The sequence below is a fragment of the Cinclus cinclus genome, chromosome 11 (genome assembly GCF_963662255.1).
Source record: "Cinclus cinclus chromosome 11, bCinCin1.1, whole genome shotgun sequence".
NCBI lineage: Eukaryota > Metazoa > Chordata > Aves > Passeriformes > Cinclidae > Cinclus > Cinclus cinclus.
Window position 1 is genome coordinate 7,250,721 of NC_085056.1, and position 109,843 is coordinate 7,360,563.

General features: G+C 48.7%; 2 protein-coding genes across 3 annotated transcripts; both read right to left on the bottom strand.

Moving 5' to 3' along the window:
• Positions 1-237: 237 nt before the first annotated feature.
• PLEKHG4 (pleckstrin homology and RhoGEF domain containing G4) lies at positions 238-81,557 on the bottom strand. Its single transcript, XM_062499907.1, has 22 exons — positions 81,472-81,557; positions 67,572-67,769; positions 59,544-61,638; positions 54,150-54,365; positions 51,189-51,312; positions 49,999-50,092; positions 45,048-45,134; positions 43,196-43,312; positions 40,874-40,972; positions 39,718-39,866; positions 26,752-26,890; positions 24,254-24,376; positions 23,548-23,739; positions 7,362-8,305; positions 5,209-5,458; positions 4,548-4,637; positions 3,994-4,218; positions 2,912-3,082; positions 2,209-2,425; positions 1,512-1,628; positions 1,158-1,424; positions 238-566 (listed from the first exon to the last, which is right to left on the bottom strand). Exons 1-22 carry the CDS (start codon positions 81,472-81,474, stop codon positions 238-240), a joined length of 6,246 nt encoding a protein of 2,081 aa, XP_062355891.1. The 5' UTR covers positions 81,475-81,557.
• Positions 81,558-92,562: 11,005 nt separating this feature from the next.
• On the bottom strand, positions 92,563-109,471 carry SLC9A5 (solute carrier family 9 member A5). 2 transcript variants are annotated; one of them, XR_009933546.1, is made up of 19 exons: positions 109,339-109,471; positions 104,140-104,442; positions 103,316-103,479; positions 102,967-103,045; positions 102,100-102,277; positions 101,749-101,969; positions 101,362-101,564; positions 100,762-100,851; positions 100,563-100,633; positions 99,795-99,924; positions 99,546-99,634; positions 99,277-99,403; positions 98,978-99,148; positions 98,338-98,407; positions 98,050-98,181; positions 96,301-97,691; positions 94,382-94,455; positions 94,088-94,280; positions 92,563-92,650 (listed from the first exon to the last, which is right to left on the bottom strand). XR_009933546.1 is itself a non-coding variant. In XM_062500295.1 (16 exons), the coding sequence occupies exons 1-16, from the start codon at positions 109,469-109,471 to the stop codon at positions 97,225-97,227; spliced, it is 2,628 nt and encodes an 875-aa protein (XP_062356279.1). In that variant the 3' UTR covers positions 95,596-97,224. The 2 variants fall into 2 exon arrangements, 1 of the variants encoding a protein (XP_062356279.1); XM_062500295.1 differs by lacking the exons at positions 92,563-92,650; positions 94,088-94,280; positions 94,382-94,455 and having other exon boundaries at positions 95,596-97,691.
• Positions 109,472-109,843: the final 372 nt, after the last annotated feature.

Sequence of the window (109,843 nt, forward strand, 5' to 3'; positions counted from 1 at the left end):
ACCTTGGCAGCATCTGCAGCAGAGCTCCAGCTATTCCAGGAGGTTATATATATATACCCCAGCCCATGGCAGCATTATAACTCCTGTTTGTGCAGCATCTGCTCCTTGTGCAGCCTCCAGCACTGCAAGTCCTTTCCAGCTCATCTCCTCAGGGATCTCAGCCATCACAGGGGTGGCCCCTGCACCAGATGGGCTCTCGCCCACCCCAGAGGAGGCGAGTCTCTGCAAGAGAGCATGTCACTTCCCCACAGTCACCCCAAGCCCAAAAGCAGCATCTTCAGTGCCCCTGTGAGAGGCAGTGGCTTGAACTGGGGAGGCAGTTGCAGGAGCAGGCAAAGTGAACAGAGTGCTTTGGCTGCTTGCACTTACTGCAGAAATGTACTGGCTGTTTGTGAACCTGGGCCTGCCCTCCATGGCAGAGCTGTGCTGTGGGCCTACAGGTATGTAGGGAGGTGAGCCCATGTCTTCACAGAAGCTTTCTTGTGGGACGCTGGAGACACAGCCACTGTCAGAGCCGCTGGAGCCCGTGGCTGACATGCAGTGGGATGACTCTGAGCTCTCTGTTGCTGGGGAAAGAGAGGAAGGTCACTCCGATAACCATGACTTTGGGCTGCATATAACCCGTGCCACACACATTTGATAATGTACCTGTCTGCAAAGGCACTGGCCACACAAGCCCATAGAGCAGTCACACTCCTGTCTGGGCCTCTTTAAGGCCACAGACAACAAATCAAAATAAGGAAGCAGAGTTGTAATGATGATGGTGATCGGTATGGGCTGGCCAATGAAGTTCATACAAGGGAAGGCATAGGATCCCGGGGCCAGGCTGGTGAGGGCAAAGGACAGAGCACTTCATACCAGAGGGGCAGGGACACAAGTCCCCAAGACCACAACAGCACCAGTACACAGCACCAAGCCTGCCATGGGTATGGCTGCAGCTCAGCAGGTACCCTATAACCCCTGTATTTGAGCTAACTCCCCTCATGGTAGCTGAGACAGAAATGACATGGAAGGGCAGGGCCCTCATGCCCTGGTCTGGGTAGGAAACAGGGACTGCCGTGACCCCAGCAAGCCTGGTCTGACCACACAGCACAGAACAAGGTGCAGGGATGAGCCCACACATCCCAGGTGCTGCAGAGCAGCGGGGCTGTACGTACTCATAGAGGGCTGGCTGCTCGTCTCATGCTCCAGCTCATCTTCCTCAATGCAAGTGCCGATGTCAAAGGGGCGTCTGGGGGCCAGGACTCCTGGCAGCAGAGCCTGGTCCAGGTACATGTGGAGGTTGAGGGGCCCCAGCAGGGAGGAGGAGGAGGAAGGGGTGTAGGCAGTGGGGGTACTGCTGGTGGAGAGCTGAGTCTGTGTCCTCTTGAAAGGGTTGGAATGGTCAAACAGAGACACTGCAATTGAGGCTCTGGTTCTGGCACCTGCCAGAAAACATACAAAAAAACCCCCTGAGAACCAGTTCTGCCTTACTCACATGGATCAAAGGGGAAGGCACAGCCGGCACCCACCTCTGCCTTTCATGATGTAATCGATAGCACGGTCATTAATAGCTGCCTCACTGGGTTTGATATCCAGGAACGGCTTGTTACCCACACCCATGGAGACCATCTCCTGCATACGGATTTCTGGAGAGGAAGAGACCCACAGCCATATTATGAGGCCCAACCCTCCCTGCAGGCATTATTCAGCCATAGGTTAGAGCACTCCTGGGCTGGGCTGTTTCTGAACTGCTGAGACTAGATCTCTTCTCCACTTGCTCCCCTCCCCAGAGCTGTGTATTCTCCAGGAACAAGCAATCATGCCCTACTCCGGCCAAGCAGCTCAGTGCCATGCCACCTACTAGAGTCCTGCCAAGCAAAGGGAAGCCTGTGGGGAGGGACTTGGTCAGTATGATTGAGTAGTGAGCTCCAATAGTGGCCTAGATCACACGGAGACCAGCAAGTCTCTCAGGGGCACAGCCTCTGCTCACAGGACAGGGAACCCTGAGCGTGGATCTTCTGTTTCATGGAGAACAGGTGGGTGTCTACAGTCCTACAGAGTTTGGACTAGTATGGGGATGAGGGGCAGGGAAGGGAAATGCCCAGCCAAGCCCAGCACATGCTCCTGAGGCTGCATGCTGGCACACAGATGCTTGCTGCACAGAGCTGCCTGGTAACAGGATCCAAACCTACTCAGGACAGCATGAGCTGAACAGGGCTCCCGCACCTTTTGCGGCACAGAAGGAATTCCAGGAAGGAATCACACCTTTATTGCGGGCTGCCTGCTGCCACAGGATCTTGGCAATGTCACTGGTCCAGGCCTGCTTAGTCTCAGCTGAGCTGGCCTGGAGGATGTAGGTGTCACTGGACTTCCGCCTTCGGAACCAGATCTCAAAGCGCAGGCCGCTGTCTCCAGAGTTCTCCGTCAGACCAATGTCTGCAGTCTGTGAGGAAGAGGAAGAGCAAAGCATAAACCAGACTGCACCAGGAGTAAAAGGAGTAAACTGCTTGAACCTCGTGCTAGAGCTATCGCCAAGATAGCTCTATCCCTATCTAACAAGAAGGAGCCTGAGGCTCTGGAAAGCAGCAGGTATGTCCTGGACACAGCTGAGCACAGACAGCTCAGGCAATTCCCAGTGCTTCATCTAGAATTAGCACCACTTCCCTGCCACGTACACACTGTCTTTCCCCCATACTCCACGACCCTCAGAAAATGCTGGCCCCACATCTCACAGCACAGAGAGGGCCTAGGCATCAATGAGTGAAGTATTCACTTCTGGCTTCACTGCATGGTTTGGAGGAGGCTTAGAAGTGGTGGGAGCAGCTCTTCTGCTGAAAGTGCTCCTGCTTCCCATTTCAGAGCCATATGCCATGGGGAAGTCAACCATGGACATCTCCCACACAAGAGGGAGCTGCAGGGCTGCCCTTACCTTGAAGGAGCGCTTGTAGATATACACATCAAAGCCACCCTCGATCCTCTTGGGCTTGCTGAAGAGGATGAGGTCCTCAAAGAGGAAGACGTGTCGCTGGCACTTCCTACGGCCCAGCCAGATGGTGAACTCATCCTGCCGCACCAGCTGCCCCTGCTCCTTCAGGTTTACCTGGACACAGAGAATATCCTTGTAAGACTCCATCTGCATGACCCAGGCAGCCCTAGACCTGAACTTGGAGAACAGGGCCCCATACGGCTGTAGCCCAGGTGGTGATGAAGTGGCAGCTACCTGACATCTGAAGAGGGCTCTTAAAGTCATTGGGCTGCATGGCATTGCTGGGGACCACATCAGGCTGAAACAACTGGCTCTAACCTCAGGGAGAGCTTGACCTTTCTCCCAGGCATAACCCACAGATGACCCTCTTCTGTCACCCTGTGCAGATCTGTGACAAACCTCTGGGGTGCCAACTGCAGGCAGCAGCCAGAGCTTTCTCTTGGGGAGGAAATTAGTTCCATCCACTTCCAGGAGCCCATCTGGGTCAGAAGGCCAGCTCCTCAGATCTTCCTGACCCAGACTGATCCTACTTCACCTTGAGCCCGGGGGCTGCTTCTCCTCCAGTGCTGCACTTTGCATGCCTCTCCAAATCCCACCTAGAAGATTCTGCCCTATCCCTGGCATCTGCATCAGTTTGAATTCCTTCTTGAAATATGCCTGACCCTGTTTTCACCAGCTCAAGAGATGAAAGGTCCAAAGCAGCCTGTAAGATACTATCTGCTAGGGCTGCTAGGCTGCTTCCCATCACTGGTAAGCACCAGGGAGCAGGTTTATGACAAGCAGCTCACCCAGATAAGGGAGCAGCACCCCAGCTGCCTGTCCTAGGAAATCAAGGAGACCTTCAGGCCCCACTGCTCCCTTGCCCCATGCCTCAGCAGTCCTGCTATGCTGTACTGGCAGACAGCACTCTGATCACTGGAGGAACCTGAGGGGAGGCTCACCATGCAATCCAAACACCTCAAGTCTAGAGAAGGGGAATAAGCGTGGCTCTGTTCCCCCGTGCAGGGGAAGTCACTTGAACGTACGTCACAGTCACGGATGGCATCCATGGCCAGCAGGTCATTTCCATGCCGGAGCTGAAACTTCACCATCTCCTCAGCAGCACGGAGATAGCCCAGTTCCTGCTCCTGTGCCTCGCTGCACTCCTTGATCAGGTCCTTCAGGAGCAGGGCATATTTGCTCATCCTCTGGATGGGTTTCAGCAGGTAGGAGGCCAGGTCCATCTTATCCCCCAGCTGCATCTGCTTGAACTGAGAAATGCAGCAGAGTGAAGGCAGCAGTTTCCCCAAGGAGCACCCTGCAACCCCAGACAAGCACTGATACCTCTTGACTGGGGTACTCAGGGAAAAGGAGTACTCTTGGGGAAATGCAAGGCCACAGGACCAATGCTACCAGATGCTGGGTTCCTTTCTCAAGCCCTCACTGCACCTCTGCCCTGTCCCTTACATACAGCTGTGCAGTCATGCCAGGGAAGCAGAGGGAGCACTGAGCCTGCCTTAGGAAGGTAAGTTGGCTTAGCTTAAACAGATCAGTGTGACCAAACATACTGAGCAATCCTGATACAGGCAGTGGGACTTACCTTGAAGAAGGTATTCCCATGGCTGGCCAGCAGTGAGTCTGACTTCGGTTTGTTCTTGCTATACAGTGCATACATTCCAAACTGGTCTTTCTGCAGAAGAGATCCATCCTCATGTGAGACTCATGCACCCAAAACATAATGACAGCCATGACCCTGGTAGTTTACTCTAGTATACTATTCTGCCTCTCCCAGACTGCACCAGAGCCTCTTCTGGTATCAGGAATAGCTTTGTTTCAAGGTCATTAAGAGCCAGGGAATGTTCTTGTCTTCCTACTCCTAGAGTAGCTAGGACTTTTAGGTTCATTGTTCTACTACCCCTAGCCCCTTCCATAACCCAGTAGTTACTTGGTACCACTCACACCAGGCAGCAGCAAAATGCAAAGGGCAGATGACCTTAAGACCTGTGTCCCTGTGCTTCTGCCCAACAGCTCTTTTCACCTAGAGTTGGTCTGTACCTCTCTGCTCACTCTAGTCATTCCCACTGACACCACATACAGAAAACAGGTAAGGGATGTCCCTGAAGAAACAGATGGACTTCAAGGAGCAGACATTTTACTTCCCTGACAGCGTCTCTTGGTAGCAAAGCACAACAGGAAAGGCACAGAAACCAAGCTCATATCTGGAAGAGCCTGACCCTGGGGACAAGGTGCTGATGCCTTACGTGTCGGAGGAAGCAGTGGCTGACCCTCAGTGGGTGGTTGCAGCAGCTCTCAAGCTCTCGAAGGAAGTACTGGCTGTGGAAGTCATAGAGTTTCTCCAGGTTTCCAAAAATGACACTGCGCTTCCCACGCAGGTCCTGGGGGAGGTCGAGGCGCTCCATCTCAGGGAAGTAGCTGTCGATGATGTACCGGAGCGAGCGCACGTATTCCCGCTCCGTGGTTACCATCTCGTCAATGATGTGCCGCAGTTTGCTGCAACAGGAAACACTCAGCCTTGAAGGGACTCAAGCTGCAGCAGGGCTACAGCAGCCAGAGTGCCTGCAAAGCACTGGACTATCCCTACAGACACCCTACACAGACACACTATCCCTCTGACACCCAACATGGAAATGAGATGATCCTTAGCACAGTCCAAGCTCAGATACACAATTGTCCGTGGTAGCTCTGACCTGAGGACTGTCAGGACTCAAGGGAACAGCATGAAGCTTTATCAGGGGAGGTTTAGGCTGAGGCTATTAGGAAAAAGTCCTTCACCCAGAGAAAGGATGGTTATGCACTGGAACAGGCTCCCCATGGCACCAAGCCTGTCAGAGACCAAGAAGCATTTGGACAAGGCTCTCAAGCAGAGAGTGCAATTCCTGGGGTAGTCCAATGCAGTCAGAAGTTGGATCAACTATCCTTTTGGGCTTCCCTTTCAGCTTGGGATATTCTGTGGTTCTAAGTATTCAGGAAGGGGGTGCCCAGTGCTGGCTGTGATCCTGAACCAAACTCAGCAGGACACACACCCCTGAGCCCACCCAGCCCCTGCTCTGTGCACAGTGGGCTGCAACTGGCTGCTCTCCTGAAACAACAACCACTGCAGAAACCATAGTAACTTGTGTGAGGAGCTGGGCCTGATGACTGGAGGCTGTGGAAAGCAATGTTAACCCTGGGAGAACAATAGCTCTAGACCTAGGTGCTGTAAGGCTTGTCCTAGTAAAAGTGAGAGAGTAAAACTGAAGTGTCCCAACACTTGATCAGTGAACAGCAGTTCCTACCACAGGTTGCTCTCACGTATCTCAATGGATTCCTCCTAGCTACTCGAGGTTTCCACTGTGAGGCAGTGTAGCACCAAATATAACTACTCCTGTGTCTCCCCTGCCTTTCAGCTTTCCCTCAAGTCAACTCCTCTGGCTGTTCAGAGAACAGAGCAGTGGGACTGTCTCAGCACCCACAGACACAAGAGGCCTGCTGCATTGGTTCCTTGAGAAGCAGAGTGACCACCCTGCTATCTGCTGGTGCACATTCCTCTGCCATGAGCTTTTCTGGGTATCCCAGGGATACTGGAGCTCCCTTCAAGAAGATTTCACTGTCCCCAGCCATTTCACTCAAGAGTAGTAACCATGGTCCCCCAGCATCCAGCACACTTTTCTCATCTCTGCCAATAATTTTTTACTTTTATTTTAATCTTTTCTAGTGAGAGCAACTGAAAGACCTGCCTGGAGACCCCTTGTCAAGAACAGTGCATATCCCTGGGCTCTCCAAAGCACAGGCACATATTGTAATATGACAACAAAGTTAAGATTTTTAAGGATGGAGAAAGAAAATATAAAAAAGCCTAAATGCCAGCTGTTGCATAAATGCTACCCAGAGATTTCAGCCCCAAAGCACAGATATGAACACCCTCTTACCTGTGAAGCTGCTGTCACAAGGTGCTGGAAGTGCCTCCCTACCAGTCTGGGTACAGCACTCCCAAAAGCGTGGGGGACAGTGCCCTGTGCTTCTGCTCTCCCACTGCACCTGTACCCCTGGCTTTGTTAGGTCCCTGAATACTGTTTCTGTAATCCCTCATCTTCCAATGCTAGCAATGTTCAGAGACACCCTCTCCTGTCTGGGAACTGAACTTTTCCCTCCTAGAGGAATCATACTGCGAGGGAGAAGCCACAAATCCCATTTCTCTGTCCCTCCACCAAGGAAGGTGACAGATTATGTGGAGACATCCCTGTGGGCTTGCTCAGCACCACATACACACAATGAAGGGAAGCTGGAGCTACATCTCTATCTATCTGCCCTGTAACCAGTGCTGAAGTAGCCAGCACTGCAGAACTCCTCCAATCTTTGCTGGCTGCCTTTTCACCACCCTGAGAAATGGACACCAAACGTCACAGCCACTTACCTGCCCCAGCTCTTGGCTTCTGACCCGGAGAGGCAGCCCCTCTGTCCCTCCAGCAGGCAGTCTGCAGCCCAGCTGCTCACAGCTGGCTGCCGCAGGGCGAACGTCCTGTCCACCAGCTCAGTGCTGCTCACCTCCAGCCCCTTAATGAAGACACCAGTGTTGCCATATCTGGCCGGCTCGCTCCTCTGGCAGCTTGACCACAGGCTCTCACCACAAGGCAGGTCAAAGCTTTGGGCTTTCCGGAGGACCTTCCTGGGAGGGAGCTTCCCAGGGACTGGAGTGGATGTAGAAGACTGCTTCACCTCTGGGGTTTCTAATATGCTCTCCAAGTTTGGCTTTTCTTCAGGCAGTGTTGGAGACTTACAAGCCCTGCTGGTGAAAGAAATTCTGCTTGAGTGAGGACCAGGGCTGAGAGCAGCTTGGCAGACAAATACTTCCCCAGCACTGAAATCACCAGGGCAGCTCAGGGAGGGTGAGGGAGCTTTCTCCTTAGTCCACTCCAGAGAGCTGTTGGTTCTGCTGTAGCCATGAGATGTGCTCTGAGTCCTGTCCCAGTGGGACCTGGAGGTGGCCCCTTCAGAGTGCCTCCGGTGGGACAGAGTGCCAGTTTCAATGCCAGCTTGGGGCTGCTCCCCGACAGCTGGGTTGCGGTCTGACAGCAGAGACTTCCTTGTTCTCAAAGCTGTTTCGAGTTTCTTCTCAAAAACCAGCTTGGTCTCCTGGCATTTAGACCATGCAAATTTCCACTGCTTGAGCCCCTTGTCACTCTTCAGCTCACAGGCAAGCTCCTTCATCTCCTGGAAGCGAGCAGCACTGATGTCTGGGTGCTGCCCCCTGTAACTCTCCAGGCACTTGATCACATCTGCACAGTGCTCAGCAGAGCTGCAGTCCTCCATGCTGATACAGGCAAGGTGTCGCATCCCTTCCAAGGCCCACTCATATGCCTGCAGAGGGAGAACAAAAACCAACAGCCAGTCAGAGGGACTCAGTGAGGAATAACCCTAATTCAGTGCCTGAAGACAAGAGAAAGGATCAGTGTCTGGCCACCACAGTTCCTTGAGTGTGGAGAGTGGGGGGGGCTGCTATTGTCAATGGGGCTTAACAATTCAACAAAACAAACAGCCCCTTATGCAAAGGGCTTCAGCTGCGCTGGCTGCTCTGCCACAGCCCCACCTCCCTGCCAGGACCCTGTGAGCTGGCGCCCACACTGCTGGGCACATTTGTCCTCTCCAGGCAGGGGGGCCCAGGGAAAGCTGCTGCTAAGACTGCAGGAATTCACACCTCAGTGTGGCCCTGCTCCATATAAAACCTGGGACTCTCCCTCCTCCTTTGCCCAGTCACTTTCACGACTGTTAAGGAGGACAAAGTCAAGGAGCACCAGTAAGCTGCAGGCAATGGGACAGCTCCAACAGGTGCTCCCTACACTGTTTTCCTGGAGCTGATAGCACATAGAAGCCACAGCTGGGCTCTGTGGATCACCCCAAATGCTCAGACCCATCCTTGCAGCAAGGAGGAATCTGAGACCATGCAGCTTGTGCATCTTCTGTGTCTGCTTGCAGTTTGTGTGGTGTGTTGTGTTCTGCCTGCCTGCCCGGCTTTACTTGCCACTGCACTACACGCTTGTGCTGGTTAATCAAATACTGAGCTCAGCAGTTTATTTCTAATACTCCAGGAATGCTGCAAGCAGCTTCATGGGGCTTAACTCTAGCAGTGGTGCATATGCTGGCCTTGCTATAACAGTTCTGCTGTATCAGTCAACCAAGAGAAGGGGGACAAAATGTCGTCCAGTGGGACAAATACAAGGGAAGAGTGAGCGCCTCAACACCATGGAAGGAATGGGGCTCAGCATCAAGACCTGTCATCGATCAAAAGCAGAAGAAAGGCAAACATCTGACTTAGCCTCAAAGCCACCATTTTCTCTATAAAGCAGAGATAGTAAGATTTAATGATAAAGTAAGTAAGATGCGACCAGCTGCTGTAGGCCTGGCCAGGGAACTTTAATGCTCATCAGTGAATACACAGGGTTATTTGCTGAAATCAGATACACAAGGTGGGGGAAAACACCCTGGACAGGGCTGCCTGCATCTTCTGCCAACTGCCCAACATCAGTGGATGTACAGAAACACCACTGGCTGCTCTGAAGTGAGCCAGACCATCTCTAGCACTTCACGTGTCAGGCTCTGTATACCTGCAGAGAAACAACACTCATGCTTAGTGCCAGGAACAAAGTGATCGCCTTTTCCATTTTCCATTTCCTGAGCAGCCTCATGGTAGCAATCTTTACTCAGAGAGCTTAAATCACTTACTTTTATGCAGCTTTAGACATTAAGAAAATGCACCCAAGCTTTATACAAGCAGACATTGCATCCCCATCAGGGACATGGTGGTCAAACGGATCAGGTGCCAGGCTCACTCTGTTGGTGACAGAGACAGGCAGGGTGGAAGGTATTTCGTTCACATGATGCTCAGTCCCTGGATGGGGACGGCTGTGACAGCCAAACACTGCTGTTTGTAGGAGAGCTGAATGCCAGCACAGCCTGCAGCCTGAGCAGAGTCACTCTAGGGACAGATTCCACAGGAGCTCCCACAGCCATCCACATTCTCTTTTGAGCTGCAGCTGTATGCTGTGCGTGCAGCCAGCCCCATTACTATGCAGAGCAAGGAGCTGCTTCAGAAACACCAGAAACTGGTCAGGGAAAATGCTCTCTTCACACAGCTGCAGCACAGTACAATCCAAAGAGCAGCAGCCCCTTTTCCTCCCATTGCCCTGTCTAGAGCAACAACAGGCCCCCGACCTGCCACTCTCTTGATCCAGGTTTTATGCTTTAGGCTTGCCTACTGCTGGTAGCCAGGAGGGGTGTGCAGAGGCAGAGGACACATCAGATTCTGGTGGGAATCCACATTAATCCTCAATGCAGAGGTTCTTCTATTCCCTGGAGGTGGAAGCATTTCAAGGCGAGGTGAATCCCCAGCTGCAGCGGAGCCCAGCATATCTGCACAGCAGTGACAGATGGCCCATTCTGCTGCGGGGTTTTGAGCTGCACCCTCCAGCTGTACACAGAACAACATCAGACCCCTACAGCTCTGCCCAGAGCAAGGGCTGGCCATCCGTCTGGGCTAAGAAAGGGCACATCTCACCTCTCTGGCTGTGGAGGTCAATGGGTGATCCTCACTGAAGGCTGCATGTTGGCTGCCTTTTGCTCAGTGATGGGAAAAGTCAAGCTCAAAAGGCACATGGGGCTCTCAGAAAGGGTGCTGAGAGCAATGTGCAGGAGAGGGACATCCAGCAGGCCTGCCTAGACTTTACAGTAACCAATCTGGAAGGTAGATGCCCCATGAAAGCCTTATCTAAGGCTGGGATACTCACTTCCATGCACAGATGGGAAGAGAAAAGAGACTTTTTTATTTCTTGGAAACTCTGCAGATCTACATGTGATTACTGTGAGAAGGCATCAGGGCTGCAAAGCACACAGGATGGCAGCCTCACCACCTCTCATCTTCATATGTTCTCTGTTCTTGGCAAGGACTCCAGGGCTACCCAGAAATGACAGAAACGACTCTCAGTCTCGATGGCATTTCCTTCCATCACCAGTGCCTGTTGCAGGCCAGCAAATAGCTCAGCTTTGTTCCCTGCACAATGGAGCAGCCCTCCACATCCTGCAGCTTTGCTTGGTAACATGCTAAGTGACCACCAAGGCTTTCTCCAGTCACATCATCCGCTTCAACTGCTCCTTTTTGCACATAAATGGCAATTCTCTCCAGGACCAAGTGTGTCCTCATCTTCATGCAGGAAGGGGTACTGCTGTCATCTGTCCCCCCCCCAGTAAAGCTGCAAATAACACTTAGCCAAGCCAGAAGACAGCCCTCTGGACAAGGGGCTTTTGGGGAGCAGGCAGCCCTACAGCTTCCCTGCAGAGCTGAAAGAGCTGCTCAGGTAAAAGGAGGCACCTGTACGCAGGGAAGCTGAAATCTTCCCAACCATGTCTGGAACCAGGCAGGAAGAAGTCTGTACCTCAGCTTTTGATCTTTACAGGCAAGTTGTTACTGAAACTCTCAATTACAGGATTAAAGACAAACGTGCTTCCTGCATAAGCAGGACTGACCTATCCTGCAATAGGCATCATTAACAGGCTGACCCTGCCAGGCTGACCGGGAGAGGCTTGCGGTCTCAGGGACTTGCCATCCTGTAAGGAAAAGTCACTGGATTATGGTGCAACCCTCAAACCCGTCATCCTCTGCTGGTCTCTGATCATTTCACCATGGACAAGGCTTGCAGCACACCGAGGACAGGAGCTCCTGGAGTCTGTCAGGTTTGGCACCGTTCAGGTACCATCTGCAAACACAGGCCCAGAGAATTTGCTCAGCCCTGGCTCAGGGCACAGTGCCAGCACTGAAAGCCTTCCAGGGGTTCTGGATCCTCACCTGAGCCGCCACTCAGAAATCACACCTCCCCAACCCAAATCTATCATAAACCTATCAGATCCCTTGCATACTCAAGGTTAAGTGACCTGTAAGACACCTTCTGGATAGCCAAAACAGGAAGCAGACACTGTGCATCTTAGACATAGCCCAGAAGGGGCAATTTCAGGGGGCCTGCCTTTGTCCAAACCTCTTTCCCCCTTCCTGTGGAAAGATGAGAGTTGTAACTGTATTTTTCCTGACAAATAGGAAACTGAGTGTCAGAATTGGCAGAGGTAGGCAGATCAACTTTCTGCAGAAGAAAAATGCACCTGGGTGGGTGACTAACTCTGCTGTGAGAAGGCTTCCTTCAGAATCTCAAGTGACTGCACAGTGCAACTGAGATGGGGTGATGAAAAGTCAAGACTGGCCCTGGTGGGAGCAACAATAAAGGCAGGGATGGAATCATGCTTCTAGGTATGATGACCGAAGCACAGCAACAAGACAGACCAACTTTCTCACTCTTCTGTGGCAATGTCCCAGGACTGGAAGCCCCCATCTCCCTTGCTCTCTACAGCTCAGAGAGGCGGAAGCAGCACAACAGCTGAGAACACTGTCAAGGACAGCAAAAAAAGAAACCAACATAAACAAGCCCTGATCAGCTTGGTGCAGCTCCTGCATCCAGGCTGTACTCCACTCTGCTATTTCTCAGTGAGACACAACTGATTGTAGTTCTCTGTGGCAAGAAACAACTGCACAGCCCTCCATTTAATCAAACCTCCTCTTACCACTGCTGTGTTCATTTTAAGTGCCCTTAACTTCAGCTGTGAGCTTTAAGAGCAAAATGAGGTTAGCTTGCAGCAAAGGAGACAAAACTGGTGCAGCCAGAAAAATTAAAACCATCACTGTAAACTAAACCAAGCTGTGAACTAAGCACTTCCCAACAGCTATGCAGGGTGTCACACAGGCGCTGAGTCCTGCAGCTGCCCTGCTCTCCTGGCTATCCATGGCCTTGGTACTGAATCCTGCAGAGCTCAGACACTGATTGCAGCACTCCCAGCACAGAGTAAAGAGTGACAGGGACTCACCAGAACACAATTCCAAAGTAAATGCAGCTCTCTTGCAAGAAAATGCTACTGTCATTACAGACACTCATTTGGGCTTATTACCTCTAAAGTCCAACATGGCTTTAGGTTGATTTGAGAAGTGACTCCTGCTCACAACACTGGTATGTCCTTTGTCATAGCCTGCTGCATGTACAGTGTTAGCAGGAACCCATGGCTGGAGACTGCCTTATATGCTGACTGTTCAGAACATCCATGATTAAAAAGCTATTTTACACCAAAATACATTGAAAGCAAAATTACCCAGGCTTACCTTACTTACCACAAGAACTGTCAGCTGGCAGATGGTGACAAGCTTAACTCAGAGACCTAGCATCTTCAGCAGAAAGTGGCCAGCTCACCACTCACTTGGATCAGCTTTAGGCTCCCACCTACCAATACTAACAGCATCCATGAAGAAAGGAGCAGGGGAAGACCAAGACTTCAGGATCTGCAGATATTCCCTTGGCAAGTCTATTTGCTGGTTAAAAAAAGGTTTCATCCTACCTTCCCATCTGTCCAGAGGGAGTCCACACCCTGGCTGTGCCCTGTTTTGTGCTGCACATTACCCCCCTACAGCCAGACTGAGGCAGGGCCACTGCTTCAGTGCATCATCTCAGCTCTGGTCATTCACAAGCAAATGCTGCTAGCCTAAATACCAGATTGGGGGGCCCTGGTAACCAGAGACAAGGTAGAGGGGGAAGGGGCCGTGCTTCACATGAGAGTTACTGAAGTGTGCACATAACACCCTGACTGGGCACAAGCCAGATACCCCTTCACAGTGCAAAAAACAGGGAGAGAAAGCATCCCAACTGACCCCAAATTAAAGTAAAATGCCAAGTAAACCACTACCCAACATATAAGAGCTATGGAGGAAATGCTGAACCCTCCTAGATATTGTGACGCTTTTTCCACATCTCTAAAGGCCAAAGCTCCTGCTCACTTCTACCAAGATCTGTGTCTCCATGTGCAGGCAGCTACACTTGGACACAAGAAACCACATAATTTCAGAGCACAAGCATTTCAGCAAAGCCACCAAGTTAGGAGTAATCCCTTCTCTATGCAGAGGTTCACTGTAACTCCCCTACCCCTCTGTAGCAGTCAACTTTTCCAAATTGCATTTGCAGCCCCGCATGCAATTCATTAGCAGCACAAACCAAATTAATCAAAACTGTGTCCTACATGGGCTGTAGCTGGTAAAAGCTCAGCTTTAAAGACTGAGAAAAGGACTCATGCTCTTGAAATAAAGAGCTAAACCATTTCTGAGTTGCTGTGTAGCTCAGAGAGCCTCCCCTCCTCCAAGGGAGAACAGACCACTGAAGTCTTTAGTTTGCCTAAAACAAGCTGCTAAGGAAAATAAACTTTAAATCCTGTATTAGCATTTCTGCCCGTTACCAAGTGCCAGATGCTGTACAAACACTGTGGGAGGGACAAAGGATGAGAGACAACTAGAAACTCCTTGGATTTAAGTATAAAATAGGAGAACAAACAGAGACCCACAGCTGGGAAGGAAAAAAGAACAAGGGGTCAGGGAAGCAGCACCTGTCAGGGTTGGTCTGGGCATGCCACAGTCCATGTACCATCAAAGGTTGCTCATTAGAGCAACGTGCTCGGACATCCTTTTCCAGCAGCACTCGAACAGAGCTCAAAAATCCCTTCATTTGCCCTCTGGGCAGCTAGGCATGACAAGTCTAGAAGAGCCTAATTACAGGAGAATATAATTGGCTAAAATAAGATTGCACATGATTTCTGCTCTCTTGACGACAGCACGAGGACCCAAAGGGCAAATGTGGCTTGTTGTGCTGGAGCTGTCGTGCAGGACGCGTGCTTACCCTTCTTTTCTCTTAACCGCTGCCACTGCCAGGCACCACGTAGGGTTGTCCATTAGAAACAGGGTGACTCACCTGATGAATCACAAGCAGCTACAATAATCCCTGTTTCAGAGCAACTCTGAGGTTCCACAAGAGCAGCCTGTGCCAATTTCACCATATATCTATGTACAGACACATGTGTTCATATATATGACACACGTGCATATTTACATGTGTATGTATGTATAAAATTCCTCCCTAGGCAGCTGGGCAGCAAGTGGCAGAATTACTTTCCTCAAAGCTCCAGAGTCTCTCATGACCACAGCTTTGGGTAGATTCTGCACTGATCATTCTCCCCTTACTTTTCTGTCTCATCATACGGATTTTCTCAACATTTAAAAGCTCCCAAGTCCAGAGAACCAGGGGCCAAGTTTGCTCCCAGCAAAACCAGAAACTTCAATGTTTGCCTTTGCTGCAGCCTCTTCACTTGAGGCACTGCCCATTTTTCCTTTGTGCACCCATGAGCAAAGAGCCTCATGTTCCCAGCCAAGCTCAAGATAAGCAACAGCAAGGAGATGTGTGAATCACCAAAGCTGGAGCTGGCGACTTGCACAACAGCAACAAATTACCCCATTCAGAGACTAATGTCACCTCCATAGGTTTTTTGCATGCTTTGCTTTTACATCTGTCCTGACAGTCACATCATCACGCTGTTCAAATACCCCACTGTAATAGCATAATGCACCCCACAGGCAAGTGTGGACAGACTGGACTGTGGAGCGTGTCCCTCCTCTGCCCTGTACTGGCTTCCTTTTAATGAGGTTCTTCGTACTCTGTGCTCTATGCTGGGGATTGCAAAACCTTCAGTATGCCCTTGGGCCTGGGCCTGCATGGGGAAAACGGGTGCTTTCTCTGTAGTCTTCATTTCACATCTTTTCCCTTGTGACCAGCTGAGCCAAACTCTGCTTAACTATTGCATGACGCATTGAGATCTCTGCAGTGCATTTTGGGTGCATGTGTCCTGGGAGTTGTGAAGCTGAAACTGGATCTAGACACCCAGCATATTTACTGGGTCTCTCCTCCTCGGGGGAACTGACAATGCTGGAAACAGCTCCCTGTTTAAAGAGAACACCAAGATGTGCTTGGAGGGTGCAAGGCCCTGCAGAGCAGCCAGAGCAGCCACGGGTACTTAAAACCTGTGTCCATATGTCCAGGGCTTTGATATGCAGATTGAGCCATTGTGAGCTTAGGTTCCATCTGTACACTGAGGAGAGCTTCATGACCAGATTGGTTGAACAGATCTATTTAACTGCCATGACTAAAGGAAATTCCAGTCTCTAGGAGGATCTAAGCATCCAGATGGATGCCAGTACACAAAAATTCAGAAAATCTGTCACCCTGTGCAGCTTCTATCCCAAGATCAGAGGGAGAAAAGTTTGCAAAAGAACTTTGCACTGCACACATGCATAAGGCTGAGCCCAGCTGAAGATCTCACACCTCAGGCACAGCACATATGCCTTGCACCTCAGCTCCACTGTGAGCTGGGAAATCTCTAAACCTGCTGGGTGGAAATGCTGTTTTTCCCTGCCTCAATTGACTGGCTCCCAGTGTTATGATCCTTCAGGAGACCTGAACTCACCTGACAGAGGCCCAAATCTTTCAGATAACTGTCGATTTATACTCATGGCAGCCAAGCACACTGAGGAATTTTACACAGAGGTGCTCTGACAATCAAGGCTAAAGGTGGTTTCAGCATGACAGGCATTGCCCCCGGCATACATGCAGTGGCAGAACAGGCTGGCACTCCTTGGATCAGGGAAGGCACGTGAGGGGCAAATGCCCTGCAGCCCAACATATGCTACACACTGGCTGGCTCTCTCAGCCTCTTCTTCCTCCTCCTAGGGGGAGAATTTGGCCAGCCCAGTAGGAGGGAGAAGGACCTCAGATGGACCAAGGCTTTGCCTCTCTGCACATGTCACAAACACATCACAGACCTCACACTGCACTAAAGCACTGCCTCAGGTGCTGGGACAGGTGCTCAAAAGCGTCTTAACCCAAGAACCTCTCACCTTCAACTGCAAATTGTGCTTGGATTTAGCACATGAGGAAAACCTAATTAATTCACTGTTGCTGCCCTGTAACACTGAGGGACAAATGAGTCTCACACCTATGTTGTGCAACAACAAAGGAGCACCAAGTGCTGGTGCTAACTAATATTTAGCTTCTACCTCCTGCCACAGAGTGTGCCAGGGCTACAGGCACTGCTGTGCTGCCCATTTGACAATACAGTTATTGGTGAAACACAGGAGAAAATAACTCAAGCACCAGTAGAGCTAGTAGTTTTACTGAAGAATTCATAAGGTAGAGCAGTTTCCAAATCACTAATTTTGCAAAACAGAAAAATCTGATCTGTAGCAGATCAGATTTAAGTGTTCAGAACTTCTTGTTTGTGCAAGAGGGCTATCTCCAAGGCATAGCAGAAACTTTCTAATGCATGAATACACTTTGATAGGAAAGTAAACACTAGATGCTTTTTAACCTTGCAAGAAGCTTTCTCCAGCAAAAACCTGGCAGGAAAGAGAGGGGAGAGATTTCACGCATTAACCTTGCATGAACTCTACCAGAGGATCAATTTTCCTCGAGGCTCATTCCCCCAACTGCTTCAGGCTGTGCATGAAAAAGGACACCCCTGAAATAGGAGAACAAATCAGACTAGATGTCTGTCTAGGGGCACGACTTTGCAGGCATAAGTGAGGAAGGAGAGAGAGAGATGAGACAGCTGCTGTCAGACAACGCTGAAGCCAGACAACAGTGACTTCCCCTAAAACAGCACAGTAAATATTCCTCTCCTGTGCCTTTTGGACCTCCTTTCATCATCCTGAGAACTTGCATCAGTAACAAGATGAAAAATGTTATTTAGAAATGTTGTGCAGACCACCCCAGAAAAGCAAAGCACAGAGATGGAGAGAAAATAGTGCATGTTAAGTTCCAGGGACTTTATTAGAAACCACAGCAAAATCTCATTTGCTCCAAGTTGCTGGGGGGCAAAATCATGTTCTGACCTGTGCAGGACTGCTGGCAGCATCACAGCACAGGGACCGATGTCTCTGTTTATGGTAAGTACACTACAGTCAGGACACATCAAATGTCCTTTTTTTCCCCACTTTGGTGCTAAATTCTACTCTGCACTTCTCCAAACACATTCCCAGAGCAGGGCAGCAAGAATCCTTTCAGTAAAATTACTTCTCAAACTGTGCCAAACAGCCTGCTACAGAAAAATTATACTTCTAGGTTGCAGACACCAGGATCCTTTCCAGCTTCCCACAGATGAGCATTCACAACCCTCCTTTTTTTCATCAAAGGCTAAGAAAAAAGAAACATCAATAATTTATCACCAGGACTTTTTTTCTCCCTCAAAATGATCATCTGCAAAATTGTATGTGGTACATAATCAGAAATGAAACAGAGCAGAGAACAAGGTATCAGCAGGTCTCTGTTCTGAAACTTTGGTGGAGAAGTCAGAGATAACATTTGTGGAAGGCAACTTATTTAGCATACTTTGGATTTTGGCTGACAAATCTAAGATCAGACCCATCTCTGGAAGCTGGGAGTGCCTGGTGTGCCAGCAGGTCTCAGTCACCTGTGGGGCAGGAACCCAGCAAACCTTGGAACAGTCCAGGAGAGGAACCCCCTCCTATGTTGTTCATAACATCTGACTGAAGTCCTGGAGGCTGAAAAGTACCACCTGCCCTGCACATACATCCAGTCTGCAGCACCCAGCCCCCGGAGCAAGTTCTAGCTGCAGGTAAATTATTCCCATTGAAATGATCATGCAATAACTTCTAATAAAGAGGGACAGGCGCTGCTCTACCACAGACAGCGCAGCCCTGGGATTCAGAGGGACCATGCAAAGATGCCCACAGCCCACGGGGTTCTGTCTGAGCACACAAAAGCCGCACACAAAGCACTCTGATTCATGCTGGATGCACACAGACACACGCACAAGCAACCGAGTGAAAAGCCTTCTCTACATTGTTTCCAAACAATATCAATACAGCTCACACGTCAGCCGGGGCGCCGCACACTTGGTACTTACAAGAGGGTTTGCCGTGTCCTTCTGCTGCCGGAGCCGGGATGGAGCGATTGCGACTTGCAGGGAAAGGTGCATGGAGATGTGCAGAGAGGCGAGAGCGATGGAAAGAAGGGCCCCAGCCCCTCTTTGGGCCCCAGAGCAGCAACACTTGCTCACGGGATGGAGCGCAAAAAGGCTGGCATTCCTACAGCAGCAAGGACAATGGGGAGGGATGAGGAGGCACTGCCATAATCAAATGCAGGCCAGCTGGCCCTCCCCCAGGAAGGGCAGGCACCTCCTTCACTTGCCAAAGGCTTTGTTTTCTAAGCCACAAAGAACAAAGTGGCTGAGGAGCAGAGCACAGGAGAACCCACTGTGGGGGCAGATCCACCTATGAGCACAGGTAACCGATTCCTGGAGATGGAAGCACAGATGGAGAGGGGTTGGGCAATATTCTGCCCACTCCAAGCAGAGGTCAGAAGCAGCAGCTCCTTGTGTGCAGCAGAAAAAAGACAGACAACTGAGGAACAAGAATCAGCAGAGGCTGATGGTCAGGGGTCCTTTGAGAGAAAAGATCCAAGGGAGGCAGACAGAGAACATCACTGAAGGAACCTTTTGTGGAACACAGCATCAAGAAATCCCACTATGAAAAACCCTGCCATTTCACAACCTGTCTTGCCCCATCAATCCTGAGCAGTGGGAACTGAAGCTGAACAGCTTCCCTCAGGAAGCAAACATAAGGCAAGGGCTCAAGCTGCAAGAGACTCAGAAGCTATGGCAGGGCAACAACCACACTTTCCCCGAGCACCAATGAGGCACCATCTTGCACAACATCCTGAGAAGCAGGAAAAAGCCCCTGGAGCTGCCTCAGGCCCTCCTGTAATGATACAGGCAGTTCAGCTCTGGGTATCACCAAACAGCCACAGGGTACGCAGGTGCTGACCCTGCAATGGGACGCTGCCCATTCTGGTTGGGTCAGTGCTTTCTTCCACTTGTGCCAGCAAGAATCATGCACCTTCACTCCGGACCTTCAGCACGACTGGTTGTCATCCCACACATGGCAGAGATCATCCTGTGTGCTCTGGCTCACTGGACATGCTGCTGCAAGTAAGGTGCTCAGTCATGACAGGGTGCATGGCTCTCACATGGGCCACTTCAAAGCTGCAGTCCAGGTAACCTGCACTTCACCTATGGTACAGTCAAGAGCATGGGTATAAGAAGGTTCTGGGAAATAATTCACCCAGACACAGCTTGAGGAAGGAAAAAATATGAAGGCTAATGAGATAAACAAGGAGAGGAAGACTTGCTGGAGCTGCTCCTGGTCTTGATGGTGTACCTACGGCAGTGTTACTGTGAAGCCAGGATAGAGAGAGGAGAAAAGGACACTGGGGACTGTCCTTGCAGGAACCCCAGAATAAAACAGACATCAATGCTTTTGGTGCATCATACATACCTTTGCTTGTTCAGCTGCCCAGTTTTACCCCAAAACTGCACGGTGCCAGATCCCAACACAGTCTTGGAACTGAGTAAACAAGGGACAGTGGCCAAACCAGGCTTGAAGCCACAGGGAGATGGCAAGTCCCCGAATATGCCCACATTGAATTTGTGGTACTGAAAAACAATCCTCCAGCCCACACTGAGAGGTGGGGAAAGCAGCTTCCTTCACTGCTCCTCCTGCCTCAGCCCAGTCATCATCCACCCCCTGTCAGGCACCAAGGGCCCCTGCCACAAAGGAAGTGGGAACAAATGGAAACATCCAGCTTGGCACCAGTCACATCTTTGGGAAGGGAGCCCTGCCAGCCCATGTGCAAGCTCCCTGTGGTCTGGCCCAGCTCAGCTTGCCTCATTGCAAGGAGCTCCGACAGACCTTCAGGAACTGCCAAGCAGTGAAAAAACACAGTACAGTGTCTTGATAGGTTATGCTGTCCTGTCCCACAGCCTGTCTGGCAGCCACAGGCAGCACCCTACAAAACACTGGGCCACCACATGCAGGAGGGCCAGCATAGCAGAGCCACCCATTCCCAACAGGCAGCGATGTACGTGAGGGATGAACACCATGATCCCCATGGTGGGCATTCCACTCCCTTGGCACATGTTGAGATGTTTGGAGATCTGAGCTTGCCAGCTCATTACCATAGTGTACATTGATTATGCATCCTTGGGCATCTTCCCCTAATTCTGGGGTTTGGCACTCTGCAGGCTCTTTACGAGAAGGAAAATCAAGGACACTGCTTACTGTAGACTCCTGCTGCAAATATCCCCTCAGACATTAGGGAAGAGAGAAGGGAGTTAGGCACTGACAAGATCACTGCAGGAAGGTCAAAACCAGCTCAGTATCAGAAGACAGTGAAATGAGTTTAGATAAAATCTTCTGCTTATCCCCCACCTCCCAGACCACACCACTGACTTCACTTTGGGAAGGCAGAAAGCATTCTGGAGATCAAGATCAAACTTTTAGGCACTGAAAGAACTTTTATGCTATGCAGCGATTTATGCACTGATCCTACAGCTGCAGGATGTATCCCCCTACACTCCTGGTTTCGGTTGGCCACTGATTCACAATACACATAGGGTGTATTTACACTGCCATAATTGTTTATAGCTCTACTGAAACCAGTGAGATCAAAATCCTCCTCCCTCCCTGGGCCACCTTCCTCTCCTCCACACAAAGTAGTGTCAAATACACAGTGCCTTTATCATTTTGTTTGCACTGGGGCTGTGCAGCATGAAAGGCACAACCAAGAGGGCTGCTGCCAAGGACTGCATCCTGGAGTTTTCATCCACCAAAAAGAAGCTGCAACGCCCTCAGAAAATCAATGGGCTACTATTGGGGTCTATGTAGCATTTGTGTCCCCAGAAATGACCCAGGCTCTGAAAAGGCTTTGAAGCTGTGCAGGAACACACAGCTAGAGTCATGTCCAACTATCCTGGCAGCCCAAGAGCTACCAGCACAATGTAATTTCCATGCCTGAACAGAGCATTGAGCAACCTGGAAGATTTAGGAAGACCTTAGAACACCTTGCAGAACCTGAAAGGGCCTCCAGGAGAGCTGGAGAGGGACTTCGGACAAGGGCATGGAGTGAAACAACAAAAGGAAATAGCTTCAAACTGACAGAGGGCAGAATTAGATTGGATATTAGGAAGGAATTCTTCCCTGGGAGGGTAGTGAGGCCCTGGCACAGGTTATCCAGAGAAACTGTGGTTGCCCCATCCCTGTAAGTGTTCAAGGCCAGGCTGGGTGCTTGTAGCAACCTGGTCTAGTGGGTAGCATCCTTGCCTGTAGCATGGAAGTTGGAACAGGATGAGTCCTTTAAAATCCCTTCAAGATCAAACCGCTATATGGTTCTATGATCATGAGCTACAGTCCACATTTGAGTTCCAGAGACTTCCACCTCTGGCTGAAAGAGTTCACGTATGACCAATGTTTGGCTTGGCTGCAGAATTGTCAATATGCCAAGCAAGGCTTGGTACTTATGTGCCTCAATTTATCAGAAGAAACATGATAAAACCCTTTCCAGGATCCCTTCCATGATCCCCCTTCCATGATGGCAAGGGGTGTTCAAGTACCAGAGCAGCCCCTGAACATCTCTGTTCAGTGAGATAGAAAAGCACAGGTTTGATCCATTCTCCTATGGCATGGGAGGTACTTCTCTTTCCATTGGGTGAAAAAAAAATTACACATTTCCACAGCAAGAGGGTCCCCCACCTGCAAAGCAAACTGCAGAGATGAGCCAGAGCAGACCTGCAGACCATCACCAAACAAACTCAATCCTCAATGCCCAGACAGCAGTGTTCTGGGCTGCCTTCTTCACTTTTCTGCCTTACACAGGATGGTGTTCCATGTTTTCACATTTAGCTGAATTTCCTCCCTCCTCCTAAGCCCTTTGGCTGCTAAGGCAGCTCAGAGACAGCAACAAAGTGCTACATCTAGTACAGCTTAATTTGTAGAGTCTATTCTTTCTGGAATTTGAGAATTTCAAAACCCAGTGTTTGTACAAGTGTGGAATAAATGGAGCACAGGCTCCCTGGCCTTCTGTTCTTGCCAAAGTTGCATTTTAAAATGCACTTAGAAAATCCTACTTCTTATTCATCTGCAACTTTAGAAATTAAACACCAAATCCAACTGCAGATCTGCTTAATGGGTGCATTTGCACTAAACCAAACAGGTGAGAAGGTGAGGCACTCAGAACAGTCACCACACACATCCTCTCCTCTTGCTTCCCAGATCCTATGATAATCCAGGGATCCCTCATTCTCTCAGCCACATTTCCTAGCTCTCCATTCTGGTGCTCCCTTTCCTCACACAGGCCTCCACATGGGAGGAGCTGGACTGTATTTAGGACTGAAGAGCAGGGCGCTACTCCTGATGGGTCAACAGGCTGAATTTGCCAGTGTGTAAGGATATAGCAAGAAAATGCAGGCAGCATACCCTGGCATGGTGGCCAAGACTGGACACAATCAGCCCATTTCTTGGCCCTTGTCATAAAAGCCAGCACTGCCATAATCTTCTGTCCACTGTGGCCATGAAAGGGGTTACAAAGCTCCAGCTCAGAGAGCAAAAAACCTCTATGCTTAACAGATGTGGACATTTTCTGGAAGACACACCCACCCTTCGTCCCACATACTGACTTGAAAAAAATCACTGCAGATACATGAGCATGAGGGGACTGCTGAAGGTTATAGATCCAACTACCTGATGGAGCAAATACTATACTTCACACCGTTCATAAATAATCTAGCAATGGACTGAGTCCAAGTGGACTACTTATACTGTCCTCTGTGCAGCAGAAGGCTTGTCTTACCTTGTCAAAGAATTCATACAGCCTGACTGTTTCACAGACTCGGTGCCTCGTTTCATCCAGCTGGGTGCAGAACTCCTCCAGCTGATCTTCGTAGGTCTGCAGCTTTACCCTGTAAGAATGCACATCCACAAAGGAAAAGTCTTCCCATTGATTCATCTTCTTTAATGCTTCCTGTCCCCTTTTGCAATATTCCTGAAAACAAAAAGGAATTGCTTATGAGGATAGAGACCCGGAATCAACAATAAGTAGTCTTCTAGGCCATTAACAGCTAGGGCTAATTAAACTGGTTTTTAAGGTTCAAATCATATAAGCAGGGGGGGTCCTTGTTTACAGTAGAATTCTGGAGCCTGATCTCTTACAATTTACACTCATCACACAGCAGCTTGCAAAGGCCTATACAGCAAGACCATGACTCAATGAGGATTGAAAAAAAGGCAGTGTCACAAGCACATCAAAGAGGGAACAAAAAATCCATCTTTCATTCCAGTAGTTATTTTCCCCAAGACTGGCAAATTCCATGTACTAAGTGCTGAGCTAGTGGCTTTGTCTGCAAAAAGGAGAGCAGGGATACTATGTAGCAAAATGGAATGACACACTTTGGTGATGAACCCTCTTAACATCATGTGTTTGGCTGAGCACATACAAGACAGACATGCTACCAACTCAGACACTGGAGAACATAATTTTCCAATCCAACAGCACTTACACTGGCAACAAGATCAAACTCCTTGAACTGCTTTTGCGCTTGAAGCAGCATCTCCAAAGAATCATCCAGGTTGATAGTTTCCTTTAGCCGTATACTGCCAACATTCTCAATCCAACTGCTGACCTAGAAGAAAAGGGATAAGCCTTGCTTGTTAGTCACCTGCTACTCACCAATATAGGCCTTTATGTGGAAAGAGAAGGAACTGCTCTCATAATGCTGGTCATCTCATTACTGGAAAGAATGTGTGTAGACTTCTTGCCCCCATTCCAGCATTTCAGTCTGAGCCTCCTGCTAAGAGTTTTTCCACTTAGGGTTACAGAGTAATTGAAAAGCTCTGCCTGCTATTGCTCACTAGCCTTAGGCATAAACAGGGCAAGTGGCTGCTTGGGCTCTGTTTTGGGTGAGCCATTGGTCTAAAGCAAGCTCTGCAACCTGCAGATCAGCCTGACACTCACTCCTATTATTGTTACCCCCAGACAGGATCAAATCTCCTTGCTGCCCGATTTCCTACACCTCCCTTTTCTGACTAGCGGGACATGAACTATGTCAGTGTGAATGTATTGATGGATTCTCCCCATCTGCAATGTTTCATGGTTCTCTGGGACTCTCAGCTACTGGTTTTCTGAAGACAGCTCTCCACAAAGCTGAGCAGCAACTACATGTTCCTCACTCAAGTCCAGCTATTGCTGCAATTAAAAGACCATATCCTCAAAGAGGGGTAGAGAACTGACTAACAAGAGCATCCTTAGAGCAAAGCAGTCATAGGAGGCCAAGCAGGATAACACAGCATCTCCATCATCACCAGGTTTTAAAAACAGGCTGGTAAACTTGTCTGCAATGCTCCAGGCAAAGGTGCACCTGGGGGAAGGGACAGCCTAAGTGCTTCCTAACGCCCACACATCCTGTTTTCCTATGTTACCTGAATCCATATCCCAACTCAACCCCATAGTCAAGGACAAACTCCTAGTTTTGTGGATTGTGAGAAGGTTACAAGGAGCAAGCTCAGTGGCAAGAGGAAGAGATGATGATGGGTTCTCAGTACCACAGAGGGGCACACTGTTACTGCCTAGAGGTCCCAGGAAGGCTTAACAGCAGGAGTAGCTGCAGCCATCATTGGTGATCTACAAGCAAAGTAAGCCAGGAGAAGTTGAGCGTTATTCAATTCAACAAATAAAAAAAAAACTCAGCTTAAAGTAGAAACAGGTTGCAGTGCTTGCTTTTGTGCATTTTACATTTCAGTTTGGTATTAGGAATCTGTGTGTTTAACAAGAGTCTCTACCAGGTTCTTGCAACACACTTCTTGTCCTGAACACATCCTGCATGGCGTCCAAGTGTCTACCTCCAAATGGGAAATCATTAAAACTCCCAGATCCACCTTGGCCTGTGAAAACACTAGGCAGGCTACAGCCTCCTTTGCAAATCCAGTTCCTACTAGAGGAGAAGAAGCCCAGAATCCCAGAAGAACAATGGTGAAACTGATCCTAATAGTGATTTTTAAGGACACATCAACTTCTCACTCTTGATGAGTTACAACACAAGAGATCATGCCATTCCATAATCTCAATCTTGAGTTTAGGCTTAGGGATCTGCAATATGGAACATCTGGGATCTGCAACACTGAAAGGACTGATCAGCTCCTGTAGGATGCTCAGATCTGAGCTGCTTTATGACTTTTTGAGGTCCTCTATCAACATGGATACAGGTTTCAAAGGTCTTTCTGAAAGCCAATGCCTGTTTGCTTCAGTTATCCCATGTCTGTCAAGAGTTTCAACAAGCACTAAATGAAGGAAAGTTGAAGGTCCCACAGAAGCACAGGGGGTGGGAGGCTGAGCATAGCTCTTGGGCTAAGGACAAGATGCTGTTCCCTTGCTGGAGCCTATATAGAGGACTGCACCCAAAGGCAAACCTAGTGTGCCTGGGGCTGCACCCATAGGGGAAGGAGTGTGCCTGGACTTACCAGATATCAGGGACCTGAGAACATTACAAGAATCTAAACAACAGAGTACATGACAGGAATGGGCAGCCAGTGTAGGGCAGGAATATTCAGGAACAGGATGTCAGCAAACCCTGCAGGAGCTACAGCCCAAAGGAGACACACAGACTTATTATCAGCTTGTGGTCATCGCTCTCTGCTTCTCTAGGTGAAAGTATGAAGAATGCCTCATCAACAGTCTCTGAAGAGAGGGTCCAAAAAGACACCCAATCTCCAAGTGTACTGCTTAACTAACAGCCACTTCACAGATCTTTATGGGGTTTGACTGATCCACACCTAGAGAGACATGAGGGCACCTTCACCTGGCACCAAGAAATACCAGAGAAGTAAGTGGCTTGATTCTCAGCACTGCTGAAACTCTATCTCTAATTCTTATGTTCAGTTGTTCTTTTTAAACATCAAGCATCACTGTACACCTTCACACAACAAATCAACAGGTCCAGTACCTGCTGTGGAACACACAGTCAGAGGGCAGCAGTCACTGGAACTGACAGGTAGACCTTACCTCCTTAAAACACTCTTCCACTTTCTCAAACTCCATCACCAGCTCCAGTTCCTGGATGCGCTTGTTTGACAGCATCACCAGTCGGTGAACACCTTCATCAACTTGATTATAAAGCACGCTGGCAGCATCAAGTGCATCTCTGCAAAGGGACACCAGTCTGGTCAAGGGTTTTGCATTAGGTCCTTCCCTCAGCACTTCATGCAAACACAACCTGGCAAACAACAGCACTCCAGTCATCCTCCCCGTGGGACCCACACTGGCCATCTCCATATGGAGAACAGAAGAGAATACTGCGGCTCCTTGCACATTACCACGATTCACCACTCTGACCTCAAATAACCTGACAGGAAGGACAAGAGGCTCTTTGCAAGATTTACCATATTTCTCACACTTTCAGCTTTTCATAAGCATAGACTGTTGCATCAATGGAATTTCACAAAACACAGGGTTAAACAGTTTCAGCATCTAAAACAACCATTTGAATTTAATTAAGTAAATAAGCCACCACTAGTAAGCAAATCTCTCCTGAGTGACAACAACAGTATCAAGTGCCTGATGCCCCATTTACTCTCAGGATTTCCAGCAGCCAAACAAAAAAGCAAAGCGTACAACAAACTCAGTGCCAGGAGAAATCAGATTTTACAGTGTTGTTGAAGAGATTCATAGACTGAGCTCCCTACCTTCCACAGGTAGCTGTGCTGACCAAAGCCTAGCAGGCACTCTCCCTGCTAGCCTGCCCACAGCACACAGGCAAGCAGGGAAGGATTCAGGATGGAGCTCAGTGCCCTCAGATGTTGCTACCACGGTCTTGGTAAGATGATGAGTATTAACAAGCTCCTTTTAGATATGTGTAACACCTTTCCAGTATAGGCTTGGGTGAATTACATACTGGATTCAGGAGACAGAAGAACATTCAAGCTTATTCTTCTTGTATTTCTTTTACTTTTAGATTTCCTCTCCTACAATTATGGGCTCAAGAGACAGCTACAAGAAAACACTACAACCTCCTTCAGCAGTGCTCTACACTGGCATGTTCAGCTGCCTGGTCATCTCCTGTACTCACCCTAAACCAATGTTCATTTCACTGTCTTACAACCCCTCTGACTTAATACAGTGTGGCTTTTTTATCATATTATAAAAATTATCTAAAGCACTTGCAAAATAGATAGCTAATATTGCTAATGGAATATAATTCAAAACAGTTCAGCATACACGTTTATTTCTGTCTGGGTTTACAGACAATCTCAAACCTCTGAAATGCAACTGAATATGAGCATTTAGTAGCAGCCATCCTGCATTTTTAATTGACACGAGGTAGCGCCATAGTTCTGGACAACTAGCTCTGCATAGCAGAAATACAAGTTCTTTTTCCATTCAGAATTCCACCCAGTGTGCAACAGCCAACTTCTCAAACCTCAGGCTCTTAGATACTTTTGTTTTTCCTCTTTGAAATGCCATTAGACTGAATGAATTTCTCCACAGTGCAGCCAAAAATACCCAAATAGTTTCTGGACTAAGATCAGTGCTACTGCAGAGCAGAGCAGACAGGTTCTCTACAGAAAATCTTCAGGCTTCAATGGAAAGATCCAAGCTGTAGCGCTGCTCTGGAGTTTCCCAAAACCGCCATAAACAAATCGTGATGATATGAGCCTTCTGTTTTGTAATCCTTTCCTACAGACAGACCCAGATCCAATCCAGGAAACTCACAGCAGCACAGTCATAATCATTGTCCAAGCTGAGCTCTGGAAAGTGTTTACAGAGCAGGTTGTGGAGGCCAGTTCCCGTCAGCAGCAGTGACACAGCTGGGACAGCTAATGAGAAACAGTTCAGACGATGGCTGCAAGTTAAATTTGGCAACCCCATTAATGCTGTTTGGTTTTGTGCAGCAGAGTGTATCTGTCAAGTCCCATTTTCTGAGTAAGTCTCCAGCATACTGATGGCCAGACAGGCAGACACCCTTCAGCCTTTCTCCCACAGGGCTGAAATCCCTGCTGGCATGAATGCTCTCATCCACTCAGGAAAACACATGGATACAGCAAACACTATTCCTCCCGCTGGCACAGACAATCAAGCACCTATAACTTTAGGCATTCCATGCTGTTATATGCAAACATTTTCAATTAACCCCTCATGAGGCAAAATATTTTTCAAACCTTTCCCTGAGTTTCCATGGAAATCACTTTGGTGTTGATGCTGCTTCTTTGATGGCACTCATTAGCAAGCCAAATTAACCTGCTAGACCTTTCTGTAATGGGAGTCCTTACGTCCACCCAAGCCAGTGACAAAGCGAGCGTCAGTGGCTTCTGCACTTAACGTGGTATGGTCAGATGGCAACCTAATGGCACAAGGACATGAACATGGGTTCCAGCTTCAACACTGCCTGACCTAGCAGAGTATGATCTGAATGGGGACAGAAGCCAGGGAGTCCCACTCCGCCCCCTTCCATACCTGACAGAGGAAAAAACCTCCCTGTTGTCATATGTCTGAGTAGTTTTCCTTGACAGGAGTCAGTAGCAACCTGGGCTGCAAAGCCTAACAAATATTATAGGTTATAGCAGAGCAGACAGCATGTTTCTCAAAGTCACAAAACACAGGCTTTCCTGAAGACACTGCAAAAAAAAAAAACTATGCAACTATGGGGAGGGGAAAAATTATCCTCAAGGTAGAGGGATAGGAAGTGATTATTAAAAAAAGCTAACAAAACCCATATTCCAAGTTTTTTAACCAGAAATAGGTATACTACAAGGTGACTGTATAAAGAGGCTAATTCACTGCACCATTGTGGAAAAGACCAGTCTCTTGGAGCCCACTTGAGACCAGTGCTGGCCTTATGACCAGCAAACCCCTCCAGGAAAAGTCAGGTTCAAAACTACAGCAATAGAGTACTCCTGCTGGCCCACCAACCAAAGCCCAAGGAACCCATTTCAGAAGGGGCATGAATAAAATCGATGACCAACTAAAGGACTGAGAAAAATCCACCCCAAACAACACTTCTGGCCCCATGCATTCCTTCCACAGAAGGAGTTATCCTGCCTCTGAAGACCTCAATCCAACCAAGCCTTTATGTGCATTTGCAGAAGGTGGAAAGGAACTCCAGTTTAGAAGTGAGCCCTTTGCCCCACTGGATGTAATCACAAAATACATACCTCAGTAAATAATGTGGCAGCTACAGATGTTCAGAATCTACACATCTATACACGCCAGCCATCTTCCCTCTATCTTAGCTGATTCAATGGTACTAAAAGTGACATCCTGTCACTAAAGACACACAGAAAACCTTTGCTTTACTGATCCACAAGCATCTCAAACTTACTTGAAGTCAGTCTAAGATGCATAAGGGAGTTTATGCTATAAGTAGGGACTAGACAGAGAATTCAGTTTAGAAGAAGGCTGTATATTAACTCTTATTAGTAAGTTGGGCTGTTTGGGGTTATATAAGCCAAAAATCCCTTACTCTTGTCATTTAGTGATTTTTTTTTTTCCCTCTGTGAATGCTTGCAGCAGGCTATTGATGCCATTATCAGCCACAATTCAACACTCTAAGGCTGCCCCTTCTCATGGTCCTGCCAATGGTTTCCCGAGTGACTGCAAACAACAAGCACAGAAAAAATGTTTCTGAATAGTTCCCCTGAGCTCAGTTCCCAAACAACCTCAGGTGTGGCCTCACACCATTCCTGCTCCTCTGTGAGTTCCTCCAGCACCCCAGCTCTTTGTTTCAAGGACCAGCCAAGCTGTTTTCACACATTCTGCCTCGCTTAGCAGGCATTCATTAAAACCTCAACATCTAGTTGTTGGTCTTCTGTTGCATCTCCAAGGTAACTCCATTCATATGTTGTCAACCCGACAGTTCACTTTTACCAGCTGGACAGGCTCTCTGACTAACATCTATCTTTTACTCTCTCACACAGAGGAAAATATAAGCCTTTCCACGCTGTAGTATAAAGTAGGTAGGCAAACTGAGCCAAACAAAGAAAATGCTCACAGTCCATGGGAAAGTTTGTTTTTTCGATACACTTGGGCACTTCAGTGCTCACAAAGAGGATCCACTGGGCATTAAGCCTGTTCTTCCAAACCTCTGTACATCTGTTTATCTATTTACACACACACACACATTTGCTGATCTAGATCTTAAAAACTTCCTAAATTATTTCCACTACACTAGTAAACTTCACAATACCCTGAAACAGGGAGTTTTACGGGGAAAATGATATTTCATACAAGTAACTATTTCTTTTTCAGCTTCAGACTCAGAAGCTTTTAATTCCTGTCCTTCAATACCTTCATGGCAGCTTGGAGTAAACAAACCAAATACTGAAAATCTGGTTGAAGAAAAAAGAGACTTCCATCCTGGTACACAAAGGAAACACCTGGTATTTAAAGGTATTTTAATAGTGGCCTGTGCAACTCTGAGCACAAAAGGCAGAGTTGTTTGAAGTCAGTGGAAAGTCTCATCTTAGCTCAGATTTGTGTGGATGCATTGCAATTTCCCTGCACATGGGAGTGTGGTAATAAGAGTCTTGCACTACATTCTTCCATGGTCAAATCATCAAAAGCAATTTTGCAATAGTGCAGAGTCAATATAATTTATAGCAAAAAGGAGTAGCTTGATGTCAGTTTATGTTTCCCCAAATCCTGTTTTCATTGGGCAATTATTATTTCAGTGGAAAAGGTTCCAAACGTCTTCAGTTTTCTGGAGAAGTGCCAAGCTGTTGTATAATGGTAGGGTAATTTTAAACCTATAATTTAGAAAGACCATTTCTGTCTGAATCCATTCTTCAAAAAAAGCCAGCCTTGGAGAGTTACACTTTAGTTTCCAAAGCAAAATACCTGTTTTGTTTTCAAAAAATAGATGGCCACAGAAGAAGCATCCAGCAGAGTCACAAAAGCAGGTGCTGCCTGAGCCATGCCTGTTGATGTCCGTGAGATGCAGGCAGGAGAGCACAGGGAAGGGTGCAGCAGAACCACCACTGTTCTGCACCTTCCTGTCTGCCCCTTCAGGAACTGCTTTGATAAACAGCAAGAACAGCAGATCTAACAAAAGGGCTGAAATTAAGTGTTCATCCTCTGATTAGCCTCAGTCAATTTTAAAATGGCAAAAATGCATGGGTTGAAGGAAATACATTTTGGTAGTGTATTTGATGGGGTTGGACAACTATAGGGCAGCTAACTTGTCCTGGGAAAATGAGATACCCTTAATCTGATTTGTTCTGTAATTCAGAAGAAACACAGTCAGATGTTACAACATTAGCCTCATTTAGTCTTCCACTCTTGGTGCTGAACTTCCCTTGTGGATGCCCCTACAGGTTTTAACAGAAAATTAATAGGATCTGGAAACTAGGATGCTTAAAGGATGGATTAGTCCAAGGACATCACCCAGATCATATGTGCTGATACCTTGGCTACAAATCACTTAAAACATCCTGAGCAATGCTTCTGGAAAAAACACTTCCAGGTCTGCAGAGACAGTCTTGTGTGCCCGAGTGAAATTTTGCAGGATGAGAAATGTCATTCTTGGTCATTACTGCATTTTGGTAGCAACCTACATAAGTGCCATATTTATAATGATCCCACAAGAGGAGGTCAACCTCAAATACACAGTCCTGCTCTTTTGAGCTGAGAGCTTCACACACAGCTGAGGCTAAAATTCAAACTAGCCATGGTGAAGCTAAAGCAGATATGACTAAATAAACTAATTATTCTCTGCAGCACACAAACAGCCATGGTGGTTTCAATTCCCTGATAAAAGTAGCTGAGGAACCAGGTAGATTTTTTAGAACTCTGAAGAATCCTTACAAAGGTACAGAGGTCAAACACCAAATCAGTGGTTGCTTGTGGGATGCCTGTTCCCACTGAGGCTGAGACCAGTGGATGTAGTTGAGACCAAAGACCTGGCTGAATCCCTCCTCACTAGGTTACCTGACCTGGGAGCAAACCATCCAATTAATACAATGCACTGGAGACCACAACTGCCAAGAGAATTCTCTTCTGGAGCACAGGTCATTTAAATGTGTTTTTAGCAGAAATACACTCAGAAATCCCTTCAAAATCCAAGGGATCAATGCACACAGTTAAACAACTGTCCAAGCACAGTTCCAAGATGTGACCTTTGTTTCTTTCTCCTGTCTGGCATGCATTCAGTTACAATAAAACTGTGTTCAGACTCTGGTTGATTTTAAATCCCAGTAAAACCCATAAAACTAACTGGAGAAAAAAAAAAAAAAAACCTTATAAGAAATCCCAAACCAACAAGTAGCCTGCTTATGGGGAAAGTTCCCTGTGCAGTGGAGCCTTGGATAGCATTTGGAAACACCATTCTTGGAACACTGAGCCTCAAGATGTGGTCTTCTACCAGCTGTAAACAATTTCTACCTCCAAACCTTGCCTAATGTACATTATGTATTACCTGCTTATGTTTATATCCTGGTCAAATGCAGTAGCCTAAAAGCTGTGTTCCTGAAACTGGGACCACTGGGCTTTCAAGATGCCCTGCTCAAATATATACACGCTCATTTAAAGCCACATCTCTCTCTCACTGATACATCCTTTTGCCCACTTCCAGGCCTATGATGCACATAATAGCAGGAACTGTGCTGTTAACTAGCCCAGCAGCAGAAGTATCTATCCCAACACAGTTATATAAAAAATGGTGCTTGTGGGATAGCCTGGGCTGAGGCAGGAGTGTCAGGCAGTTCAGCTAACATCCTATACCGGAAACTTTTTGCAATTTTTTCCCATAATATTTTTAAACAGATAAAACACAGTGTGTCATTAATTACCTAATGCCCTGCTGGCATGACAAGCATTGCAAACAAAAATAAGCAAAACTGGAGTCTTCTGGGTAAATTCTCACTGAATCCAAGAAGATTTAGGACATAAGACTGCAGAAAATAAAAAAAAACAGAAAGGGAGCTGAGGGAAATCATCTCATAAAAAGCCCAAGAGGACAATGAAAACTTACCTAGGCAGAACTCTGCAATCTTTTACCTCTCTTCAAATGCCACAACTGACATCTCACAACACTTCACACACTTAGAATGACAACAGCCCCAGCTCCACTCTCCTTTATGCGTGGAGGAACGAGATTTGTTTAATGCGAGCGTAAGTGCTTTTCACCAGGCTAAAACCACCACGCAAACAGAGGGAACAGGTTAGACTGTAACCAAAATGAATACCAAGTAGCACAGTGTGTGTTTGGGTAGAAATGTGGCCCTGCGCTCCTCCCTCCACCTGACACAAACAAATAAGGCCGGGAAGAGCACTGCCACCCATGCTCGGCCAAAGGCTTAGCGCTCCTCAGCACCTTCTGTGTCACCAGCAACAGTGCAGAGGTGTCTCGTGGCAGCCTTTGAGGCCTGAATTTAAGCACACTTTTTCATCTGGCTTCAAAGGTATACTGAAGCATACATCTTGTCCCAAGGCAGAGGTTTTAGGATTAGGACCACAGAAGGAATACAGAAAGGACCCTACAATGAAAGATGCCTCTCACAGATCATGTTAGGAGGGTGCACTCTGGCAACTGGTTGCATGAGAGGCAAGAATATCAGCAGGCACCAATTCAACTGCTATCAGTGAGAGGGACATAAGCATTAGCATTTTCTAAAGCTTGTACAAACACAAGAGCCACAGCAGACACACATCTCTAAAGCAGGAAGGGGATGGCAGAAGAGAATAATGCCTCCAGGAAGGATCTCCCAGTGTAAGTTGGCCTGGCTATGACCACCAGCCTTTGGCAGCATCTGTCGGTTTGACAGTGCACACATAATACCTTACAAACCAAGAAGTCCAGCCATACTTACACACCAGACACCTATCTCCCCCCTAACCCTGCTCCCAACTTGTTCCACATTTTGGATGATCAGCTTAGTCTCTCTGACTCTACCCAAGCTTCAGACAGTGCTGTGCAGTCCCTTGGCAGGGGGCAGAGACCTTGTACATTATCCAGGTTTACTTCCACAGGGAGCTCATACACCACTTTGCAGAATGGCACACACAGGCCTTGTAACATCCCAGGAGCTGTCAATAGCAAGAGTCTTGCTGAAGATCCCCAAACATGAGGTCTGCAGCACCACACCACCACACAGCTACACCCCACTGCATTGCTAACTAACCACAGCTTCAAGCAGACCCAAGACTACCTCAGTAGTGTGTGTGTAAGACAGAATATGAACTATGGAGGCTTTTAGCTGTAAGATCACCCACTTTGTCACTGTAATTGAGTCAGGTCCAGCACCAGGAACCTGGCAGCTGCTGCTCAGTAAGTCTGCTCTGTACTGTCCATTACCTCTGCTCAACTCAGGTCCCCACCCAGGGCTTCCAACTAGATCACCAAGCCACACTAAAAATAGCCAGCTCACAAAACCAGCTCTTGGCTCTAGTCACTCCACCCTCAAAATACAGAGACTAACTATACTGCCTTTTGCAAACAAAGGAGAATTCACTCCTCCATCTATTTATAAGCTACTTATTCACAGCTTGCAAGCAGAGATTCTTTTCAGATGAGGAGCTTGGGGGAAAGAGATTAAGCATTTTCTGGTTCCATGTTGCACAGAGCCAAGCACTCAACATGATCATTCCTACACCATCCGAGGTTCTTCTCCTTTCAGCTACCACCTCTAGCCTTGAGACTATCTTGCCTATCACCATGCAGAGCATCACACACTCCCATGCCACAGTGAGAACATGGGTTTATGGTAGAGCCAGGCAGGTGCATTCTGGTTAAACTAGTATAAACCATCTATATATTCATCTAAAATGGTTATACCTTCTTTGCTCTACTTGTGACTCATAACACATCTGAAGGATGAAAGGCATTTACTGGGCACTTGTCTAGGCACACATTTGCAGCACTCTGTTATGTTGGAAGAGTAGCAATAATGAGAACAACAGTGAAAAACACCCGGCTGAAGACCAGGTTAAAAGGATCTTGACCTTGCTGCCCAGCCCCACATCACAGCTTCACTTCAGCAAGAACTCCCACTGCTGCTGCCTGGCTTCTGGCAGCTTCTCTGAAATTTCCATCATAAACTGTAAGTTTTTGACATCCACTACAGAAGCAGGAATACATTAGTCCACCTTCCACAGCTGGCTCAGTGAGTTTCCTGCATGCTACAGGTTAGTTGATCCAGACAGCCAGAAGCCAAAGCTACACCTGCTAACCAAATCTGTGTATCTTATTTAAAAGACTGTGGTTATTAAAAAAATCCTGTTTGAAAGTGCAAAAAGAAGTATTAACAGCACTGAAGAGATGGAGTTCTCTGTGCCATTTGGCCACACTTACGAAGAGGAACTTCAGCTAGGCTAACAGCTCTGTATTTCCATCCCCAGAAAGACTGCAACAGCAAAACCTCAGAGGGTTCAGTTAACAGACCTGGAGGACAGCACAGTGGAATGTGTGAAGGCAAATGTGCTGGCTTTAACTCCACCAACAATGAGCAAATGGCAATGCCACATCCAGCAGTCCCCCTGCACCTCTGGGTGGCCAGCCCTATCATTACAGCACTTAAAGAGGCACCACAAAGATACGGGCTCAACAGTGTCACACCCACACCAAATCCAGGCCAAATTCAGCCTGATCTTGCTGGAGGTGGGAGATCTTTGAGGGATTAGCTAAGCACACCACAGCCTCTAAGCCAAGGCAATGAGCTGCCTGCAGGATGTGTATTCTGGTTACTGAGCTCCTCCTTCCTAAGCAGGGAAAAGGCAGAGTTGCAGACAGACTGCTTAGAGAAGTCTGTCTTTCCTTTTGTGGGTAAGCAGCTGGATGGGCAAGGCTATATTTTACAGTGGTACCTGGTGGAAAAAGGAGTATGAAGATTCCTGGTCAACTCACAATGTCAGCAGTTACTGGTCGAAGCCACTGCTGTGGCGCTACAGCATCTCAGGATGAGACCACCCAGGAGAGACTCCTGGAAGCTCTTAAATCATCTGTTAGAGAAACAAGTAGATGGAGCACAACACATCCCTCCTGCATACCCACATCTGTGATGGAATGAGTTCAACTTCTGCAGGAAAGAATCTGTAGCACTGGCTCAGCAAAGCCTCACAAATCCCAGGTCAGACCTGAGCAGCAATGAGATTCCACTGCTCAGTGTTATAAAACACTCCAAAGGGCATCACTGCTCTCCAAGAGGGCAGAGAAGCAGAGGAGGTTCCACAACCAACCCCACAAGAAGAGTTTGATTACTAAAGAAAGACTAAAGCAATTCTTGTTTGCCGTGTGCTCTTAAAAGTTATTTGGCAGATAACATCTGACTGCACTGACTACATGCCTGCTTCCTTGTCTGTTTTAGCTTATTATCTCCAACATGTAGTTAGGCATTTTCAGAAGGATTCATCCATCTCAATTCTTACCAGCTCCTGGTGTTCTTTTTCCACATGAAACCACAGAATATCAAGAAAGACATCTGTGACAGCTAGAAAAATGTATTGCTAAAAAAAAAAAGCAAGTCAATCTCTAGCTTGGTTAATCCCAAGGTGAAGGTGAAGATAGGCTCGTCATCTTTATTCTTAAAAAAAAACAATCACAACTTTACCTTTAGTTCTCCATTTGTAGTTGGCATATTTTAATTTGTAGTTGGCATATTTTAATTAGGTGGAGCCAAAAGTCCAGAAAACTGCTCTTTAAACTGTCTTCTCCATTTATATATAATTCCTGAACATTCAGACTGCCTCCTGTTCACAACTGGCCTCAACTTATGACTGAAGTCCTGGCAGTCATGTGTTTTATCAGACTTTTGTACCACACGAGACAGTAGAAAACATGGGACAACATCCCAACAATGGGACATGTGATAGACAAAAGAGCCAAAAGGTGGCTTAGAAGAGTAAAGCATTTGACTTGCTTTTGTAAATAATTTATTTCAAGTACTGGGAGAATGGTTGTGGAATTAGGCTGTTAAGCCTTGATCAATATTTTACAATTCAAAGTTTTAGAGCAGCAGTATCACAAGCCCTACTGAGTACACACACAAAGGTAGCCCCTGTTCCCTTTTCACACACCACCATTTAGAAATCAAATATTGGACCTACATACATCAATAGCCACTCCATGCTTAGTTGGACAATTGCAAAATTTTGTCTCTACCTTCTTTGATCATATCTATTAAAGAAGCTTTTGAAAATCATAACCTTCACAGTATTAGCAGAGCTTAGAATCTTTAATATCTGCAGATCAGATAGGAAAGGAGTAAGTGCAAAGCCATGGAGGACCCAAAACTAACACTGCCTTATACAGAATTCTCTAGCCAGGTGATAGAGCTTTCCTCCTCATTTGAATGGATCCTGGAACAAAGAAGGGTGGATGGACTTCTAGAGTCCTCTGCTGCAAGTTAGATGAAAATTAAAATACTGAATAGATTTTCATTTCTGCAACTACTCCACAGCCTAGAAATGAGTAACTTTCTCCTCTTATATTCATTTGTGCTCCTTCAGCTGGAGAGAGCCACATATACTTGAGCTATGGCATACAGTCTCTTTTCACACTGGCAGGCAATGAATATAACCTGAATTATGCAGAGAACATGCTACACAGCTTCAGCATACACTCAAACACTGTACAATCAAAGAATTCTGTGTGTATCCCCCATCCCTGCCTTTGCTAAATTAATGGAAACAGTAAATTATCCTTGGGGGCTCTGTCAGATCAGGTTTCAAAGTTGATCATTTCCCTGCACAAAAACACAAGCTTAGTTTAAAACCAAAACAAAACATAAAACTCATGCACATTCTGCCCATTCTCCTAGGACTCTAAACTTGCTGTGTTGCTTAAAATAAAATAAATAATAATAAACCCAAACAAAACAAAGCACAAAAAACCCACATTATTGTGCTTCTCATGTCATGTGAGAATGAAAAGATTATACTGTAGTAATTCAATCCAAAATTGCATCAAGATTACTTCACCAGTTCAGCAAGAGAACTGTGTCTGCATAGTCTGCCAGAGCTCCTGACAGGAGTCACAGCAAGCAGAGAACAGAAGCAGTTACACAGCCTACCCCCTTCCCTTCTCTGAACCAAAGTGTCAATCCTCTTCTTCCAGTGACAGGTAGCAACTTGCACTGCCATCCACTTGCTGAATTTTAGAAGAGAAATGTTATTTTCACAGTGTTTGGTTGAGATACTCCATAACTGCTTTGTTATCTTCTCCTCACTCCCTCTCCCTTCAAACCTCCCAGCTTGTGATGGCAACACAGAGTTGAACCAGAGCAAGGCTGTGGATGCACAGAGCTATTCCACACCATCACACCAACCCCTGCGCCCTCATCTGCACCCGCATGCCAGCGCTTATCTCACACTGAGCTGGAAGCTCCTGGGTGCAAAGGCTGCCTTTCTACCTTGTTGTTTGCACAGCACATAGCATAGAGGCCTTCTCATGCTGAAAGGCTTCAGGTGTTTTAACAGCACAAACACAAATTGTGCAACGCCCTGGGGATGTCAAACAGCTGAGCTCTCTCAGTTCCCGCTTCTCACACCACCCTGCAAATGGGCAATGAGTATTTATTTGGGCAAACTGTACCAATGTGAGAAGAGATCAGAGCCTGCTGCAGCCAGCAAGCATTCCTCCCAGCCAAGGTCCTTGGAAATCCCCTTGCATAAGGAGTGCCTTAGGAAATCACAAAGAGATAATGGCCTGCACCTAAACACACATCACTGGTATCAATTAAGGCTTGTGTTTTACAGGTACCCAAAATATCCATCTCTCTCTCCACTACAGAAGATAAGCCTGATTTGGCTTGAAAAAGGAAGTTAAACCATGTAAGTGAATCCACCCGGACTAGTTTTTTGGCTGGGGAAGAAGCAATCAAGATGAGAGTATAATTCATTACGTTTTTCACCTTTGCTGTTTTCAATGTAATTCCTTGTTACACAAAGCTGCTCTCCAGCCTGCACCAGTGATGGGGCACCTCAGGGAGACTCCCAGCACCCGCTTTTTGCTCATCTCCATTTCCTCCCACTCTGGGGTCTCACCTATAGTCTTGGGTAAGGGTAACACAAGACTCCTCCTTCCCCAGTCTGGCCAGGAGTGCTCCACCCTCCTGCTGCACCTTGACCAAACTCGCATCTTCAAGAATACTCTTCATCAACTGCCTTGAATTCCTCAGTAACACAGCTGCATCCTGGAGGGATCACAAGAGTGAGGTTACTGCAGTAACCAGTTACTGCAACCTACAGGCAATGAAGGAACAGGCAAAAACCAGCACCTAAACCAAAACACACCCAAACCACATCTCACCTGGGCCCACTCTAGGAAAAGGGGAGGTTGGTTCCCACCACTGCTTCTCTTCAGCCTGATAAGTCTAAAGTAATCAACTGTGCTCTTTATGCTCCTGATACCTTCCCTACCAGGCTAAAATTGTGACCAAATTCTCATCACTGCTGTTCCATTCATTTGCTGGGAATTGAAGAAATAAACCCTCCAGCCTCACTTCCCACTCACACCTAACTCTTACTGTTCTAAGAGCCTGGATCTGTATGGCTCCAAGCCTTGGGACAAGTTGCACATGAAGGGTTTGTGGATATACAGATGTGTGCAGGAAGGCCACTTTCATATCCTCTATCTTTTACTACTGAGAACCTTAGCGCAGAGCTGGCAGCAACTCCTTACCATGTCAGGGGTAAAGCAGCTTCTCAGAAGGAAAAAAGAAAGTTTGTGACCACATACGCTTGGTCCCTTCCCCTTCTTGCCCATTTCCAAACTTGTGTACTAGAGGCAGCAAAGCTGGAACCACAGCACAGAACTAAGCTGTCACCTAATTTTATTACAGGCCTCAAGCTGACCTGATGTGGCACAGCCCAAGACAGCTGCTGTGTACCTACCACACCAAAGTCTGTACCAGCTACAGAGCTCTGGAGCTGCTGAGAATGCACCCCAATGCTGGAACAAGTACCCCTCACCAAAAGCCCAGCTGAGAGACCTCCTTGGTGACACTGAGGAATTAGAGAATGAGCTTCCAGACCCACTGAAGCCTGTTTTCACTTCATTTGGACTACCTTCTACTAGTACTGAGAATACCCTGCTACTACAGCTAGCAAATTCAAAACTACAGCTTTTCTGCATCTATCCAGCCTCCTGCTCTCTTCTGTCTTGGCTCCACCCCTGATTCGAGGTGAGGGACACACTTACCTCAGCCTTTTCCGGTAATTTTGCAGATTCCACTTTATTAATAGATTCCTGAAGGAAGGCACAAACTCCATAGCATCGTTGTTGTAAGTATTCCAGCTTCTACAAGAAGAAAGGACCAAGGCAGAGATTATTATCTCACAGCTGACAGGGAAGGTCTTCTGAGCTTGCAGAAGCTTAGGAGTACAAAAATCAAGAGAGGATCAAAGACAATAATCCAAGGCTTCAATATATCATTCAGTGAGACTGTATCAGGAAAGAGAGGTCATCTGAGGATTCAGATGCATCACACTAGACCAAGGCCTCTATGCAGACCTTAAAAACCTGCCTAATCATGGCTTGGACAACAAAAACAACCAGTCCACTTATGTCTCACATTCTTCTATTAGCATTTCTTGTAACTTTCCATGAAGATGAATCACACTGCGTGAATTTCAGAGAAACAAAACACAAAACTAGTACTTGGAATTTTTCTACTTTAAATAATTTCTCTTCATGTTAAAAGTAGTGTAAATTAAAAATCAGGAAACTGGGAAGCTTCCAAAATTAAGCACCTTAACCTATGGACAAACTTGAAATCCGTCTGCTCTTCAGGTTGGGGAGGGAAGCAAGGAGAAAAACAAACAAAAAGAAGTCCAAACGTTTCATAAGGGATCGTGAGGCATTATTTTTAAGAAAAGTTAGTGATATAAAGCCTGAGTACTGTCAGATGCCACCCTCTAGCTACTTAAGAGAAGGGAGAAACAGTTATTCCAAAATAACCATGTTTAAAACAAAACAAAAAAGCAGCTGCTTGAATCTTTACTGAATTGAACTCCCTCCTCCCCTGGAGTGCTGGAACACAGCCAGCAGTGAGAGATTAGCAGGCAGGATGCAGGTGAGATCACTGAGACAGGAAATAAATGCTGCTTGCCACATAGCTGCAGAGCTAAAGAAGCTGAGCACTAGGGTCATTATCACACACAGTATAAACAGGCATTCCATACAGAATGATTCCCATACTAACTCCCTTTAGCATGTTTTACATGCTAAAATAAGAAGTAACCTGATAGTATGGTCCTTCCTTCAAAAATTACCCTTCTGCACACACAGAGCACCTCAGCTCTCAAGGTATTCTCAACACTGTCCATTAAACTAATCCGTAACTTCTTGCAAAGTTTCTCTCCTTCATCACTGCCAAATAAACTTCAACTTCTCAAAGTCAATCCTAGGCAAAGATTAGGCCTCTGTACCTCTACTGCACCAGCACAGGTTTGTACAAGTACTTTTAGATGGAATTAAAAAAAAAAAAAGTTCTGAAGTAAGCTGGAAAAAATAAGTGAACATTTGGCACATGCCAAGCCTATCTTCTGAAGCCTGCCACCAGCACCACAGTGGTGTCATCACTGACATCTTAATCTGCCTCAAGTGTTGCATTGTGCCACAGAGCATTCTGAGTAGCAAGGTCAGAGCCAAAAGACCACTGGATCCTCTGGAAGCTGAGGTGACAATTCTGTCAACCACCAGGGTGAGCAAACTCAACGTGAAGACTGCCAGCTTGTGTGCAGATCTAGAGAGATGCAATCCTGTCGAGTCTTGATGTGCCAAATAACTCTATAGAGCTTTTAAAGATTTGGCAAGCACATGGTTGACAGCACTTAAGACTCCCTCCAGAGCACAAAATGTACACAGAGCTGGGTATTGGTACCATGGATGCTACCTCTGCAGGCTTCTGGCAGTCTGCACATACCCTGCTGCTTGCAAGTAAAAGATATTCCTAGAAGAATAATTCTGAACTGATTATCCAGAACTTCCAAGTCTCACTCATGCAAGGAGTGCAAATATGACCAAGGAGATTAACAACTTGATCTGGGGAACTTGCTCCAAAACGAAAAAGATTTAACTCATTATTGCACTCAAGTTCTTCACTGTGAGTCCAATGGCAACATGATAATAACACCTTCTCCTGAGATTAGTTTCAGATGTCTGTCCTCCTATCTAACTCAAGAGCCATTGCATATCACAACAAAACAGAATTCCATCTGAGATTTGACCACATTTTGAAGGCAAGAAAGAACAGAAAGAATTAATGCAGTTCAAGCAGATGTGTAAAAAACCTAAAATTTTAGTTCCTGCAGTCATGCCAGGAGACCACACTGTGTACCCATCTTATGAAGAAAATAATAACTTTTTTTGATACGAGAGATTCATTTGCACTCACAGCTTTACAGGAGCATTGTTTTTTAATGCTTGTAGGTTCAGTTGTTGACAGGTTCCTCTTGTTCCCATCTGTTACCATGCCACTGCTTCTCTCTGACACCAAAGCACACAAGACATCCTACTTACCCTGCGAAAGTTTAGCCAGTCCTGGTGGCAGTATGGGAAGGTCCCATCCAGCTCTAGAGGCAGCTGTGAGCTGTCTATGTGCTTATGGAGGGATTTCATGGAGGTGAGAAGTTCAAACTGCACAGGAATAGAAAGGAAAAGAAAAAAGCACACTTGTATTAGGGTGTGAGTACTGGAGGAGGAGGGGAAGGTTAAGAAAAGGCAGAATCCATCATTTCTTTATCTAACCAATATCACTACAATATGAAGGGGGGGGGAATCCAATCTTAGAGCAGCTTGTTGAACAGCTCAGTGGATGAACCCTGAAGGAATGCAGGTCACAGCATGTTTCACCAGGCAGAACATCTGTGATAGAAGTCTGGCAGCAGCCAGCCTTCTCCAGAGCCAGTACCTCCTGGTGTAAGTAGAGCAACTCCCTCACATGTTCCCACAGCTGTGCTGCAATTTGCATCTGTTTGGAGAATCTGGGAAGTTAAATCCAGCCCCAGCTTCCCCATCTCACTTCCTGGAAAAAGAGTCTAAGAGAGCAGCCTCATCCTTGCCCTCAACTCTCCACTCATCACAGAAGCTATTTGCTGCAAGAGCTTCTTGGATCTTGACACAGGTAACTTGCCTTCTGCAAGTCTGTAGGACCTCAGAGCATTTCTACACTCACCAGAGCAACAAGTGCTCCTGCAGGTACATGGAAGCCAGCCCAGACACAAATTCAGGTGCAGCATTTTAACTCCTCCCCCACACACAGTGTGAAGTTTCTACCTCCTTACAAAATTGTGATGATGCTTCCAATTCTTTCTGCATGCCAACGTGTTTATTATGCCTTTCCTCTGCACCCTCCTACACTCTTTGTATTTGTTCAGTGTATTTGTCTTCTGTAGCTCTCCCTGCATGCCTGCAGCCCCCATTCTGACTCCAAATTCTTCCACATGGGGGCAATAACAAAATGGACTATTAGCATCTGTTATTCTTTAGTATTTAGGGACACCACACCACACACAGAGCAAACCTGATAGCTGTCACAATATCTTCATCCACAGGAGCCAAAAGGGAGCTCCTGGCCTACTCAGAAGCCTTGTGTTACAGCAGGCACAGAATTTCACTCCATTCCTGTAGCTTGTGACAATCTTGGAGCACAGAGAGAGGACTAAGATGAAGTCTGATCCTCTGTTCACTCACCACAGAGTGGCTGGGAGCCTACATTTCTTATACAGCTACAGAACACCAAACAGTTTTACTTCCAGTGGGTGAGTTCAGCGATGCTGTGGTAACTTTCCCTCCTGATGGGTCTTTCCAGACATTTCAGCTACAAAGGGAACCTCACACAAATGCCCATCTCATCTTCCCCTTCTTGCAGAAGTCTCTCAGCACTGGCAGCAGCAGGTGTGAGGAAACACAAGACATGCAAAATCCAGGAAAGCAACAAGCACCCTCAAAGGTGGAGTTCAGGATTTAGCATAATGTGATTTCTTCCTGACTGTGCATTTCCTCCCTTGTTCATGGAATAACATGAAAAGCATCTGTAGTTAATTGTGCAGGGCTCCTCCATACAGTTGCCCATGTTCCCAACAAACCCCTGTGTTTTGAGCCCCCAGCAGATTGACGTAATTGTGGCACAAATGTCACTGATGGAGGTGGCAATAAAGAGAGCATGACAGGGATCTGTTCAGCTCACATAAACATTACAACCCAATAAATACCATACACGCAGAGACCACGACCACAAAATACAGAGGACACCTACAGAAATTTCATGTGAGAATAAACATATATCAATGAGAGGGAATTTGCTGTCTGGAGAATTAAATAAAGGATATTAAGAGTGGCCCAGCAAACCCCAGATAAATGGTTCCTTTACCTGTCCTGCTGGTGGCTTCTCCATCCGAAAAGTCAGATCTCTTTCAACCAGAAGCAGTACTCCATGAATACAGTGAGGATCCATATCCTACAACAGAACAGAGCACAAATCCATTACTGATCTGCCTCAGATAGGAAGGAGAACGTACCAGACCAGGTTCATATACAAGTTTGCAATTTATCCTTCAAAGACATCTACAAAGCCTGGAAGGCAGTCACCAGAAATTAAGGAAGGTCAGTCTACAGAGACCAAGGTGATGTCTTTAAGGCAGGTTGCTTCAGATCAACTAGTCCTGCAATATTTAAGGAAGCAATGGAGAAAGGTCAGGTGTTGGCAGTAGTAAAGAAGCTCTGCCTTCTGCACAGGGAAGTGACTCAGGAGAAGAAAAAAAAAAAACCACCAAACTCAAAAACCATATTCCACGTCCAAGTTTTTTCCTAATAACTTCCCTGGTCACTTCACCTAACCAAAAGGAAGTGGCTTTCCCCCCTCCACCCCCAACCCAGTGCCAAAAACATCGTCTTGTCTCTACTTACTGCCAATTTACAGTCAAGTACTTGCATCCTGTTTCTACTGTTAAACTGACAGAAATTCCAAATACAACGGATGTTTGGCAGCTGTAGTTCAAACTCAGTGATTCAGGAGCAGCTCTCCAGTTATAGAACCATTCTACAGGGAAGTGAGAAACAGACAGAGAGAGCAGCAGCAGGAAGAGAGAAACACGGCAGAAAGATCTAGACCATGGAGACAGGGCTCCCTACACATATGATGCCTGGACCAGGAAAGCAAGGAGAAGAGACATTTAAGCTGTTGTGCCACAGGATTAAACACATGCCATCCCATTTCAATGTCTCCTACACAGTCTTTTCCTCTGCAAAGATCTCAGGAATTGTCATGCAACAAGTCCTTTCTGGTGTTGCTCAAGCTGCAAGGAACCTGCCACACAGCAGGCCACAACAGCAAAGGGAACTTGTTTAAATAAACAGCTGCAGCATTGAGTAGGGTTAAATATCTGCCCGGAGCAGCAGAGCCAAGAGTACAGAGAGAAGTGGACCAACAGAATGACCTAACATGACACTGGACCCAGTTCTGCAATTCAGAAACAATGCCAACACAAGGAGCCCCGATTCTGCAAGCGAAAGCAGCAACAGAGATTCCAGAACAGAGAAAAAAGACCTTTCCCTCATCCAGTCCTAAACCACGATCCTTTTAAACAGGCAGCAAAAAAAATCCCAACTGAAACACCTTCCAAAACCATGAGAGGTTTCTAAATTGTCTCTAATTTCTCCAAAGTGAATTATTCCCACTTTCACTGCTATTCAAACACTGAACAGAAGGCCAAAAAGGATTTACTGCATAATTAGGCTGCATAAGGTAAATACTGAAGAGAGGATGGGGAGATATTACAGCTGTATAACCAGCTCTGAATTTATCTGCTAGAAAGTACTGAAGGATGAAGACTGGATGCAGATTCAAGACTGATGATGGTACTGAACAAATTTTTACTTATACAATCCCTCTTTTACACCAACAGTCAAGAGATGTGCAATCTAAGTGAGGGATTGTAAAGGTAATGATGGTGTAACAAGAGGCTACCACAGCAGCCAAAACACTCATTTGTTTGCTACTCCTGAAAACAGAAATTGAAAAATCATTCACAAATAAAGCTGTCAAGGGAGAAGTTTAAGGTTTTCCAATTCAAGAAGAAATTGTATTTCCAAAAAAATCAAGTACTTTTCACCACATTTTGTAATTTAAACAGCTGAAGTCAGTCTCATCCAGCACTGATGGAGCAATCCAAAGACTGAAACAGTCACATATAAGTGAACTCCTCACCTCTCAAAACAGGTACTGTGTGGACAGCATAGAATAGAGGGACATCAAGAGGAGCTCAGAAAGCACCAGGGTAAACATAGACCCTTTCATTATTACTAAGAGAATTTGATACTTTTTCCAATGTTTCTGAGACTGAAGTTCCAGTTTTCTCCCTTCCTGCCCCAAATGGAGACCCGTGGCCAGACTTAACAACACTGGCACAGTCAGAAGCACATGCTGCCAGGAATGCTTGTGCAGAGGGGAGAGTCCCCCAGGTACCTCAGTCAGTCTCAAAGTGATGACTAACAGAATACCAGGGGCTCCCTGGTGTTTAACGTGACACCAATGTTCTCTGTACTTCTGCACTAAGTGAGAATGCAAATACAACCCTTGACCAAAAACGTTTGCACAGAACTTCTCTGCTTTCAAATGCTAAACTGACTCTTCCCAATCCAACACACAAACACAGCTGATTACAGGATTAAGACTTCACAGTGATATGGGAAATTCAAAAGAATCTCACTCTATTAAGACTCAGGCAGAGGGAAATCCCATAGATACCTGGTCACTGAAGGCAGAGCACACATTCCACTGTCCATGCCCCACCTGCTCACTGAGCAAGGGATCAGCCTAGCACTTCTGAGTAGCAAAGTTCCTCTTAAGAGCTGCACCTCCCCAGCATGGAGCTTACTGGTAGCAACCTGTAACCAAACATTACAGCATTTATCCCTGCAAAAAATCCTTGCTCCAAAGCATCATTACACAGTTTCCCACAGGAACTAAGCCTGATCTATTCCTGCAACATGCACACTCTGTGCACTTCCCTTCACCTCCGCACAGAGCTGCCAGAGTTCCTCCTGCTTCTTCCTGAGACAGCTGTGCAGCAGCTTTTATTCTGCCCCACTCCCTCTGCTCCGGCTGCTGCCAGGGACAGAAAGATTTCCCAGCCACCCAATATTCTAAAAAGAAGGGGAAAGAAAAAAATTCTTGCAGAATACAACCAGCCCTACCCTGAAGGCAGAGAGAACAATCTCCCAACCAGTCTACCAGGTGGTTCTGGACAGAGTAACTGACAGACTCCCAGGGCTGTAGGGAAAACTAACCTGCAAGTTAAGTCACCAAAGTTGCCTACTAGCACTTAATTCCAATCATGCATTCATTCTGGAAAGATGGAGAAGCGGAAGAAAGATTTCCTCAGGCTGATTTATCTTGACCCAGGAACCTTTGCTCCCCAGGAGTCTCTCTAGGCTTAACAGATCCCAGCAGGCAGGGACTCTGCATTAGGGAATCTGATCTGTGCTTTTCCCACTGTGAAGCAGTGCTTCCCACTGCTGGGTCAAGAGGAAAACAGCCCCTCAGAATTGAGTAAGCAATGCTGGACCTCAACATTTAACAGATTCTGGCAAATTATCATAGTATGCTTCACAGAAACTGTGTAAATAAAATCCTATATAAGGAGAGCGCAGGACAGCAGAGAAATGAGCTCTAGAGACAGTCTGCCAGCTGTCTCTCAGTGTGTGAGAGATATGAGATATCTCTCATGTCTGAGATATGAGATATGTAAGAGATTTCAGAAAGGACCTCAAGGAGGTGGTGTGCTCTGTGACCTTAGAGGCATAACATACAGTCTGCACTTCAGTGCAGTCACTGGCCAAGCTAATCCTGCTGCACTCCGGAACACTTAGAATGCCTCACTGTAGTTACACGCCATTTTCTGTATTACTCTATCCTTGCCCCAGAGCAGAGCAAAACACTGCCATGGGATCACAGAGTAAATGCTGAGGATCTCCAAAAGGTTCAGAGGAGCCAGGGATTACTCCTAAGCCATTACAAGCTAAGGAGCTACCTGACCAGGTCTCCTTTACAGAGTCTTCAGAAAAGTCAGTGTAAGGATCAGAAAACCATAAGCCTCTGTCAGTCGTTACCTGGTGCACACACTCAGATCCAGCAATCTGTCTGGCATTAAACTCTGTTAAACAAGTGTAGCACCACCCTGATAATGAGCTGCTCAAAGCCAAACAGCCATCACTGCACAGCAAAAAACTTCCTCCCTCCCTCGTTTCAGAGGGCAAACTTAAGGTTAAAATGGCATTATTACCATGCTTGTATAAGAATTGAGACAGCCAGAACACGTTGCTGATTTCCAAATCAGCCACTTACATGGACAGTGAAATGCTGAAAAGCTTTAGCAAGTCCACTGCCATGTGGGCACAGCATAAAAGAGAATGTGTTTGCTTGTTACCTCTGCAGAACTGAGCAGGGCACCAGATTACACCTTCACCACAGAGAATAAGCATGCTGATAGAGCTCACAGCTCCACCCAGCCCAGGAAGCAGGAGGACAGACCTCTGAGTCAGACTCAACTCTCAGATGTGGCACTGAAGCACATAAACCACAGACATCAGCTTCATTAAAACATTGCCCTGTACCAGTTTTCAGAGTTTGAGTCCTAAGAGACCTAAGCTCTGATTTAAAACGAACACCTGCTTAAACAAGATTAGTCATCACTACAACCAAGCATCACCTTGGCTTTCTAACAGCAGCTGATAGTTTCTATCTGGGAGTGGGGGCAACACAACCCACTGGCTTCCCAAATGACTGATATGACAGCCTTTGACCTGAAGCAATATAGAGTTACAGCACATCTGATTCTAATCGTTCACCAACAGCCACATCAACAGCTGCACGTGCTTTTCCACCTGGCATGGCAAGCAGTGTCCTTCCCTTCCCCTGACAGCAGGCAGAGGCCTCTCTTCCTCCCTTCTCTGGCAGGAAAAAATCTCTGCATGTTTCACACAGCCCCTCAGTGCAGGGGACAACACCTCCAAGCAGGATAATTCATGACAGCACTGAGACTTGGGTATGGGCTGTTCTCAGCACTGAGATGAAAGAAAATTTGGAGGGGTGGGGAGGGGTGTTCTCCCCTAACTCAGACTTGCTTAGGTTTTTTGCTTTGTCTGCAGTCTGGCAAGTCCAGGTCATCTTCCTAAAGCAGGGCTTGGTGCATCATCTCTCCACCTCCCAAAGCAAACTGAAAGCCAAGTGGCAGATGGAGACATAAGCAGCAGATGGAGATGTAACATCCAACCATGAGAGCAAGCCAGGCAGTGTTCCTTTGCCCAAGCTCCAGGCTCACCTGCAATGTGCTGAACGCCTTGAAGAGAGCAGGAACGGGTGAACAGCGACGAGCATCCACAAGAACAGTGAGACCCAAAGCCTGACATTCTGGTCTGCAAGGACAAAGACAAAATGGTCACCTTTGCCACCAATTAAAATTAACAAGACTATGGGAACAGAATCTGTAGTCATGGCAGGGTGAAAAAAAACCAGTATATTATGGCTTTGTAATAACAGGAACTAACTGGCCACCTCTTCCTAAACAAAACATGCACACAGAAACCACCGACTGATTGCTCAGTTTTTACCTTTGCCATTTGATTCTACGACTTCCATCCAATTTCCCATTTCTCCTATCCCTACAACATGTGCTACTGATGGCAAAGGTGCTGATGTACCTGGATAATACACACAGGAAAACTAATACTTCTCAACTGTGTTCAGGGACAAGCTTGGTTTCAGCTTCACTACTTCAGAAGAGCAGCCAGTCTGGAGCAGACCCAATGCCTATCTCACCCAGAATAAGATTTGAAGGCAAAATCCTAAGAAACCAAGCATGAGTTTCATGCGTCAAGCCTGCTCCCCTTATTAATTGTTTAAAGGCCTCAAAAAAATCACTGTCAGAGCTAATTTTATGTCTTCTTATTTAATCATCTAAAAGTCAAACATAGTGATGAGCTGGGGCAGAAGGGTACATCACAGTGAAAGGAAGAGAAGGTGCAGCAAACTCCAGCCTGCAGGCTCCAAAACCAATTTTCAGCAAGATATCAAGGCAGTCTCTCAACCCTTGCAGATCCTCCCTCCCTCTAGTTTGGAGGCCTGGCACTAAAATATCATGTCACAACACTATCACAGACCTGCTGCATGACTGCCCCATGATAGCTCCCAAATCCCATTTTCTGAACTGATGAGGGATAGCAAGAATGGCTTGGATTCATGGCAACGCACAAAAACATTCAGTACATACCCAATTATATCACACGATGTGCACACAGCATACACAGAAGTAAAAGTAAAGTGTAGGTAAAGTGCTTGCTGAACACAAGCCTGTTTACCCTAGCAGGAGATTCCCACCTGTGCAATTTCAGGACTGCCTGGACCAAGTTCCTAGGCCTCCTTCCATTCCTGCCTCAATTTCCATCTCCCTTGAAAGGCAAAAGAGGACAGGGCAGCAGCTGTCTGCCCTGTCAGCCCAAGAGCATCACCAACCTTGGGATGCTATGCAAGTACTGAAGCAGGCGTACAAGCTCAGTGGTATTGCAGTGGGGGTTTAGCCAGGCTGTGCTCCTTGTTGTTATTATGGCCACTGCACGTCCCGATTTGTCTCTTGTACCTGTAAAAGAGAGGGTGGGTGGAAATCACACAAGTAATTCAACAGAGCCAGGTTCCAAGTCTGTATGCCTCATATTCTCCACTAAGACTCCAAGGCAAAACCAGAGACTAAGAGAAATCTGTTTCTTTCTCTCCTTAACTCTGTTGCTACCATGGGAGATACTGTCCTGGACCACCTCTCTCCCCCACCCCAGGGACAAGCATGCAAGCTGACAAGTAAAGCAGACACAGATGGACAGCCTCAAGCATGGAAAGCTGCCCTAGTGTGATCTCAGTCTGTCACTGACATGGACATGACTCAACTACAGGCCACAGACACACATGGACACCATTTTGAAGCAGGGCTTTCTCCCTCCCAGGGACCAAAATTGTGACACAGGCTTTTTCCTGCTAACAAAAATCCTTCATCATCAGTGCGATTCAGGAGGACTTCTATTATTCCTGAAATACTGTAGCCTGAATGCTGCATAATCGGAGACGAAAAGAAATTAGAAAAATCTTATTAATATAATTTGTTTGGTAAGATAAGGGGACCATCACAAAATAAAATAAAAAAGCAAAGCCCTCAATTACTGAAAAAATGGCTCAACAACCAGGATCAGTAAAAGCTTTCTTATTCTGAAGCAACATCTTCTGCCCATCAGGCAGGTTGTCCATCACCAGAATTTATTAAAACTTGAACTTTTATCTAGTGATCTGGGAAATGCCTGATCAGGTCAAAAAAGCAACCACGGCCACCAGGCTTAGTCTTCCAACAGTGGCATAACCTAGAGCAGAATCCAGAACTGAAACTATCCTGGAAGTTTTGGCTAACTCCATCAGCAACTAGTTTATTAACTAGCTTTTATTCACCATTCATTATAAAAGTTATTATTTCTAATGTAATTACTGTATCATTACCACTGACTAACATAAAGCATTTAACTGAGTGGTGAGTACATTCCCTCACTAGACTGGGTGTCAGGATTGCCCACTGAAACCTCAAAGAGACAGAGAGGTCAATCAAATCTGACAGTGCTTTTACTGGAAGGAAACACAATTCCTTCCTTAGAGAAAAACTGCCTTGGAAGGAGTATCAAAACAAATCCTTGCTTCTTGTGGGCATTTGAAGATCATTTGATATCCCTTCATCACATACTCAAAGGCTTTTGTCTCATTTAACAGTGGTACATTATGATAGGAATCTGTGACAATGGGAGCACTAGGTAACATGGTCAGGCTCCTGCAACAGCATGGACTGAAAGCTTCTCTGAAAGACCCTCTACAACCCTTTAACTTTTTGGGCTGTTATATACAGCATAAAAATGTCCAAAGTGATCAGCAGACCAGAAGATTAAAAGCCTCCTTTGGAATTTGCTGTAGCAATTCATCTCCTAATGCGAAGTTATATGTATGAATGCACATCATTCTGCCCTGCCCGTGGTTTTCCATTTCACCTTCTTCCAGAAACTGGAAAAATTTGAACTCCCTTCTTTCCTGGCACAAAGGTGGTTTCACCTCTTTTCAATAATACTATGAGATAAACAACCTTCCAGCCTGTTGTTGTAAGACACCCAGTTTGGTTACAAGAAAGGGCTGTCACCTTTCTCTGCACCACTTCTAATATTTACTATTTCCTTTTACAGCCCAAACTATTTCAGAGGCAGCACCAACAAGTATACAGAGGTAAAAAATCAGTCTCTTAATCTGTCTGGTCATCTCCTCCCCTTCATACATCTGAGGTCAAAAAGGGTCTTGCAGACCCAGCACCACCTGGGAGATGCATGTGCTGCCTTTCTGCTCTCCTTCCCAACTCCTCCCCACTGCACAGGTCTGCCTGACCACTCCTCTGAGGCTTGTTTCTCTGCCTGATTTTCGACTCGTACATGGCCCCTAAGCTGATCAAATGCAGCTCCTCCTGCCCCACACTGAACAATCCTCTCGCTGGCTCTGAAAGGACAAGCCCACAGGGGCTCCTTACAAAGAGCTGCCAAATGCTGCTTCTCACTAGAGAGGTAGATCTTACTTCCTCTGCTTTACTTCATGTTTGGTTAAACACAAAGACATCCTGTGTGGGCCCTGTGCACCAAGCAATCCTGGCTGCTCTGTCCAACAGACTCAGCTTTGTTCACCCCTCTGCCAGAATTCATCCCATGCAGGAATTTTATCTACAGCTATTTGATATTCACTGCTCTATCAGATGCAAACACTGAATAACATTTGACCTACAACCCAATTCTAGCAGAATAATTCTGGGAAATTCTCCCTTGATAGCTAGTTTTGTCATTTGCTATTTAGCAACACTGCTGTTCACCCTACACATTGCTCATCCACTTCACTGGGATATTCCTTTCAACACTATGTGTCATGAAATCAAATGTTTTCAAAAAATCTATTATATCTAGGTGGCTACATTTAATCAACCAAACTTCTAATTACCAAGAATAAAACTGGTTTTGAAGAGTCCTGTCAAAGAGCATCTTCTATATTCCTATCCTTTAATTATCTACCAAGTAAATCAAGTTCCTATTCTTCTGACCAGGTCTGATGTCAGGCCCACCAGCCCATCATTAGCTGCACCCTCACTCTACTCTTTTTGAACTCCTGGTATGAGCCCACAGATTTGGTATTTCTGACTCATACATGCTTGGTTAATATTTTGAGACTCCTGAGAGGCAAGTTCTACTTCCTGTCCTGCCTATTCATAAATTTCAGATGATTCAAGAAGTGGAACTTCTGAGAGGTTTGGGGTGAAAGAAATGGAACTGGCAGCAGTCTCTAGCACTGCAAAAGGAGGTTTGTCTCCTTTGCATTCCTACAAACCACATTTCCAAGACACATTCTGGCTCAGCCACTCACCAGGCAGATAGGCAACTCCACTCCTGAGCACTTCTGGGTTCACATCCTTGACTATGGTAGGTGCAAACTGACCACCCCAGGCAGTTCCAGAAGTTGGGGATGTTGGTGGAGTAACAGGTGGTGAAGTTTCCTCCAGGTCACTGCTTTTACTCACTGGTTTCAACACACCTGTGCCAGTTGCCTCTTTTCTCATCTCTGTCTCTTCTGACATCACCCCTGTAAGACAAGCAATGAACAGAAGCTCGAGCAGAGTTCCAGCCAAAAGATCCCAGGTGAGTACCAGACTGGGGTGCCCCCAGCCCCAGCACTCTGCAGCTCCTCCAGCCCTTTAGCCAGTAGCATGCATGTTCCAAAACAGGTTAAAAGATGAATACCACTGTAATTCTAAAAAAAGAAACCAATTTATTCTGAAGTTGCAAAGTATAAAAGCTCAATTCAGATCGGGATTATTATTGTAGTCAAAGTCCTTTTTAAAGGTAACATATCAAGCAGAACATGTCTGCTCACAGCTTGGAAGTCTGGCACAGTGCAAGTCCCTGGCTGAGCTCCAACAGCCAGAGCATGCAGCAGCTTCTGAAAGGGAGAGCTACTCCATCAGGACAGAATTACTCCCTCAACACTACTTCCAGACTAGTTCCTGAAAATATGAAGTCAATTGGAGGCTGACAAATCAGCTGGAAATTAGCCAAAGAGACCTTGTTCTCCTCGTCCAGCCTTTTTAAATTAATATTTCATGTGAAAGTCAAAAACCCATTTACAGACACTGAGGAACAGGATGATTATCCCAACCAGCTCCTGCTCAAGGACTGCAGAAAATGCTTCCTTTGTCTGACACCTCAGCTCTAAAGTACAAGTTATCAGAATCAGTCAATTCTAAAATTAAATATCTTGGCTACTACATGGAAACTGAGGCTAGTACTATCAAGTTTCAATTTTCATGTAAAATTATCTGGAAAGAAGAAAAAAAGTATCTACCTACTGTGCAAGAAGTATTATTCCCCAATTCCCAACATCACAAGAATTAGAAGCCAACAGCACATCTTCAGTAAGAGATCTTTAGCATCCTAAATACACAACTAGGCTATTCCTGTGCTGGCAGAAAGCTATACTAAATAAAAGGCTATACTTCATTACAAATCCTGATACTTCAGTATCTACCTATAAAAATATCAACCTTTCTTTAGGAAAATAAGACTGGAATATTTATTTGCTTGCTATGAAGTCAGACATTTTAATTGCTATTTAAAATTTACTTCAACCATCCTACCTTCCTGCTGCATCAACAATGTTGACACTTGACTCAGTTTATTTACTAACAGATTCCAATACTTCATTAAAGAGCAGGATCAGGAACAAAGCAGTCCTTGAAGTGGCTTTCAATACAAGTTTTAGCAGTGAAGGAGATTTACAGGTTGAGGCTTAGCCCGAAATGCTTTCAAAATTGCTAAAATGGGTGAGAGAAGTGCCCTGAGCAGCATGGCTCACTGCAACAAATCATCCAACAGTGAGGGAAACTAGCAGGAGCTCATGGGCTCTGCACCATGGAGGGCATGATAGAATAGCTGCTCATTCTTCTTTGGTAACACCCCTGGTTTGGGAGCATCCCTAGGATCCATCTTGGCATCTGCTGCATTTGGCCACATAAGCTGTTGTGATGGCTTCAGGGCTCTGCCCAGCTCTGGGCTGTACCAGAGCCCCACTCCGTTCCTAGGGATACCTCATTCTCCACTTCCCAGGGGTGCAAGAGGACATCCGCCTCAGACAACACTGATACACTGATCTTCCTGAAGCAGCATTTTAGAGGGGCACCGATCTCCTGCAGAAAGGGCATCTTGAACATCACAGAATCATCTAAGTTGTGCCCAAAAGTTTCATGTTAAAGAGCTGGTAGAGTTTCTAGGAGAACATGGAATCACCTTATCAGTGAGCTGAAGAGCCTGCCAGTAAGAACTACACAATTTGTAACAAAGGGGTCTGCATTAAATCACAAAAGCCTGCAAAGAGGACCAAAATGTGAGATCTAAAGAGGACAAGAAATAGAACATAGCTGTGCTCCACACAGGTTACACACCAGGGCAAGAGAAATACATAAATGTATGCGACAGTCCTGCCTTGGGTATCTCTTAGGAATGAGAGAGCAGCTCCCAAAAGGTAGGAGAGAAGCATTTTGCTCAGCCCACCACACACAGTCGTGGTACTGGGGCTTTTCAGCCCTGAGGAAACTTCACTAAAGCTGTGCAACCTCCAGACTAAGCACATCTTGCCCAAACAAAACTCTTCCCCGAGCTTCTGAAGCCTAGCTCAGATCAGCAGATGCCAGCTCTCCAAACAGGCCCAAGCACACAGTTTGTTATTTGCAATCTGGGGCGGAGGCACTCACTAAAGCGGAAATTGTAGAATGCGGAGGATTACATCTAAAAGCAAATTGAGAACAGGGACATCTGAATTTGCCGTGTTTGCAGGTTCCACCTTTCCCCGAGGTTAAGGAAGTGGTAGAGGAGGATTTGCTTGTGTGCATTTCAAAGAGACATTAGCATTTTCCCTGCAAACTGCCCCAGCACCAGTATCACTTATGCTAACATCAGGTAGTAACTGGGACCTGGAATGGAACGCCCTAACAGGTGCTGCTCAATATGCCCCAGTGTGGCTTTTCAGCCTATTTCTTTAATATCAATGTATTTTTCACCCACAAATTAGAAGAATTCTTTCCAGAGCTGCGAGGTTTCAAAATCCACTTTCATTTAGATGTTAGCCATTAGGAAAAAACAGCAGTCACATTATCTGTGAATGGAACCAGTGTAAATTTTAAGCCACCAACTCAAAACAGTTCACATTTGACTTCAGACTTTTTAGACTCTATTTGTGCACAAAATAAGCTCACTGAGAATGGAAGTAAAGGGAGAGAGTCAAGGGACAAGGAAAATCCTGCAGACACAGCAAACTCAGATGCCCCAGTTCTGAACGTATATTTTGACACAATCTACAATATCTGCTGTAACAAGCAAACTCCTCCACCTCACACAGAGCAAACCGTGTCTCTGCCCACTGCTGCTGAGGTGTGAACTTCAGATCTGAATTGACCCAGTAAAGCTTAAGCTTTGCTGTTATTTGTAGTTTAGGCAAGATACCCAGAGTTTCCAATCACAGTAAAAATGAATCACAGCAAAATGACTTCAACAAGACACAGAGAATTTAACCTACAGAACTGCCTTGCTGGAAAAGTAGAGCCCATTTGTAAGACATTTGCTTTGCTTTGTAATTTTATCTCTGAATTATCTTATATCTCTGAGGGTTTAATGGGGCTAGATAAGGGGATGGCTTGTTTGGATCTCAAAGCAATCAAATGTAATTGAATGGATTAAGCTTTTTATAGTGCCAGCTATAGTGTTTAAGAAATACTGCCAGCATTAACAGATACTTGAGCAGCCCTTTACCATAAAGAGTTTATTTGGTTAGTTTGGGTGGTTTTCCTGGCAGTTTAGGTTGTTTCTTTTGCTTTACAAGCACTGAGATAACAAGGTTTGCTTTCCTCTTAAACTGTAATGCCCAAGTTTACCATCAGCACACTTGATCCACGAATGTCACTTATTTCAGCCAAATCCCCAGAATTTGTATTGTCTCTCAATAAAAAACAATCTCCGTGTGTACCCTAGAGGGGTCCATCACTGCTGAAATCTCCAGCAGCAGCCAAGATTTAGTCTTTGGACCGGTGGGAACATCACACTTATCTCATAATGAGCTGGACCTGGCTAATTTTAGACAGAAGAGATGAGAACACTGAACAAGCAGCCACTGGACTCGTGAGCAAAGTGTCCACCCTGCACTAAACACAGACTAGGTGTTCCAAGGCCTGGTCCTGAGCAAGGATGAAGTCAAGACAGCTTCCACTTGGCCAGGGGAATGGATACCCATGGTTATTTCCTGGCATATATCCCCCAAGCCCCACAGATAGGCTGAAGGTGATATTTTATTTTTTTTTCTGCTCATGGTGACAGATGCTCAGAGAGACGTGCACTGCAGGAAGAGAAACTTTTGAGCTGACCCCTCTATTTCACACAAGAGAAATGCTTGTCACTTCAAAAGTATCAGAAATGCCTGGCAACCCTGGGCTTGCCTAACTATGGAATTAAATTAGTTTGATGCAAATGTTAATGAAATTTTATTTTAATCAATGGACACTAATTTAGCTCCATTAGGAGGTCACTAAGACATCAGGTAAAATGTGACTTTTGGACACTTGAGAAGCAGGTGTGCATGCAGTCAAATGGAATCATGCTGCAGCTCTTGGCCATATAATTTGGGACCAGGGCAAGCACAAGCATCACAGTGGCAGCACGTCCCAAGACAACCAGGTCTGGATGTGCTGCCCCAGAGGGTCAAACATGCTCTAACGACATGGATCTGTTCACCAACCCTTTCAAGAGTCCTCACTCCACTATTTTAAGCTGGGTAATTTTCCTAGCCAGGGGTCTCAGGGAATGAGAGCTGTTGAACTGGAATGGCATGTTCCACCCGCCCCCGCTGCACACCCGCTCCTCTGTGAGATCTGCATATCGAGCTGCAGCTTTCCAGACTCAGCAGAGCAGGACAAAGCCCACACCCGGCCCGTGTGGTTACACACTGCCTGCCTACAGTCTGGTACAAAAGGCAGACACCTGGATTGCCCTCTCAATTCCTCCTGAAGTAGCACAGCTCCAGCTCAGGAACCCAAGCATCAAGAAATCGGAGTAATACCTGCTTGAACATTCCATCTGAATTTAAGTTAGATGCTTAATTTCTGTGCTCTTCCACTCAAGTTAAACAGCTCCTACTTGAAACATAATCAAGCTGAAGAAAGCATGCCGGAGGGGAAGGCAAGGAAGAGGGGGGAATCCCTCAGCTCTGCAGTTTGCTGCCTAAATCAATTATCAGCACGTACATTTGTTCATCTTCAGGTCACGTTACACAGCTAGTGTTTTACTGTGGCATCCACTGCTGCTTCCTCTTGCCACAGCCATCTTCCTAAAGCCAGTTTTCAACTATGAAAGAGTTGTACAGTTAGACAAGTCGCTCCTTACACATTCTGCACATCATGAATGTAGCAGGTCACCAGCAATCAGATTAACTGAAATTAAAAGCTTCTTCCAGTGGAACTTTGTTCTGTACCAATGTAAATTTGCAAATAATTATTAAACAAAATACCAAAATAAACCCACCTGTGAAACGAAAGCTAATTTCATGCCACAAAAAATTACAATTTAATCACTTCCCAGTATTTTGTGCTATTACTCCAAAGCTTCCCAGATGTATTTATCAAATCCTGCCTGATAAGCAGTATTTAAGCAGTACTCCTTGAGGACTTTGCTTTTAATCCACATTACCAGCAACAACCACACAAATATCCAATGGCTGTACCTTTAGGAGCTGATGCCCCAGAAGCTGTCTCTGGCTGGGAGTGCAGAGTGGTAGGTTCTGTATGGCCCTCAGCAGGTCCTGAAGACAGTGGTCCACCCTCCAATTCCTCTTCAATGGATTCCAGTGTTTTTGAGGCTGTAGTCTTCAACCTTTCCCTGTAAGAAGAACTTTCCTGGTTCTCCACCTGTCCCTCCAGGCTCAGCACAGAGCTCTCTTCATTTTCACAGCCCTCGTTTTTCACCAGTCTTTGTGGTTCCCCAAACCTCCCTCCAGACCTTCGGGTTTTGGACAAACTTGAGTCTTCTTGTGCATCAGGAGCCAACAAGTCACTGTTATTTAGTTGTTCTGCCATCTGATTCCCCTCTGCTGACAGGGCAGTTTGGAGTAGTACAGCTTCTTCAGCCTTTTTATGCTCTTGCTCTTCACCATCTGACATGATTCCATCTGCTGGAGCTTTCACAGAACAGTGACTGTGACTAGTCTGATTTTCATTTACAGTCAACATCTCTTTAGACTCTTTCATTTCCTCTTGGCTGTCCCTTCTTCCCACCTCAAATTTGTCTACATTTCCTAGGTTCTCTTCTGGAGGATTTAATGGATAACTGGTATTTGTTTTGTTATTGCTGCAGCAAGCACTTACATCTGCCACATTCCCTGAAGGAGAGCCTCTCTCCCCACCCACATCTGAATTCTCAGGCAATGCAGTGACCTGCACTGGCTCAACACTTCCACTGACACCCTGGCAAGAGACATCAGAACCTTCCTTTATTGTGCAACATGGTTCCAAAGGTCCTAGGACAGATATAGAAGCATCCATCAGTGTCACCTCCTTTTGATCCTCAGTCAGTGGTTCTGTGTGTACTCCCAGCATCACTTCCTCTTTAGCAGCAGTAGCATCTAGAATCACTTCTGGGCCCTGCTCCGATGTTTCAACACCAGCATTTCCACTAAGTCCATCATTTTCTCCCTCCATGTTTCCAGGGACACCAGGCACTTGTGCTTTGCAGCAAACAGCATCTCCAGCACACACATCACTGCAGCTGCACGGTGCGTATTGCCAATCCAGTGAGTGTTCACTGTGAGTCTCCTGCTCTGCAGATGAATCTTCTGCATGGCAAGCAGGAGGCTCAATCACAGGAATGTTATCACCCATACCTCCAGGATCAACCAGTGGCAGCTGACCTTCTGGAGACTGTTCTCTATGTGCCATCACTTTGTTGCCTTCCAATGGAGTAACATTTTTGAAAACTTCTGTAGAAGTGCTCAGAGTGTCCATTTGACAGTGCTCCTTCTGCATAAGTGCTGACTGAATTAAGTTCTTGGAGTAGGTGCTGTCTTGTATGACAATAAACCTGTGCTTGCCTTTAGACTCATTCACTCGTGCCCTGGGCTGAGTTAGATAACTTAATGACCGTGACTGGGTTAAAGATCCTCTTTGTGGCACAAACCTGGGCAGTGAAACTTCTGCCAGCTCAACGTACTCCCCTTCCAGGTCACTTTCCAAGTTCTCTTGAGTCACAGGACTTGTAAAGACACCATTGAACAGAGCTTCCTTTAACTGTGGAGCTGTGTTGCTAATGACAGGGCTGTCTTGATTTGGGCTTAGTTCCTGTAGATACTGAGACCTCAGGTCTGGTGAACTGCACTCAGTATGGTCTGTGGGGAGGCACAAAATTGAACGTTCCTCTGTTATTTCTGGAGAGATGATATTGTTTTCAATTATTTTTGGTTTATTTATAAATTCAGGATTAACCACTTTATCCCAGGGGACACGAAATATTTTGTCATCAGTGGTTAGTAAACAATTTTCCAGTGCTATGCCCATCCGCTCTCCATTGAATGTACTCAACCATTCCAGAGTAAAAATAGAGGTATATGAAACTTCTGGAATCACCACTTCTTCTACATTATGCTTATCTTTTCCCAAACATTTCACTACAATTCGTGGAGGCTTCTTCAGAGAAGGGACCACCTGCAGGTAGAAGTCACCAGGCTTCAAGATTTGCCAGTCAATAGAAGCTAGCTGGATTACAATCTTCTCTTGAATACACAGGGGCCAGCCTGCATGGCGAAACAGCAATCCGCAGTACGGAGCCTATGGAGACAAGAGAAAGTGTTTTCAGCACCAGCAAAAGATCTCTCAGCTCAAGCTTTTCAATAAGAGAGATCAAGAAAACAGATGAATTTAGGGTCTCTGGTTATTGGTGCAGGCAAGTTTTTCACACTAAGATCTTCTCTTTAAAAAGCAGAAATAAGAAAAGCTACCAACACAAACCACCTATGCAGGACTGTGGGCACAGGCTACACTGCGAGGCTGCAACCTCACAGTGAAGGGAAGAAGACACTGCAAAGACAAAACAGGAGATACGAAGCAGCAAATGAGGAAAGCACAGCAGAGCCACAGACAAAGAAGGCAGCAAGTACCATCAGCAAGCTTCAAGGAGCCACACTTAACATACCAGCAATTTCCTCATACCCAAAACATAGCAGCACTCAGGGCATGCCTCAGACAAATCACACCCAAGTAAAAGAACTGAAGTTTCATGGCTGAACTGACTTGACTCAATTACTTACAGCTTTATCACAACTTCAAAAAATAATTTCAGTGCTTTGAACTTGGTTTTGTTTGGGTAAAATTTAAATTAAGGCAGGACATAAGCCATCAATTCCACAATTAGTTTCATATTTTTCTGTACGACAAGGCTTTAGATTCAATTAATTCAAGTATTTTGCCATATAGCAGAGAAACCAGAGAACTAAAAGGAACGTTTGGGATCCTCACACATCTTGAAACAACAGGTACTGGCATAAAGCAATTTCCTTCTTATGTTCATCAAGCCTTACCTTCAGTCCTGTCAGATTTCTAACTCTCCTTGCACCTGAAGCAAAGCTGCTCACAGGTTTGGAAACCCAAATCGTCCTTAAGATTCAGTTATTCCTCCTCCTCAACCCTGTATTTTCTGGATGTGTTCCCATTGCTTAGACTTATTAACCCATGTGACATGACCTTAGCATGTCTACCTTTATCATCTCCTCAGTGTGCCTGAAGTATCTCCTTTGTAATGCCCATTTATTTTTCTTAAAAACCATTTGTTCATTGTGCAAAGCATTCCAAAACACTGCCAACAATAGCACCAGCACTTCCCAAATGTGCTAGAAGCATCTCTTAAAGCTAAGATCTGACTTGTCTTCCAGTCATGCCCCCACAGTACCTACTGGTTTTTCTCTTCAAACTGATGAACTCCAGCTCACAAAAGAAGTTCTGCCTGCTACTTAGTGGAGGCACATTCTTGCCCTCTGAGTCCACCATTACAAAAATTTAAGTCCAAAGTTTTAGAGCTCATTTTATGCAATGCATTTATCACCCTCCTCTTCCAGGTTATTGTTTATGTGTCCCAGGCTGGTTTCACCACAAACATGTCATACATACTCTTACTTTTTATGCCAAGGTCATGGATGAGAAGCACTGCATGTTTCACGACTCCTGCCTCCAACTATTTTCCCTGCAGTACAAACACCCTCCCTTTCACCAGTTTGTAGCTATCTTGCAGTTCTTGCATAAACCTCAATCCTTCTGACACAGTAATTAATTTTCCATATGACTCCATAATAAATCCTTTATGGTAGAGATTAAACAATGAAACTTATCCCTCTAGAGAGAGCTGGTTTATTAAAAAGGCTGTTGTGACACTACCTGTCATGGAGCAAACCACATGAAAACATTATTCAGTTTTTCATGGGTCAGTTAATTCAGTCCTTGCTCAGTACATGATGTTGTAGGCTCAGCTTGTTCTCTGTATTCTGTTACTAGCCCTGACTTAACAGATTTAATAAAATCCCCGCTACCAGACATTCAGCATTATATGGTAACTTCTTCCATATTCCAGGATAGAGACCTGCCAGTCCTACTTCTTTGACACAGTCAAGTTCAGTCACAGCAATTTTACATCTGTTCACTTACTGCTACTACCCTACTGATGCACCTACACACTGTATCACTACAAAACTTTAGTTTTAATTTACTAGAAAGGTAATATCAATATGATCTTTCTATTCTAACTTTGACTCAGAGCAGACCAACCTTCCCTTCTTTCCCCTTTCTATTAAGTTGCAACCAACAAGCCCTATAACCTAACACACAATTGCTTGTACTTCCCTCAAAGGCACAGCTAAGCTGTGCAGTCTGATGTTCTCAGGCTAACCTGCGAGACACAGATGCCTCTAGCAGTAAGTTCCTTTCATCCACAGTACAGTTAAACTCAGCAAACCAAGACCACCTATTGCAGAAGTTTGTACAAGCTGCTCCTGGCTCCAGCAGGTCTTAGGCTAAATGTACTTCATGGACTTTTATATCAAGCTCAAGACTCACAAAGCACCTCAGTCAACAAAGTTTGTGGCTCCCACAAAAGTTCCCAAACCAAGTCTTTTGTACATGAATTTTAAACTAGAGCAATTTGCAGTTTTCCAGAAAAGACTACCATTGCTACCCCTCTTCTCCCATTAGAATATCTCCTAGAAGGTATATTAAGGCCAAGGGTCTCTACCAAGGGTACTTTCAGGGGAAGAAGAAGCAGACAAAGATCAGTTCCCAAGCTATTAATAGTTTATAGGACTGAAAAGTGAAAGACTCTATCATCAGCAGCATAAACATAAAGCTGAATTCCATCAGCACATACTTGATATAGAGATTCTGTTAAAATTTGGATGCAGAGTAACCCACTGGAGGGCCATTCATACATTAAGAAATTAAAAAAATCAGCCTCACTGCCTAGATGCTTGTCTGCCCACTGAGTCATAAGGAGAAAACTCAGCAATAAAATCACCAAAACCAAAATGCAGAATGCATTGAAGCTCCTGAAAAGCCCTACAAAGCCACAGTCTAAATGCATCAGGAGCCAGAGTAACATCCAAAGCAGGAATGCAAGTCCCGCAATAGCCTAAACATTACAGAGCTTTAGAACTTCAGAAGTGGAGCATCCTCATGCTGCTCCTGCTCCAAAACACACCTTCAAAGGGAAGATTATGTGAAAAGGCTTATTACAGTCCCTTTCACATCTCATTTTGAGGCTCAAGGATTTGCTTTTCTCGTGTTCAAACACTACCCAGCCAAACCAGGCTCATTAGAGGAGTGCTAGGAACACCCTCTACATCCAGTGGCTGCACCCAGGAATAAAGCTGCCTCTGAGGAGAGAGCTGGGCACCAATGACAAAAATGGCACAAAGGTGGAATCTTCTAGAGCTACAGGGATGGTTAAGCTGGAACAGACCATTTAAGTCAGGATGTTACCTCAAGGCCAGGTGCAAAACTTGGTTTTTAACTTTGTGCTAAGCAGAGACAGACCCCCTTGGAACACCCTTTCCAGTCCCTGAGGAATCACACACAGGCTGATGATTTTAACACACCCAGCTGAAGCCCATGAACTTTTCTAACACTTCATAAAGCCATTTAAACTTTTTTCACTGCAGAGGCTGACAACAGGTCTAGTGCTCTCAAGACTTTCTTACAGTAGTCATTCAGACATGAGTTAATTATTTTCCCTCTAGTGTGTTTAGGAAATGCTCACACAGATCATCTGACCTACAAACTAAGAAGTGTTAGTTTTGTTTAGACTTTCTAAAAGCCAGGCAAGACTTTCAAAAAGCAATTAGTAAGAAACAGCCCTCTGTGATTTCAGACTGTAAAGGTGAAGGTACATACAGTAAAGGTTTGGGGAAGAAAAGACCACAGCAAATTTTTAAAAATTCATGAATATTAAAGGATCAAACAAGCAGACTTTTAAATAAAACATGGAATAGCCTGCCAGCTCTAAAGAGGGTACAAGGTACATAGAGCTTCCCTCGATTTCCCTGTACTACCACTCTGGAAGTAAAAACCATCACAGCCAGCCAGAAAGGGTCACAACCACTAAGAACGGATATTGCTGACCACTCTCCCAAGCATTTCACACTTCACCAAAAGCCCCCAGTACCTAATGCTAAGCCCTGTGCAGCCCTACCTAAAGGTGGTTGCCCAACAAACCCCTCATCTTGTGGCTACTGGGCAGGCTAGGGAGTGCCAGGCAGGTCTCCAAGCACAGTTCATGTCTCTGCATCACCTCCCCAAATGGTGCTACACAAGTAGGACAGCCGCACCTTGCAGGTTTCCCCCCGCCACAGGACACCTCAGACACTTGCACGCCTCCACATCACCTGAGCCCACGCTCCAGGCCAGCCTGGAGTGGGTCACCAGCATCCTGAGCTCCTCCAGTGCCCATTGCCCTCATACTTCCCACATCAGGATCCCAAGCTCCCACTGCCGTCGCCTCTCTCCGTCCTCAGGATGCCCAGTCCCCACTGCCCTCATGTCTCCCTCCCCAGGACACCCAGTGCCCATCAGGCACCCAGCCTCATCCCTCCCTCCTCAGGACGCCCAGCTCCCACTGCCCTCACCTCTCCTTCCTCAGGACGCCCAACTCCCACTGCCCTCACCTCTCCCTCCTCAGGACGCCCAACTCCCACTGCCCTCACCTCTCCCTCCTCAGGACGCCCAACTCCCACTGCCCTCACACCTCTCACGGCCCAGCACCCCCTCGCCTCGTGCTCCACCGTCCCTCCAACAGCTCAACCGATGCCGCCCTGCCCGTCAAGGCGGCCCCGCGCTGCTATTGGCTGCTGCAGCGCCGCTGTCCCTCCCATTGGCTGCCGGCTGGCCGAGGCCCGCCCTGCCGCCACACCCGTGTCCCACCCGGGGCGGGGGAGCGCTCCTTCCCCAAGCCCTGCCCCAAGCCCTGTCCCGAACGCCTCCGCTCCGGGACAGCCGCGCTGTGGGCCCAGCTCACTGCTGCTTTCCTTCCCTCCCTTTCACCGCCTCACTTGCCCAAGGCAGTGCTGGCCGCTCGGAAGCTGCCGGGATCTCGAGGAGTGGGGAAATTGCTACCTTGGCTCCTTCAGAGAGGGCGGTGTTTTGAGGAAAGCTGTGAAACGTCTTGAAATAATTACCAGTTAGTACAAACGAAAAGCCTTTTGTTTCTTTAAAAGGGAAAAACACGCGATGCACCATAGAATTAGAAGCTCCAATTACAGATATTGATGGAATAACATCTATTCCAGTGTTCAGGCTGGGAGAGAGCAGCAAAGTCATGCACCACCTTGGATCCTACTCAACTCACAAAGACTGGCACCAAGCTGGAGGCTGGTGACAATACAGGGCGACGAACACTGCACCAAAACACACTTTCAACATGCCCGGCTCACATGGATCCATCCTATGTGATGAGTCTGTCCCCCTGGTATTTCACTTCCTTGAAACAAATGAGTAACTACTTCAGCCTCTATTCCATTCTTTTTCACCTCCTAGAAATTCCTTGCCCTCTACCACAAGGACTTGAATTAAAAGCCTGGCCACTCACCCCCTTTGCATTCAGAGACGAAAAGGTGAGAACAAACCCACATTTTAGGTTGTTTAGGTTGGTTGGGTTTTTTTCATCTTGCAGACTTCGAGCCAAGTTTTGTGATGGAGGTGTTTGACTCATCATTTCTAACATTTTAGACTCCCAACAGCAAAGCACGTTAGTCTTGGACTCGTTCTGGCAGTAAATGTAACGTGATTCCTCGGGGCTACTGGGCCTTGTGACCGTTCCAGCAACCATCAAAGGGGAGCTGGAGTTCTGGGAAAAACCCCGACTGGCAGCATTTTGCCCCGCACGTCATTCTGCCAGTGGCAGGAGCCCGACAGCTTCGTCCACGGGGCCAGGGAACAGCTGGGGTCAGAGGCCAACCCAGTCAGCCATATCTAGCAAACACTTCACTAAATCTCTTCCTGTAAATCCCTTAAGCCCTTGGTGTCCCTGATTATGGAAAGGGAGAACACTGCTCCACACCCGATCTCTGAAGGGTTAAGCTTCAACAACAATTTCTGAACTGTTTCCTAATTGTCTGCCTGCCCTCCCACCTAGGCTGCCATACATACTCAAGCGTTTTGCATACGAGAGCAGAAAGAAAACTCTCCAAGAGAGCCTTCACAGGCCTTAGAGAGCATGATGTACTCACACAGGCATCCTGCTGAATGCACTGCAGGATGTGCTTGGCTGGAATCAGGAAGTCTATGAGGTAGTGCAGTCCATCCCCACGGTACGTCTTCTCCACCACATCAAAAACTTGGCACAGAACAGTGGCTGCGGTAGCCTCAAATGGAGGGTAGAGTGCTGATAACGTACTCTGAATGCAGCCGTCCAGTGATTCCGAGTCCTACCGAGAGAGAAAGCGTTAGTGGTACCAGGGCACGGTTTGCCCAACACTCAGGAGCGCAGCCGTCTCCAAATGCAGGAGGAACGAAGATCAAAGGAGCCAAGTTCTGTCCTTTCTAGCTTCTTTTGGCACTAGGGATCACAGGTAAACACAAAAAAAAGCTCTCCCAAAACAGGAGTGGAGTGCTCGCAGAGCGCTGCGCACAGCGGCAAGAACTCCCAGCTTTTGCTTACGCAGCAAGTCCTTGTGCGTGTGCGGGGTGGGGCGGCTGTTAGACCAGACCACAGCACGTGAGCGCGTGAGAGCGAGACAGTAATGGGGTGGGAGCATCACCAGCCCAGTTTTGGGTATGCTCCTTGGTGGGCTAAGGGGAGTTGCAGCAGCAACTGAAGCTCCTCAGCCTCCTGCGCTCTGGAGTCCCAGTATAGGATAAAGTGCCAGAGCTGTTTGGTTCTGTGGAAAGCCATTCACCAGTGCAACTCCTCGTTATTCAAAGCTGTTTGCCTCTCATGAAAGGCTCCACTCCAGGAGCCAGGAATTTTCTGCAGTTTGAGGTGCCTCACACCAGGATTCACACAAAGCATGTGAACAGGGCTACCTGTGGTCCCTGAGCACACCCATTGATACCTAGGATGCCTGTTCAGGGGATCAGAGGCAATGGATTGCCTGTATCCACCTTCATTTGGGAGAACCTGCCAGCCAGAGCCTGCCCATAGTGTCAGGACCAATTCCAGTGCTGGAGGCCAAATTCTGAATTATTACATGGGTGTAAATCAAGAGAGCTTGCCAAAAAGTAACAATAAAAAAAATAAAAAGCTGTACATATCTGGAGAGAGGATCAGGATCACTCCTTTCTTTTCTATTTTAGAGGGGATCCCTTGGGCTAACTTACAGCCAGTGGGAGTAAGTTTTTCTACAAAACCAAATGAAAGTTTACTCAGGTGTCTGGCCAGAACCTCATCTGATCTAAATCCACCTCCTTTCACTAGAGACAAGAAAAGCACTTCAGCTGCTGACCCAGGAGCCCTACAGCCTCCTGTAGAACAGGAACAACTACATGGACATGCCTGAAAATACACTTCAGTCCGCAGCAAGACTGGGAGGGAAAGTTAAATAAAGCAGTGCCACAACAGCTTACACCACAACTGGGGAACAGTAGAACAAGGGGATCAAGAGGAAACAAATGGTTTCACTGCTTCCACTCCATGGCAGTACATCACTGCAGATGCCTGAGAAAGTTCAACAGTCTTAGAGCAAGCCTGGACTGACCTGCAGCCCAGCAGAGATGATGCTCCTCACACAAGCCTTCCCATTTTAACATCTTAACGATCTCCAAGTTCCTCCTTTAGAGGGTTGAGTGTTTAAGCACAATATAAACTCCTTGCTCTGATGCAAAGCCATTTTGTAGGACAGCCTGTGGGACTGCTCAGGAGAGGTGAGGATGCCCGGGTGATGCCTCCACAATTCCTGCCTGCAACGAGCTGGCAGAATTACAGTGACAGGCAAACCACACACTGCCTGTGGGACAGCACTTCTTCCTTACCTTTTCTGCTCTTTCTCCTGACGTCAGCAACAAGCAAGGCTAGATGGCAGCAGGCTCCTAAAGTGTCCACACCTTTTCTGAGAGACCAGTTGCCTCCTGCAATACTCAAGTCCAGTGCAACCAGATAAACAGAGGTTAAGGAGCTATTTTTTATACACAGAGAATCATAGATTATCCTCAGTTGGAATTCTTAATCCAATATTCTTAACCCAAGAATTCCAAAAGCAAGAGGCCTTTGTGCACACACTCAAGTGCTAAATTCTAGGGATGAACATTTAACCCTACTTCTAAATCGAATGAGAAGACTGTTTTAAACTATTTACTTCCCACTCAGAAAAATAATAACCTCTGGTGATACCAACCTGGCCCAGCAAGTGCCTGTGACCTTGTCAGATAAAACTGACATTCAAGCAGGTGCGTTCTCCTACCCCACCAGTCAGCTTCTTGGGCACTATCACTATCACAGTAGCACTGCTTCTGGCAGCATTTGACAACAATCTCCCTCTGACCCTCCACAGCCCACAAGTTCAAAATATCAGTCAAAACCAGCTGGGGTTGGTTCTGCACCCTCTTCTGTCTCCATGGCCTGTTTGAGCAAAATTCTTTCAGATATCAATCCCTCCCCAAAATAAATTTGTTAAGTTCACTGTTGCAAATAAAACAAAGCAGTCAAAATATTTGCACATGAGTCAGTGTATCGCTCTAAGGTTCTCACACCATTCCTGCTGCCTTAGCCTTCAGAAAACAATTATTAACATTGGCTCCTAATCAAAAATCCTTTATATGGTTAAAACAAACCAGGTCGTATTTAGTAAAATACAGGATAACCATAGCCTGTAGCAGTGCTAACTGCACTCTGAGCACAGAGGCTTTATCTCCCTCTGGCTAGATTACACCACAAAGCCATGATAGCTCTGTAGGTTTCTAAGGGATAGAGAGGAGGTTTCAACCACTACCTTTTGGTAGAAAGAGATGTTTGCACCAATCTATGCTAATTCTGCAGGAAAAGCCCCAAACTGGAAGTAGATTCCCACATCCCACTGTGCTGCTGATGGGATTTGAAACACCAGCATCTTTGGGAGGCTACAGAACACAGCAGCCTCTGTGTGCCACAGATGAACGTGGAACTGACACTGCTCTTCAGTGCTCCCACCCAGGAGGGTCACCCAGGAATAGCTCCTGACTGGATGGAGGGTGAAACATAGCAGTGCCTCAGAAGCCAAATTGAAAATACACAGGGTAGAACATGGAAGACCTTGGAGCCTCCAACAGCAACAGACTGTCCTTCAATTAGGGACTCATTAACCCAGCTCACAATCCTAGGGATGGGGCTGCTTATTTGCACTAATTAAGTTCTCAGATTGCAGAGGGGCTGGAGGAAAGCACCTCAGCCAGGACTGCAAGAGGCCTCATGGTCTGCTGTGGAATGCCAGAGCACAGATGGGCAGCCTCACACATCCAGCCTGCCAGCAGGGCCAGCTGCCATGCACGTGGAGGAGACAGGGTTTGTAGGCACAGGTAACTCATACAAACCAGAGGAAGGGATAGTGCCCTGTAGTCCTGAGGCTGATAAACCTGAAGTCTAGAGCCTATCTCACCTACATCATGGAGTCACAGAACGAGTAAGGTTGGAAGAGACCACTGGAGGTCATCTAGTCCAACCTCCCTGCTCCAGAGTGCCCTAGACCATTCTAGAAGCCACCCTAGACCACTGCAGGGTCCCCTAGAGCATGTTACTCCAGACACCTTTAGAATATCTCCAGAGAAGGAGGCTCCACAATCTTTGGGCAACTTGTTCCAGAGGTTCCATCCCTTATCTCAAACAGGCAATGTAACCCCCAGCAGGCATAAGGAGAAACTTTTGTGACCTGGTGTAAGTGAACTGTACCTGGAGAAAAGGAGAACAAGCTGAACCTAACAAGGATCCATGGAGTGGGCACTCCTTCCCCAGCACATTTCCACTACAACCAGCACACAGTGGTCCCCAAGAGCTGGCAGAGCCTGGCACAAGAGCCTGCTGAAAAAAAACAGCCTCCTTCAGGGACTGCAGGTTTCAAGCTTCCCTGCTTCCAACACTGTTGCCACATCCCTCTCACAAGAAAGGTCCTGAACATGTGCTCTTTTTCAGCTACTGGGTACAAACACCAACAGGAACATTTTCCAAGCAAGCCAGAGAGCATCTCCGCAAGCAAAAAGAGTATTGGGATTCAAATGATTCTTTGTCAATAGCACGGGAGGACCTATAAACTCCAGCTCACTGCCACCACTCCACCACACCTCCCAGAAGAGAAACATGCTTTTAAAATAACTCCTCTATAAATCAAGGCGCTAAATAAAGCCCAGGTTAAGGTCATGTCCGGCCAAACTGGCTTTCACTGCTGCTCAGCTGAGCCAGCTGCAGAGGCTGGAGCACAGGGAGGGAAGAGGAAAGACCACATGGGGACGGAATGGGCTCCATGGGATGGGCTCCATGGGCTGAGCCTTGTGACAGGAACAACCTAGCATGGTCCCAGGAGGCCAGAGAAGCAGTGAGAAACCAGGAGGACTTGACAACTGGCAGAGGGCTTTGGTCTGAACAGTGGGTGGGCAGGCTGCCCTCCCTCCCCTGCAGATCACAGGAGCCATGGATGCTGTGACAAATAAATCAATAAAGACTGTTGTGGCAAAGCTCTCTGCTGAGCCCTTAAAGCCCCACTCCATCACAAACTGCAGCAAGAGCCACGAGTCAATCAGAAATGAGGCTACGAGTGCCTGGGCAGAAGAGGAGCCCAGCAGTTGTTGCAGCCCTGCTCAGGGGACACATCTACTTCTCCTGGTGCAAGCAGCAGACACTGCAGGTTGGAAGACGAGCCTGTCATGAGGAGTAGCCAGGAGCTGGAGTAACCAGGAGCTTCTTGGGCTTTTCTAGATGTACTGACTGAATTTTCTGCCTACCTTTGTGGGCATGAAGAGAGCAATGTAGCAGTTTTAGCCACTGGGAACTCCTGTCATTCCACATTTCTTTCTTACTCAGGACTGAACTTCTTTGGGACCTAGTGCTCATCAATTAAGTCTGAACCCTGGAAAACCTCCTACAGGTTTGCAGAACAAAAAGTCAGCCTGCCTGGGGAGCAGAGAGGTCATCCCCAGGTCTACACACACTCTTCACACAGCATCAGAATATCTGTGCTCTTTTAGCAAGAGACAGCAACCCAAGTGGCTCAGGACAATGTAAATCAGTGCAGGGGAGGCCTGCACTGCACCTGGGACCACAAAGCCTTGGCAGCATTTTCCCTACAACTCACGCAAGCACTTTGCTCATTTTGCCTATAAAGTACTGAATCTTGGTCAAGGTGAACATGAAGAGACACAGATCTTCCCTGCTGACAGCCCAGATGTTGCCTGCAGAGTACTTAAAAAGATTGTTTTGGTGAGACCAGACTAACAGTTTGACTAACCCATGACTTACGGCAGACAACGCTCCTTTTCCAGCAAACTGGACTGGCCCATGTAACGCGCTGAGGATTCATTCCGTGACAGGAATTTAGTTAAAGAACCTACAGCTCTGCTTTCACAAACCTACACCCTCATTTGAGCTGCCAAAAAATGAAACTACATGTCCCAAAGTGCCCCAGTTAAATCTAGAGCTTGCCGCGGCTTGGCAGAGCAAGGAGCAGAGCTGGGCAGTGGAGCCGAGGCCGGCGAGGCTGCGAGCACAGCGAGCGGTGCCCGTGGTACGCCCAGCCCTGAGTCATCGAGCGTCTCGGCTCCCGCTCAACAGGGACACCTTGCCAGGAGCTCCCGCAACTTTGCCCTTCTTCTGCCGGCTGCCTGGAGCCCGGCCACGTCCTGCACGCACCCACTTTCTCCCCTCTTGCCCAGGTGCCAAGACACAGTGCAAAGGCAGGACAGGAGAGACCAGAGTCTGCAAAGGTGAGAAGAAATGACCCAACCCTCTCACACCCCAGACTGGAAAGTAGAAATAATAGCAAAACGCGGGAGAGGCAGAGCTCCAAGCAGCACAACACAGCGCCTGCCCATGGCTCCCAGCCAGCTTTGGGACTGAGGGAAAAGGAGCTCACAGCAGGCACTGAACAGGGCCGGGTTAGCTGGTCCCTCCAACAGCAAAGGCTGCTGGGCTGCACCACTTGGCTGGGGCTACTCAGCTCCTAGCTGACGTGAGAAACCTCATTTCCAGTAAAAACAGACCTCTGGGCTTTCCATGAAGCCTTTCCACTTTCTGACACAAAGCCGAAAGACAGACTGCTTTCCCTTTAAATAAAAGAGACAGTTCTGTGTTCAGAAAGATCTTTGGCTAAAAAAAAGGCTTGTTTTTCTGACAAAATTTGAGATTTCCCACTCCATTGCTGCAGAGAGGAGAACCCTCCCAGCCCCATTTCCTGATCTGCTCTAATCACAGCGGCAATGAGTTCAAGAGAGAAAAATCTTCCCAGAGTAAGTGCCAGCTCCCCCCTCTGCTGCTCACTGAGGCTCCGGGGGAGGCTGAGAAGAGGGCGCCTGCCTTCGGCACCCTGCCTTCCTCTGAATAAAATAATGTATTATTAAGTGGTGCAGCAGTAGAGGTAGGCATTCCCACTCCTGTAATTACACCACCTTCCTGTGAGATAACCAGGAACAGCTCTACCTGCTCTTCGGGCCATTGTTCTAGGTTTTTCAGGGAGAAAAGCACAGCACCCAGTTCTACTTGGGAGGCAAGTGTTTGCAGTCTCACCCAGGCCAGCTTTGCTGAAGGGTTGTACCTCCAAAAGCAAGCTGCTTTCTACATGCCCCCATGGCATCCTTGCAGAGGGCATGGCTGTAAGCTGGCTCAGCTCCCCTGCACTGAGGCAGGCAGGACTGCTCCACAGCCTGTGGATAAACCAGCTCCTACAGCTTTGAAGGGAGTGGTGCTCTGCAGACGGAGCTCAGAGAATCATTTCCAGATGCCTCCCTCTGTTCTTCCAGCCCTACTCTGTGTTGACGCGGCTGCGGCAGCCAAAGCAGCTCCTACTGGGCAGCACACAGGATTATCATTCCAGGCACTGCAGGAAAACAAGCGCTTGGAAGCGATTAACTCATGATCTCTCATTTAATTAAACAAAGGGAAAAATGATGTATTTGCTTTTCAGCTCTGAGGTCCCTGCTCTGCACATGTTGTAGATCTGGACGTGTGCAGCTGGGGGAAGGCAGGCCCAAAGCTGGGTGATTGCTCCAAACTCAGGCTTGGTTTGTTTTCACTCAAGGGGGCACACCCCAGGTTCCTTTGAAAGTGAAGCATGACCTCCTGCGAGCATTCTCTACACCAATGCTGTCCTTGTGCTGGAGCAAAAGGCAGAAATAGCAGACAGCAGAGGCAGCCTGGTTCAGGTACATCCCTGGCTCTGCACCACACTGCAGGTGGCCTAACACAGGCATTAGCATATGGCAACATGATGGGTCACCTGAGCCTGCTCCCCAGCCCAAGACCCCTGTTTACTTGGGTCTAATACAGCACCTTCCCCCTAACTCACCTTACTTCTCTCTACCCTTCAGGTTTTCATACTCCAGCTTTTCTGGTGACGAGATTGTAACTTTCTCCTTTGTCTGTGCAACATCCAACACATCAGAAGAGCTGCTGACAACTGCTGAAGATTAAAGAGGCCAAAGTGGGGGTGACCCACAATCCAAGAAAGTTGTCTTTCAGTCAGAGTGGGGAAAAACTGGGAAATTAAGGTAAGTGCTTCCTCACAGGGACGTGTCTTGCTCCGTAACAAGTTCTCAATGTACTGAGCAGGAGGTATGTCTTTTTTCCTTAGCAACAAATGAGCCCTGCTCTCAAAGACCGGTTACTTTTGATCAGAAATACATCAAGGAGATGATATAGGTGTTTAGAGGGCAGCTAAGAGAACAAATCAAAGCCCTGTCCTTAAACAGACATCTTCCAGCTGAAACAAGGGCCTGCAAGTGGATGAGAAGAGCTGTATATAAAACACCATCCTACAGCTGGACACCAGCTTATTTTGGTTTAGTTTAATCAAGAGATTAAGTCCTTAATCTGAAATAACTGTCTAAGCACAGATTTTTATTTTTTTTAATATCACTGGCATAGCTCTAACAATGCAATTAATTATACAAGTTGTACTCTGTGTTCTGCAAAGCTTTGAGTACTTTTAGAACAACATTCCCAGCTACAGACTCATGCTGGAAGAGAGTGAGTGCTGGCAGCCATGGTTTCACTGCCCATTGTTAGCCATGTGCACCTTTCCACCTCTTCAAGACTGCCTGGAGCTCTCCTCTTCACTCTTGCTGCCAGACTGCACAGGCTGCCCTGCCTTGGGCACCAACACTCTGCCTGTGGCACCGTATGCCACAGTCCAGCCAGAGACCTCCACATTCCAAGTGTCATGTTCCTACAACAGGCTCAGACAAGGCTTGCTAAATCCTGTTAGATATCACAGACAGAGCCAAGAATTTCACAGGCCACTTCTATACAAGTCCTGAGACATTGCAGCCGATTCCCTTTCTTTATAGGGCTCTTTCTACAAATGCACTAGAAAACTTTTTCTCTGCTATCGAACAAAAGAAATTGCTTGAGCTCATTCACCCTATTATTAGTGACAGCATTTGCTCTGCTCTCAACTTCAGGCATTGGCATCCATCTGGCAAACCAACCCAAGCAGCAGCATGTTGTGCCCCTTCTCATTTCTGCCTAATGGGTACCAACTAACAGGGCACTTCAGGCAGATGAAAGATTTCTTTATAACAGCTATAAAATACCCTAAGTAAACTCTTCACCAAACAGGTCAGCTCATTTTAACACCTTTTAGTCAGAGGCATTAGGCCATAGCCAGCCCCTTGTGTTCAGACACCCATATGGTGGCATCTTATAACAGATGGGCAGCCGCCTGTGCTCAAAAAGAAAATTATAATCCTTCATCAGGCCAGCTGATGAGTGCCAAAAACGATCTTCATGTGGTCAGTATTTACATTATTAGTTCTTTGCCCATGTTGCACACATTCTGGACTCATGTTCAGATCTCACCCCTTTCCTTTTGCAAGGTGCATGAGCTGCTGAACAGACGCCCATGGGAACTGGTGGATTCTCCATGTCTTGCAACCTTCATAACTGAGGGTGGATGCCACAGAAAAATTATCCTCTTTTAAAGAGCTCCCAGACTCCATATGGGAGATAGGTAACACTCTGCTGTGCCAATACCCCATAACAGATGAGCCATAGTTCCTTTTGGCCTTAAACACACTGTATTACCATGTGCTCATGAAATACAAGTCCTGCTATGTCAGAGGGGGACAGAAACTGCTCTGGAACAGAGCTTCAGTTCCAGGAGGGGAGTGCATAAAAAAGCAGTAAGTGTAGAAGGACCTTCCTTGGAGGAACACATCCCTGCACGCCATTGATAGGAGAAAGCATCAGATGCCTCTTAGGAAGAGGCTGTAAGGAAGGATGAGCCAGAAGGACAGAGCAGGCAGCTCAGAGATGTCCATGGTTATGTCAGCTCAGTCATGGGTCACTCCAAGAAGCATCAGTCTGTGCTGAAGACGGGAGAAGTGTTCCTGGTCAGAGGGACCAAAATTTGTTCCTAGACTCTCTGAGCTCACTGGGGAACAGACACATGTGTGCTCAAGTTCTCCTCCTGCCCTTAAGCAGTAAACCTGGGACAGATTCAGATGAAAACATTTCCCCTATATTTGGATACAGCACTAAATGCATGCCTCCCGGAAAGCTAAATAAATCAGTCATAAATCCAGGGCATTTCTTTCATTAAACTCCTGAGTTAGAAAGGGGTGAACACAGGCTTTTAAAGCTACTGCCTTTATAGATTTTTTTCTCCAAACAGAAAATAGTCTCACGTGTCCCATTATTTCCATACATATCAAAGGAGGGTGGAGATTTAACTAGCAATTTCTAAAAGATCTTTGTGCACAGAAGGGATGTATGCCAAAACGTGGGTGGTTATAAGCCCAAACACAAAGGAGAATACATCCACAGGCATTTTTCCCCTTGATCCATTAACGGGTCTGCATACCAGCCTCCTGAGCATATGAGAGGGACCTTGTTCAAAAGGTAAATGCATTCAGCAAGATGACAACAGGAAGCAAATAACCCACATCCTTTAACCATGTTGGAGGCTCAGCAATGCTGGGGTTTTGTTGGGAGGCACTGAGATTTTAGAAGCAGCCTCGGGGAAGATATCCTCCTGAAGGAACCTGCTCAGGAAGCCTCTGCCACACCTAACACAGGCTGCAAAGCTCAAGGTGGACACCTAGCTAAGGTCATCAGAACTCCAGCAGCTTTCCTTCTCTGCAGCATGCAAACCACCATCTGGCCACAGCAGTATGCCCCATTGCAGGTGACTATAAGGCCCCACAGAGACTCCCCTTTACCACATCCGTCAGTGTCCAGAAGGAGCACATGCAAGTCTTCTCTTCAGCTGAGCCGTTTGATTCCATTCAAATCAAAGGCTGGTTGCACCAGCTGGAGCAAGGGTTCAACATGGGCTTCCCAGGCTGATGGCATGATGGTAAATCTGAGCAGACAAAGACTTTCAGATTCATTCGGTGCTGCTTTGATCTTGGAAGTTTCAGCTTGGTGTCCAGTGATGCAAAAAATAGGATACATATGAAACCAGCACTTACCACAAGAAAGGCCCCATTTTTTGTTAATATTTTAATGAAAGACTAAGTCAGCCAACAGAGATGAGGCACTTGGTGTGGCAGAGAGGTATAAGCATGGTCAAACTTTCAGAACTAACAAGGGCATGTCCATTCACTTCTCTGAGCTGCAAACCAGGTACTATGAGTGGTACAAAAAACACAGAGCATCCCATGGCCAGAAGTGGGCAGCTTTACCCTGGCAAGCTCTCCTTGCTTTTTATTGCTCTTCACTCAGCAATATGTGGTCCCAGTGCTACTACTCACTCTTTCAGACCTTGGCAACACTGAGCTCTGCAGGACTGGAACAGGGGGTTCCAGCATGTGCAAACAGCCAAGAACAGGAACAAAAAGTGCTCTGGTATGAGCACCTACAGGTGGGTTCAGTTTATAGCTTCTGCAAGACACCTTGATTGTTTCAACAGAGATTTTTTTCAACACTTCAGTGCTAAAGGAACCTCTAACACCTGTGATGTGACTTCCATCCACACTCAGCACCAATGCTCAGGTAAAGGCTGTGCACAGCCTGTAGGCTGGTTCAAATTTTACACAGATTGGTTGCAAACAGGGTTGCATTTGAGATGCAACTAGCAAATAAGGCTCTGTGACCTGAGCACTGTGCCTGTGCTCTAGAATTCAGAGGCAGACATGCTGACTATCTTGTCTGAAGTGTCCAGCCATGAGATGCTGACAAGGTTCCCATGTTACGATCTCTTCTGCTAACAAGGTATGCCTTCAGAACCAACTCCCCATGGGGGTAGGTGGCCAGCAGCACTGCCAGAGGGGGCTGTGCTACACGATGCTGGTTTTCAGAAAATAAGTGCTGACAGTCAGCATAGAGTCCTCCTTGGACACCTGCATTGTCTCGCTGTAAGCTTCTACTGTCTTCCATTCCTACATGGTACTAGAATACATTTGGCAATTTCTACAAGGAGATGCCTCGATGCAACTGGCCTGTCACCTGCATTTAGCCATTATTTTTATTGTTACCATGAACAACATGTTCACCTACCCAGTGCTTTTGAAAAGAAGCTGGGCAAAATGCAAGTTGTCAACCTTGTTACCCCAGAGAGGAGGTGCTTTCAAACTAGTTCCATGTGCTTAGGATTATGTCTCTGGACTTTGTCTGTGTTCCAACATCTTGCTCATGGTTTTGGCACAGAAATAAAGAAAGAAGATCCCCAATGCTTAAAGCTCTTTGTGATTCCCAGACTTATTTCCTTCCCACCCCGGGAGAAGACATAACTGGAGGATAAAAGAAAGACCCTATTTTCTGCTGAACCCATCCTCTCTCCTACCAGCATAGAGGTGCCACCAGAACTTCTCTGCAGGAAACACCAGGAAAGGTGAATCCTGGGAATGCCAGGGAATGAAGATAGATTCCAAGTCACAAAAGCCATGGGTGATGGTAGACAAGGTGGGTGATGGGTGAGCAAGGCAGACAGAGCCCAGTCATGCTCCTGCCCTCTCTCACCATGGGGTTTCCACAGCTCCAGAAGTCACTTCTAGTGGAAGTGGGCTACTTTGGCCCAAGCTGTCTCACCCATTTGGCATTTTGGGCATCTCCCAGCTGCCACAACCTTATGTACCCATACTCACATCAGCTCTAACACTGAAACCCCATGAAGAGGAATCACCTGCCTCACACAGAGCAGGACAGCCAGCAGTGGTGTTTTGCCAGACCTCCATCAGGAGCCAAGTCTTCAAGAGTCCTGCAGGCTGTTGGAGGCCATGGAAGGTCTCCTGCAGGCCAGCAGACTGACACACATTCACTGAGATACAAATCTTTTGCCTGCAGGTTTTGTTTGATTTAGTGGGACACAAAAAAACTCAAGTTAATCAGAACAGCTTGGAGGTACAGAGGTACAGTCACAACTTGATTGCTCACAGAAATGCACCTCCCAAAATGTAGTCTGGTCTACCACAGCATTGAGAACAGATACCTGCCATGAACCACAGGTGTCCACAATGTGGCCAGCCCTCATAGCTGGGTCTGGTGCAGCTTGGCCTCTGGTTCCTATTCCTTCCAGCTACATTCAGCTCCTAAGAAGCACACGATCCCTCCTCAGCAGTGACGCAGTCCTTGAATGCCCAACCACCTGGACTGGACATAGCACTCCTCCACACAAAGGCCCCTGCTTCAGACAGCTTTTGCAGCACACATTAAAACACCACCAAGGAGCAGGGCTGAAGCACTTGGGAATCAGAAAGACATCTCCAACTTGAAGGAGCAGAGTAGTAACAGCCAGTCTTTGCCTCTGGCCTCCCAGGGCAGAATTTCACAAGAACTGCTCCTGCCCATATGGTAAAATGCAGCCCTTGAGACTGCAAAGGATGGCCCCAAACCTGTGCAACCCCAAGCAGTGCTTTCCTTTGATTTCAACCTAATATAACCTGCATAGACCAAAAGTTGCCAGGAACACATTAGGCATGGGGTAAGGGAAAGAGGTCTTCTGACTGGGATGGAGAAGCAGAAGTGAGATGCCTCCACAGAAGGATAGCAGAGGAGAGCACACCATGGCTCTGACAGGCATGTGAGGGCAAAGAGCACCACAGGATTCTCTGCAGAGGAGCTGGAGGGTGGTAAAGGGAAAAGACACGGGTCTGTAAACTTAGCTCAACTTGCAGAAGTCAGAATTCAACTCATCCCTTAATGAAAGCCAAGTTTCTGCAGGTTCAGAACCCGAACTTTTAAACGGCAAGTCACTGCCAGGCACAGCAGCAATGTAAGCTGCTTGTCCTCATGGATTTTGTTCCCTCTATTGTCGGGAAACAGCCCACAACATAGCAGGACACCTCCAGGAGATTTGGGGCTGCTGGGCATATGGATCTCAGCCTAAGCCTAGGAGCAAACTGTCAGAAGTTAGACTGGTGCTCAGTGGGATGTCACCACAGGGCCAGAATCCCTCCAGCCACTGACAGCCCAGGGTTGGGCACCTCTGCTTGTTTGCAGGGCAGGGCCAGTGTGGCTGGGCAGGGGATAGCCCTGCAGCCGCTCCCAAGGAGTCTGGGTGCTCTGCTGCCCACTGGGCTCACCATCCTTTCCCCTCTTCAAAGATCCCCATGTGCAGAACTTGACATTGAAAAGGAACGTCCCTGCCCAACTCCAGGGGTTCTCCATATGCCCACCCTGTGCAGGAGAAAAGGCTCTGCAAGAGGGCAATGCCCAGAGCCACAGAGCAGGAGTGGCAAAGAGAGAGGGCAGGAGGAGAGCCCAGCATCCACGCAGCACAAAAGACAAGGCTCTGCCCGAACTGACCCATCCCAGCTTCTCGCTCCAGCGCTGCAGCCCGACAGGCACCTCGCAGGAGTCAGTGCCAACAAGAAGTTTGTGTCCCTGTGGCCACCGCCCAGGACTGGCACCAAGAGTACAGTGTGCCACTCGAGTAACGGGAAATGCCGAAAGAGCCGTTTCCCACTCCCGGCATTAGCGTCGTGCGCTGACTCCAGGCAGGCTGCCCCGATAGCAGCTTCGTCCCGCACAGCCCTGCTCGTGCCCAGGGCAAGAGCCCTTCGCAGAGATTTCCTTACCATGTTCCCGGCCTCCTTTATTTTCCCTCACTTCCAAAAACAGCCTTTTTTCTCTTTTTCCTCCATGTGTGCGACGGGGCGTCTCCTCTCCCCTCCGACGTGAACCACCGAAGCACTTTGAGTTCTGGACTGTAATCCAAGCCCTCACCGCCCCCAGCACAGCTCCAACTAATCTAACTCCTGACACTACCGGGGCTGAGCAGGGGGACCTCGAAGGTTTCTCTGACAGCCAACTCCAGCGCTAGACGGCAGAGGGGCATAGCGAGAGCTGGGTGCCGCATCCCCCAGCCCTGCGGCGACCTTACGGACACGGGCAGAGCCAGAAGCGCTCCCGGGCTGCTCCTTACGGCATCGCTGCTCTCCGCGTCCCTTAGAGCGCCTGGCCCACCGCACGGACCTGCTTCATGCAGACGCGTCGTGGCAGGGAGCTGCCTTCGCCCGGGAAGATCTGAATAACTGCTAGAGGAAAATAAGGCAGGGATCCCGAGAAGGTCTCCAGCTTCCCAAAGAGGTTTCCAGCAAAAGGCTCCCCCCTTGCCTCCTCTCGGCTTGCTTTTCTCTAAGTCCAGGGAAGTTTCTCCACTCCACGAGTTCCCGAGGCACCTCCGCAGGTTTAAATGCCGAGAAATGCAGGGAGAGTGCTCTGAAATATTGTTTTTATAACTTCTAGGAGGAAAACAGAGAGCAGTGACCGCTTCAGGCAACGGCAACAAACTGCATTGGGATCACGCAAGAGATGTAGAGACCTCACCCCCTCCCAAATGAGTAAGTAATTTAACACGGCAAGTTTCTCCACCCCTCCATTAGTTGTTTAAGATGGCCAGGGGCCAAAATACTGCCCGAGCAGTGAGGAAGGTCACCAAACAGGCAGGCAGCAGCCTCCAGAAGTGACAACGGGAAAGGGCAGAGCCACAGAGGCGGAGAGAGAGGAGAGAGGCAGGTGCCGCGGGGCATCCCAGGATCTGCTGACACACAAAGGCTTTGTGTGACGGGAAGCAGGGCAAGCAGGGCGGGAAGCGACACACAGGCAAAAGCTGGGCACGAGATGCAGGGCCTGGGACCAGAAACTGCCTCCCCAGCCTGAGTAGTGCATAGTCTCAACTGCCTCAGTTGGGACTGACCCTCCATCAAGGAGTTCACAGTGCTGAAACTTGGTTGTCCCCACTTATGGGAGAGGTCACACAAACCAATCCATCCCCAAGAGACAGGGTGACTCAGCCAGGATGTGAGGACCTACAGCAGGAGGGAAGACATCTCCTTCTCCTGCATGGACAAGCAGAACAGCACAGGGCACTTGCCTGCTGAACACTGAGCAACTGCTACCAACACCTCTGCTGCCTTGGCTCAAGGGGCAGAGTCCCACAGCCTTCCCAAATCCTGCTCCACAGGGCCAGCAGCAGAGGCCATGCTCAAGACCACCTTCAGGTACTCCTCTCCCAGGGCGGACTGACAACAGTTTGCCCTAAAATCCCTTTGCATATGATAGCCTCATCACATGTTTCCAGACCCAACCAGCAACTGGGAGTTTGAGCAGCCCCGAAGCCAGCCATTCAATCCACCAGCTGCTTGCTGTGCTGCTGCGTTTCCTTAAGCAGAGAGATGTCCTGCTAAAAGGGGCTGTGACACTGACAGTGACCAGAGCTGAGCAGCTGCCTCACTGTTCAGCACCTGGCTCTCACAAAGCCCATGCTTTCAGAGGCTCCCCCATGGCCTTGATCAGCCTGTCACCTTCTCCCCACAGCAGCACTGCCTCTGCAGCCAGTGTCCATGTCAGGTGACAGCAGTTGCTAATGCCAAATTGGGTGAAGGAGAACGTCCCTGCTGCCTCGAGTATGAACAACCCAGCACAGGCACAACCTAGTTGTTGTCATCTGCAACAACTAATTTGAGATCTTAGATCTTGTCTTTGCATGCAAGAGAGCCTTTCTTTCCCCCTCAGATTCATATCAGGAAGATGAGGAGCATGGCTTACCTCCCCAGCAGAGCCACTGACCACAGCTTTCAGGGTCTGTACAAGGCTACATTTGCAGAGTAGCTTTGCCCTTCATCTGTTCCCCCAGCACATCTCCCAGGCAATGAGCATGGCTACATTTGGCTAACCTTTGCAAAATCTTCCTGCAGGTGCTTGCTGGGAGTCTCCCTAGGGACTAGCCCACTCCCAGAGAGGAGGGAGCACAAAGAGTAATGTCTCTGCAGCATGCACATGACTGGCCATGACAAGCCTTGGGCTGTCAGAAGTACCAGGCTATTTCTGTTGGAGGCATATCCCTATCACAGAATAAAAGGAGGTAGAAGAGATCCAACATGCCTCTCATATCCAGATGTTTTATGGAAAACAGCAAGAAACAGTTTCATGTACTATTTCTACAACTGCAGCATTACATGTATGTTTCCTTTCAAGAGGCTAACCCAAACTGCAGAATCATAGAGAAATCCTGAGCTGGGAGGGACCCACAAGGCTCAGACCCAATTCATTTTTATGTACAGGACAACCCCAAAATTATACCACGTGTGATTGCACCAGTCTTGCACACAACTATTTTTATCCAGCAAACAGGTCACTGCAATTACCCAGGGGTCTGCAGGGGGACCTGATTCCAAATAAAGATCTGGAGTCTCAAAAAGGTCTGGTAATCAGCAGCCTGGGTAACAAGCCTAGGCACTATTTCAACAGGCCAAAGCTCCTGCTCCTTCAGGGGGGCTACTGCACAAGCCAGGAGCTACCTCAGCTTTGAAACAGAGATGTGCTCCCCAGGCAGCACAGAGAGCAATGCAGAGCCAGGTAGGGCTGGGACATCCCCAGAGTCCATGGGCAGGAAGAGGATGGAGCAGAGAACCTGCTTCCATGCTGTTACTGAACTGAGCAGTTCTCCTACACTCTGACATTTGGCAGCAGATCCAGGGTGAGCAGCTTTCGGCTTTCCTGTCTCCTTCAGGTGGCTTGCACAGGCTTGGGAGCACAAGGTGGTAATCTCTTTTAGTTCTGAATTATCTGTCAAGCCACCTAATTCCAGCTCTCTGATGGCCAGAAAGAGAAAAGTGATATAGGAGCTTGCAGCATTCTCACAAACAGATGAGGAAGGCACCATAGAGGTACTCAGAGTCTTGTTCCTATCCCATTTCCCATGACAATAGAAAGCTCTCCACAAGCTCTCAAGCCGACACCACTCAGAGGGATGCAGGGAAGTTGGCAGCGCCATTTATAGAGGCTGTCAAACACAAGAGCAACTTAGAGCCCAATCACACACCTCCTCTCTTTCCTACACTGCACTTAAAGCTCAGGAGCACCTTCCCCCATACGGATTTCCAGGCTGAAGAGCCTGAGTTCAGCTCACCCCTATCCCAGTCGGAGGCAGTGACGTGATTTCCTCTGCCATGGCACAGTGCTAAGGGGAACATCGCACTGCTGTTTACTCAAGGCTGTATCCTAATATATATTTCCTTTTTTTTTTTTTTAATTGCAAAGTGTCCTTTCCCTCTTCTGCATTGTAGATCCATTTCCCACTCAAGCACATGGGAGACAGCTGTAGCTAGCACTTCAGTGGGCGTTAAAAAGCCCCTCTTGACTGAGGCTGACAATGCCATGCTTGTTCCCAGCACAGTGTCACTCTGTCTCCTCACAGGAGCAGCTCCTCACTCTTGCGTGAGGCCTGCGCGTTCCTCAGGGTTGGTTTAATTGCTGAAGTCACTGCAAAAGGCTGCTGTCGTCCATGCTGGCAGAGATCTGGGTGCCCCAGCTTCCCATCCAGCAGACCCAGGTCCTTTGCGTGGACGGAGGGGCAATCTCACACCAAGGGGTCTGCTTTGGTACCCACCTTCAGCAGCAGCTGACTATCGCTAAGCACAGCCTGTCCTAGAGGTGAATTACAGTAAAAAGGCAGTGAATGCTGACATTAGGAAGGATGGGAGACAATCTTTGAAGGCTGTGGGGCCCCGCCAGTGTTGAAAGAATAGGAGGTATAAGAGGGATCAGTACAACTGTTCTGAAAATTTCAGAGGTTCTAATTTCAGACCTTCATCTCTTTTCTCTTTCTTCCTTTCTTGGATCTGGTTTCTGGAGTTGCAGTATTTCTCAAGTGCCTAAAGCAGTACCACAACCTAGAGCTGGGAGAGAGCGCAGACAGAGGTAGGAGGCAGGGGAAGGACCTCTGTCTTTGGGTCACCACTTAGCAGAGTTCTGCTTATTTTCAGTTGTGCAAATCAGGAAATGCTCAATTCTTTTATGAATAGAATTCAGCTATGCTGGAAGCAACACAAGACAGATGTTTCAGATGCCAGATAAGGACAACTCCTGACCTAGGGGAAGTTGTGCAATATGGATGTTAGCAGGATGATTACATTACTGTGGTGAACAGCTCTTAAGAAAATACCCCCATGAGCTCCATGTTAGCTTAGAGTGATCTCTGGTGCAGTCCTCAGCACAGTATAGGGAACCTCCTGTGGCCACAGAGACTTCTGAGGATGGAGATCCTGGGAATGGGCTGTGGTAGAGCACTGCTCCAGGATATATGGTTCCTGCTAACCCATTGATAAGTGGATGTCTCTGAATCTACTTCCAGGCATCTCCTCACCAGACTGAGGTATCTCCACAGACATAGCAGTGCAGATATCCCATGGATTAAGCTGTACCCTGAAAGGAAAGGTATGTTACCATCCCACCAAGCTATCCACGATGACCCCTCATAGAATATCCTAAATTGGAAGGGATCCACAAGGATCACTGAAGTCCAGCTACAACCCTGTACCTCTGCAACTTGGCAGCCTACAAAAACAGAGGAAGCCACCAAAAAGCAGCATTAGACCCCACCTAGAACAAGTCTTAGAACCAGTAATAGATTTTGCTCAAAACAGGGTTTTGCGAAAGAAAGGCAACAAGTGATGCCGCAAGTAGAGCTGCAAGCACCCCTTTGTACCACTTACACTTCAGGAAGGAACTAGCTCTCTCCCCCCATTAGGGAGACAAGAACAGGTTGTATGCAGTTTAATAACATTTAAACCTTTATTTCAGATCACAAGTAAAGCAGGTCTTGGCTTCACAAAAGCACATCTTGGTTTAACTAATTAATTTGATAATCCGCTATTTGCAATCCTCAGGAGACATTCAGCTTCTAAAGCAAGTAATTACCACTAAGTGGCAACCTCTTTGTGAGGCCCAGTCTGATTAGGGAAAAAAATTTCTTAAGCCAGAAATATAATCACGGTGTGATTTCCCAGAAGGACTGAAGGAGAGACTACATAACAACAGCTGGTCACGCTCACCATCTGAAGGAACAGAAGCAACTCAATTACTAAGTCTCCAGCTACAATTCAAGATGTTGTTCAGTGCCACATGCAACCATGGCCTGCAGTTAACCATCAGGAAGTCTTACAGGAGGTTTTTTTGTAGGGACAGAAATCAGGAAGGTCCCACTTGGGGAGCTCAAATACCATGTGTGCCACAAGGGAAATAAGGAGGAGGATTTTTTTTTTTTTTAATTCACACATCAGGCTGGCTGCAGCACATATTGAGAGAGGTGATTCTCCCCCTCTGCCCTCATGAGCCCCACCTTGGAGTACTGCATCCAGATCTGGGGTCCTCAGCACAGAAATGACATGGACCTGTCAGAGCAGGTCCAGAGGAGACCACAAAGATAATCCACAAAGTTGACAGTCTGAGAGAGTTAGAACTGTTCAGCCTGCAGCAGAGAAGGATTTGAAGAGATCTTAGAGCCCCTTCCAACACTCAAAGGAAGCTTAAAATAAAAAGAGGGGAGTTTTTATTCAGGCAGAGAGTGATAGGACAAGGGGGAATGCTTTTAAGCTAAAAGAGATTTAGATTAGGTGTTAGGAAGAAATTCCTTACTCAAAGGATAGTGAGGCACTGGCTCAGGTTGCCCAGAAAAGCTGTGGATGCCCAAACCTGGAAGCATTCAAGGTACACTTGGACAGGACTTTGAGCAACCTGGTCTAGTGGGTGGCATTCCTCCCTGTGGCAGGTTGGGTAGAACTTTGAGCTCCCTTATAACCCAAACCATTCTATGATTCTAAGTCCAAGCTCATGGTGTGCAATCCTACAGAGAAACAATGCAAGCAGGGGAATATCAGCCTTACAGCCTCTGCCCAGATATGAAGGCACACCTTGATGACACACAGTGTCTTCCCAGACAAGCCAGCTGGACTCAATACATGCAGAGTACTTGCTGGTTAGACTAGCTCTGGGCTTCCCCAAGTGCCCAGGTTTTGGCTCAGCTGGCATCAATCACTGCCAAAGTCCACAGGACAAAGTCCTTCTGCTGCACTCATCCAAGACACCCATCTCAGTCTGAGCAGCTTTGGGCTCCTTTAACTTTAGGCCAGGGAGGGGACACACAGAGGTGCCCCAAGGCCTTATGAAGTGGCCGTGCTGTACACCACTTTCAGGTTAATGCTGTTACAACAGGCTCCAGAGACTTCTCCTTGAAGTCATGAATGCAGCCAGCACAAGGTAGGAGCAGGGCTTGGATGGAAACCCAGCCTCCTGCTCAATCAGACACCATCCCAGTGCACCCACACCGTGAAGGTGTTTCCCCACTGCAGTGGGCTCCCCTCTTGCGTGCTGGGTCTCAGCATTCTCGTGCTTTTAGTACTAAGCAGGTGCACTGGTTGGCAGGATGTGACCATACTGGAGAAAATACCCCAATCCCCCACAAGAGCCTGTAGGACACAGAGCCAGGCAGGGACACACCTCTGGGAATGTGAAGTCAAGAGAGCTTAAATGGTTTAAGAGGAGCTACTTGTCTGTCCCCCTAGAGTTTAGGCATTGCCTGCCTTCTCCAAGAACAAAGTGCTCTTGGCTTAGAAATCCAGCTGTGGTTTCAGGACTACTGTTTCAAAACTCACCACAGACTCTGAAGAGAAGAACAGGTCAGCTTTTTCTGTAGAGCAGCCTAAAAGCAATCCATCTCTCTCCAGATCCCAAGTATTTAATGGCACAGAAGAGTCATCTGTTTACCTTCCCTTCTGGCAGTGATGTTGCATGCCATTTAGCCCCACAGCACATGTTTACTGTACTCTCTGAGACAGCATGTTCACCTCTGAGCTAGACGTGCCAGCGGGCACCCACACCCTTCCTGCTCCGACCCCTCTCCCACAGACAAGGGAGTCATGGAACACAGGGTAACACACTACTGCAAATTTCATCCTCAGTCACAACTGCCAGGCCTGCTCCTCTTTCCATGTCTGTTTGGCAGAGTAAGAATTGTGATGACAGACAGACATCCCCCTCCATGGCTCCACACTACCAGGAGCCCCCCACTTGTGTCTCTGCTCTGTGCCCAGTTCATGCCTGAGCAACCAGTGCCCATGAGACATCTGCCCAGCCCGCACCAAGGGAAGTGGGTACATCCCTTGGAGCATGTCACTGAGCACCAACCATTACCAGCCAAGGGCTGGGACACATTTCTGACCTGAAGACCCATCCCTTCTCTTCCCAAAACCAACCTAAAACTAACTATGCCCTGCTAGGAGGCAGGGTTTGCAGCTCTAACCAGGGGAGGCAAGAACCCCCTCTCCAACCACTGGCCACAGTCCCTGCTCCACAGTTTGGAAAGCCAGGGCCAGCTCCCACATCCTACCTGGGGTGACAGTCTGATCCAGGAACTTTGATCCCCTGAACTGCTATCCCACTGGGTGTACACTCTGCCAAGCTCCCATCCAGCCCCTCCGACCCTCCCAAACCCCACACTTACAGCCAGCATTTGCAGAGCCTCTACCCAGCAGATCCCAGCAGATCTTGCAAACCATTCTCCCATGGCAGAATGTCTCCAGAGAGAAGGAAAGCTTTCACCTGCCTGCAGTTTGCTTTTCCAGAGCAGGCAGGCAGGCAGGCAGGCAAGCAGCTGAGTTAGCTCAGCACTCCTTAGGGCAGAGCAATAGCCCCAAGATGCATCTCCAGCTCCAGTCAGTGCCTTGGAGAACAGCATGGGTGTTCCCTGGGACCAGCTGTAGGGGTGCCTGTCACAGCTGCGCTGTGCTGCCCACTGAACTCAAGCAGCCCCACTGTGAGTCCTCCAGGTACTTCTCAAAGTACCCTTAATTTGACTGGTATTTCCAACAGGGGAATGATAACCTGCTCAGGTCTGATAGTTTTCCCAAATACAAAAGATACCTGCTTTGTCCCCCTCTAGTCTTGCCCAGCTGGTAGCAAAGGGAAAAGATTTCAGTCCTCCAACAGCTCTGCAAGACTTCAGGCTGACGTTCAAGTCACTCTGCAGTGGGCAAAGAGCAGTTTGGGGTCAGGGTTTTCTCCCCAGGGGAGTCTAGAGCCAATTTTGCTGACTGCAGATTCAGAGCTCTGAGAATACTCCTTATATGCCAGGGAAGGGCTGGTTTGACATGGATAGGAGCAGTCTGCCATGGAACATCCACAGCTGGCAATTAGAGGAGTGAACCTCAGGGAATGCCTACAGCAAGAATGCCAGGCAGGAACACAGAGCAGGTGGGACGCAGGGCACAGTGAGGAGGTGGTATGATGTGGATCATAGCTGCTGTACCAGGGACCCTTTGTTCCCAGTGTGGGCTGGAGGCAGAGGAAACATCAGGAAGCAGCACAGGACTGACATGATGTGAGCCTGGTTCCAGCAGGGATGGGCACCTCCCTTCCCTGGCACCAGGGCTGGAGAGCACCAGCAGGAAATATGATTCGATGTCATCAGCAGCAATAACAATGTGCCTCCTGAAGGAGATGAGCAGCTTCCCTTTCAAAGAGGCAGGGCGGAGGGCTCCTGCCTCCCGACAGCAATCTCTCCTCTCATCCTCTCACTTGCCTTTCTTCCATAATGTTGCTGCTCTCTTCCTCCTTGCAGAGGGATCTTTGCTTCCAAATCGAGACAGGGTAAGGGCATCTACAGAGCAGCCATGGGAGAGTTTGAGGAGGCTTAGACCCCTCTGGAGTTCAAACAGGATTGTTAGACTGGGGCCATGAGCCTTTGGAAGAGGGACAAGTGGGTCAAGAGCTTCCTCACCACCACAGAAACACACAGGTGCAAGTGTGTGTTCTTTGCTGCTTTTCTTTCTTTACAGAATCATACAATGTTAAGAAGTTGGAATGGACCTTTAAGATGATTCTGTCACAATCCCTCTTGCCATGAGCAGGGACATGTCCCATTAAACCAGACTGGTAAAGGATTTATCCAACCTGGCTTTGAACACTTCCAGCATTGCGACAACTACCACCTCCCTAGGCAGTATCTTCCAGTGTCTCACCACCCTCACAGTAAAATAAGGCTTTGGTTTTTGGCCATATTTTGCAGCCCCTGCCTGCGTTTGGTGCCGGGCGAGATGAAGGTGTCTGAAAAAGAGAGTGTGAGCTGGTGACTGACTGAACCTGGACATCAGGAGAGCGGGACAGAGCTGGGCAACAGCTCGGGCTGGCACACCAAAGAAGGCCTGAAACTACCACATGTATATTTTATTTTCCCTTAAGTCTACCCCGTCACGGAATCCGCAGGGCTTTCCAGCGGCGCTCCGCCGCACCCCGCCCGCCGGGGGCTCCCTGAGGGGGCGCGGCCGCCATTTTGGCGGGGATGGGCGAGGCCTCGGCGCAGGGCGACACCTGCCGGAGGCGCTGGGCAGCGCGCCCGCTGTTCCGGCCGTTCGCCCCTCCCGCCGCTGCTCCCCCCTCCCGCCGCTCCCGCCGCCGCCCTCCCCTCCCGCCGCTCCCCCGGCCCAGCCAGCCCCCGCCCCTGTCCCTGTCCCCGTCCCCGTCCCCACCCTCGTCCCCACCCTCGGTGTGTCACCCTCGCCGGAGGGGAGATGCTCCCCTACACCCCCGCCCCCCCGATCCCCACCGCTTTGGGGGCGGTTTGTTTCCCTTTAAGCAAGCGACACCCCACGTGGAGCCGTATTTATAGACAAATCCGAGCACTGCGAGGTAGCTGCCTGACTTTTTTCCCCTCTTCATTGCACTCCTCAGTCTGTAATTTCCTGTTTGCTTCTAAAGCTATTTTTACTAAGGAAAAAGAAAAAAAAGTGAAACCTTTTTAACAGTTCTATTTGTTCGCTAGCAGAATAAAGCAAAGATCGGAGTGAACCTAGCAGGGATCATGGATTAATTCCCTGGCAGCAACCTGTCCCACCAGTTTGCTCCACAGCCCTTCCATCCCAGCACTTGTGACTGGTGCTCCTTCCCCAGCCTGCTCCCACCAGCCAGCCCCATACCACAACGTGAGAAAACTTACTAGCCTTCATAGTTGCTTCTTTTTTATTTCTTTCTCTGTCTTTCTGAGGTACCTTTCTGAAACTTTTGCTAGCTTTCTCCATAAATAGAAGAGGGTAGGGATGTCTACTGAAAATAGGTGTATCTGCATGCACAAATGTGGTAGAGAAGAGAATATCCTGGCCATAGTAGGACTGGAACTTCTGACAGAGCAGGCAGGACCCAAATATCCAGGAAAAATCTGGAGAAGGTGACTCCTGCACAAGTGATACATGGTCCCAGCACCAGCCCTGCCTCCAGGAGGGTTCTCAAGGCAGCTCTGAGCCTGCAGCTCATCCACCTGCCTGTGAGAGCTTCAAAGACCCAAAACTGCCAAGGAGCCACACACGGTGAGGCCCCAGGTGGGTGCACAGCCAGAAGCTGGCTCGCCCCAGCCATCCAAGGAGCCAAAGCAACGCTTTAAATGGCTATCCAACTTCATCAGTGTGGGCTTAGCTGGGCTTCAGGAGGCAAAGCCTGTGTGCAGGCAGGGATTGCCCTGCATTGCTGTGATAGAGGAAAGCACAGATACAGCATAGTAGCTGCAGAGTTTGGTCAATACCAGCACCCTGTGGCCTTTCCAAGCCCTTTTTTTCCTGGGCCATTTGGGATGACCTGTGATCTTGATGTAGACCAGACCAACTAGGCCGGTGGTCACATCCCCAAAGTGTCCTCAGAACCCTTCCTCCCTCTCCAGCTAACCCGCCAACACGTTTCATTTACCTTCAGGACAGCCTGGATGTATGGCCACAGATGCCAGAGATGAGGTGAGAGGAGCCCAGGTGGCTTCTTCAGAGGCTATGAGGAGCAGCTATGCCTGGCTGTAGGGAAGATCACAACTCTTGGATCTGGAGCACTTGTAAAATCAAAGCCATGTTGCCTTCCACTCTGGCTGTTCTGCAGAAATGCCCAGGAGCAGCAACCTCATCACGCAGTCCTCAGGGATTCCTACAGTTTTGTTTGCTCCTCCAGGGAAAAACAAGGAAGTCTGAGCCTCGAAGGAAGGTGTGGATCACCCCATCCAGCTCCTGCTGACCTAAAGATCCCTCTGGTCTCGTCTGTCCTCAGCCAGCCTGCTCCTCGCACAGCCGGGCTGCGGCACAGCCCTGGGACGGTCCCCAGCCCTGCGGGGAGCCCGGGGCCGCTCAGTGCCGGCAGCCGGCGGGGCCAGCCGGGACAGCCGAGGGGCTGGCTCCACCCGAGCCGGAGGGATGCAGTGCCGAGCACAGAGGCTCTCCCATCCTGGTCTCTCTGCCCTGGAACGCAGCATGGGAACCACTGCCCAGCGCCAATCTGTTCCTCATTATCCGCCCCTGATGCCGGCTCCGTCACCGCCGCGGCACAGCCCCGGCCCGCTCGCATCCCCTCAGCCGAGCAACTTCTGCTCAACTTCACCAGCCAGCAGCGGGGCTGACCAGGGACAGGGCTGGCATCCCCCTCCGAAGGGAATGGCAGAGGGAAAACGGATTGTTTTCGCCAACAGGCAGAGGAGGCTTCCAGTGAAAGCAGGGAGCAGGGATGGTTGCTTCAGGTGCGAGGAGAGGGGAGGGAAGGAAAATGCAGAATTCAGGGGAGATGTTCAGTCTGGTTGTAGGTGAGATGGATGCCTGGACAGATGGACATGAGGAGGCAGGAGCAAGGAACAGACTGGTGTGTCTCCAAAATATTTGTACCAGATACAATCAGACTGAACACCTCTCCTGAATTCTTCTGCATTTGCATTCCTGCTGTTCTCCAGGAAAACATGAGCATGGCCAAAGCCTCTGCCATGCTTTGTGTGAATGAGAGGTAAGGAGCTGGCTCCTATTCACTCACTTCCCACAGCTTCTGCCTGTATAGAACAGTGTGAAAACCTCCCAAGAGGGTGTCAGAAGTGCTCCAGAAACAGAGCAGGATCAGCAACTACACATCTGAGTCAACAGCACCCTTACTGCAGTAGAGCATATATAGCTGGCAGGTCCAAGAAAATTATCATTTCTTGGACTTGGTAGCTGTGAGACACAATGGGTGCTAGTTCCAATCTGGGGCTTCCCAAAAGAATATATATATATATATATATGTACACATACATACACATATATATGACAGAAAGAACCAGCAAGGTGGCACACAGAAACCACAACCCACCTCCTCCCAGAGAAGCACTTGGAAGAACAAGAGGTAACAGGGACAACCTGCCCCAGTGGAAATATTTACTGAGCATAAGGAGAAATTCATTCTGTGCAAGACTGGTGTAGCTGTGGTGTGGTTCTGGGACAGGACAGTTGACACCTCCATCCTCAGGGACATTCCAAATCCAGTGGGACAGGGCTCTGAGCTACCTGGTCTAGCTTTACTACCAGCCCTGCATGGAGCTGGGGTTGGACCATGGGCTTCCCAAGCCCCTTCCGGTCTGAAATTTACCTGATGCTCCAATGTGCATTGTGCAAAAGCAATGTGCTGATTTGAAGACTCATTTGTAAGATGGCCAACACCAATTCATTGCCCACAGCTCTTCCACACAGCTGATGCCAGAGCTGCCTTACATCCCCTGCTGAGTTTCACAAGTTTTGGTACCAGAGAACAGGAGAAGCTGAGTATTGGAGAAAGCAAATGCCTATAGAAAAAAATGTGCAGGTTTAATGGCAGGCTCTAAGCAGAAGCCTGGGTGCAAAACGACAGGTCTGTGATAGTCTGCTCTGGGATGGGGTTACTTACAGTCACTGTCAGAGTGTTGTATGTTCTGGGTTAGAGTCTGACAAGCAGCTCCTGTGGTTGAAGCTTACTCTGTCCTGGAGAAGCAGAAGTTTGGGCACATGCATTTGTGGTTTGGCTCACTTTTGTGTTTTTCCACTGAAGCACTTTAGTATTTTTAGGCTGAAAGAGATGACTCTCTGCTATGCTGGAAGGATCAAAGCAGTCCTGTACAGGCAGGACACTCTAAGGTGGAATACAGAGTGAAGTACAAGAACAAAAACTGGCAAAGAGTCACCATCCCTGCTTACAACAAGACTGGGGTTGAGGGTGGGAAGAAAGTGCTCTGAGCTGCTGGTTGGTGGCATGGAGAGCCTGCACACACATTAGCTGCTAAGCTCAGATATCTGGATGAGAGAACAGCAATCAGCCCTAGCATTTCCTGAAGCTGAGATGTCTGCTTTCCCTCCTCTGAGGACCTGAAGGCTGCAGACCCACCTCTTCCAGGACACAACCTGGCCCACACAGCCTGGTGCACTGCCAAGGCAATTGTGGCTGCAGGCGATGCTGGCACTGAGGTCCAGCACACAGAGCACAGCTCAGCCAACAGCATTGTTGGTGGGATGCAAGGCAGATGGGGAATGTCACGAGGATCGAGAGCTTCCACGGGGGCCAGTGCAAAGTTAACAGGGCTAAAAGCTACATTTGACCCTGCCAAAAAGGACCAGGGGTTGATGGTGGATGCCAGATTCAATACAAGCCAAACATCTACCTCGTGAATCAAGTAAACCACATTTACTTTCCTTCAAGAAAAGCGGGGACCATGACATCAAGGGAAGAGCAAAACCAGCACAAATCAATGCAAGGAGGCTCCTGTGACCCAGAATACCCTGAAACAGACCCCTTTAAAACACATTTTTGGCAAGGAGAGAGGACATGGGAAGATGTGGGCTCCCAGCAGGCTGGTGGCTGTGCTACCACAGCTCTGGGTAGAAGGGTCTGGTCTCTGGCTGGCTGCTCCCTCTGCACAGCCTAACAACGGCTGCAGGCAAGCATTTCTTTGGAAAGAATTTCACATTTTCCACAAACTTTGTGGAAACCAGGAAATCCAGTTAGGCACATCAAGAGAGGGGGGTTGGGGCCTCGGGTGGAGAGGAACAGAGAGGCACAGGGACATTGGTGCCTGCAAAGGAGAACCAAACCAGGATGGGCAGAGGTTCCCAGACAACACAGACCAGTCTGGTCCAACTCCAGTTTATTGAACATTACAAAATACTCTGCATATATTTTCACATTATAACAATATCCTTGCAAATAATATATTAAGTCTTGAGTCATTTGTGGGGCCCATGGCTACAGAAAACACTGACCCAACTAGAGATTTAGTATGGCCCAATATCAGAAATCAAAACTAGAATAAGTCATACCAGAAATGCAAAACTATATAAAAACCTTTTAAAAACCTCATGCTCATCTGGTGGAACAGGTACAGAGCTGAAGGGCCTCTGCTGAGCCCTGCTGACAGGGCTGGGGGTCCCAACAGCTCACCTGCTCCACACTGGGCTCACACACCCAGTGCATCCAAGTGTCCCCTTGGCACCTGCTGTCTCAGCACACCCATAGAGCTGGAAAAGGCAGGCTTTTATCTGCTTTGGAGCATTAACAGTCCAAGTCTCCATTTTTCCCAAAGAGGAGCAACCCCCAACCCTCCTGCTCTGCTGGTGCCCAGACATTGTGCTCTTCTGTGTGCTGAGCAGTTCTTGGGGAGCAATTCTTGGCCCTTGGGGGTCACACCAGAAATAATTCATCATGTGGGCCACCAGCTCCCACCACCCTCTGAGGAGAGAGCAGGGGTGGCTGGGATGCAAGTGTTGGGGACAGACCTTTGAAGATGCATGTTGCTCACACCCCCCATCACCCCTGTTCCTGATGTACATTCATACCTGCTGCTTGCTCCACTCCTTGCACTGTGACCGGACCTCCCAGCTGAGGCATCCCAGGCAACTGGAGGGACTGGGATGGCAGAAGAATGAACATCAAGGCTGTTGTGCAGGGCAGCTGCCTCCCAGTAAAGGCAGAAAGCTGAACACTGCAGCTGTTGGGAACACATCCAGGCGACAGGCGTGAGGCTGGCACAGCACATTGGCTGTTAGAGGAGTCCCTGTGCATTCACTAGTCCAGCTCCTGATGGAGCCAAACCCCAGGAGCGCTGCTCCCAGTCCTGAGAAAGTCATGAATTTGCCTCTGTGGTGCCTCCATAACCTGGGGAACACAGGGCTGTCGTGGCAAGGAGCCTATCTCTGAGCTCCTGGCTGAGCTCCATGCATGCTCTGAGGAACCAGCACTGTGGCCACCTTGAAGTCAATGGCTCAGTCACTGGGTGTGGGTGGGCTCTTGTGCTCCAGCACTGCTCTCAGCCCTTTTCCAAGAGGCCTCCAACTCACAGTCAGGCTGGAGATCAGCTCATACTCTTACACCTGTGAGCAGCTACAACCTCAGGGCAGCACAGCCATGACAGGATCAAGTTTGTTTGGCATCCCGGCCCTGGGAGAAATATCTCTAACCTCCCAGATGCAGAGATGTGTAGGGACCAGAGAGGAAGAATGAGGTTTGGGATCTGTGCCTCCCTGGATGGACAGGGGCTGGTACCTGCTGCTGCAGCACAAAGACCAATTATTGACCAGGTTTACATCAGTAGGTGCATGGGCAAAGCACAACCTGGAATACAGCACCAGGAGGAGTACTGGGTTCTCCTGCCACTCCTGGAGTTTATGGAGACACACACAACCTTTGCAATGCAAGACAGAGTGGTCAGCAGGTCATAGCCTGTCTGCAGCTCTCAGCCCCTACCCAGTCCACAGGGTGCCTCAGAGGTGGCCTGCTCTGTTGAACATCAGCCACCTGGGCTCTGCAGTGGGTGGCATCCTGCCCTGCTCCTCTGTGGGCATCAAAGGCTGCAGCTCCTGCTGCTCAGGACCGTCCGGGCTGCTGTCACTCTGTGACCGGCTGCTCTTGGAGATGTGGCTGGGGAACTGGAAGCAGGAGCTCTGCTCTGGCATCGCCTGGCTTGCAGACTGGGGTTGCTCCTCCAGCACAGGGCAGGCAAATCTCCTGTGCTGAGGTCCGCTCTCGATGCCTGGGGGGGAAGCAATGCTCTCCAGCGAGGAGATGCTTTGGTTCCACGCCTTCTGCATATCCACTGGCACTATTTTGGTGGTCTCCGAGGAGACATAAACAGCCAGATCAGCCTGGTCTCCTTTCCATGGCAGTTCCTTCTCTGCCAAGGTTGGCGATGGAGGGATGATGCAGGGGCTGGGGCAGACATCCAGGCTGCCTGGAGATGCAGATGGAGGGACAGTGAGAGGGAGCTTGCACAACTCTCAGTCTCTCCTTGGACCCTGCAAACATTGCAGAACCAACCACTACTAAATGGCCAAAGAATCCTAGAATATCCTGAGTTGGAAGAGACCCACAAGGACTATGGAGTCCAACTCCTTTCCCTATGCAGCCCAACCCCAAGAATCACACCATATGCTGGCCCAGGGATGCAGGACACAGGGAGGCTCTGCCATGCCCCCAGAGGACAGTGATTCTTCCATTCATGCTCTGTTGACTGGTTTTGCCCTGGCCAAGGCAGAGGAAGGACAAGCTACACAATGGGAGCTGCCCCAGCATGGAGCATTGGTGCCTACCAGGAGTTGTCTTTCCCTGCAGGACCTCATCAGTGGCTCGAGCAACAAACACAATCCCCTCATCGTCCTCTTTCTCCGTCTCCGAGCTATCGCTCTCCTCCTCCTCTGAGCTGACCATCACCAGGACAGGAGCTGCAGGCAGATGGAGGGGGTTGGTTTGGTGCTAGCACAGCCCTGGGTGTTGTCATCCCACCGAGCTGGCAGTGGGCAGGCACAGCAGGTGCTCCTATCGCACGCCACCAGGTCCCGTTGACAGGACCTGCCATCCTCATGTGATACTGGCCTTACCTGCATCCTGCCAGGGGACATTTCTGTGTGTCTTCCCATTGGGTGCCTCTTTGGTCAGAGAGATATTCTTCTGCGAAAGAAGAGGAACTGGCTGGGACCTGCCCTCTGCAATTCCCTAAACCAAGTAAGTGGACCTGCAAGCCAGTCAACATTGGGCAGGCAGATTCCCACCCTGGCTACATGGCAGATGGTTTCTAGTCCTTAGGCTTTGCATCTTCATGGCCCCACAAGAAACTGCTCAGCTGCAATGGTTTCAAAAGCCTCCAAACAAAAAGAGATACCTAAGGCTCAATTTGAGGTGCAGTGTCACACTGCTGAGTCTGGATCTGCACCAACATTGAGGCTGCTTTACGCTGAGTGCTCTTGCAAAATGAACCTGGGGCTCCTCCAGGGCCTTTCTCAGTGAAGAGCCACCCCACAGCACTGATGGCATGCTGAGGACACAGGGACACACAGCATCTGCATGCTCACATGCAGCATCAACAGGACTAAGAAGAGATGAGCTGCTTTCCCCTCTGGCTCTGGAGCTGCTGATGCCCTGCAGCACCTCACCTACTCCCTAGAAGGACCTCTCTTACTGCATCCTGGGGTGACCAAATCCCAGAGCTAGGAAAAGAACAGGAGCTTAGGGAGGACTTGCCTTTTTCCTGCCTTTTTCCTTCAGCCTGGCCTTGCTCTTGGAGGAGCAGACATTGTGTTTTGTGGACTTGAAGGTCTCCAGACGCCTCTTCATGTTCTGCCGGAAGATTTCTTTATCTTGGCGTTCTTGTTTATCTGGAGAGATGAAGTGACGGCTGTAGCTGGCCTTGTACTGGCCGAGGGAGAGGCAAAGAGACACAGGGTGAGCAGCTGACCTCACAGAGCATCGTCCATCCCTGCTCCTCTTGTGGGTGCTGCTCCCCTCGGGGTCAGCACACGCCGTGGCCCGGGAGTGCTCACCCGCCGGCGGGGCTTGTAGAGGCTCCCTCGCAGCACGTGGTGCATGGCAGCATCCTCCTTGTCCCGGCGGCTCCGCACCGTGTCGATCACCTGCAGGTCCAGGCACGCGCCGCTCCCGCTCTCCCTCCTGCCGGGAGATGGAGATGGACGTGCTGGGTTCCATGCCCACATTGTGCCAGCCCCCTGCCAGCCCTGGTACACCAGGGAAGAGGGCAGCTGTGAGGTCGAAGGAGGTCTGTCCAGGAGCTCGGAGGGATGGTTGTACTCACAGGAGGTTTGTGACTGACGACTCTGACATGGATGTGCGGCTGGGCATGGAGGGCAGTGCCAGCTTGGCAGCCGAGAGCACGTGGCCACCCTGGGGGGTGGGAAGACAAGGCTGGCATCAGGACAGCAAGGACCCAGCTGTGATGGGCAGGTCCCCACTGCCCGGCCAGAGGGTGCACATGTGGCCATACATGAGGGGAACCTCTCTTGCCAGAACCATCCTACTGCCTGGTCACCACTTGTGCTGATACCTGATCAACAAAGCTGATAGCATCACGGATGTTCAGCTTGTAGTAAACATCCCAGATCTCATCCCGCAGCCTGTAGGCAGATTTCCGCATCAGGAGCTGGCTCAGGTATTTCTTGTCAAACTGCTCCCACCTGCCATGAGATGAAGACACAGGCAATTTAGCTCCCAGGGGGTACCACAGCCAGGGATATCTACCCACACAAGGCTGAGTGTCCCAAGTACAGTGAAGGGAGGCTGGGCACACAGGACCTGGCTGTGCACAGGGACACACTGCCAGGGACAACAGGAGGGGAGGGGACATGGTCACCCTTCAGCCTGCCCAAGGGGAAGCCAGACAGCATCGGGTCTGTGAGAGGCAGTGGGAGTAGGATGGGGCCAGCCTGCTGGAGCACTTCCCCTGCAGGAAACAGGCTTTTTGCATCCTTTTCCTGTCCCTGTGCTGCAGATAAACACTGCCCAGGCAGGAACAGGGCTGTTCCCTCCTCAGTGCCCAGCGCAGTTCCATCCATGAGGCAGGGGGCCGTTGCCACCAACATGGACAACCCAAGTTCTGACCTTGGTGAGCAATGCCAGCTCCACAGCATCTCCAACCACACCTGCCTGACCTCTCTCTGCCAGATGGTACCTATCCAGACAGATGTACAGGCTTCCTGGTCCTGCTGTGCTGCCCACAGCAGAAGTGTCCTCCTGTGAGAACCCCAAGATGTCCCTGTGGCTGGCATGTGTCTCCCATTCACTAACAGTCAGCAGAGGATCCTAAGACACTCACTTGTCCCGCCAATAATGGTAGCCATGGTGCCCCACGATGTCCTCCACCGCTGCCAGGATGTGGTCAAAGGCCTTGAGTGAGAGGAAGAGGGTGAGTGGTGGCAAGGCTGGGGGTGCCCTGGGGATGCCAAGGTCATACATGGCCCTTGCCCAGCCCCATGTGTGAGGGGAGCCAGGCAGCCTCTGGCACTATCACCTACATGCTCATGCAGCTCCTCGTTCAGCGTGGGTTTGTGGTGATCACTGCGCTTCACCTTCAGCCACGTCACCAGGGGTTTGATGGTGAGGCCCTAGAATGGCAGGAGAAGGCAAGGGAAAGACTGGGAGGGCAAGAGGGTGCATGGCTGGGGCATGGGGAGCAGAAGCAGCACGAAGTGACTGGGGACAGTGGCTGTGCCAGTCATGCATGCCCCTACCAACCTGACCCCTGTGACATGGTGTACACCCCCAGTCATCCTTCCCCATGGCTCATACTCATCCTCCCCGTGGCTTCCCTTCCCAGGACACTGAACGTCAGAGCTGGGGCCCATCAGCAGCTTTCTAAAGAGACAGGCATGCACTCTTGGAGCTCCTGGAGCCAGTCCCGGAACAAAATGCCAGTGGGAAAAGAACGTGGGCCATGGCCCCACCACTGCAAGAGTCCCCATAGCAGTCCTGCAGACCTGCTGATGGATGGAGTGCCAGAAAGCACCGAGGACCAAAGGTCACTTGAAAAAAGATACTTTCCCAAAGTACATGTCCCCAGGCCAGTTCTGGCGTTAGAAAGCAGCACTGGAGGATGGCACAGTGCCCATCCTCACCTGCACAATGACAGTGAAGAACACCACCACGATGGTTGTTGCCACAAAGTAGTCCTTGGCTTTCACCTTTTCCCTGTCCAGCAGGATGACCAGGGCGAAGGCCACAGCCCCACGGAGGCCACCATATGACATGACCACCTGGTCGATCCTGTCCAGGGGGATGAGGCGGAAGCGGTTGAGCACGAATGTTTGGAGAACAACACCTGGGGAAGAAGGATAAGGAGAGCCTGGAATGCTGGGAGAGCCCTGCCTGCTCCAGGAGACAGCACAAAATCCCAGCCAGGATCCATGGCTGGCCTTGTGCCCCAACCTTTCCTGGGCAATACCCCTTTTTGGCATGAAAAGGGCTGTGTGCTACCGGTCACATACACAGCAGGACAGACTGACCCACAGCTCTGAAGAGCAGAATAAAGAACAGGGTGCCCAGCACCAGTGCTGTGTCCCATGTCCACTTGGAGGTGTCCACAGCCGAGATGCCCAGAAACATGAAGATGATGGTCTCTGAGCTGCTGGCCAGTGTCTTCATGGTGTACTTGACTGTGGTGCGGGATTTCTGGGAGATGTTGGCTTCCACGTACTTCTTGCAGCAGATCCCACAGAAGGTGACTCTGCAGAGGGGCAGAAGGAGCTGGCATGGCCCTACAGCGGGATGAGGAGTGGGTCTACTCACTGCCTCTTGCTGCTCAGCACTGCAACCCCAACTTCCTGGGTTCCCCTGGGGGACAGCCCAGTACTCACGCCAGGATGGCGGAGAGTGAGACCATCTCAGCAGTGAGGTATGCGACGTAGGCCAGGAGGAAGACGAAGAGTGGCTCGATGATGCGCACGCGCTTGGTGAACCGCGTGATCAGGGCCAACAGGAAGGCGAAGAGCAGCCCCACGGCTGTGCCCCCCAGGCTCACCAGGAAGAAGGAGGCTGGTGGGAGAAGTCTCACGTGAACCAGAAGCAAGCGGGCCCAGCTCCTGTGCCCCACAGCCATGCCATGCCAGGCTGGCCAAGCACCATGTTCCCACCCAGGTCCATCCCATGGAGCACAAAGCTTTGGACGATCCCAAAGCATCCCCTGGAGCACCTCTGCTGTGGGGACTGGCTGAGAGAGTTGGGGTTGTTCAGCCTGGGGAAGACTCTGGGGAAACCTCAGAAGCCCTTCCAGTACCTAAAGGGTACTCCAAAAGAGCTGGAGAGAAACTTTTGACATTGACATGGAGTGACAGGACAAGGAGGAATGGCTTCAAACTGATGGAGGGCAGGATTAGATTGGGTATTAGGAAGAAATTCTTTCTTGTGAGGGTAGTGAGGCCCTGGCACAGACTGACTGTGCCATCCCTGGAAGTGTTTAAGGCCAGGTTGGGTGGGACTCTGAGCAACCTGATCTAATGGAAGGTGTCCCTGCCCATGGCAGGGGCTGGAACAAGATGGTCTTTAAGGTCCCTTTCAGCCCAAACAATTCTGCAGTTCTCTGCTGATGGCTGGCATGTGACACATGGAGGTGACAGAGCTGTGGTGTGCAGTGCCCACCCCACAGGACAGCAGCTCCTGTGCTTGCCCCCCTCCACTTCCACAACAGAGGAAGAGGTAGAGGGGCTGGTGTGACAATTACTCACCTACCCCCTTCATGTAGTCTGTGGCGTGGATGTGTGCTGGGCCCAGCTCCACAAAAGAGTTGAAGACCTTGTACAGCACCTGCAGGCAAGGCAAATCCCTTGAGAAACGCAGGGCAGGAAGGGTCCTGTGGAAAAGGCATTTTCCACCCCAAACCTGTCAGGTAATGTAACCTGCTCATTTCAGCAGGCAAAGTCTCCTGCAGACAGGAGAGAAGTAAGGCCAAGAGAGTATAGCATGGGTCTGCCCCCAGCTCAGGGATGTCACCTGCATCCTCTGCCCATCCTGGGGAATTCCAGCACCTTGGGCCATGTTGGGCTCAACATTAGAGTCCCCCAAGCTGTAACTCACCACAGTGACAGCATCATTCAGGAGAGACTCGCCAAACACAATGATGAAGAGGGTCTCATTAACATGGACCTCTTCGAAGACAGCCAGGACTGCCACAGGGTCCACAGCTGAAATGAGGCTGCCAAAGAGCAGGAAATCCATCAGCCCAGCTTCAACACCTGGATCTGTTAGGACAGAAGGACGAAGGTCAGGCAAACCAGCCACCTCAGAGCCCCTCTCACCAGGAAGAAACAAGCCTGTCACTCATCTGATCCCAGTGACTTGGCTGCAGCATCTCAACTGGGAGTGCAGTGGGATGAGCCCAAAAGTGTTCCCAGACTTCTGGGATGCCTCTGTAAAAGTGGGACTCAGTGCATTCTTGCTGCAACAGGAGAGGAGTATGAGGTACATCTCTGTTGGCACTCAGGTGTATCACTGCTCCTCCAGCAGGTACCACCAAAGGTGGCTCAGCAGCCCCACCTCAGGTCCAGGCATCAAGTGGCTCCTCAGGGCTCAGGAGAGCTCAAAACACAGCCCAGGCCAGCCAGGGCCAGAGGCTCCAGCCAAGGAGAGGGAACATGGCAGCCAGCCAGCAAAGCTAGCCAAGGTCGGCAGGCAAAAATAGCAAAGACATGAGTCAGCTCAGTGCCAAGCAGGGCCCGTCTGTCCTGCACGCTTGACCGTCCTGCCAGAGCACCATTCCCAGGATACCAGGACCCCGGTGTGCTGTAATTCCTAGGAATCCACAGCAGGGAGAGGCAGTGGGCTATGAAACTGGGGGTGCTTTGCACCTCCAACCTGTTTTTTGGGGATGTGGTCCAAGTTGGGCAGCCCTGCACACCCACCCATGAGCCCAGCCCGGTGCAGTCCCCAGAGCGCGGTGCCGGTGGCGAAGGAGTTCCAGAGCGTGCCCACCACTGCGTAGGTGAGGATGGCACCAATGTTGTCGAAGAACAGCCGGCTGGGCATGAAGTATCCTGAGTCCAGAACGATGGGGGGCAGAAGGAAGAGGAAGAACATGTTGGGCTCCAGCTGGTACTCGGCTTTCTTTGCCACGGCCAACACGATGCCCCCCAGGCCCAGCCCCAGCAGGATGAGAAGGCAGCTCTCCGGGACAACGGATGTCACCTTCCTTGACAGGTGGAAAACTAGAAGAAAAAGATGAATGAAAGCATCAGCCAAACAGGCACATGAACAGAGCATCCCAAATCCACAAGCTTCAAAGAAGGGTTGGGTGATGTGTGACGGATGGGAGGAGAACAAGGGAGCACCTATGGAAAAGCTGCTTCATAGCCACATGTGCACAAAAGACCATCCAGCTACCTGCCAGGTCAGGATTTCAGGTCCCTGACTCTTCAGGATTTCCCTCTCCCTCTCACTGTCTAATAAGCCAATCAGCCAGGCATTTTACTTTTCTTGGCTTCTGCACTTAAAGGTTTAAAGCAGGCAGCGAGCATGTTCACAGTGTCACAAGCACTGCTGGCTGCTGTTCAAGTGAAAAAATCCTGGTACACCGGGACATGTTACCCCACTCAGAGATGAGGATGCTCAGCCCTGGTGCCAGGGTGACCTTGTTTGCATCTGTCTGAGCAAGCAGCCAGAGCAGCATGCAAACCACTGCAGCACATACCATGCCTGAGCACAACCTCCCTCAGCACCAGCTAACCTATCTGCATGCAAAAACGCAGGCACTCAGGAGCTGCAGATTTAGAGATGCTTGGAATAATCACTTTATTCCATGCAAGGTTTGGGCCAAATCTTAAGCTGCCATGAAACAGGATGCATTTTCTAAAGTAAGCAGGGGATGCCCTGGTATTCATCCATTAGTAATGTGGCAGTGAGCCTGTGCTCAGGCACAAGCCAGCAGGATGCCACGCCGGCCAGCTCGGGGGATTCATTCCTCCAGGCACCCTTGTCCCCCATTGTCAGGGTGTGCTGTGTAATCCCAAATCAGTCCACCTTCCAGGCAGGCAACCCCCCATCTCTGGGGATTTCTCCTTGCTAGCACAAGGTGATATATTTTTGCCCCTCCAAAAGGACATTGCTTGGGGAAAGGCTATTGAGGGTCACAGTGATTTTGTCCCACCATCACTGAGTTCTGCCATCACTTGTGAAATCCAGCCCAGCTCTGTCACATGACTTAAATCTCCTGGAGAGTGGGTTCCTCCAGGCACTTTGAGAGCCAACTCTGTCCTTGTGCACCCAGCAGGTACCAGGGATATCAGGGTAGGCTCTGAACCATCACTTGGCTGCAAGCCCAGCCCTGCTGCCAACCCCAAAACCCAGTCCCTAAAGCCCTTTATGCTGAACTAAAGGTGCCCATTGCTTGTGTCAAGCTACCCCTCCAGAAGGAAAGTTGTGCTATGGTCATGCATCAGCCCTGGGTCATTCAGCTGCCTCCCTCCTTTGGAACCCCAAAGGACAGACCATAATGTCTGCCTAGCCCAGGGTGCTGTCTCCAGGGACGTAGACCTGGAGAGGAGCCCAGAAACAGGCAGTACTTCATCAGTAGGTTTCCATGTCTCTATGCCCTTGTCATATTCCTCTGAACCTGTCCTGGTCCTGCTCTATCCTTCTGGGAGAGATCCCAGTGTTCCTGAGAAGTGGACAGACAGAGGTTGTGGCCTCCTGATGTTCTTCCTTTTTCCTTTCCCAGCATCTCTTAGGTGATTTTATTTCCTTCACCACAGCTGAGCTCTGAATTAGAGGAGATAATTCAATGACAAAGATCTGGTTCGCAACCAGAGACAACACCTTTGAGCTCACCACCCAATGTGCAGGCTAAAGGCCACTTTTCCTTTAGTTGAGGACCTCAAGAGGTTGCTGCTTGGCACAGTAAGCCCCAGCCATGCCCCAGCACTGGCTCCCTGCCATAATACAGCAGGAGCACTGCTGCAGCCAGCAGGGGCAGAGCAGTGAGCACAGGGGCAGCATGAAGTGCAGCTCCACCACAAAGCACCTCAATAGGAAAGAGCACCCAGGCCAAGCCTCTGCCTTAGCTCTGCCACTGAACACCACAGCCACAGAGCCTGGGGCACCCCTCCTCAGCCCCAGCCAGCTCTGCTCACTGCTATGGGCTGCAATACAGCCCTGGAGGCTGTGGTGATATGGACACTACAGCCCTCCAAGCAGACCCACAGCCTGAGGAAAAGTTGGCTGGGCTTCATCCAGGCCAAATTCCTGCTAAATGACCACACAAGTCACTGCAGAGCCCTGTTCACCCCACACAAGCTGCCTTCACCGGTGGACGAATGGTGCTCACTCAGCGCCTGCAGCAGGCTGTGAAGCCGCTTCCCACCCACGGGAACAAAGCTCTGAAGTTTTCAAGAAGGGAACGAGGCGTCCAGCCCCTTTCTGCATTCTCAGGAACATTGCCAAGATCCCTGCTCTCTGCTTTGCCAACCCATCTGCATTTCCCATGCTGTGGAGCTACGTCCTGCCTGGCTGGAGGGACCCAGGAGAGAGTGCAGGGATGCTGTGGGGACATGGGTCCTGGCTCTCATCCACCTTGGAAGTCTTCAAGGCCAGGTTGGATAGGGCCTTGAGCAACCTGGTCTAGTGGAAGGTGTCTCTGTCCATGGAAGGGTAGTTGGAAAAAGACAATCTCTAAAGTCCCTTCCAACTCAAAACACGCTATGGTTTTATGATTGTTTTTACCAAGCCAGAAACTTGGTCAAATAAAGGAGAAGCATCCATGGGAAAGATCACGCTTTTCCAAAAATCCCCCGGCTGATGGAGAAAGCTGCCCCCATCCCCAGGAAATGGCAGCACATGAGTTCCCCTGTGTCACAGAGAGCAGCCAGTGGGGACAGACAGAACAAGCTCTAATTTTATACACACTAGTCAAGGATTTCAGCACTAAAGGTTCCCACAGCAACAGTAACTTAGCCACATGTGAATTAACTTCAGAGACATAATCCATACTCAGGCATCCATAATAAAGGATTTGCCATTGAGGTAACTCAGGGCCAAAACCTGCTCTATTCCTCCAGAGCTTGGGAAATGGCAGAACACCTAAACCAAGACATGAGCAGCTGGGGACAGAGGCAATGGTGCAAGGAGAGATGGTTGCAACCCATTGCAATGCTGCTGCATGGAAAAATATCTGTCTGCTGGCAAATTCCTGCCCGTGGGGCAGCTATGTGAAAGGAGAATGTTTGGGGCAATGCTCATTACCTCTGTGTTCCCCACATCCTGTGCTCTGACTGCAGATGGAAAAGGCAGCAAGGCCCGGATGATGCCTTGCTGCGCAGGAAGGCAACACCCAAGCCAGTTTTTCCCTGCCCCGGGTGTTTGCTGGCTTGGGTCACCCCAGCATCGTGACTGCCTCTGAGAACAGAGCCCACAGTGTCATTTCCCCATCACCCGGGCGTGGGGCCGCTTCCTCCCCTGCAGTCACAGGGCTGTGAGCTGGCATCACCACAAGGATCCTCTGCGCCAGCCTATGCCCAGAGTCCATGGCTGCCACAGCTGGCACTGCCCTCTCTGCTCCCCAAAATCCTCCACCCTTGGTTCATCTCCTCTGTGGACTCCTGTGCACTCTAGGGACTGCACGTGCCATCTCTGGGGACACCCATGGCAGGGTCCTGCCTGCAGCCGTGCCTCCAGGTCTGGGTGTCGCTACTGGCTCCAGGCTCTGAGTATCCATTGGACCCACCGGATACACTACCTGCAGCTTGAAGCTGTCAGCCACCAGGGTGTTCCACAGAGAAGGAAAGTGGCCAGCAGCCTCAGGGCCTGGAAGAATGTGGCAGATCTGGGGGTTTGGGAATGATCCCAGCTCAGGCCCCCCTGTACCCACCCGCACAAAATCCAGGGTGGCTGAGGGGAGCGTGTCAATGGAAACCTGCACAGGAGCAGCTCCGGGAGAGGTCAGAGAGAAGAAAACAGCCAGGGAAGGGAATTTTTTCTCTGATCTTCTGCAGGTAGGAGGGACGCACTCAGCAGCTGGAGGTGGCACAGCTACAGCAGAGTGTTGTATTTTTAAACTCATGATACCTTTTAATTCATTCCTCGCGAGGCTTTAGGTCTCTCTTGCGAGAAGGCAAGGAGGAAGAGGAATGGAAGATCCACAATGATGCTTGGGACAGGAAGGTGGTCACAGCTGTAGCTGTCCCCTGTGTAACGAGTGCTGCTGCACATTAGAGATTCCCCTGCCTAATTCTGAACCCACATTTCTTGATCCAAGTCAAAATTAAGAGGGTGTCTGTGCCCCCACCACAGGGGCTGTGCTCACAGTGGGGTCCCTGAGGAGAAAACCCGGCTCAAGGTCACAATCTCATCCCCTGGGCCCAGCACAGCAGGCAAGAGCACTGTGGGGAACCAGCCTTCTGGGTACCCCTGCTTAGCACCCATGCACATGTGTCCCCTCCCCATCACTCTGGATGCTGGTGGGGAGCCCAGCCCTGCACAGCTCACACACATCCTCATTGTGCCTTCCCACGCAGCCTCTCACAGCAGAGCCTCCCGCAGCTGCGTGGTTCTGTGCCGGGGAGCACAAGACTCCAAGGCCAGCCCAATCTGGAGTGACCCACCGGAGGAGACTGCAGGCACCTGCCAACCCCGGGCTGCTGGGGGCACATCCTGCCTGGCACTGCCACCACCGAGCCTTTCCCCGGGGCTGCGGGGAAACAATGGCTTCCTGGCCCACCAATGACAGGTGCTGTGCCAGCTTTTTGGGAACACGGGACATCCTTTGGGACTTCTCTTCTCATGAACCATCCATCCTCTGTGCCCACCCATCTATCCATCTATCCATCCATCCATCCCTCGCAAGTAAAAACATCCCGGGCCCCCATCTTTTCCTTGGGGTGGTACCTTCACCCTGTCGCCGCACATCATCCCACGGCAGGGCACGGCGAATGCGGGGTGGTCCCCGACCTCCGCAACCCAGCTGAGTGGTGACCAGCCGGATTTGTCCCCATGACCCCTCGTCCCGGGTGCCCCCGCGCCCGCCGGGGATGCCGCATCCCCCCTGCCTGCCCAGGGGTGGGCACGGCTGCTCCCCGGGGCACCGGAGCGGGTGGGGACACGGGGACACTCACCGATCTTGGCCAGGCTGGCTACCAGGATCCATGCGGCGACCAGGCAGGGCGCCTGCACCTCCCGCCACTGCCACCGCAGCAGCTCGGCTCCCTCCGGGGCGGCGGGGCCGGGGGAGGCCGCCGGGGGCTGCATGGCCGCTCCGCTCCGCTCCGCCGCGGTCCCGGTCCCGATCGCGGTCCCGGTCCCGGCCCCCGCCCGCGTCACGCGCACGTGGGGATGCGCCGGGACAGCCCCCGCGCCACGGGCCCCGCCCGCCGCTCCCCACCCGACCGGCACCGGCCCGCCCCGGAGCTCGGCATCCCCGGTACCGCCCCAGGCCTTAGCACCTGCCCCGGACCCCAGCACCCCCCTACTTAACCTCTTGCATTCCCCCCCCCCCCGCCTCCGACCCAACCCAGCTCATCTGCAGCCTCCCGGAGCCCCCTGCCCCGTGCTAGTCCCCTGCCCCTTTCTCAGTCCTTTCTGCACTGTCCCGGTGCCACCTGCATCATCCTAGTCCCCCAT

Excerpts from the sequence above, each read along its gene's own strand:
- PLEKHG4 (XM_062499907.1), bottom strand. Across the intron at positions 54,366-59,543 it reads TGGGGCATCAGCTCCTAAAG|GGGTGATGTCAGAAGAGACA; the intron begins GTACAGCCATTG and ends CTTGTCTTACAG. Across the intron at positions 26,891-39,717 it reads ACCCTTACCCAAGACTATAG|AGATGCACTTGATGCTGCCA; the intron begins GTGAGACCCCAG and ends GTCCCTTTGCAG.
- SLC9A5 (XM_062500295.1), bottom strand. The coding sequence starts at position 109,471 with ATGCAGCCCCCGGCGGCCTCCCCCGGCCCCGCCGCCCCGGAGGGAGCC. Across the intron at positions 101,970-102,099 it reads TCACTCTCCGCCATCCTGGC|AGTCACCTTCTGTGGGATCT; the intron begins GTGAGTACTGGG and ends GCCCCTCTGCAG. Across the intron at positions 99,925-100,562 it reads TACCATTATTGGCGGGACAA|GTGGGAGCAGTTTGACAAGA; the intron begins GTGAGTGTCTTA and ends ATCTCATGGCAG.